This window comes from Cinclus cinclus, chromosome 11 (genome assembly GCF_963662255.1).
Source record: "Cinclus cinclus chromosome 11, bCinCin1.1, whole genome shotgun sequence".
Lineage (NCBI taxonomy): Eukaryota > Metazoa > Chordata > Aves > Passeriformes > Cinclidae > Cinclus > Cinclus cinclus.
In genome coordinates, this window is record NC_085056.1 from 22,603,563 (window position 1) to 22,745,530 (window position 141,968).

The 141,968-nt window shown below is 49.5% G+C and overlaps 1 protein-coding gene across 1 annotated transcript; it reads right to left on the reverse strand.

The window, feature by feature from the left end:
* Positions 1–11,867: 11,867 nt before the first annotated feature.
* LOC134048165 (hydrocephalus-inducing protein homolog) lies at positions 11,868–94,096 on the reverse strand. The gene is made up of 73 exons (XM_062499765.1): positions 93,799–94,096; positions 92,794–92,846; positions 90,511–90,630; positions 88,401–88,520; positions 85,896–86,030; positions 84,302–84,501; positions 81,022–81,152; positions 79,494–79,689; positions 75,647–75,839; positions 74,468–74,567; positions 73,147–73,265; positions 71,743–71,966; positions 69,727–69,794; positions 67,299–67,531; positions 66,407–66,507; positions 65,021–65,156; positions 64,412–64,576; positions 63,333–63,485; positions 62,786–62,860; positions 61,301–61,539; positions 59,866–60,040; positions 59,455–59,598; positions 57,983–58,126; positions 57,176–57,492; positions 55,741–55,784; positions 55,392–55,532; positions 55,188–55,315; positions 54,844–54,903; positions 54,330–54,539; positions 53,335–53,463; positions 50,286–50,463; positions 49,577–49,776; positions 48,705–48,838; positions 48,555–48,614; positions 48,127–48,225; positions 47,614–47,750; positions 45,730–45,851; positions 45,451–45,642; positions 44,898–45,050; positions 43,617–43,856; positions 43,182–43,362; positions 42,537–42,704; positions 42,066–42,239; positions 40,818–40,945; positions 40,232–40,327; positions 39,793–39,931; positions 36,315–37,180; positions 36,181–36,244; positions 35,672–35,763; positions 35,056–35,243; positions 34,699–34,881; positions 34,340–34,459; positions 32,930–33,089; positions 32,652–32,824; positions 32,298–32,496; positions 31,518–31,617; positions 30,822–30,921; positions 30,167–30,335; positions 29,643–29,881; positions 29,265–29,322; positions 28,435–28,639; positions 27,835–28,067; positions 27,107–27,258; positions 25,967–26,159; positions 25,303–25,411; positions 24,456–24,710; positions 23,968–24,110; positions 23,401–23,622; positions 22,065–22,234; positions 21,453–21,553; positions 20,653–20,870; positions 16,528–16,599; positions 11,868–12,065 (listed from the first exon to the last, which is right to left on the reverse strand). The coding sequence occupies exons 1-73, from the start codon at positions 94,094–94,096 to the stop codon at positions 11,868–11,870; spliced, it is 11,934 nt and encodes a 3,977-aa protein (XP_062355749.1).
* Between the last annotated feature and the right edge of the window lie 47,872 nt (positions 94,097–141,968).

A 141,968-nucleotide genomic window follows, 5' to 3' on the forward strand; every position in this document is an offset into this window, starting at 1 on the left:
GCTGGAAGGATGATGTAGTGTAAGCAGGAAAGCTGATGCTGGCTGCACTGGAGCTTTGGAGCTGGGCTGTTGCTGTTGGGAGGCCCTGGATCAAGGCAGCAAAGAAACAAAAACAATCTGCAGTCCATTATACCAATGAGATAAGGGAGATGGATAGGAAAGGACGAGCAAGTGATCACTTTGCAAGAGAAAAGTGGTGAGTAGGTCTTCCCACAGTAGAGAAACAATTATGCTGGCTTTGTCTTTGGAGGAAAAGTACTGCTTTTTTTATTTTGGAAATTAAGGGGGAACCTTCCACCATCAAATGATTGATTCTCCTCTGTCCCTCCCCCAAAGTGGTCACAGGATGTTATTGCATAAGCAGCTTTCTCCTTGAGCAAGGGCAGGTGTGCCCTGTTGAGGTGTGTAGAGCAGAGCCAGTGGCAGTCCCGTGAACACAACAGAAGGCACAGTTCACAGGTCCTGGATGTTTAACCAAAGGCCGAGTGGGCATTGATTGGCATCAGCCATGAAATAAACTCGTGAGTGTCGTGCAGCTTCAAGTGCTGATTTCAGTGGATGTTGGGGCCTGTCTGCTGAGTTCAAGCACAGCTGAGGTGGTGTGGTAGATTCAGGACATCCACATCCTGAACGGATGAAGTGCAGTAGCTGTTGGCTGTGCCAGCTGGTGCACTGGTGACAAGCTGATCCTTTCCTGAAGCGATGCACTTCACTGGGCTCCTCTGAGAACGAGCTGTGCTTTTGGAGCCCTGAGCACACTTGCTAAAAACAAAAAGTTGCTGATAAAACAGGCGAAGGGCAGGTCTTTGTATGGAAATCCGAGGGAAGGTTTATTGGGTCTTGAAGGCAGTCCAGGGACAAAGACAAAACTGGGTTGAGGGCAAAGGGTTAACTATGGGACAAAAGAGGCACGTCCTGAGGATCAAGCTCCTATAGGGACAGGGAAAAGCAGTGCAGAGGAGGGGCAGCCAACCAGGGGAACCAATAGGGTAACAGGGCTGGAGCAATATGGGCATATCAGGAGCAATAGCGATCAGGAGAAGGGAGAACATTCTAGGAGGAATAGCAATGAGGTGAACAGGCGCTGGACAGGGGTGGAACAACTCTACAAGCCAAGAGAACTTCAGACATCAGCATGTGCCTGCAAAGGCCTATGGGAGGGAGGCACTTCTCACCCCAGCCTGGAGGGGTGTTTCTCCCTGCCTGCCCCTGCCTCTACAGAGCTGAAGCGGCACAGCCCCAGTGGCTGACTCCTGAGCCTCCGTGCTTTCCTCTAGGATTCATCTGTTGACTGGGTAGAATTGTTGCTGCTGTTTCCAGAGAATTCTTGAGGCTCCCTTGACTCCATGTCTCAAAACTCTGTAATGATTGTGTGGGTTAAAATCTGCTGAGAAAGCTCCTCCATGGGAACACCAGTTGCAGCTAAGAAGCAGCAAAGCAGGGAACCTGTGGCTGGAAAGGCTGGTTACAGAAGTTTGTGGGGACACCTTTATGTCTGTCATCTTACAGATGGGGAAACTGAGGCACAGAGCCATGTCTGGGTGTGTGTTCAGGGTCCTTCATGGGACCACCAGCAACTCAGGGGCTTTTCCTGCCTGCCCTGTGCCCAAAGCCCCATCCGTGGCTGTGGCTGCTAGCCACTTGGGCTTTAGCTGCCTCCTGTCCACATGACACTGTGCTGAGCACATGGTGGTGTGTTGATCTGAAACCCACAGTGCCCCCGACTAGGTTTTCTGTCCCCAAGCCACTACAGCCAGACACTTTGCAATTGCCTTTAACCAAGCCATTTCCTCCTTATCGCAGGGGACATGTCTGTGAACCGACTGTACACTTCAAAGTCGATGAGCTCGACTTCGGTGACATTTCCTTTGGTGAGTGTTCCCTGGGTTTAGACACAGCATGAGGGATCTGTGCATTCCAAAGTGGAACGCTTGAATGTGAAGGCATCCGTCACTCATGTTCTGCCACTGCAGCAGCCTCTTCAGGGTGTGAACTCCAGGGCTGCTGGTGCCTCAGGTAGCATTTTGCCATTGTGAGATCAAATAGTACCAGGGAATAGAAAGGCATTATTTTCTGGTGTCTCCGTCCTGGTTTAAAAGACAAGATGTCTGCCAAGAAAGGAGGGAATCTTGCTGAAAGGGAAGATGACTCCCTCCCTCCAAATTATTGTACCTGTGGAATTCCAGGGCTTCCAGGCAAAACTATGGGAAAAAGGAATGACAGTTCTTTACTAGAATATAGCAGAACAGCACAAACAACAAGGCAGTAGCAGAAGTTTCCAACCTGCCAAGTACTGTTTTTCCCCTTTGGTATAGTTACGATCACAGGCAGGAGGAGCTGTGGGATCTGGCAGGGCAGTGATCCCCTCCCAGCTGGCAGGGAAGGGAAGGTGTGGGAAGGGAAGGTGTGGGAAGGTGTGGGAAGAGAAGGTGTGGGAAGGTGTGGGAAGGGAAGGGAAGGTGTGGGAAGGGAAGGTGTGGGAAGGGAAGGTGTGGGAAGGGAAGGTGTGGGAAGGGAAGGGAAGTTGTGGGAAGGTGTGGGAAGGTGTGGGAAGGTGTGGGAAGGTGTGGGAAGGTGTGGGAAGGTGTGGGAAGGGAAGGGAAGGGAAGGGAAGGGAAGGGAAGGGAAGGGAAGGGAAGGGAAGGGAAGGGAAGGGAAGGGAAGGGAAGGGAAGGGAAGGGAAGAAGGAAGGGAAGAAGGAAGGAATTGTGCAAACTCATGGGCAGCAGGGGATCTCGGCAGTGCCAAACAGCAGCAGGCAGAAGCAGGGAAGGCAGGCGAGTTTGATGATGGTGCTGAGCTGCAGCCTAGTGAAGTGCTGGGGACAAGCACTCAACCTCCCACAGCACCACACGGCCGAGCTTCCCCATCCCCGAGTGGAAGGAAGGAAAGGTCCGCTCCCTGCAAAACCTCAGGTCCCACTTCAAAACCGCCCATGGCATCATGCCACAACTCCCAAAAAACCCTGAACAGAAAAACCCACCCCCCCACAGCCAAAACCCCCCAAACCCCTATCCCCTTCCCAGACCAAGGGGAAAATTCACTACAAAGCCTAAACCCACAACAATGAAGTTCATGAACTTTTTAAGAAAACGATTTGCCTTTCCTGAGCTGCTTCTTCCCCACACTTCATCACCTCTGAGGCACTTATTAAGTTGCTTTTTGAATCAATGAAGCAAGAAAGGCAACAGGTTCTGTAATAGCAGATTCATCCTGCTTAATCCGATTTCATTCCTGAGGTCTCTTCAGCTGAAGGCAGCTGTTGTAGTTTTGCTTCTTTTTAACTGTTGATTGCTGTCTGCATGTGGTGACCTCAGTCTCATTGGAGGTTTTGAAATCTGTGTTTGTCCTTCTTGTGGCCTCTCTTGTCTCCCTGCTGGAGTCACTGCTGGAGCTGGCACTGATCACTGTTGATGTGCACAAAGAAGCCCTGGGCTGTGCCCGCAGTTGTTTTTTCCCCCCCATCTGTGTTCAAATGACTCTTGGTGAGCAGGCCTGGAGAGAAGTCTCCTCCCCACCGAGCTGGCCAGCCAAGCCAGATGTCCACTGCAGAGCAGGTTGTGGCTGGTGTCCGGGCTCTGCAGGACATCCTCACCGTAGCAGCGTGCACTAGAGGGTGAAGTGCCGCTACCTTCCTGAAAAGTGCCTTTAGTAGAAGGCGGTCAGGCAGGCACACAGACACACACTAAGTCCACACGGCCGCAAGGAGCAGAAGAAACCACGGAGAAAAGACGAGAGGGATCTTCTGTATGGAGTTCTGATGGAGGTTTCTTGTAGCCACACACCAAAGGGGTCCAGGAGCAGAAGAGCCAGAACAAAAGAGGGTCGAGGCTTAAGTACAAGGCAAGAGGGGGCAGAATAGAACACGAGGGTCCAAGGGGCTGAGAGCACAGGGGCGGTACAAAGGTGCGGCAAAGGGCAACAACCAACAAAGAAATGGGGGTGGAACACTGTGGAAAATTTGGGCCAATGGGTAAAGAAGGAAAGAAGAACTTTGCAGAACTGGGGAGGACATTAGGGATGACATAACTGGGGTAAATTAACACAGAGGAGCAAAGAATTGTGGGGAGAATCCCTTTTTGTCACCCTGGGTTAAATGCCCTTTAGACGTCTCCTTGTCTTTCCTTCCAGGGCATGGAGATTGGTATCTCCCTGGCAGGCCCCTGGGTCTCCACGCTTCACCATGTGTGGCTGTATCTCTGGCTTTCCAGCAGGGAAAGCAAATCTCAGAGCTAAAGCGGGGTAAACACTTGCAGGCAGCAATCACAGGGAGCAGCACGGGTGTGATGTCCGGGTATTTTGGGTGAGGTGGGACATGTTATTAATTGCTAATCTCAAAGCAAGACTCGGGTTTGCCTCCAGCTGAGTGGGCTCTGAGATGTCACGTGCTCAGTGTGTTTGGCCCAAACCAAGAGATGCCTTAAGGATCCTGCAGAGAGAAACTGCATTAGGGTGCTTTGCATCATATTCCAGTTCCTGATTCCATCCTCACTTTCTTTGATGTAGCTTCTCTCAATGACGACTCACTGTTTATATCTTAAAAATTGTGAGAGTGTTGGCAGACTTAACAGGGAATTTTACAGCTTGGATTTTCAGAGTAAATGTTTGGTGTGGGTGCACACTCATCAGTGGGAAATAACTGGTGCTGGTTTGGGGCAGGTGAGGGAGCTCCTCCCCATCAGAGAGAAGCTTGCAATACTCAGCAGGGCTAAGAGTGGGCATTTTCAAGGCTGCAGTCTGGAATCAGCGTCAAAGAGAACTAAATGACAATTAATTTCTCATGCAGCTTCTCGGTGAGCTGTAGTTCAGACAATAAAGAGCTGAACTCCAATGACACTTTAATCCTACCAGGATATGCACACCAGGAGTCATGACATAACTGGTGCCTAAATGGAATTTCATGTCCTTTTCCTAGGCTTTCCCTACACCATGACCTGTCGCCTCATTAACTCCTCGCTGAGGTCCCTGAGGTTCAAGCTCCAAATATCTGATGATGGCACTCAGACTGCTGTTAATAGCTTTGATCAAATACACAAGCAGAGTGACCCATCCTGGAGGCAGGGAATTCATTTTTATGTGGAGCCAAGGGAGTTTACAATGAATCCCAGCCAAGGGACCATCGCTCCCCAGGGACACCAGGATATCAAGGTATGGGAAGAATCCAGCTGAAGCTTCACTGCAGTGTGCGAGGGCTTTAGCTCTGCTGCCAGCTTTGAGCATCGTGTGGGTGAGATCTGCACTGGCGTGAGGCCTCTGTTAGCTGGGTTAATCGGGACGCTCCTGAAGAAGCACTGTTTTGTTTCCAAAATCGTACGCCGAGATCACATACAAACAAAAAACTCTGTAGCTATGAACTGCCCAGCACCTGCTGGGCCACACTTTGCCCTCAACTTCCTGCTGTAAAGCTGATTCTGTGCAAGTCAGCAGATTTCCTCTGCATTTATGTCATTGTAGTGAGATGAAAAATTTGCCCCTTAATTTGAATACAGTGGTGTGTAGAGCTTTCGTCTAATGTTTTAATTTATTTGACCTACGCCCTGATAGCAAGGTGTGTTTAACAAATCTGGTATCGCCAGGAGTCTTTTGTTACTCTCAGAGACTGTGCTCTACACATGGACCAGCAGAAGAATTAAGGCAAAATCCTCCCTCTCCTTTAGCATGAAACAAGAACTGGAGGATATCACACATGGATAACAAGCTTTTGTAAGGAGGAATTCTCCTCTCCTCTCCTCTCCTCTCCTCTCCTCTCCTCTCCTCTCCTCTCCTCTCCTCTCCTCTCCTCTCCTCTCCCACCAGGTGACCCTGTGTTCCAACACCGTGATGGATTTCTGCCGGAGAATGCTGGTGGACCTGGAGGGTATTGGCAATGGAGTGGCATCAGTGACCATCATGGCCAGGTACCAGCACTTCCCTGGCCTCCCCCAGCACGCTGCCTTGACCTGGATTTTCTGGCTGGAGCTGCCAAGGAGACGTGTTGTTTAATGACCTCATGTTCTGCCCAGCCGGATGAGAGAACAGCAGTGCTTGGAAAGCAGCCTGTGCTGAAAAGCACCCCTGCTCACAGCCCAGCATGGTCCTGGGCCTTTTTCTAAAGGGACCAGGAATGATGTGATTTGTTGGCCTGGTTTTTGGTGCTTGAGGTGGAACAAATTTCCCAAGGGCCTCCTTTCCTCCTTTCTGCAAGAGGTGGAGTCGTGCTGGGTTGTAACCAACCTGCACTGGTTTGGGACACACCAAGCAGCTTGCTGAGAGTCAGGGCCTGCTTCTGTTAATGAGGGCACGTGACCGTGGGGAAGTGGCTCACAGCAAGAGTGGTGAGGGCAGGATCTTACAAGGGGGAAACAGCCCTTGAAGTGACAGGCCAGATCTTGTTTTTCTCCTTCCCTCTGCTTCCCATTTTGAGCGTTAATGTTCTCAGACTAAAACCAAAAGTTGTTCTTGCTGCAGCAGCATTCCATTCTGCTATGCTGCCGCAGGTGTCAGTTTAATGACAAGAGAGATGCAGTTCCCTGGTGCTGTTCCCTCTCCCAGGCAGAGCCATCCAGTCAATGCCTGGGCTGCAGTTTTTTTAAGCACGTGCAACTGGGAACAGGCATAGACCTGTGGACTGAAGGACTGAGGGAGATGTAGGAACTGGGAAGGGGTGATCACCCACTCTGCAGGACAGGTGGTGTCTCATGCCCTCCAAGGTTAGGGCAAAATGTTGAGTTCTCAGGCAGGGCAACAGTGCCAAGGGAGAGAAGGGAGTCATTTTTATTGAGACACTAGAGTCGTGTGTTCCTTGAGCCTTGGTGAGCACTGATCCTTTTTGGGAAGGCTCCCCCAGAGCTCATGGATCACTAGAACTGTTACAGGAGTCCTTGTAAGCCTTCTTGGGTAAAGGAGGGGCTGAGGCAGCTGTGGGACAGCTGTGCTCTGCTTGGGGCACTTGGCAGTCTCTGGGTGCTGCCTCTCAGGATTTGCCCCTCCTTGACAGGACATGTTTGAGTGGGAAGACTTTGAAGGCAATTTATCAGTGTCGGGCTGTTAAACGTCTATTTGACAGTGACAAACGTGTTATGCTCCAATCTTTGAGGGTAAATGTTCTCCATCCTCTCAGTATCTCTGATTCCCCTGGGGTCATCTCATTGCCCAGATGTCTCGTTCCTGAGCTGCGAGTGTACCCTCACGTCCTGCTGTACGATGAGTGCCGCCTCAAGGTGCCCTACGAGAGGAAGTTCCTCGTTGTGAATAACACCGACCTTCCTGGCTGCTACGGGCTTATTCCCCAGGTTTGGCATCACATGCACCTCCTTCTTGCAAATATTACTGAGGAGATTATTCCAGGGGAAAAGGGTTTGGGTAAGTCCTTGCTGGTTTCTATTCAGTCTTAAAGATCTGCTGAGAGCAGGATCCTACCTGAATGTAAACTTTAGGATGCAGTGTAATCTCCTGAGGAAACAGTTTATGTTTTAGTCTTCAGGGTCTTTTCTTGTGGGACACCTTAGAGGGCTGTGAAAAGCTGCTGCACACACAGACACCCATGCCTGTGTTGGCAGCCTCCTTACAGAATCCCCTGAGGATGCTAAGCCTACAATTCTTGCATCTTGTTTCTGCCTTTTATCTTTGCCCTGGGGATTTTTAAAAATGTGTGTAAGTTGCCGTTGTGGTGGATGTTAAGGAGTTTGACATTTCTTGAGAGGTCCCTCCTAAATTGCATTTGATTCTGTCCCTTCTAGAAACGCAAGGAGGACGCTCCTGTGTTCTACTCCAGCCCCAAACCCTGTGGGATTGTCCAGCCTCACAGCATTGAAGAGATTCCAGTTACAATCGAAGTCCAAACATTGGGCGAGCATCGCACCAGTGTTCTTATCAGCGTGTTTGGGGATGAGAGAAACCCACGGGTGAGTGCAAGGGGAGATGTGTGCCTTTGTGCAACTCGTCCTGGCAGGCTGCAAAGGGTATGGGGATTGTTCTGGGGAAACCAGGCACAGGCTGCTTTGGAGGACAGGAGGGATTGGTGGCATAAACAGCTCATGCCTTATAGGTGGTAATCTCAGTGTCTGACACAGAAAGTAGCTCATCTAAGCTGGAATCGAGGATAATTCTAGCTAATTAACCTTTAAAATGCTAGTAACTTTGGAAACATCTGTTATAAAATGTCTTGTCATCTCTCTGAGCACAAAAGAAGATGTCAGAAGACTTCTGGGAACCTTGAGCTTTCTCTGAAAGAAAGGAAATGTGACATTTGAAGAGTTGTTGCAAGGATTTCAACTTCCATTAAAACCTATGCAAATGAGGATGCCAAATTCCCTGGATGGCACCAATCATCTGAACCTGGACCACTGTGGCACTGCACAGAAATCAGTCACCAGGAAGGACTGGCAGTGCAGGCTGTGCCAGTGAACCTGAAGTTGGACAAAACAGTTGTTTCAACTCTCAGGCTGCTTACCTTTTAAGCTGAGTCTCTCCCCACCACAATAACTAGTTGTTCAACCGTCTGCCTGGTCTTAACCTGACATTTCTTCCAAAGCTTTTCCCTTGGGGCCAATAATTTGTACTTCGAAAGTTTGTCTTTATCTTGATCCTTTTGAATTAGGAGGTGAATGTGTAACTTTGTTTTCTTTTCCAAAAGCCCAGCATTTCAACTGGAGAGTGGTAGCTGTCCCTAAAGAAAGTAACTTAGGCAGTGTTGAGCTGCTTAAGCTTTTCTAGGTTTCCCTGTTGAGGTTTGTTTTGGTTTTTCAAAAAATCTTTCTTGCTTGCTTCCTGGAACAGAGACAAGAATTACAGAGCACTGGACAGCTGGCAGACATCTACCCGAGTCCAAGGCTGATAGAGTTTGGCATGATCCCAGCACTACAGCCTAATTCACAAACTTTTACCCTCTTCAACAAACGTCTTGTCCCTACAGACTTCAGGGCAGAGATAGTAAGTATCTGTGGGGCTGTTTTCCAGGGAAATTGACTGGTCAGTAGCAACCATTACTTGGTTTTTAGATGCAAGCTAGATCGCCCTGTGTGAGAGGAGGCAAGATACTCCAATATTCCATCTGAGCGAGGCAAGAGAAACCTGGCTCTGGAGGTTTTAGCTGGGGCACCCCTCAGTGAAATCAGGGGCAGAGATGCTGGAGCACAAATTAGTCTGGGTTGTGTTGACAAGTTCTCCCTTAATTTTACGGAAGGCCTTTAGCTGGGTGTGTCACAGTTTTGGAGCTCTGAGATCAAGAGAAACCTGTGGTCCTTTGCTCCCCGGAGCGCATGGATCGCCGTAATGGTTTCCCTACATTTCCCTAGGGGTTCCATCTATCCATTTGCTTTGTGCCAAACTGCTGTTACTAGAGGAGGGCAGGCTACAAGGTCTGTCCTCAGACTGCTTGCGGGGAGGCAATTTTCACAGCTCCTGTGGGTCGAGCCAGTTGGGCTGTCCACACAAAGACATGTCTGGGGGTTGTGCACCCCCACATCCTATGGTCTCTGTGCCTGACACGGTGCCAGAGCTGCTCAGCCAGCTCCCGAGCCCATGCCCAGAGTGGCTGCTCCCCGACCAACGCTGGGCTGGGTAGCAGGAGGGCAGGGCTTGCTCTCTACAGCACGCAGATACGTGGAAGCGTGGAGGACAGAGGCAAAGAGAAGACAGGGATCTTCCCTGTGGAACCCAAGGCAGCCTATTCCAAGGAAGGCCCAGGCACAATAGACACAGACACTGAGTGTGCAGGAACTTTTATACAGGGGAGGTTCTAGGGGAGGGTACAAATCCTCAAGCAATAGGGGGAAGATTGGGGAGGAGCACAAGGCAGGGTTTACAATGCTTTAACCAATGAGGAAACACAGGGGGAGGGAGCAATTCAAACAAACCCATGGGGCTTCAAAGCTTAGGGGATTGCCCAAGGGGATTTCCAAAGCAAGGGGCTTGGCACAAGGAGGGATTGACAGCTTGGCAGGGGGAAGGGCAAAGAACATTCCACAGCAAGGGGCAGGTACAATGTGGGATTGACAATTCAGGAGGAGGAGGGACAGAGAACATTCTGTAACAAAGGGGAGGTCTTAGGGAAGATTGACAACTGGGTAGGAGGGTACAACTTGGACTAGACCAGCAATAGAGGGGGGAACAGGGGCAAACCATTAAAGAAAAAACACACCGCAACATGTGCCGCTGAAGAGCATCTTTGGGGACCAGCTGCAGAGAAAGGCAGCTCCTCAATATGTGGAGGTTGCATTGGGCAGAAGGAGCTGGGGCTACTCCCCAGGCAGGGGGAGCAGGGCTGGTGCAGCCAGTGGAGGGCTTGTAGGCTGGGGCTGGGACTGGGGGGATGACTGATGGAGGGGGTGATCTGTGAGGGGGTTGAGATTTGTTCTTCTTCACGTTGGGTGTGTTGAACTTGTGGAGCTGGTTAAAACCTGATACTACGGACTTGTTTGAGTCTGTGGATAAAGCATCAGGCCGTGTGGGAGAGTCCAGGCTCAGCCTCCTGGGCCAAGGAGGAGGGCCGTGAACTTTCCTCTTGCTGCTTTTCCATCTGTTTGGGGATAAATGTAACCTTAAAGTGAGGGATTTTTCCAGGACAGCTTTCTCTAGCTCCACAATGAAATTCTGCTTTCAGCCTGTGCAGGGAGCAATGCACCTTGGCTGGGTGGGCCTGGCGTGTCAAGGATGGGTTTCACAAGCTCGTACCAGGGCCGGACCTGCAGAGCTGTGTCCGTGCAGCTGTGCTGCTGCAAGGCCTTTCCTCCCTGCCTGGGGCACCTTCCCACTCTCTTGCCCAATCCATGAAGTCCATGAGAAAGCAGATGAAGAGAAGAGTGGTGGGAAGAGTGGGCCATGTCCACACGGCGCATGTTATCCAGTTTCCTTTTTGCTTCCTGCTTTTCTGCCCTGCTGTAACCATTCAGAGGTGACTTTTCCAAAGCAGAGGGCACTGGGGCGCCTCTCTACAGCTGATGATAAGTGGGAAGTGAGGGCTTCAGTCCTTCAGGGGATGTTGAGAAGCACTGATGGCACCTTGGAAAGAACAGTTTGGTGCTGGGGTTTTGCTGAACTGGTTTTGCGGAGTTATTCTTCAGGCTCTCAGCAGTATCCTCCAGCTCTGTGGTTTCTGGAGTGGGATTTGAACGGTCCTGGCTTCCTCTGGCCTCGAGCCTTTGTAAGAAGCCACGAGAGACAAAGCAGCTTTCCTTGGCACATAGTGCAGAGAAAGACTGGGGAAGGAACAGTCTCCTGTGGAGGAGTGTCCCGTCGGTCGGGCAAAACTGGGATAATTAGGAGAGTCTGTTAAAGGAGGGGGAAATACAGGTTGTATAAGCTCTGCTGTTTCCCGATACTATAGCTTAAATTTAGGGAAATTAAGCCCTTACGATTTTTTATCCTCCCCCCTTTAGTCTTTCCTTTTCTTATATCCCCCAGAACACCAGGGTGTGTCATTTCCATCCTAAATGCGTAATATGCTTTTCTTACAGGCCTGCAAACCCCACTGCTATGTCATTGAACCCAGAGAAGGAGTGATCCCCGCTACGGGTGATATTCCTGTGACCATCACAGCAACGTTGGATGACACTGGGATTTTTGCTGACACTATTCAGCTTTTCATTGGGAACAGCCTTTGGACCACCTTCATGTTGCTGGCTGTGGGCACCGGCACCACAATTGTCATGGACAAACCATTCGTCCCAGAGCTCAGCTTGGGACACCAGTTCAGGTAGGAGATCTCTCCACTGCCACCTCTCCTCCTGTCTCAACAAGGAGCAGTTTTGCTGTAGTTCTTCAGAAAAGATCTTCAATTTACAAAGCCCTGACACCTTCCCCAAAGGCAGAGACTCCTTTAGAAACATGGGATGGCCAGTTGAATGTTGTTAGATACCCTCAAAAGCCACTGAAAGGGAAACCAGTTGCTAAATGGCCAGTGAATTGTCTTTAGTTCTCATACATTGTCCTGACTTGACCAAGTAATGCTCTCTCAGGCTCCCCAGAACAAAAGGTTCTGAAATGGTGCCCGGATGAGGCCGTCCCTCCATGTGGCTGAGGGACCAAGGGAAGATGGCATCACAGCCTTCCCTTCCAAAATGGTGCCTCTCAGGCAAGCAGGGGCCCTGGGAACAAAGAGACAAGAAAGAGGGTGAGAACCCCCAGCAGGAGGGCAGGAGCTCTCAGAGCAGTTCCAGAGGCAGATGGAAACTTGCTGGTTTGTGTGGGGTCCACAGCAACGCTGCTGCAGCTTCCTCGTGCTGTTTGTGGGCTCTGCTGAAGCCCTGCTCTGCCCAGGACATCACTTGGTTTTTCGCTGCCAGCAGAGTTTGCAAAGTTCACTTTAAAACAGCTTCTAATTGCAAAATGGATACCAGTGCAAAAGTTTCTACTTTAGAATGAAAAATGTCATTGTCTGGGCACCATTGTCCTGGGAAGTTGCCTCAAAACATTCATTAAAACTAAAGACAGTAGAACAGATTATGAGGGATCTCTTGGGGGTTATGATGAGAGAGCCCCTCATCCAGAAATGAAACCCAGCCTTAGATAACAAGCTACAGAGCTAAAGACAGGGCTTCTTTGGGGAGCAGGTCATTATAGGCACTGAATGCCTGTCTGGGAATGGAACATCCAGGTTGTGTTTGACTGTGTGGGGAGCACTTGCAGCTCGGCAGGGTGACAGGCAGGCATGGCTCAACTGTGTCTCTGACGTGGCATTAGAAACACAAGCAGAGTTACCCTGAGCACCTGCTTCAATTTAAAATGGGGAATGTGACCTGAGTCACCTGGGAGTGTTGGAAAATATCATCCAACCCCCCCCAAGAGTGTCAGGGAAACATCCCTGATAAATACCTGGTAGAGCTGCAGAGTTTCTGACGTTGGGCACTGGGGAGGGGGCTGTGCTGGCTCATCACTGGCCAGGTGTGCCCTTTGGTGCCTCAGATCTCACCTTCTTGGCTTGCCTTCTCTGTCTTTTCCTCTCCCACTGTGCTTTTTGCATCCCCACAAGGTTTTAATCCCCATCCTCTGGAGTTCCTCAATGCAAGCAGTTGCAGCTGCCTGCACCACTGCTACCAGTATCATCCCTGGGCTGTCTTTAGAACAGAGCTGCTCCAGCCTGGATTGAGAAGGGTTGGACCAAACCATTTCTCAGTTCAACACACCAGCACCCACCCAGCAGCTGCATCCTGACCAGGAGCTATTCGTGCAGGTGTCCCTTCCTCCCATGGCTGGTCCCTGTTCATAGTTACATTATTTTCCAGGCATGAGTGTTACCCACCTAAGTTCAAACCCCAACCACCAAAGGAGAAGAGAACCTGCTTGGATTACTCGGCATCTCAAAGGAGACGCTTCAAGATTAGAAATGGGGAGGACCCAGCCACAGCCCTCAGAGAATCGTGGGTGCCTGCCCAGTCTTTAGGAGCAGAGGTAGATTTTCTTGTACGCCTACTGCTTGTGTTGCCTCCGCAGCTTACCACCACCAAGTCATGCTCCTGCTGTCCTCCCTTTTTGCTTCCCTACTGTCCTGTGCCCCGAGACTGGGCTGGGCAGAAGGGCCAGTGGCTGGACATGGGGTGTGTGGGAGGGAGAAATAGGAGAGTTTTCTTTGGAGAAGCATGCTGAGATCCTACAGACCTGTGCGGAGTGTGGGACTTTGTGGCCATGTTTTCTTCACAAAGGTAAGATGAGGCTTTTATCTGCATCATGATGATAAGACCTCCAGCTTCCTTCCCAGAGCAAGCTGTGATGAGTGCTGATCTCCATGTACCCTCTTCCCAACCCAGCCAAGACCACCTGTTTTCAGACCTCTGCTTTTACCTGAGAGCTGGTATTGCAGTGGTGGCCCTGAAGCTGTCTTATAAACTGAGACTTTGCAAAGTGGCTGTCTCTTCCTCCTAGCATAGAAAATGGCTTGTTTTTCAGGTGCTGCCATATACTTGTGAAAAGTATTACATCCCACTAGGCTTGGGGGGATTCAGGTTATCCATGGACGTACTGCACCCTCCCCTCAAAGTGGAGAATGTAAGAGGAAATCTGTCTCACTTCCACATTTTCAGTGTGGCAAGCAGGGCTATAGCTCCTAGTCCCTTTGGCAGCCCTCAGCATTGCCCACAGAGGGGCCTCACATCCCTCTAGACCCATCACAAAGCGCTGCTGAAGCAACTGGTTGTTGGAGAGGCTGTGCAGGACATGTTATAGGGCTGCCCAAAGACACTGGGCAGCACCTATACTCAAAGACCCATACTGAAAGATCAATGCATTAATTAACACCCCCTCTCAACAGGAGCAGGGTGGGATCCTTTCTCAGATGCCAACCTTGGGAAAGACATTTGCTAACCAAGCACTGTCTTCCCTTTCCTCCGTCAAACGCTCAGCTGCAGATAGAGATGGTGACAAAGCTGATAAAGAAGACTGCTCTGGAGCTGCAGGAAAAGCTCCCATCCCATCCCCCAAACAGCAGGTTCCCTGGCAAAAAGCTGTGCCAGCGTCTTGTCAAGTGAGTAGGGACTCCCATCCCCATCTCCAGGTGCCCCGTGGGGAACACCCAGCAATGTCCCCTTGTCCTGAGAGCTCCTTGTGTCTGCAGAGCTGGGAATAGCCTGGACTTGAGACAGGATGTGGTCCTGGTGGCTGTGACACTCTCCATGTGAGCAGTGGAGTGTCCTCTCTAACGCTGGCCACGGATTTATGCACAGAATCACGAACGAGACGGGACTGCTGTGGAACGTGTCTCGAGCTGTTTCTTTTCCAGCATCAGTCTCATTACATGGTTGGGACAATGGGAAGATGCCAGCAGCTCACGTCCTCAGCAGCAGCTGCAGAACTCAGTGTTACAACTCACTTCAAAAGTTTTTGACCAATGACACAATGCAAAAGCATGTTGACAGTAGTTTTATGCAACTGCTGTAAGTACACGTACCTTCGGTTAAAACAATGGTTGTTTATTTTGAGTACAATACCTGCTTGTAAGCCTTAAAATACAATGCACTGAGCTCCATTATTAAGCTTAGACCTTCCTAATATCTTGCTAGATATACTTCTCTGCAGCTTAGGGAGTTACTCTAGGCAAGCATTGATACACAGACCATTGTTTTATTTGTCCTTGCCTTCTACATCTCATAGAACTTTTCTGATGACAAATCTTACGGGTACTGCTTAGCTCTAATTAGACTTCTGCTGTTTCTGAGGCCTGCTTTTTGCAGCTTTCCCAAAACCCTTTCAATTTTAAGGATTCCCACGATTCCCTCTCTCAGCACAACTGAAAAGAAACTTGTAACCTTGTCATTTATTAACTACCTTGCGTTTCATAGCTTTACTATAGTATATCTTCTAATTACAGCATCTTGTTTTTCCTTGCATTAAGTGTTGCCAGGTTACAACACAGAAATTTTAATGCTGTGAAAATCCAATCTGTTCAAAGGATGTAAGTCATATCTGATAGCAGTTACGATTCATTGTTTGAAAAAAATCTTGTCTCTCCCAAAGTCTTACTTCAAAACCTTACTCCACGTCTGTACCTTCATCCACTATCTCTGTAAGGTTTTGAGAACTCTCTGTGAATCCATTTCCTACCTCTCTTGTGTGATAAAAACGTCTTTGATAGTTTTGTCCATCATTTGTCATGCACAGCAAAATCTGCAGGGCATGGCTATCAATATTACTGCTAAAAAGACCAACACCCAAAAACCTATGTTACAAAGTTTTCTTACCCAAGGTGCAAAGCTCAGTTTGTTGAGCCAGCCATCTAACAATGACCCATCATCTTCTTGAATTTGAGCTGAGGGAGGGGATCTATAGATCCTCTATAGAGGGGATCTGTAATAGAACAAAACAAAAACCACGCTTTTGCCAAAAGAGCTCAATGAAACCAACAGTTAACACATTTATAAATAACACAAAATCAGAGTTTGCAGGTTCCATTGATGAACAAGAAACGTCAGGTGTGACCTGTGATCCCTCTGTTTGGCTCAAGTCTGTGTACTTGCTTCTACAGCCTCCAACTCATCAGCACATATGGTTTGATGTTTTTTTGCTGGCGTCCATTTAACTCCTGCACTTGTAGAGACTCAAGCATACCCTTTCCCCCCAAGTTATTAATTGGAAAGGACCTTCAATTTGTCCTGTCTCAGGGTTTCTAATTAAAACAGGAGAATTTTCTTTCAGTTTTGCATGTGTATTATTTGAAAAATGTCTAAAAATTGGTGGATCAGGTTCTGCAAAAGAGCTGTTCAAGAAATTAAAAACATACAAAGCTTTTGCTCATCTGTGGTGTGACCTCTACTCCCCCCCTTCTGTTGATCAAGAATATGTTTTAATGTTTGATGTGACCACTTAATAATTGCTTGACTTGTGGGAGAATGAGGAAAACCAAAGATGTGACAAACACCCCAATCCTTTAAAAATGTGGCCAATTTTTGAGATATATATGGGGGACCATTGTCTGTGTTTACTTTTTGGGGCACACCCAATGAAGCAAAAGCTTGCAAAAAACGTTGACAGGCATGATTATCTGTTTCACCTGTGTGGACAGAAGCAAAACTGCACCAGAGAACGTGGCCACTGAAAGATGAATATATTTAAATTTACCAAAGGAGTGGTATTTAGTGATATCTGTTTGCCATCATTGCAGGCTTTGCAAACCCTGCGGGTTGACCACTCCTGTAGAAACAGGAGGTTGCACAAGCTGACAATCAGGGCAAGTGCTAATGATAGCTTTAGCTTGACTTTTGGAAATTCGAAACATTCGCACAAGTGTTTGAGCATTTTGATGAAAAAGGCATGACTCACTTTTGCTTGTTCAAGAATGTTTGGCAAAGTGTTTGAAATAACCATTGTCAATTTGCCCTCCCCTGTCCTACTCATCCCACTGTTCCTGATAATGGGCCAGGAGCTGCTGGCCTTCTTGGCCAACTGGGGACACTGCTGGCTCATGTTCAGGTGGCTGTTGACCAGTCCCCCCAGGGTCCTTTCTGTCTGGCTGCTGTCCTGCCACACTGTTCTCAGTCTGTAGTGCTGCAGGGGTGGTGGTGGCCAACATGCAGGACTCAGACTTGTTAAACTTCATGTTGTTGGACTCAGACCCTCTATTCAGCCTGTCCAGATCCCTCTGAAGAGCCCTCCTACCCTCCAGCAGATTGATACTTGCTCCCAGTTTGGTGTCATCTGCAAATTTATGGTCCCCTCCCATCCCACTTCTTTTTTAGTCACATCTTCAACCCCATCCCTCTCCCAGCTCACAGCAACACTCAACAAACCAAGCTGAACAAATCTAAACAATCCAAACAACAGCACAGAGAACCAACCACTTTTGTCCTTTAACCCAATAACCTTTTGGCTTCAGCAAAATATCACCTCATCCCTCACAATCCACCCTTTCCTTTTATTCTCCTTTTTTGCTGAAGTCCTTGATGTAATTATCCTGTCTGGCCAGCATAAAATTACTCCTTTTGCAAAGCAGTTATAAATAAGATTAATCGGTCTTTTATTAGGTAGGTGTTACATTCAGTCTATTTAAAAGTTCCTGATTTGTCAGTTCACGTTGCTGTCCGTAGTTCTCCTCCAACTCAAGTAAAGTGAGCTGTAGATATACTTGTATGCAGTGCCTCCCATCAGCAGTTCCATCCGCGCTTGCTCGGATGAAGCAAAGCTCAGATTGTAACTGTGGCAACAGAAATGACCTTCCTCATCCATACCTGCTTCCCAAGTTCTGTGCACTAGAACAGCACGCTGTAGGGATATAGAGGTGAAGCACAGAAGCCATGACACTCCACCCAGCAATTTCCAGAGTCTTGGAACATCATTTTCTATTCCTCTTTTGTCAAGGTCTGGTATGATTTCTATTCCCACTGCTCAACACCCGAGCGATTCAGCCCACAGTGGAGCAAAAGTCTCGCTGGTGGCAAATACAGAGGTCAGTCCAGTCTTACCCTTGACTGTTTACTATTAAATTATCTTTTGAAGATTAACTTTCAAGGGTCATTTCCTTGTACCACTGTCCAAGTTTGGGGAGGAGCATCCACTGGTCCTTTGACTTGAGAGGTGTGAGACCACTCCTTTTCTGCAGTTCTGATAACTGTTTCCAGTTGTTAAAAGTACCTGAAAGGGACCTTTCCATGCTGGTGTTAAGGTATCATCTTTCCAAGTTTGTATTAGAACCAAATCTCCTGGTTTTGCCTGGTGTATGTGAAAGTCTAGAGGTGATGTTGGGATAAAAACCCTTTTCTTCTAAGATCCATGTAAAAATAAAGTGTAATTGCCTGCAAATAACTTCTGAGATAGAAGTCATTAGTTCCAGCCATTGGCAACCCCTCCTCCCTCCCCAGATAAGGTGACCCAATAACATTTCTTAGGGAGAAACTCCTATGTCCTTTCTTGGAGCAGTTCTCATCTGTAATATTGCTAATCTGGTTTCAGTCATTAATTTGATAATATGGTTCTTAAGGATAGCATTCATTCTCTCCACACGTCCAGAGCATTGAGGGTGTCACAGAGTATGAAATTTCCAATTTACATCTAATGCAGCACATAGAGAATGTAAATTTTTTGAAGTAAAATGTGTTCCCTTATCTGAGTCCATTCTTTCAGTTATCCCATATCTGGGAATTGTTTCTTCTAATAGCATCTTGGCCATTTTGGAGGTAGTTGCAGCTGAGTTAGGAAAGGCTTCTACCCAGTGGGTGAGGTGATCAGCTATTACAACAAGATACTTCCATCTCTGTAGTTTGGGAAACTCAGTGTAATCTATTTGCCAATTTTGAAAGGGTCTAAGGGCTCTTCCCTCACTAGGGTGTATTCTCATCACTTTCTTCTTTCTCTTTGAACAAATCAAGCACTGTTCAGTCACTATTTAGCTACTCTATAGACTCCCTCACAGCAATAAGTTTTTAAGAATTGATGACACAGCGCTCGAGCTCTTCAGCGTATTCCTTGGTGTAGCTTAATTAAAATTTCTCTAGGAATTGCTTTATTCATTATTTGCCTCCCTTCCCTGCCTGGCTGGGACTGGAACTACACCACAGGGAAAGTGCCTGCAGCCGAGAGAAGGCTGTGGTTGGGTATCTGGTTCTGTTTGTTGTTGCTGCCAGTGCTGCTGCTTGTTTGTCTGGTTAGACATCCTAGAAAAGAATTGTTACTCCTTTTCCCGTATCTTTGAAACTAAGGGACTTTCCAGCAAAGTTAGAATAATTTGGAGGGAAGGGGGTCACATTCTCCATTCCAGGGAGGTCCTGCAGACACCTGTCTTTCCAACCAAGACAAGCTGACAATTAACAATTTATTGCCTATTGTTTAATTAACAATTAATATACAATTAGTTAATTAACTTAGGTAATTGAAGATAGGATAAAGGTGTTCACTGGAGCGTGCAAGGGTAGCTGCAGAGGTCTCTGGTGAAGGGTGGAAGAAGCCAGCAGAAGACACGATGTTGCTGGCTCCTGCTGGATGCTGCAGCTAACACAAACGCTGTCACTCAGGTGTTAGTTTCCAGTGCACCTGCTTCTTGGGTCCTTGGCCTTTCTCTGTCTGCCAAAATGCAGAGCATTTTGGTTTATCAAGAATCTTCTGCTCCCGGGCTCTGCCTTTCACAATCACCCGCGCCTTCTTCTGAGTTGGCTTCAGGTTAGAAATCCTAGGAAGAAAGGGACTGGTATTAGCCAGATGAACATTTCCAGCCAGCCACTTTTCTGTCTCCTTGCACTGCACACAGTGTTGCATCCTCTGTCTGTGCAAGCAGTGAGCAGCAAATTAAACAACTGCACTCGCTGCATGGAGGCTGCAGAGGTGCAAGGGCAGCAACATGACCAGCTAAGTGCCTGGGGACCAGCCACAGCACATGGGGTTCCATGTGGAGAAGCAGGCCTTGCTTGTTCCAAAAGGAAGCAGAGCTAGGGACTGGCTGGTCCCCGTATCTCTCGTTACAGATTTTGCAACCCTCCAGGAGCTTAATGTTTCATAGAGTGTCTTTTTGCAGTGTCTCCCTAGCAAGGCCAGATGATGATCTTTCTGTGCTCCTCTGGGTGTTTTGCTGCCTCTCTGGGGCTGCCTGTCTCCAAGCCCACCTCCCCATCCCAGTCAGAGGGACTGAAGGGAGGGTCTTAAGGGATGAACCAGGCTGTGCTTGGTGATGGCCAGCAATAGGACAGGAGGCAATGGGCAGAATCTGAACAGGAAATTCCACCTGAACCTGATGAAGAACTTCTTCCCTGTGCAGGTGACAGGTTGCCCAGAGAGGGTATGGAGTATCTCTCACTGAAATTATACCAGAGCCCTCTGGACACAACCCCGTGCCATGTGGTCTGGGACAACCCTGCTTGAGCAAGGAACAGGGACCAGATGACCTACTATGGTCCCTTCCATCCCATGCCACCCTGTGACTCAGTGATACCCATCCGAAGTGGGAGTTCTGGGCAAGTGCGTAGACGTTTCCCACCTGCACAGCATGGTGGTCTCAAACTTCCCCATGCACTTCGGGGAGAACAGCACGTGAAAGATCTGCTTTTGGTCAGGAGGGATGATGCCATGGTAGGGGTTGATGGAGAACAGTGGCAAGTCATGGATGACATCTGGAAAGATTTCCAGAGAGGAACAGACACGCTGCAAAGAGAGGTGCTTCTGCTTCGAGCGGCGTAGCTTCTCTGCGTGGTCCTTCTGCTTGGGCTGCTGCTCCTCAGACTGCTCCTCCTGCTCCTTGGGCTGCTCCTGCGGCTCAGAGACATGTTGATCCTTGTAGTGGTGCTGCTTCTTGGAATGCTTCTTCTGCTTGGAATCCAGCTGCTCCTCTTCAGAAGACTGCTGCTGCTCAGAAGGCTGCAGTTGCTCAGAATCCTGCTGCTGCTCAGGAGGATGTATCTCAAAAGGATGCTCCTGCTGCCACCAGAAACAAGGCAGCAGCTTTTTGTGATGCCTTAGAGTAGCAGAGGACAGGAACTGACCTGCAGAGAGGAAGATGACACCTTTCAAAGACAAAATCCTATGTTCCCAGCAATTCTGCCTCCTGCTGCAGGTAGGTGGAAGAGAGCTGGGATGCACTTGGAGCATCTCTAGCTGAGTATTTTCAGCAGGAAATAGAGCATCTGGGAGCAGGGTCTCTGCCTGCAGCACACATTCCTGTGCCGAAGGAGAAGAGTTGGATTTAGACACTGACTTTACATTTGCCCTGGAGTGGGGAACTGCACACAGACAGTGGCTGCAGGGCAGCTCACTCATTACACCGTTGTTTTTCCTGGTCTCAAGACTTCTCAAAGAGATGACCTGATGTCCACCTTCCCAGTCCTGACCCAGCGTGTGGCTCTCCCCAGAGACTGGCTCAGCTCCTTTACAGAGCAGAAGTGGCAGAGTAAGAACAGAAGAGGCTGAAAGGCAGAGGGGGGCAAGGACAAAACTCTCCAACTGCACTTGGGAAGATGCTGATGAAAGTGAACGTGCGGACAAGGATGCAAAAGCAATTCATGTTTTGTGGCCAAGTGGCAGGGTCTTCTCCCCAGGCCCTCAGCCACCAAGTGAAATGCCCTTACGTGTCAGAGTGGTTGAGTATGGCTTCTTCACTGCTTTACTATCTGCAGCTTCCATCCAGGTGTATTCCAGGGCTACTTTCCCTGTGTTGCGCATCCTGAAACTGAAAAGCAAGAAAGAGGAATTTTAAAAAAAAAGTCCAAGAAATATAAAGCATATAGTACAGTAACATTGTCTGATTGACTCCTGGTATCACTTTCTCCTCAGGAACATCTTCGTCCCCAGGCAACCCTGCCATGTTCAGACTGCTCTCCTGGGTGGCCCAAAAAGTATTTCCAAGTCTGGAAGTTTAAGATGAAAGGGCTAACATGGTGCCCAGGACGTTGAAGTTAAAGAACCCTACTCTGGACTTTAGGTCTTGGCTTGACTGCAAACTTATTCTTGAGCAGATGAGGACAAGTGACATGCAGTAAAAACAAACCCATGGCTGGTCTCAGCAGAAAGATATGGCAGCACTGAACCTCTGCTGACCACCGTCTCCTGCTTGGCTTTGTGTGCACATAAATGGGCCTGTGCTGGTTTTGTCTGGGGTAGAGTTCTGGGAAGCGGGCACTGGCTCAGCCCTGGCAAAGGCAGCTCCTGCTCACAGGGCCCTGCTGGCCTCCAGCACTCACGTGGCTGTCCTTGTCTGGTTGGGCAAGGTGTCCTTGAACTGAACCAACCCTGTGTTCAGTTTGAACTTGGTGTAGGCAACAAAGGCACTGAGGTACACCTCGGCCTCCTGGATGCTCTCATCCACAGTGTAAGCTGGTGCCGGTTCTGGTTCTGGGGCTGTCTGGACCATCTGTAAACAGAGGAGGGAAGAATCACTGAGCAGAGGCCACAAAGTCAGGCTGACAAGGGAATCTCTTGGCCTCCAAGATCAGCCTCACAGAAGGACTAGGAAGGACCATTCACTTTTACTTCCCTGGAAAGATGATAAAACTGGGACTGATCTGCTATAGTAGTTGTTTCTATCTGCTGATCAAAGCAGTCACTACCACAGCTGTTAATATATCCATGGAGACTATAGCTGCATTCCAGTCCCTGTACTTCAACCTTGTAGAGGGACTGCCTTTTTTCCTGGTCTCCTATAAATCAAGCAGGTCTCAAAATTTGGGCTAAGTTCCCCTGCTGCAGCTCTATGGATGGAGAACCCCAAGACTGAAGAGTTCTAGAAAGAGCCTTTTTCTTCTTGTCTTAGGAGCAAGTGCTCTCCAGATGTCATGTGTGGAGCAACAGCCACACTGCTGGGAGCTGGGAGTGGGCACTTTGGGAAGTGAAAGATCTCAGTAGCAAAGTCTCCAACTGCAGATATTCTGTTAGAAAAGAGGATGGTTTAGAGGCCTTAAAATGGTCCAGAAACTCAGAAAGAACCTTCACCCAAGATGAGTATATTTGGCAATAATGACAATAATAGCAGGAGTCTCTGGAGATGATCCTTCTCCAGACTCCTCCATTCTGTCATACAGTGCCTGGGCTACTCCATGATGAGATATCCCACACAATACAGAGACCACAACCAAAATCTCTGGTATCCAGGCAGGTAAAACTTGGGAGTTTACCAGCTTATGCAGTAGAAGTGTATTTCTCTCCACTTCAAAAGAAGAGACAGAGTGCAGCAACAGACTTAACTCCTTGTTGGTGAAAAGGCACCTAATGAGATGAAGAGATTTCTAACACCTTAAAATGGGATAAAGTCATAAAGCCTTGTCTTCCATTCAACATGGGCTGCAACGCTTGTGCTTGTGGCACAGACTGATAGTTTGTGTGTGGCTAAAGGTCTCTTGTCAAAAGGCTCTTGTGTGATTGTATGTGGTCACTGTGCATCTCCCCTAGAATGCACTGCTGCTGAACCCCACGGCTGCCCAATGTCCAGAGGAAGCAGGAGCTGCTCAGCCAGCAGTGATGGTGTTATGGTGGTTCTTTTTGTAAAAGCTGGGTTGGCTATTTTGCCGTTTTGCTCCGTACCTTCTCTTTCTCAGGCCAGCTGGCGTCTGGGTCTTTCCTGGTGGTATCCTTCCATGTGACAATGGACATTCGGTCGTCCCAGTCCTGACCCTTCCTTCGTGGCAGCTCAAAGTTGATACTGGTCACCTTACATTTCACAAGGTGCCTCCTGAAGGTGGCTGGCACATCTGATTTCAAGGTGACTGTGATGTCCTTGGCACAGCCAGGATGGAGGTGTCCCATCTAGGGAGAATCAGGGAGTCAAGACCAAACTGGAAGCACTGCCAAAGGCAGGACTGACAGCAAAAGGGACTGATGTGGTGAGGAGCTGTGCCAGGAATCTGCACCTCAGTGTGGATTTATGTGAACGCTGATAGACAAAAGTGTGAACAGAAGGTGCCACCTCCCATAACGTGAAGCCTTTTCTGCAAGGCTGGCAGCCTCGGCCCAGCCAAGCCAGGGACTGCATCTCCTACATGGATGGCACTGGAATTGGTTATCACTGCTATGTCAGGACTCCCTGCCAGCGCCCAGGAACAGCAGGGCAGGGCTTGAGCAATGGGGAAAGGGAGAGCAGTCCACGCTCACCTTGGGGGAGAACTGGAATGCGGCGTCTGCCTCCCACTCAAAGCGCATGACCTTCATACTGGTATGGTTGGTGATGGTGAAGGTCCTGCGGCAGGGCCTCCCGACAGGACAGTCCCCAAACTGGATGTGATTCAATCTGACAGCTGTTAAGGAGGAGAGCAAGAGATCTCAGTATGCAGGGAGCTCCACCCGCCCCTTTCACGTGCACAGACAGCTGTATGTTCAATGCTTCCTTGCTCCAAGCCTTCCTCCCCGTGGGAGGGAGTTCCCCAGGCCTCTCCCCATCCCACCACTTTCAGAGAAACACTCTGACACATCCCTAAGCCAGCGACATGCAGCACGGCACACGCTGCTCTGCATGCATGGCTACCACAGCCACAGGCCACCAAGTCCCGTGGCTGACAGCCCAGGCCTGGCTAGAGAAAGGACACACTTGATCAGATATTTTCTTCTTCCTTGCTCCACCTTGGCAGCCTCTCCTCTCTTACCATCAATGATGTCTTTCTTCAGACTGCGCTTAGCTCTCCTCTCATCTGTGTCTTCCTCTAGTCCATCAAGGGTGAATTCATCCTTGTGGCCTTCACCCACCAGCTCTATTAGGGTCTTCTTAGAGTAGATGGCCTCCACTAACAGATGAATATTCCCTTCCAGACGTTGAGTCAGGGTGGGTTTGAAAATGACATCAAACTCTGTTGATTGCCCACAATGCAGAAGGAAGAAAGGCTTCTCTGGGGGCTTGCTCTCTGCACAGCAATGGAAATCAGAGTTAAGTGATACAGCTCTACAGAGGAAATACTTCCATAGGATATATGAGGAAGAAGAGGTTGAAACCAGCTGCCCTCTAAGCACAGGTTCTACCCCCAGTGGTTCCAGACCCTCTTCTTATGTTCACGAGACTGCCACCTCCAGACACATCAGCACTTAGAGCAGCTGAACCTCACGTTGATGCCCAGCTGTCATTCCATCTGCTTCCAGCCAGTTCCAGCCATATGGAAAGCTGAGCCAGAGAGTGCTTTTGGCTTCTGCTGGCTGTTTGTGTGCTCAGGGGCTGCATCTGTTCCAGCTGGTACCTTCCCAATGCAGCAAATACCTCAGAGGGTCCACTGAGGTAGTGACAGTCCCCCACAGCTCAACCCACCGTGTCTAGAAGAACTGAACAACTTCTCACAACTTTCTAGGAGGAAACCCTGCAAAAGGTCCCCAAGAAAAGCTGGGGGGACAGAGAGCCCAAGGAAAGAAACTGTGTCTAACTTCTGGCTGCTGCTCAGAGAAGCCAAGAGCAGGGCACATGTTTTCCCTTTGTGCATGATCACGCTTCATGGTTAATAAATTTACCATTTCCAACGCAGTCCTCTTCCACATCTTCAGTGTAGAATCTCTCAAGTGTGGAGCCCCTGCCTTTCAAGAAGAACGCTCCGTGCTCATCCTCCAGGTGTAACATAAACTGAGAAAAGGGAACAGAGAGCACAGTGATACTGGTGTGAGTACAGGATGGCACAGGGACTGACACCGCAGTGCTGCTGGTCCCGCAGGGGAACCCAGCACCTCTCCCACTACAAACAGCCCTTAGCACAATAGGTTAAGTCAAACCAGCCAGGAAAAAAAGGGTCTTCAGAGACATCTGGATACCACTAACACAGAACCAAACGGGACAGAAAGTAATGAGCAGATTGTATTTAAACCACAACTAAGTTTGCTTGAAATGTAGTAAACTGGGATCAAATGCAATCTAATGGAACTGGGAAATCACACATCACTGTGAGAACAAAAGGTGACGAGAGACAGGGGGGAAAATACTCCATCACCACTCCACCTGTGTTTAACTTAAAGAAGAAAGACTGGATGGAAAATTCCCAAGAACTCCCTTCTTGGATGTCAGTCACTTGCTTAAAATTAATTTCTCACACCTCTTCTTAGGTGTGCCATGTTTTCTGGGACCCTTCCCCTGTGCCACAGGCATTTGTTCCCAAATCAGACCATTCCTTGAGCAGGTTCTCACCTTGACAGGTACGATGCCATTGTTACGGATGACCAGGGGGAGCATCTCTGAATCCCCCACCCGGAGTCTCTTGAAGCGCAGCACAGCATTTCCCCTCTTGCTGCGAGCACTTGGGCACACGACTGTCACCTGTGGCTCATGCCCCTTCCCACTGATGGTGAAGGTCAGGGTTTGGGGCTTAATTTGCACAGAGCTGCAGGAGAGGCACAGAAACAATTTCAGCTGGCACTAACCCATTTCTCTCTGGGCAAGTGAAGCAGCAAGCGCCACCCACAATGTTTTCCCTGCCTGGTGCCCCTGTACCCCACAACACAGCCCCCCACCAGCCTCTTCCCAATCCACGCAGGGCCATTCACAAGAGGAATCTGCTCCAAAGAACCAGAGCCTTCCACAATAACAGTTAATAATTTCACTTAATTGAATCATGCAGTACAGCAGGTAAATAATGAGGCACTAGATGAGATATGGCAAATCCCCTGGCTGCAGGGAGATGAGACATCTGCAACAAGCAAAAGCACAGCAGAAAAGCAGTACAAAAACAAGAAGGCAAAAGCAAATCATTGTCACCATGAATACAGATCGTTTCCAAGAACAGTATAAAAGCAATTACTTATTAACAATTAAGACTTCTCTTGTTCCAATTCAGCCACTAAAGGGCTGAGGAAGGACAGGTCAAAGCCCCACTGCAGAGGTCCCAGGGCAGAGGAACTGGGCTCCTCTTTCATACCAGCTCCAATCACTCACATAAAACAGCTTAATGAATGTCAGGGAATTACAGAGGGTCACTTAATTTTACAGGAACTAAGAGGAAATTGTGACTGATGACTTGCTGGCATCAAAAGTGCTTCATCTAAGCCTTTGTCCTTGGAAACCCGCAGCTCAGCTGCAGCACATCTCAGTAACTTCCAGTTGGCTACCTAATATTTCTGTGTCTTCATAGTTCCTCCTCCAGGCTAAACCATCAGCCTCATTTTTCTGCTCTTTCTAACAGTTATTGCCTCCCAGATCAACTCATGCCAAGTACTCTGCCTAAGGCTACTGAAAGCATTAGAGCTAACAAGAGATCTGTGCCTTCCCAGTGGAGAGGCAGTTATCTGGTGAGTGGTGAGGTCTCCCCCAGTATTTTGCAGGGTCATTTACCTTTTTGGGATGACAAGGGAAGCCTTGAAAGTACAGCTGTAGTTCTGCTTATCCGGTGGGGTGAAGGTCACTGTAGCAACGGCCTTGGATGAGCTGGGAACAGACATCTTGTCTGGACACAATTTGAAAATGTTGTTGATAGGGCTTTTTTCCTTGGGAGAACACAGAGAGGAATGTTAGGAGAAAGCACCTTTCAACATGACACAGTTTTATTCATAAATGCATTACTGAGAACAGCCCCAGACAGTGTGTCATCCTTCCTGCTTCCCTAGGCAGGCTCCCTCTCTCCCAGGGAATGCTGACCTTGTGCTAAAGCATTGTGTGTTTTGAGTGCTGGCAGCTGCCCCAGCATATACGGAAGGTGGGCGCTGCATGGAAAAACCCTGCAAATAACCTAGAACTGGCCTTCAAATAGAAGGAAAGCCAGGGAAGTCCTCCGCTTTGAGGGCTGGCGTGTCAGTTTGTAACAGCCCCTCTCTGAGTGTGCTTCCAAGAGAGGTTCAAGAGGATTCATTTCTCCCACTGAAGACCCAGCGGTGTGAACCAAAACCTTGCCCAAGACACACAAACTTCAAACAACTGTTCCCTGGCTCTGCTGCTCTCCCCTGCAGTTTAACCTGCACTAAGCTAGACTAGTCTGGGCCACAGGAAGCAATCCGTCTGGAGAACAAAACAAACTCTCACAAGGCCTTTAGAGGGCAGCCATCACCTTGGCCTCTTGATCTTACCTTTCCAGGCAGGGGTTTGATGGAGAGGACCACATCACATGGCAGACCACTTGCATTGTAGATATTGAAATTAGCTTCAGCCTCTTGCTCAACCAGAACCTTGGTGAAGACAAATTTGTTCTCTTCTCTGACAAACAGACCCGTGCCTTTCACTGACCGCAGCTTGTGGCTGAGGTTGGTGCTGCTGCAGATCGGGTACTCCTCAAAGGTTAACATGACATCCTCAACAAATCCTGTGAATAGACCAGAGGAATGAGCATTGAGAGGCCCCCCTGATGAATTTATCTGCACCCTGCTGGCCTCTCAGAAGGCTTGGTGAGCCCTTTCTGCCGACGTGACTGCTAAACCCAGGCTTGGATGGGGGAGCTGGCTGTGAGGATGGAGCTCAGTCATCCTCAGAAAGCATTGCTTTCCTTTTATCTTTCCATGCATCCCTCTCAACCTGGGAGGGATGAGTCCACTGGTGGACCTGCAGAGGGCTGGAACATCTGAGGAGTTTAAGGTGGGACACCAGGGCAAGTGTGCCTCTCTATCCTAGCAGCAAGTTGAGGTGCTGATCAGCAGCAGGTGTGACCAAGGGAACCTGTGCACAGGACGTACCTGGAAGGCAGGATTCGGCAATCAGAGTAAAGGGAATGCCCACGGGATTGTCCTTGGGGTTTCTGCCCGTGATGTCAATGTAGAGCTGCTCCTCATATGTCCCCTCCTGCCCTGCGAGGCATTCCACTGTGATCTTCTGCTGGCCCCATGGAGCAACAGAGCCAGAGCAGGGGGACACCCTGAACATGCCAAGACTGAGGTAACCCTGCAGAAAAAGTTCCAAGAGAGGCTGATGGCTAATAGCTGTGCCCTGAGCACCCCAGCAAAGAGTATGTCCTGCCTTGGCCTCCAGCTGGGGCCAAGTACCCAGTCCCAGGGCAGGGAAGGATGAATCCATGGCCCAAAGGCAGCTCCAGGCTGAGACCAACCAGCCAAGAGGAGCTGCAAGCCTGTCACAAGTGACAGAGAGAAAGGAGTTTGTGTGTAAAGAATGAAGGTGGTAGCTGTGATCCTTCAACCTCCAGAGGTAACACAGGACAGTAGAAATGGCTGTGAGAAATGATGGGAGAGAGCTAAGGAACTGGGAAGAAGAAAAAGCAATGTGTTCTGAGCTCTGTGGACTGGGAGTTTAGTGGGGGATGTTTTTGCTTCTGTGGTGTTCACACACCTATGCTGGCTAGCAGCTGTCAAACACAGGACCTGCTCCCCTCTGTTGACCCCACAGCTCCAGGTCTGAGCCAGAGTACAGGACTGTCAGTGGGACTGAGCACATCCTGGACTCCATCCTGCAGACTACATCCCACCCTGTGGTGATCAGCCCCCAGCCTGGGCACAGCAGCATGTTCTCACATCCCCTGCAGCAGCACTGCTGGGGAGCAGGAGTCACCCACCTGTGAGGAGCTTGATTTCAGCTTTGTAGCCAATACAGCAGATTCCCCTTGGTTTGAACTGTGGAGAAAGCAGAGGTGTCTGTCATGCTGAGCTCCCCTGCCTTTCTCTGAGGTCAAAGCTGGCTTTCCTCCCCACAGAGGAAAGCCTTCCTGCTGCTGATGGCTCCCAGAGAGCAGCCTGCAGCATCCAGTGCTGGACAGAGCAGGTCTATCACCAGCTTCATAGTACACATGGGGACACCAAGGTGATGTTTTGCTCCCTCTCCCCAAGCCAGGGATGCAGATGGATGATAGCCCAGGTCTCCTGGCTGCCTGCCACATACCAGCCATGGGGTGGTGCCTCCTCAGACAGGAAGGGTGGTGCAGGGCTTCTCATACCTTTTGCTTTCCAATACAGATGCATCCTCGGGTGCTTGTAGGATGTGGAATTTGAAGTTGAGCATGCCTCTGTTCTCCAGCATGACAGTCTGGGTCTTCTTGGTGCCCTTGAGCATGGCCCCAAAGTTGATGGGTGAGGCAGGCTCAATACTGTACTTGCTGTACACAGCTTTCGCTGTCACCCTCACTGGGATGGTGGCAACAGTCTGGCTTCCTTCCCCTGAGCTGGCATCTGTCACCTGTGTGCACAGGAAGGGGTGGTAAACAAAGCCAAGAGGCCAGCTTGCTCTACCCCAGTCGCCAGCCTCCACCCCAGGCCTCCATCAGTTTACCACTCCCTGTTTAAGCATCTCCTCCAGAGTCAGATTCTCAGCTCCACTTAGGAAGCCTCCCAATGGTTTTGAAAGACTTTGTGTATGTAGGAGAGAGGATTCTCCAGTTAAAGCCTTCCTTCCTTTAGATACCTATCCTGTTAATGCTCCCAAAACACCGTGTGATAACAGAGCCTGGCCCAGGGGGCTCACCTGGCAGTACAGGATGGGTTTGTTCTTGAGGAGCATTTCCCTTGTGGGGTGGAAGACCATCTCAATATTCACACCAGGCTTGGAGGCAATCAGCATGCCCGACTGAGGCTCAATAGTGAAGTGGGATGCCAAATCTTGCATCCTGGGACCTATACCCTTCAGCACGAAACTGAAGGGGAGAAAGGGAAGGAATGGAGATCTCTGCAGTTAAAGTATATTTGCCACCAGCACAGCCAGGAATTCGCATAGGACCAGAAAACAAAAAGGAGAGTCCAACACTGCTCAGGGACTTCTGGATCTTGACAGAGACTGCAGATAATCACAAGGTTACTGCAAGAAACCCTGAGACTGAAATTTTTCATTCACTCCTTTACAGAGTCTCAGAAAGAGAAAGGAAGTGACCATCAGAGAAAGGCAATGAATCTCAGCATTTCAGTGGCTGAAATTTCTAGGGCTCTCCTCTGGATTCCTGCTGAGTTGTGAAGAACTGCTGGTTTGTGGCTGGATTCTCTGGGAAAATAGCTGAGTTTAGAGAGCCCAGGTTTTGTATTTATCAAGAGGTAGCAAGCATGGAAGCACGTTCTAGCCATTGACAGAGGCAGAAGGCAGGCCTGGCAACCCCTGGAAATGTTCACTACCAGGCAGCTGGACTCACCAGTACTCAATGTTGTACATCCCTTTGTTCTTTAGAGTCAGGACTTTCTTCACATTATCCAGGACATGAATGGTTCCAAATTCCAAGCTTCCATCTGGACCTGCAGAAAACCCGCAGAACAAGGTCAAACACGGTATTTGTGAGCTGCTGCAGAATACACCAGGTCACAAGCTACATGGAGGTCTTGACACAAAACACTTTTCAGCAAGCATCTGAAAGTGTTGAAAGTGTTTTCTCGAAAGTGTTTTCCAGCTACTTGTCTGCTTTCTCACTCAAAATATCTGCATGTTTAGTACCTAAGGAGCTCAGCTTCCATTTCCTCACTTCCAAGCACAAATCCTATTACTTTGTATGCTGTGCTGAGCCTGTGGAAATTGCCAATTACCTGTTCACATCACTGTTGTTTCAAAGCCTCTAAATCCAATTAAGCTGCACACTTCGAAGTCCAGAGGGGAGAGACTTAAAGCTGTCAGTGCCCTGACAATGCTTTATTCCATGCAGCTTGCAGGGTATGTGCTTTATGTATCCATCCCATCCCATCCCATCCCATCCCATCCCATCCCATCCCATCCCATCCCATCCCATCCCATCCCATCCCATCCCATCCCATCCCATCCCATCCCAGTGCTTTGGCTGCCCACCTCCCAAGTTAATGAAGTGCATCTGGACTGATTTGTTTGGGAGGCATCCACTGACCTTCAGGCATGTCAAGACTCAGAGAAATGTCGTAGACCTCTGCAGAGATTTCAATGTTTTCAGCCTGAACAATCCCCAGGATGTTTTCTGTATCGGAAACCTGAGACAGCAAGAAACAAACATTGTTCAGATGATTCTTTTGGTAGACAGCCTGTAAGTCCTTGTCTCTGCTGGCTGCTTCCTCTGTGGTCTCCCTGGCTTCACAAGTGTTGCTGGACTCACAAACTTTGTTAACCTGTTTATCTCATGGGTTGCCACAGTGGGGATTCTGCTGCAGTAAAAAGCCCTATCAGCCCAATTCTTTATTCCTGAAGCAGGGAATGCTGCTGCCAAAGCATCCTTGAGAGGCACAGGGATGTAAGAACAACCACAAGAACTGTGAGGTGTCTCAGAGCAGATGGCATTGACATGCCTCTCCAATCACCTAGCACCCTCTCTGAAACGCAGCCCCTAAACCACGGGGAACAAAATCCCAGCGGGAGAGTTTGTTGCAGTATGCAAGAGGTTCAGACAAAGTCCAAGAGGAATGTAGAGATAACACTGCAGTCTGTACAACCAAACAACAGCCTTCAACCACTCACAGGGACAAAGTGGTTGTGGTACAGGCTCAGGATGCAGTGTCTGGTTATCTGGGGGGATGTGGATGCACTGCACGTCCTGGCAAACGCTGTGTAGAGGCAGAGGTTGGGGTCACAGCACCCTTGAATCTGTCAGGTGCAGCTCTTCCTGAGTCCATCCCTAAGAGCACACAGCTGCAGGGCAGGGCCCAGTCCCTCTCACCTCTAGTCGCAGGGTCTTCTTAATGCTGCCAATCTGCTTGGCCTTGAAATTCAGGGTCACTTCAAACTCTGAGCGGGGATCAATGATGCCGTTATCTTGTGACAAGGAGAAGGCCTCAACAAGGTCATCCAGCCCAGTGAGCTGCCAGGCCATGGGCAGTAGGGTGTTGTTTTTCAGGACCAAGGTCCTGCTGTCAGTCCTGCAGAGACAGGAAGGCACTTGGCATCAGCTGCTGGACGGTCACACCAGCCTCACCACTGAATGCAACTTGCAGCAGCTCCATCCATGCCCTGGAAACCAGGTCAAACATTTTCTCTTTGTCACAAGTCTTGGAGTGTTTGTGGGATGACTGACCTGTGCAGAAGCAGCTTGTCAAAAGACAGCTCCAGGGGGCTGACCTCCAGCATCACGTGCACCCCATGGCAGCACAGGCTGAAAACCACTGGGTCTGGGTTCTTCTCAATGCAGCAGATGAGTTTGTCTTCCAGGAAGCCAGGGGAAGTGGGGTATGCCCAAATGGTCAGCTCCTAGACCCGGCCCCACAGAAAGAAATAGAAAGAGCACTGTGTGTGAGCAGGAGGAGCAGCTCCTGGGCACTTGTACAGTGCCAGCTCTACCTGCCCTCCTCCTACCTGCTTCTCCTTTGGTTTTAGTGTCATGCTGGGAGGGTCCAAAAGGAATGTCTCTGCTTTCCCATCATTCTCAAAGGAGAACTGGATCTCTACATCCATGGGGGAGTTGTTGAGGATGGTTAAATTCTCCAAGTTGCTGGAACAGTTCTGGGCCTTGTACCTGTCCACAAAAGGGGAAAAGTCTGCAGAGGAGACTGTTGCCTTTGCCACATGTCAGGAGAGCACCATGTGCACCTGAAGAAGAGGTGCTGGAAGACCCAGTTCTAACAAACAAGTGAGGGAAATGGATCCCAGTCAGAGGTGTAGCTGTGTGCTCATCTTTGCCTTGCCTTGATGCCTTCCCCTGGTCTTGGTGCCTCCACCCCAGAAGCCTGATGATGCTCAGGCCACTTCAAGAGTTTTTGATATAAGGGAAATTCAAAGGTGCCTGGAAAAACAACAGTACACCAGGCACATGGGTTCTTTCCCCTTCTTGGGGTGCCTTCCCTGCAGGGTATAAAGAAAGGCTTTTGGATAAAGAGTTTAGCTAATCTCTTTCATAAATTCATGAAACTGCTTTGGATTTCATGGGTTAGCTCAAAGTCTGAGAAAAAATATAAAGCATCACTTCCCAAGAGGAATGCAAAAGGATAACAAACGACCCTTCTCTCAGGTGTGGAAATTACTTTGGAGTGAAAGGGTTAAAGAAGCAAACAGAAATCCCAGAACATCGATCAACCTGGCTAAAGATTATCTGTTTCTTTAAACTATTTCAGTTTCATTTTCTTGGGTTGCCAAAATAGACCTAGCCCTCCAGAGCTCTCGTGGAGAGAAGAACTAAATATTAAATATTATTAAAAAAACAAGTGACGGTAAAAGTAGAAATACACAACAGCTTCAGTGACAGCGTGTTTAGGCAGACTTTACCTAGCAGTGAGGATGCAATGTCGTCACAGGAAAATGTAATTCCTGCTGTACATTCCCCCTGACACCCATTGGCAGGTCAACCATAAAATCTTATTTAATAGTTACAGATTAAATGAAAGGTTTACAGAACCATCTACAGAGTAATTGCTCGGTCAGGCTACCTGCAGAGCTCAAAGCACCTCTAAAACCACCATACAGTTCATTCCCTACAGGGTGAAGCTGAGATGTGGAGGGGGACAGAAGTTGCCCCCCAAGTCTCCTTTGGTCTGGAAGCAGCATGCGGCTCTGGCCACCAAGGCGGCCACCAAGACACCCACCGGGTAGGCAGAGCAGCTCCTCCAAGGCCCATTTGCCTCTTATCTGCTCAAGTTCATACATCTGTGGTCCTTCAAACCCATGTGTCTCCCAGGACTCTGCTGGGGACTGCCCTGGATTGTGCCAGCAGGACAGCATGTCTCTCCAAGCATGTCCAGGAAAGAACAAGGCCCAGCAGGGAGCACATACCACTCTCTTGATTTCCCACACAGCAGAGGTCCAAAGTGGAATTGCTTTGTGCTCTCAACATATTCCTTGAAGATGATTTCATCTGCCTCCATGGTCTCCCTCCACTGTGGAAACACCAGCCTGGGCAGAGAAAGTGGGGAAGAAGGAATTACGAGATGCTCTAAATAGGAAATGTAGTCAGAAAGCCATAACCCTTCCTGGTGGTTGAGGTACCATCTGCCTTCCCAGCTCCCAGCACAGGAAGAGATGCTGGGTGACCTCAAGCAGCACCACCTGCCCAGGCCAGAAGCACCAAGGGGCAGCCCTGGCTGTGAGTTCAGGGGGCAGCAGTGTGGGAGGCTGCCAAGGGCCAGCCTTACCGCGGGTTCTGGCTGATGCTGGGGTACACGCCCGTGCCACTGCAGGGCAGCTCGTACTGGCGCTTTGTCTCCACGAGCTCAAACCTCAGCGTGTGCTCAAACTTCCCTGGCCTTTTGGTGGAGAAGTGGACCTTCAGTTCCACCTCACCGTGGTCAGGCACTATCCATCGGTACCGTTTCAGCCTGGCAATTAAAGAGGAGGCTTCAGACATTGCTAAGGAGCAAATGAAACAAGGAGGGTGCACTGGCCATCCCGTGGAGGCACTGGCACAGGGTCACTGTGGAGCTGGGGATGACGGACCTTGTTTGGCAAGAGGACCAAGAAGCAGAGGCATCACCTCTTCCCATGTGGCTCACCTGTGGAATTCTGTGGGGGTTGAGGCTCTTTTCAGCACACTTTTGGATCTTGTTGCAGAGGAATCCTGGGGACTTTCTGCTCTGTGTGTGGACACCTGGTTCTCCTTTGGAGAGTTGTCTCTGCTGGCTGCTTTATGTGACTTCGGTTGGCCCTCGGCAGAACTGCCCCTGGCATCTGGGGCCTTGGCCTAAGGGGAGAGAGAAAAGGGAGGAAGAAGTGAGCCCTAAGACATCCCCATCCTGGAAAGCAAAGCAGGAGTTTGTCAGCCAATGGAAGGGAGAATAAATAAATAAGTCCACCTGCCCATGGACCTGTCTTCCTTATTGGTGTTTGTTTTGCTTGGGACACCCCTTCTCACTCAGGACCCTCTCCTCAAAGAAGTTGATGGTTTTAAGTGATTTTTTTTCCCCTTGTGTTACAGAACTGCTCTGTCTCCTGCAGAGCTCTCTCTTCTGTCCTATCCCTGACAGAAAGGAGACCTGCAGACATGGAGCCCCATCACATCTTCACTACCTCTCCACAATGATCCTTCTCCATCCAACCTGTCCCCCATGCCCCCATCTAGCCTGGTCCCTGCCCTGGCACCTTCAGTGCCAGCACCACTGGAGCACCCACCCGATTGTCTTCCATAGCAGCACCTTCTGGTGCAACAATGGTGAAGGGCTTCACACACTCTGCAGAACCCAACCGCTCCTCTGGGTAGTTGACTACGGAGAAGACAGCAGCAGGGGGCAGGGGAGGCCCTTCGGGATGCAGTCCCAGATGTCTCAGCATCTAAAACAGAAAGTCCTGTTTATACTTCTCTTACCTTCATCCTCTTTAAAGGCACTGATCTTTTAGCAATGGGGTTTTTCATTTATATGAAGTGCAAGTGCTTTGCTTTGTTATGCCCAGTGGGGTGAGCAGGCTCCAGAGCAGAGGCAAGAGCTACAAGCAGGACTGGGACAGAAACCTCTCCCAAGTGACTCAGCTGAAGAAAACAATGACCATGAGCTGCCCTGTTCTGGGACCATTTCTAATGATTTCCAGGCTGGGAAACTCTGAACAGATGGGATACTTGTACACAGAGCACTCCCACTTTCTGCCCACTGAGGGATGGATGGTGATAACCTCCCCATCCACACAGATGCTACGGAGTCGTTGTGGAACATCATCAGGGGCCTGGACAAGGCTCTGTGCCATTGTCACCTGGGGGGACACAATACTCCAGGACCCAAGACCACAGCATGCTCAAAATCTGAGCCTTGCAAGGTTTTACCTCATCTTTTGTTGGCAGCCTCCCATCCCTCAGGATCTCCCTAATCATGGCCTTCGGATTTGTGACCTGGATGTCCAAGCACCGCACCCTGACATGCTCATCTCTGACTGCCCCTTCTGCAACCTCGCTTTGTGTCTCCAGCTGAGATGACTGAAGACTTCTTTGGCCTCCACCTTTTTGTTCAGGATTCTTCTCCACCTTCTCCTGAGACTTATAGGTCTTCTGACCTTTGTTTTCAGCTGAAGGCAGGGACGTATTTCTGTTTTGGATCACGGGTAACTGCACAGAACCCTGAACCTTGTCACCGTAGGAGAAAAGCTGTGTGAGGTCCTGCTGCGATGACTCATAGATTTGAAACCTCTGGATCAAGTTCTTATCCATCTCAGCTGGGTACTCTGGGATTTCGGCTTCCCCCTTGTCAGGGGCTTTGGTTTCCCCTATCCTAGGGGCTTTGATATCCTGCTTGTCAGGGGCTTTGGGCTGCCCCTTCTCTACGTCCTTGAGTTCCCCCTTTTCTGGGGATTTGGGTTCTTCCTTCTCTTGGGCTTTGGGTTCACCCTTCTCAGGGGCTTTGGGTTCACCCTTCTCAGGGGCTTTGGGTTCTTTGGGTTCCTCCTTCTCTGGGGCTTTGGGTTCATCCTTCTTAGGGGTTTTGGGTTCATCCTTCTCTGAGGCTTTGGGTTCGCCCTTCTCTAAGGATTTGGTATCCCTCTTCTCTGGGGCTTTGGGTTCACCCTTCTCAGGGGATTTGGGTTCTCCCTTCTCTGGGGCTTTGGGTTCATCCTTCTTTGGGTCTTTGGTATCCCCCTTCTTTGGGGATTTGGATTCCCACTTCTTTGGGGGTTTGGGTTTCCCCTTCTTTGGGGCTTTGGGTTCACCCTTCCCAGGGGCTTTGGTATCCCCCTTCTTTGGGGATTTGGGTTCCCCCTTCTTTGGGGCTTTGGGTTCACCCTTCTCAGGGGCTTTGGTATCCCCCTTCTTTGGGGATTTGGGTTCCCCCTTCTTTGGGGCTTTGGGTTCACCCTTCCCAGGGGCTTTGGTATCCCACTTCTTTGGGGCTCTGGGTTCCCCCTTTGGGGCTTTGGGTTCCCCCTTCTCTGGGGCTTTGGGTTCCTCCTTTTCTGTGGATTCTGTTTCCTCCTTTTCTGTGGATTCCGTTTCCTCCTTTTCTGGGGATTCGGTTTCCTCCTTTTCTGTGATTTCCCATATCTTTTGGCCTTTGTATATACGCTCCTCTAGGATTTCAGTTTCCTCCTCTAGGATTTTGGTTATCATATCCTCTAGGATTTTGGTTATCTTTTCCTCTAGGTTTTTGGTCTCCTTCTTCTCTGGGGCTTTGGGTTCCCCCTTCTCTGGGCTTTTGGTCTCCTTCCTCCCTGGAGATTTGATTTCCTTCTTCTCTGGGATTTTGGTTTCCTTCTTCTCCAGGGCTTTGGTTTCCTTCTTCTCTGGTTTCGCAGACTGCTTCCCCAAGGAGACACCCTTCTTTTCCTTCTTCTGCTTCTCTTCCTCCTTCTGCCTCTCTTCCTCCTTCCACTTCTCTTCTTCCTCTAAGGCTTTTGCCTCCTCCTCAAGCTTTTGAGCCAGCTGCTTCATCTCCCTTCAGCAAACAAAATAGAAAACATCTCTGAGAGTCACCACCACAAGCCTGGGCTCACTAGTCCTGGCTGGCCCTGCAGTTTATTCCTTGACCCTGAGGCCAGGCATAACCATGAGACCATTTCCCTGAATTTTCCTCAACCCACAGAGGTTGGGAACACCCCAAGTGAACTGTGGAAGGGGACCTCCAGGACCAGCCAAACCTAAGCATTGCCATTGTAAGGTCTCGACTGTGCAACCTCCCTCTTAAGGCACACCCAGACACCTCCAGCCCACTGCCAAAGGCTGATCCACCAGCTCTCTGCACTGATGACTGAAAGCGCCCTTCGTCTCTTGATTTCCCAGTTTAAACCACTTCACAAATTGCTAACATCTGCTTGTCCCTCCCTACAATTCTTACTCGATTCATGCAGCCCCCTTCTCCCTGGACATAGCCTGCTCCTTAATGAGAATAATCCTATCAGTCAGAAAGCAAAGGCTGCAGGAACTCTTCTCCTGCAAGACAGGCTCTTGTCAGCCAGATTTCCTGCTGGAACCCAGCTGTAACCAAGGCAAACTTGTGCTATCTGCCATGGAAACAATTTGAAGCAGCCTCGTCTGTCTCCTCCCCATGAAACCAACTTCAGCCTGAGCTGAAAGAAGTCCTGATACACAGGCTTGCTTTAAGCAGCCTCACCTCCCAGCTCCACACTTTTCCTGTTTGTCCTGAGCTGGGCTGCCTTGCTGGAGCAGAGCTTGCCTACTTCTGCAGTTTCAGGGGAGCCTAAAGGACATGGGCTTTTATGGGTGGTGTCCCACCATAAGGAGAACCTTGGCAGGTCAGCATTGCAAGGATTTCATCTGTAGCAGGACCAGGACCCAAACCAAGGGTTTGTCTGTGCCCCACACCTGCCCATACCACAATCCCACTGTTTTGGTGAAGAAGGGAGATGATGAATAAAGTGCAAATCAACACCATAGACTTAAATACACTTCTACAGGCAAGCCCTGAGCCCAGCTCCCTGCAGGCAGCATCTATACTGGCAGAGCTCACCACTAAAATAGAGAAGATATTCTATCTCAGTAGAAGAAGGTCTTTCCTCTCTTGGGAGCCAGGGAGCTAAGAGTGGCCATCCCTGTGCTGCTTCTTGCCTTTGCTATCAAACTGAGCTCAGAGGCCTTGGAGCAGGGAAACCTTCCAGGGACACTACTCTAAGCAGTAACCCATGGAGGGCTTACTCACCTCTCCCTCCGTAGATGCTTTCTTCCCTGTATTATTTTATCCACTAGAGCTTGCTTCTCCTCAGGGAGGGCATAATACTCATCCTCATCCATTTTCAAGATACGTTGCATGTTCCTCTGAAAAGCTTTTGTCCGTTGCAATTCTTTAGCACAAACCAGAGGAGAAACCATGAGTGACCAGAAGCAGAGCTGGGTGCTCTGGGTCAGCCGCAAGGATTCACAGCTTTTCCCAACCCAACCTATCATACCAGGAGATGTTGGGGAGCTCATAACCCTGCTCCAAAATTCAAACAATCACCCAAACTATGGCTGGGCAGTGAGTTCCTGTGCTTTGCCTGGCTTAAGCGCACCAAGGCTGAGGACAGTCATTTGTCACTGAGCTACAGCAGTTTGCACTTGTGCCCAAACTTTAATGTTAGAGATTAGGGTGAGTCGTAAAACCTCAGATCTGCAACTCTGAGTTCTGGTTATGCTGAGGCAGAAGGTGGAAAGATTAATAAAAATGTTTCTTACAAGCTCTGCTGCAAACCCAGATACGCAGAGATAAGGTCGAGGGCTTGAGAAAGATTTGAGAGGGAGGGAGATATCTTACCTTCCTTCTCTCTTTTAGCGTCCCTCCTCTTTCTTTCATCTTCCTCCTTGGTTATCCAAGAAGCACAATCCTGATGCAGGTTCACTATGTAGATATGAAGATGATTGGTAACAGCTTTGAATACACAGAGCAGAGAAGATTCCAGGCTGCTTGTGAAGAGGCTCTCCAAGCCATCAAAGACCACTCCCTTGGAGCAGTCTTCATGCTGCGAATAAAGGGAAGAGCAAGTCAGCCATTGCACGCAGGAGGCTCACAGCTGGACAGTAAAGATATGTCACAGGGCACCAGCTATCCTTGTTCAAAGGGCATTAGCTAAGAACAGCTTGGATCTGTCCTTAGGCTCTGCCAACTAGGGGCATCTGCAGCTTCCCCCAAGGTTCCCTGCACACAGTCCAGAATCCTCCAACAGCACGTACGGACCTCCTCCTCCTCCTCCTCTCCAAGTCATACCCCTCTGCCTGTCTCTCCAGAGCAGGAATGTCTCCTTTTCCCCCACCCCACACACCTTCAGCCTCTCACATAGGATGTCCACCAGCAGGTCCTCGGGCAGCACACAGCTCAAGCAGTTCAGCTTTTCCCCATGACTGCTGACGATGTTCAGCTGTTGTGGTGCAGGAGCAGTGGAAACTGTGAACTGTAATGTGGAGCATTGTTAGGAAAATAAACCATGGTGGAAAGCCCTGAACAATTCCCACTGCTGGGCTTGCAGCTGGGGTTCCTCACTAGTGGAGAGTAGAACAACCCTGCAGTGCAGTATGTGAGGCTCCAGGGGATGGTCCTGGAGGGTCCATGCCTTGGCCAGCAGAGACCCAAGCTTGCAAGCCCCCAGTGCAGCCTTCCAGCACTTTATTCACTGCCTGCAGCCATACTAGCCAGGACTGCACTTCACCAGCAAACCACTTAGAACCAGTATAGCTGTCTGCCAGAGCACATTCCCAGCTCAAGTCATACCCAGCCTGCCAGCTGGGCTTGGCACTATGGACCCACATAACAGGCCCTGGCTGGCACACAGCCTCCACGGTAAGCAGCCCCTGCCCATCTCAAAAACAATGCAAAGGTCCCAGACATCAACCAGAGCAGATTGTGTTTACCTTTTTGTTGGATTTGCTGGCTGGCTCCTTTTTCTTTTGTGCTGGAATGTTCTTGCCTTTGGCATTCTTCTTGATGATTTTTTCTTCAGAGGCTTGTTTATTCTTGGTCCGAGCAGTAAGCTTTTTACCTGCATAGGGGACAGATGGTTCGGGGGGCTTTGAAAAACAATTAGGTACCTTTCCCCACAATGGGCGTAACCTTGGGCACTTGAAGAAATGTGGCACTTTTTCCCCAGTCTGCCGGGCACTGGCAGCACGGTTTCCCAGAAGCAGCTCCTTCCCTCCTTCTCCTACCAGCATGGTAAAACATGCCATCCCGTATTTGATTTTAAAGCCAGCACTATGTCCCTCCTAACAACTGTGCATGCAGGTGACACTCTTGCACAGCAGCTCCCCTGCAGATCAAGCCAAAGATTTGTCCTTCAGGACCATTTTTCCATACACTGCACCCATCCTGCATTCTCATGTGGGGACCTGCAGCCCTACCCCACTTGCATCACCTGTCTCCACTGAAATGAAATCTTCCTTGTGGGAAAATCCCAGCTGGAACCCAGACTCTTCTTCCTTCCACCAGCTCCCAACCCAGCCAGATTCAAAACTGAGCAATGCAAAACTTCCCCCTTGCACTGAGACAGGTCTGCCTCACCCTGCAGAGCTCAGGGTACCAATTTCCCAGTAAGTTTCATTAAAGTCTTCTGTCTTACACGTAGAACAGCCCAGCATGCATGAGCTGTGTGCCCTGACAGTGGGCATAGGTAAATCTCTGGAGAAAAGAGCTCATCTGTAACATGTCTCTCATTGGAAATTCCTCTGGGAGCTTGTCCTTCCCTTCCTCTCATCTGTGAGGTTACACTCATAATCAGTCCTCTTGTGCTTAATGAGCCACTTCAGAAGGCTTTTTCCTTGTTAAAGTGGGCAGCAGTTCTGCCTGCTGCCCATGAGGAGCAAGCTCGATTCAGCTTAGAGGAAATAAAAAATATTTGGGAAAGGGACAGAAGTGCTTCACCATCCCTACAAAAATGAACATGTACCAAGTATGTACCAAGAACGGCAGCAAAGGGGTTATAAAAGAACCCCTGACTGAGCCCTTAAAATTTATTTCTTTTTTTTTAGACAAGCCAGAGATGCACTTCACCCATGTTCCCTAAGAGACCCAAGGACTGAAAAGGTGCTGCTCTGAGTAAGCAGAAGTGGACAGTTATGGTAGGTTTCTCAAGCACTGGCTCTGGGTCCAGCATTTCTCCTTACCAGCATCATCTTGGTCTTCGCCTTTCAGCTCCATGGCAGCCTTGGTGCAAAGCTCCCGGGCGCGGCGCCCTGCTTGGCTCTGATCATTGGCGATGGCCTCTTTCACCATGGTGTCAATGGACAAGTGAGCAGTGTCATAATAGTGACACAGGGCCGCCACTATCTCTGTCTTTCCTGAGAGAGAGGAGGACTGCTTGGTGACACTTGCATATGAGGCATTACAGGGAGAGGCCCTGGAAGAACCTCGAACAAGATTTCAAAGTTAAAGGGACAGTGGGAAAGCAAGTGTCCCTCTGGGGAGGCCATGAGGGAGGCAGCTGGAGTGTGGGTACAAGCTCTGAATTCTAGAGCCAAGAGGATCATCTCCACCTCCTGTTCAGCTGAGGACTTTGCCTTAAGCACCATGGTCCACCAGGATGTGTTCCTCCTGCCTGCCCCTCTCCCTGCAGCCCAGGGCTGCAGCTCACATACCTGCCCGGGGTGGCCCATGGACAATAACAACAATCCCTCTGTCCTGCTGTGCTTCACAACTCTCTGAAGATGGGTCGATGCCCAGGTGGCGCATGACAGCCTGAGAGATAGGGCTCCCAGTCACTTCCACCATGGGCTCAGGAGAGGGTGTGACAGCCCCATGATATGCTGCAGTGCAAAACCAGGGGGGAAAGTCAGCCTCCCGCCCTCCTTTGATCCTCATCATCCTCCCCATCTCCTCAGATCCCATGAAAGGAGACTTGGTGAAAGCAACATGAGCTTGTTCTTTTGTTGCTAGGAAGGTGCAAATATAAAAGAGCCAGGGATATTAGACCTGGTCCTACTGGCTGAAGAACTCATCCAATCCTAGTCTTTGTGGCTAAGGGACACAAGGGAATATCCTGATTATTTTCCCAGTCTATGGCAGGTAACTATGAGCTTGCTTTGGCTACATTCAGGGTTGGGAGAGGATGCCACAGTCCTTCACCCAAGAGTTCCTCCACCAAGCTGGGGAACAGGCAGCTGCTAAAAGCATGGGCTTTCCCTGGAGAACAAGGTGACAGACAGTTCAGGGTGTATGGGCTGGACTCCCTGCTGTGACCACACTCAAGACAGACACTGACAAACCCTCACTGTTTTTCTGACCTGGTGCTGCCTTGTCCATTGCCTTGGCCTCTTCCCTAGCCTTCAGCTCTGCCTGTTGAGCTTTCAGCCTCTTCTGTGCTTCATAGTACTCCAGCACCTCTGAGGGCAGCGTCCCACCCACGGTGCGTGGAGGCATTAGGAAGTTCTTTTGGTACTCAGACCCCACTGCTATCCGCAGGATCTGTGCATGTAGGGAACAGAAACCATACGCAAAGATTCCTTTTCTTGCCTTTCATCACACACACTCAACAAACCCATTTTCTGTCTCCTCCCCTCCTCCCAACAACTCAAACTATTTAAGTCCTCCCACAGCACATCAACAGAGCTGGCTTTGCCCTGGGGATTGCATCCATCTCCCTGGCACAAGCCTGGGAATGCTGGAGTGCTGTGAAGCTTGGGCAGCATGTACAATGGGGACCAGACCTGCCTTCTCACCTTCTCCTCCTCAAGGTACTGCTCATCAAAATCCAGTGAGTAAAACTCAACAGGGAAGTTGCATGGGTTCTTCACCACCACTGTGGCATCCACCCCATCACTGTCCACCAGCACCCATCCCATCCTGAGTGCTGGGGGGCTGAACTCCAACCGTGGCTCTAGACCTTGTCCTGAGAGGTGCAGCTTTAAATGATTGATGCTTCCACAAACGTTAAGCTTCAGCTCATTCTTGTAAGACCTCTGAAAAGAGAAAAGGGAAGAAAACTCATCCATGGAGTCCCAGGTGACAGGACTCCAAATACAACATTTGCCCCAAGGTCAGGGTGTTATCAGCCCCTCCAAGGTGAATGGAAACCAGGTATTTACTTATGCTAGATACTACAGTGTTTGTGTCCTGGGTCTGAATAACTGGGATGAATCCTGGTGTGCATTCTAACTGGGTGTTTGGGTATCAGATGGAAGTACAATGGACTGTCAGGTGTTTTCACCTAGTCATGCAGCAGTGCAGTGCTCATGAGAAGGGCCCTCGGGGTTACAGTGTCCAGACACAGTCCTGGCACTGCCAAGTCAGGCAAACACCAGCTCCAGGAGAGAAGCAAATGAGCTCTCACTGGCTAGAAATAAGGGTCATCTTCTCTGCTTAGTGTCTGGCTCTGGTCATAGCCAGACACAAGATGGTTACATCTCTCAAGCAATTAAAGACCCCTGCGACTGTTAGCGGGCACAGAAGCACTTGTGTCCATACTGGTACACACTGTCAGTTTCCAAGAGCCAGCAGCCACAGGAAAACTGCTCTTGGGAATACTCCATCCTTTAAGTTGAATTCCAGCTGCATAGGAATGAGCAGGCAGGCTAGAGCCCCAGGGACTGCTGGCAGCACACCAGTACAGGTGACTGTCCTGCTGTGCCCAGGTGTCTGGTGACTGTTTTGTCTGTCAGTTCTGCAGCAGGACGAGCCTAGACTGGCCATTCCAGGACTGTCCTCTGCAAGCGTGCAGCTGCAAATACAGCCAGGCAAGAGGGAGGCACAAGGGGAGTTGGGCACATCCCCCTCCTTGTGCCAGGAGGCAGCCACAGAGCCCTGATGCTCTCTCTCTGTGCAAGCTCCCTGTGGGCATTTCGAAGCACATCTCGCAGGAGTACTCTTGGGGTGAACTGAGCCATGCTGAGAACGGGGCTCGCAGAAAGCTCCCTGTGAAGGCAGAGCTCATACCTCTGCACCAGGCCCTCATTTCCAGATAGCCCTGACAGGCCTCCTGGGCTGACACCTGCCAATCTCACCTCCTGCTTGGGTGTAAACTGGATTTGTAAGTTCTGCCACCTTCCTGGATTGAGGGTTCCTTTGGAGGGCGTCACTTCAAAGGGACAGGGCTCATCCTCCAGCACCTGCTGCTTCTGACGCATGGCTGGTGTAATGCGTTTGCGTTGATTGTCCTGGGCACAGAAACCAATCGTGTGAGGTCTCCTCAGTGTGTGAGGACAGAGCCTCAGTTCCTGTAGTGCTCTGAGACACTGATGATACTGTGCTGAGAGTACCCACAGCCAAACCAAGTGTGGCCCCCATAGCCTGGAGCTGCAGCAAAAACCTGTGAACTGGGCAGGCAGATAGGGAACTACTGTCCTGAGAGGAGGAGGAAGGGGTGAAGATGGCAGAGAAGCAAAGCATCAGATAATGGAACAGGTCCAGGCAAAACAGTCTTGATCTAGACCCTCAGAAGCTTCCTCAGACACACTGTAGATCCAAGTGCTCAGGCAGCCACAGGAGCAGAAAGGGCAAGAGACACAAAGAAAACCCATCCAAAAAGTTACATGCTTGACGTCGCCTGTGCTTTACCTTCCTGACAGGCTTGATGGCAGTAATGAACCACTCGCAGGGTATCTGGAACCAGTTGTAGAACTGGACTGTCTCAATCTGGCACTGCCCAACATGGATATCAGAGAACTGCAGCATGTTCTTGGAAAGGGTGAGTGACAGTTCCAACACAGTGGCATGGAGGCGGATGTTATACGTGGGGCCTTTTGCCACCTGGAGAAGGACAGAGAAGTCAGCGGAGGGTGCAGGTGACATCTGCTGCTGTGCCCAGCCTGCTGCGTGCCCCAAGAGCTCTGGTACCTCTATGGGCAGCAGCACATCCACATCACCCCGTAGCCAGCGGGTGCTTTCAAAGCACACTTCAAGCATTCTGGTCTGGTTGTGGGGCAGGCCCTGCATCTGGTCCAGATTCACTCTGAAACCTTGAACAGATGAAAACAAAGCAGCTGAGATATACAAGAAACACAAAACGTGTCATAAGCACTTTAAGGCCTTACAGGTGTCCTGGCTGAGAGGTCTGGGAAAAACCCCATGCCATGGTGTGACCTGGACAAAAAAAGAGTGCACCTGAACACCCCTCAGACACAGTGAGCCATTGTGTGATGGAAACCCAGCCCTGCCTCAAGGCCTCTTTTGATCCACCAGAGGATGTCACAGGCTGTTTCCTCAATAAAGGCTGAATACAAGTGCTGTGATAGTGTGAACTCCAACCAAAGCACTTCCAAAACACAGCAGACCCCGCTGGTTCGCAAAACAAGCTCACAGAGCAGCCAGAGAGACTTGATGCTCATGGAAGCTGTGGGGAATAAATTCCCAGACGTAAGTTTTTCTCAACAAGGTGTCCACTCATTTATTGTTGCTTGTGTTGATGTGTCTACCCAGTTGACCATAACTGTTGCTTGTGTTGACTATTTCTTGTTAACGTTTTATGTTAGTGCTCCTAGCTGTTTGTCCCTTTCCCCCGTCCCAGTACCTGTGGAGGGAGCAAAGCCCCTCACAAGGCCTCCTTGGAGAACTATCCCCTAGATAAGAACTGCTTAGTCACGGTGACTAGGCTAGAGACCCTTCTCTTTGCTTTGGGCCCTGCTTTATCTCCTTGTAGCACTATTGGTCATACTTCCTTAGCTCCAAACCATCAGTCATTCTGTCAAGCCATACCTTCCCTATAAAGCCCCCTACTTTCACCGAGTTCAGTGGATTGCTATTGTCCCTGGACTCCCCTTTGCAGAAGACAATAAAGAACCCTGCAAAACCTCTACACAGCGCTTCCGCTCTCATTTCTCTGTGCTGGCCAAAGGTACCTTGCAAGCCGAGTTGAAATCACTTGGAGCTGAAATCATTATAAGAGTTGATCGCCTGAACTCCAGGCACTGCTTGCATATTGGTACTTTGTGGCTGAAGCCTGCCTGAGACACCAGGAGAGGCTGTTCCTTCTGGAACTGCCTATTTGGGTCAGTTGGTGGCAGCCAGGGCTTGGATCCCAGGCTGCTACAAGTACCTACTTTTGTATCCACGCCCACCTCCACTACCCCCCTCGAAAATGGCACATGACAGCAAGTGCTCATGGGATTCCACTCAGTGGTAAAAACCCCTAAAAACAACGAGCCAGTATCACATCTAAGACTAAAAAATGGTACTCCCAGGTGGGGGAAAACAGTGGAGAAGATGAAAGCACCAACCAGAGCTTTATTTTCACCTTGTTGCCATGACTTCAATAGCACCCGGATGGCATGGCATCCATAGACCAAGAGCCAGCAAATGTTTTCCTAGGGATTCTCACAAGGATGGGCGCCCCCACTCTGTTGCCTGGCAAAGCTGAATTCCCCCTCCTTTGTACTGTCCAGTAGGAACAGGGTTTGTTTTGTGCACAACCCCTTGGGTTCTGCACCCAGTGCCAACCTTTAATAAAGGCTTCCTAGCCATTCATTTCCGGAGCCAAGGGCAGAAGATCCTGAGAGGTGACCAGAGTGATGAGCTCATCTGGCCCCTGCACTTCAGTGCAGGGCAATCACAGGCAGGCCAGGTCCCTGGGCAGGACTGGCCAGGAGAATTTTGCCTCTAAAGCTCCCAGCAGGGGCACTGAGAAAAGAAAAGCTCAAAAACCTCCCCAGGTTCAGTGTCTTAACATAATCTGTCTGAGACATCTCCTTCAAGCCCACAGGAAGTGTCTCCAGCACTGCTTACCTGTGTTCTGCAGGGCAGATACATTGATATGGAAGGACACTGGGATCTGCCCAGGGTTGGTGATCACCAGAGTGCGTCTCTCAGTGTAACCCTGAAGGACAGTGCCCATGTCCAGGACATATTCGGGCAGCTCAACTCTGCAAGGAGGAATAAGGACATTTGTTAAACCACAGCCTGGCTACATGTCCAAGTAGATGGGGGATACAAACCAAGTGGCTAGTTCTTTATTCACTGCTGTAAAAACTCAGCTCAAGCCCATGAAACCTGTGGCCTGACCACCTGGCAATGACTTTGGGAATTCAGGAGGAATGCAGGCCCCAGGTTTTATCAGCTACTAATGGTACGTGAAAATAAAATTAGTTTAAAAAGGACACTGGCCACAGCTCCTCTCCCATGAAAAGTCAGTGTAGGTGAGTACACTGGGACTCCACTGATCTCACTGAAACTGCTTAGCTTGGTGTACAGCCTGAGTCTGAAATTGCTTTGGGGCCTAGGAATAAGATTTGCCTTCACAGGAAGTCTTCACTGCTCTGCAACCAGATCACATGATCTGTTCTGCAGAGCATCTTCTTCCTGAACTGAAGCCTCCCATGCTTGTGCTGCATCATGATGCTGCAAAGAGACAGACCAAGTCACCTAGATAAGCCCTGCAACCCCACCAGCATTCAAGACATCTGATTTTGAGTTTTAAAGACTTTGCTGACATGTGCAGTTGCCTCCTCCTTTTCTTTAGTGTGCTCTGTTAGTTGGAACCAAGACATCAGCTGGGAGTTGTCTCTTTCAGAGCTAGTCAGCAGGGACAGAATTTGTGCTGTCTGGAAGGCCTTGAAGGTCTGCACTGGGTCCCCTCAGCTCAAGGGACAGAACCCCACACCTGTGGGGAGCTGAGCAGTCCAAAGCTCAGCACGGTGCTGGGGAAAAGAGGACACTCCACTGCTCACATGGAGAGTGTCACAGCCACCAGGACCACATCCTGTCTGAAGTCCAGGCTATTCCCAGCTCTGCAGACACAAGGAGCTCTCAGGACAAGGGGACATTGCTGGGTGTTCCCCACGAGGCACCTGGAGATGGGGATGGGAGTCCCTACTCACTTGACAAGACGCTGGCACAGCTTTTTGCCAGGGAACCTGCTGTTTGGGGGATGGGATGGAAGCTTTTCCTGCAGCTCCAGGGCAGCCTCCTCTATCAGCATCATCATCATCTCTATCTGCAGCTGAGCGTTTGACTGAGGAAAGAGAAGACAGTGCCTGGTTAGCAAAGGTCTTTCCCAACGTTGGCATCTGAGAAAGGATCCCACCCTGCTCCTGTTGAGAGGGGGTGTGGGGTCCTCCTGTCTGGCTGCTCAGTGCTGGTGACACCTCCTGCTCTCTTAGCCAGGACCTCATCTCCACAGCAGTTAACTCCAGCATCTTCACCTGCCCAGCCACTGTTAGCAAAGTTTGCCTCATCTGGCCAGGCAGACAAGCCAGGAACCTTCCAGAGCTCCAGAGACTTGCCTGCCCCCAGCCAGCACCAAGGCAGCTTGGACAAAAACTGTCTTGAATGGGAACTGGGACCAAGCTGGTGCCTCTTGGAGATGAGCAGCACCAGCACAGTCCCAGGGCACAATCAGGCAGCTGCCTGCAGCTGCTGCTCAAGTCTGTAAATCTAGCAGGACATGGGTTGGGACCAACAAACTCCCCAGCAATGACCTGCATCTCTTTCAAAGCACCATCAACTCCATCCCTTGAGCATGGCCTTCAGGATCTCTACCTGGGATAGCTTGGAAGTCAGTGCAACCCCAGAAGAGAGCATGAGCAGAGTGGAAGCCCTAGGGGCAATGCTGCGGTGACACATGGTTCTAAGTGGGCAGGGAGGTCCCAGGTGCCATCAGAGCACTGGGACGCTGCTGTGGGCTGAAAGAGGCTCAGGTGCCATGGAGAGGGTGGCATGTGCCAAATGGGGCTGCAGCTGCTCTTACTACCATGCCAGAGTCAAGCACTCCGGGCTTCTGTTTCTGAGTCTTCAAGGTCTGGGTCTTCGGGGTCAGAGATTTCAAGGTCTTAGTCTTTGGGGTCTGAGAATTCAAGGTCTTGGGGCTCTGAGTCGTCTTCTGAACAACTGATTGATTCCGCTGACTGTATTGTTGCAGGGGTCTTAGGAGCTTTTCATTTTTTTCATTTCCTGAAGGAAGAAAACATCCACAAAGAGAAGTGTGAGCTAAGTGGCAAGTCACTGCCTCCCAACACTGGCTTCTTCCAGAAAGAAATCGCTCTTTTAGAAAGAAGTTATCTATGCAAAGTGGATGCTGCTAGTCCTCTCTGAATCCTCATGTTTGCTCCCACTCATCTTCCTCCCCACAGAGGAGCATCTCATTGCCTGCAATGTCACGCAAATCCAACCCTGTCAGAAGCCCTGCCATCCTCTCTTACAGTTTTCCCAAGCCTTTCAGTCTAGCCATCATCCTTCAGGACCCTGCCAGATGTGCTGGCAAGCTCTGCAGGATGGCTCCTGGGACAAAGCCCATGTGGGATCCCCTGCTCAAGACCTATGAAGCAGTCAGAGGGCTTGAGTTGGTCCGGGAGTCCTGTAACCCTCAGGCTTGGTGGACGTGAGCATGAGATACCCTATGTGCATATGGTAGGGAACAAAACCAGAGGGACCCTTCCTAGGGGCAGACAAGCAGTGCCCACCTTTGGTGTTCCAGGGCAGGTTCACATTGATCATGGGAAAGGATGCTTCTCCTTTCAGGCAGATATTCTCTGGGTCCAGGTCACCCACTTTAAGCTGGAAAGTCCTGCTGAAGGCTCCTGGTACTCCTGGCATGTAAGAGAATTTCAGCACTTGCTTCTCACCAGGTGCAACGGAGCCCTGCAGGGATGGGAGAGGAGGGAGGGAATGCATCAGAGTGTTTGATGGGGGGATGGCTCAGGGGACAGACAGGCTGAGAGGACAGGTCTTCATCTAGAAGAAACCATCAGACCACATCACTTTTGTGATAAATGAATAACAGTCTTGGCTTTGGCAATTGTTAAAGTAAATACTATATTTCATAATGTTGACTTTTGTAAAAGAAGTTTTGCTAAAGTTTAGAGTTCTTTTAACGTGAATGTTATGTTGCATTGTGACACCAATGTTGGTGAAGAGTTGATGCAACATTAACATTTAACCAGTGGAGGAATGGAAACCTGTTGAATGTGCTGTAGAGTGACAAATGACCAGGACTAGGACAACTGCACGTGCTCCAAAAAGGTGGAACGGAGGAGGAACTATGTTAAAATATTTCAATACATATAACCATTTGTAAATATGTATGAGGCTGTTGCAATACCCAGGGTATATAAGGGGTCTTGATGTGTGGTGTGGTGTGCCTCTGGCTGCAGCTAAGCACCCAAGTCAAGCACCCAGTGCTGTGACTTGATTTATTGACTTTGTCCCCTGTTGTCTCTTACTTAATTTTCTTTAAATTTTAACTGAGGCATGGGCTTCGCTTCTCACACCTTCTACATCCCTTGTGCCCATAAGGTCGAGCCTCCAGCCGCAGGGTGCAGTGTGTTTTCCCAAGGGCTCATAAGGCTGCAGCCTCAGCACAGCCTGATATAAACACAGCTCTGCTGCCAATGGGGTTTGCCCTCTGCCAGCAAGAGCCCACCTCAACAAAAAAAAAAAAAACAAACCAAAAAAAACAAACCAAAAAAAAAAGGCTCTTTTGCTGCTGCTGTGGAAGAGAAATCCCTGCACTCAGCAGGGCCAGCAGCTCCTCTCATCCCTTGTAGGAGACAGGCATGAAGAAATGGGAACGCCATCGGCTTCCTCCTCCCGCTGCAAGGAGGGACAAAGGCAGGAGCGCTACTTCGGCTGGGAGACATCCAGGCAGGACTGAGAAGCTTGGACAGTGGTGGGATGCTGCTAATTTTTCTCCTTGCTCTTCCAGCCCTGCTGCTCCCTAGCTCCCTCACTGCCCCACAAAGCCGCTGCACAGCAGCAGAGCTGCAGGAGGCAGGGAGCAGCAAGCCTAGGAAGGGATATGGAAGTGCTGCTTAGCGCTGGCAGCAGGGAGGCAGGGCCAAGGGCTATGTCCTGTGTGATCGCACAGCCTGGCTAAGGTGACCCTCAGCAACGCTCCAGTGCCAGCACAGCCTGAGATCTCAGCTGTCAGAGTCCCAGAGTGACTGTGAGGAACCAGTTAAATTTTAATTTATGCCTCAATATATGTTAAGAAGACACTTTCTGATACGGGGTGAAAAATTACTATGGGGGCTGTACCCTAACCCTTAACACCCTCCACGAGGAAAAGAAGTTGCGAGGAGAAAATGCATGCAGGCTCCACCTCTGGGGGGCTGCGAGCAGACTCCAAAGCCCAGGAGAATTTTGCCTGTCTGACCAATAGTCTTCCTAAAAGGGCTGAATTACAGGAAGAATCTTCCCATATGAAAGCAGTCAACGCTGCCAGTTTTTCCCTGCCGTTTTTGGCTTTTTGTTGGGCTGGGAACAGCTGGAGGGTCCGGCTCCCGGCAGAGCCACTCCCCGCTCGCCGCGGCACCCTGGTGCTCGGCTGTTTGCCCGCGGGCCAGCCGCGCCTGCTGCCGGCTGCGGGTGGTGGCCAGCACTGCGGCAGGCGTGCCCGCTCGGGGCGGCTGGCCGCACACAGCTCCATCTGCCGAGCGGCACACGGACAGAGCGCCCCAGGGTTACAGCAGCACCGCTCTGTGCCTGCCAACTGTTACTTTGCGTTTCTCACTTTCTCTCTCCGCTGTTTTATCCCCTTCTGGTTGGGACCGCACACTTTCTTCATGAAAAAACAGTTTTCAGATATAATACTTGTTTTGTTTACACTTTGTTTTCATCTGAGAAATCTAGCAAGTAGAATTGTTCTCTGTTGCCCTTACAGCAGCACAAGACAATAACTGTGAAAGGCGACCAGCCTGCTACTGGCACTGTACCACTTCAGCTCTGGAGAGGCAGAAGCAGGCAGGGAGAAACGCCCCTCCAGGCTGGGGTGAGAAGTGCCTCCCTCCCAGAGGCCTTTGCAGGCACATGTTAATATCTTGAGTTCTCTTGGTTTGTACAGTTGTTCCACCCCTGTTCACCTTGGATGCACCCTTTCTGGAAAGTTCTTCCTTTCCTTGATGCCCCTTGGCTATAGTTTGCCCTATTGCTCCAGCCCTGTTACCCTATTGGTTCCCCTGGTTGGCTGCCCCTCCTCTGCACCGCTTTTCCCTGTCCCTATAGGACCTTGATCCTCAGGACTCGCCTCTTTCGTCCCATATTTAACCCTGTGCCCTCAACCCAGTTTTGTCTTTGTCCCTGGATTCCCTTCCAGACCCAATAAACCTTCCCTCAGATTTCCATACAAAGACCTGCCCTTCGCCTGTTTTGTCAGCCACTTCTTGTTTTTAGCAAGTGTGCTCGGGGCTCCAAAAGCACAGCTCGTTCTCAGAGGAACCCAGTGAAGCGCATCACTTGAGGTGACCAACAGATTTGTGCCTCCTCCCACTGGTGTGTGCCCTGTGACAGCAGAGCCACCCACCAGCCAAGGCCATGAGGGAGTCTGTCAGGAGAGCACTTGCTTCTCTGCCCCCAGCAGAAACAGCAGAAATTACTTACAGCCCTCTATCTCTAACAGCTGGGTTTGGGATTTTCCCCTCTGATTTTTTTCCCCCTTCCCCCCTTCTTTTTTCCCTTTAACACTCTCCTGGGCCACTTGACACAGGACTGGGGTCGGTCACTTGTGGTACTTACAGTGGGGGGGATGACCAGAAACACGCCAGGCAGATGTTGCTCTGCAGTGCTAGGATTTAGCACCCAGTTGAATTTAATCTTGCCAGTGTTTGCCAGGGTGACTGTGCTGTGACGAATTTCATTAAATATCTGGAGAGAAGGCATAGGAGTGGGAAGTTACAGACCCAGGCCTGCTGCTGGGAATCTCCTTCCTCTCTCCTGGGGCTGAAAGCAGACACATAATGGGAGCAGGGACCACGGAGGAGATACAGGCACGGGGGGACCTAAGGAACCCCCAGGCACAGGGCACCTGCACAGGAGCAGGGAGCTCTGGCAGCACACAGAGGTGTGGTAAACAACCATGTGAGGGCCAGTAATAAAGGAACCAGGGGACCCAGGCCCTCTGCACTGTGAGGGTTCACCAACAGCCAGGAGAAACAGAAACAGCACTGAGGCAATGCAGAAGGCACCTGTATGCAAGTATTGGCAAGCAAAATACATGCAACAAGGGAGTCACACAGGGCAAAACAGACAGGGCCAGCAGCTGGAAATATCTGTGTGCTTTCAACTGAAAAAGAGTGAATGTGGGGATTATTCTGGGACAGACTCTCCAACTATAGTGACTGGAAGCCAAACTTATTCACTTGGATATTGTGTGGATTAAGTAAGAGCTTTAGACAAGAGCATGTCCGTGGGAAGATCAGGCTTTAGGAGTGGATCAGCAAATGGATGTCTCAGGGACATGCCCCTCTGAGCATCCCCCCTGGGGCCCTGCCTGCCCCAGGAAGCAGTGTTAGGTACCCTGAAAAAGAGGCATTCCCAGCATTTTGGAGAGGGTTAGAGATGGCCATTTAAAACCAGCTTGGATGCCAGATGTGTCCCTCAAAGGTTGCAATTCCAAGCTCCAGAGCCAACAAAGGGGCTGGGAAGGGGAAGGAGCCCTGGACTGAGGTGGGCAGGAACCCATCAGCTGTGGTTCAAAGGCAAGGAGCTGTGCCAGGGCACACGTGTGGTACCTGAACGCCGCAGTTGATCTCCTGGAGGCTCAGGGAGTAGCTGATGCGTGAGGCCTCCCCGGTCAGCTCCACCTCGTAGGTGGGGCCTCCCTCCACGTGGCACAGCGCCGTGACACTGGCGATGGTGTTGAGGTGGCCAAAGAAGCTGAAGGAGACCTTCTGTTTCTCTCCCGGCTGCAGCTTACCCCAAAATGGCGAGATATCAAAAACCTGGTTGAGAAGAGATTGAGATGTTGAGTGTGGAAATGGATGCAGAAGAACAGCTGTGCCTCAGAGTAAAGTACAGTCAGAGCTGGAGGGGCGCTCCACAGGTGCTGCACAGCATCTTTGGGTAGCCCTATGACATGTCCTGCATGGCCACTCCAACAAACAGTTTCTTCAGCAGTGCTTTGTGATGGGTCTGGAGGGATGTGAAGTCCTTCTGTGGGCAATGCTGCAGGCCACCAATGGGATTGGGAGCTACAGGCCTGCTTGCCATACCGAAAATGTGGAAGTGAGACAGATTCCCTCTTACCTTCTCCACTTCAAGGGGAGTATGAGGTACGTCCATGGATAACTTGAATTCCTTCAACTCCTGTGCGCAATGGAGTATTTCAGGAGTATATGGCAGCACCTGAAAAAACAAGCCATTTTCCATGCTAGGAGGAAGAGACAGCTACTTTGCAAAGTCTCAGTTTATAAGACAGCTTCAGGGCCACCACTGCAATACCAGCTCTCGGGTAAAAGCAGTGGTCTGGAAACAGGTGGTCTTGGCTGGGTTGGGAAGAGGGTACATGGAGATCAGCACTCATCACAGCTTGCTCTGGGAAGGAAGCTGGAGGTCTTATCATCATGATGCAGATAAAAGCCTCATCTTACCTTTGTGAAGAAAACATGGCCACAAAGTCCCACACTCCGCACAGGTCTGTAGGATCTCAGCAGGCTTCTCCTATTTCTCCCTCCCACACACCCCATGTCCAGCCACTGGCCCTGCTGCCCAGCGCACTCTCGGGGCACAGGACAGCAGGTCAGCAAAAAGTTCACTTACTGCAACACAAGCAGTAAGTGAACAAGAAAATTTACCTCTGCTCCTAAAGATTGGCGAAGATCCTGCTCTTCTTTCAGGGGTGAGGCTGTCTCCTTCATCTTTGTCATCTTGAAGCGTCTCCATGGAGATGACAAAGGCAAACAGGTTCTCTTCACCCTTGGTGGCTGGGGTTTGAACTTAGGTGGGTAACACTCATGTCTGGAAAATAACATAACTATGAACAGGGACCAGCCATGGGAGGAAGGGACACCTGCAGGAGTAGCTCCTGGTCAGGATGCAGCTGCTGGGTGGGTGCTGGTGTGTTGAACTGAGAAATGGTTTGATCCAGCCCTTCTCAATCCAGGCTGGAGCAGCTCTGTTCTAAAGACAGCCCAGGGATGATACTGGTAGCAGTGGTGCAGGCAGCTGCAACTGCTTGCATTGAGGAACTACAGAGGGTGGGGATTAAAACCTTGTGGGGATGCAAAAAGCACAGTGGGAGAGGAAGAGACAGAGAAAGCAAGCAAAAATGTGAGATCTGAGGCACCAAGGGGCACACCTGGCCAGTGATGAGCCAGCACAGCCCCCCAGTGCCCAATGTCAGAAACTCTGCAGCTCTACCAGGTATTTATCAGGGATGTTTCCCTGACACTCTTGGGGGGGTTGGATGATATTTTCCAACACTCCCAGGTGACTCAGGTCACATTCCCCATTTTAAATTGAAGCAGGTGCTCAGGGTAACTCTGCTTGTGTTTCTAATGCCACGTCAGAGACACAGTTGAGCCATGCCTGCCTGTCACCCTGCCGAGCTGCAAGTCCTCCCCACACAGTCAAACACAACCTGGATGTTCCATTCCCAGACAGGCATTCAGTGCCTATAATGACCTGCTCCCCAAAGAATCCCTGTCTTTAGCTTTGTAGCTTGTTATCTAAGGCTGGGTTTCATTTCTGGATGAGGGGCTCTCTCATCATAACCCCCAAGAGATCTCTAATAATCTGTTCTACTGTCTTTAGTTTTAATGAATTGTTTGAGGCAACTTCTCAGGACCACGGTGCCCAGAAAATTATATTTTTCACTCTAAAGTAGAAAAAATATATTTTAATTTTAATATAATTATATTATATTATATGAAGTGAAAATTTATATTTTTCACTCTGGGAAGCAGGGATAGGAGATGATGTGATGAACAAGTCCTGCTGCCAAGCAGTACAGAACCCATAAGGGACATGTTGCAGTGGGGAAAAGTCAAAATGAGTAGCAAGTGTCACAAAAAAAGGGAATGAAGAATCCAAGGTGTCCACTGAAAGCTGACCCGTGGGAAAGAAATCATCCTAGCACTAAAGAAATTGTCTCAGAAAAGAAGGAAAGGGAAGGTAACAAGATGTTCAGCATCAGCTCAGTAGTTCTTTCTCTGGTGTTGGGACTTTCTGGGCATCCTCCAGCACAATGCAAGGGAGGAAGGCAAGGAGCAGAGAGCAGCTCCTGCAGAGAGGACCCATCCCAAACCAGGGGGGGCCAAAAGGGCCTCCAGCTGCACTGTGGACCTGGGACTAGGAGCCCTTCATCAAGGTAGACATTGCCTCAGGCCACAGAGATATGAGAAAGCAGCTTTCACTGCAGTTTCCTTCCCAGGGGAAACCACTATGGGGGCTATGCAGCACCAAACTGGTGGAAAACCCATTCCCTGAAAATCCAGCTTGACTACAGCTGGTCAGTGCTAGTTGCACCAGGGAAAGTCAGAAGAGTCTGTCAGATCCTAGGCAAACAGCCTTGCTTTTGCCAAAGTACAACAGGACACCAGAAACAAGAGCTTCAAGGAGAGGGCAAAGGTGCACATACCTCAGCCTGTTCACCTGGCTGTCTGAATGGAATGACCAGTGGTACTGGACAGGCAGTGGGCTGCAGTTGGTTATCTCCAGAGAACGCACTTCTTCAGTGCCAGCTGGGATGCAGCCAAACTCCAGAATGCTGGGCTGGATTTGGAGATTGGGGAAGTGGACTTCTCCTTGAAGGGTGATACACTCCACATAAGGATGGCCGTTGACCATGTTTATCTTCAGAACCTTCTCTTCCTTCCAGCTATGAAAATCCAGTTTATAAGATGGGTCAAATGCAATGTAGAGATGACAGGTCTGTCCTACATCCACTGTCACAGGCTGCAAGGAGATGAACAGTAATTAATCACCCGTGTGATGACGTCCCAAGGTCTCACAGCTGAAACAGTAAATGCTTGAAGTGTGATTCCCAGCATGGGCTTCTTGGTTCATCGTGCATTTCTTTTACAGCAACACTGTGACTGCAGCCACAGCAGTCTAGTCCAGGATTCCCTCAAGCCCATGTTTCTGTGCTCAGCAGCAAGACAAGGGGGTGGCTGCTGGAGAGCTGGGATGCTTTCCAGGAGACACCTTTACTGCATGGCTGGCCCAGACCTAGTTGCCTGCTCCTTCTCCTTGTGCCTTAAAGCCAGGATGGACCTTCTCAATTCAGATAAGATTTTGATTCCTTCAGCAGCTCTGCTGATGCAGCTCAGGCCAATCCACTGCTGACACTACAGAATAAACTTCTTGACTCAAGGCTCTCCCAACAGAAAGGCACCACCACATCCCTCCTCTTCAGACCCCACTGGAGGAGTCCAGGGCTGCTCACCTGGCCATCCGGGAGGGGCTGCTGGTCCGCATCGCAGAGCAGAAACGGCTGCTCCAAGTCCAGCATAAGGTCGAGTGGCAACAAGCAGGTGTTCTTTAAAGCCAAAGGCTTGTACTGCAGAGTCAGGACATCATCACTGGGTTTCTATGGAAACAGGAGACAAGGAAAAACAGCCTCAACTAGCCACAGACCTCTTTCTGCTTCTGTTGCATCTCACATTTTTCAGCCCCAGAAGTGCATACATCTCTACCCTTTCTATTTGTGTCTACCCTTCCAGGAGATTTTTCTTTATAGCAGATGCTTTTCATGTTTAGAAATCACAGCATCCTCTGGGGGACAGGGAAACATTCCCAAGTGCAGATGAGGGAATAGGCCCCTCAGAGGAGGTGGCTGCTTGAACAAGATCCAAAGCAGAAAGTGAATCCAGACCATTTGTGTCCAGTTTTGTCTCTCTGTTGGGCAGATCAGCAGTAGATGATCATCACTCATATACAGACATTTCTTACAACCTTAATGGCTCTAGCAGCCTCATCAAAGCAGTTCATCTACAACATGTGTCCTGCAGCCCCTGCTACAGGGACACAGTATCTGGTCTCAAAGCTATGAGCAGCCTAGGCTCCTCCTTCCTCTCTATCCATAGTGATGGGCTTCCTGCACGGTTTACAGAAACCAGAGAGTTTGGGAAACTAGTTCTGCATGTACTGATATCAGGCAGGTGCTGTGCCATAGTATGCCATCAGTCTGTGTGTGTGGCATCAAGCAGAAGCCAGGCAGAATCAGGGAGAGCTGAAAAGCTTCTAGTTACACCTGAACTGCCTGTTCCAGGGATTCTGTACTTCAGTGGAAGCCTAGGAATCAGACGAGAGGCCTGAAACTACAAAAAACAGATCACAAAACATCTTCTCTTTTTCAGACAACTTGCAGGAGAGGGAAAGATGATGCTGGAGTGGGATCCAAAGACTAAAGGGCACCTGCTCTGCCTCAGTGTTATCATTGCTGCAACTGCAGGATGTCTGGAGGTCCTTTGAAGCAGGTGTGGCTTAGGGAAATGAACAGAGCTATACCATATGTATATCATAAAGCATCCATGCCAACAGCAGAGAAGGCAAAGAGACACAGGAGATGATGGGTTTTTCCTTGTCAGCCTGAGGAATTCACAGGAATCTCCATTTTTCCCAGCCTCCCTACAGCATCGGGGTACAGACATCCCTGTGCCTTGGAGGATCCTGAAATATCTCCCTTTGCAGTGAGCAGAGAGACTGGCATTTCTCTGGAAGTGGCCATGATCCCCCTTGGCAGTGCAGCTGTAACTGCAATTTTACATTGGGGAAATTAAATACCAGTCTCATCTCTAAAAGCATCTTCACTCACTTCACAAAGTGCCTCAGTAAAGAGGGGCTTTAACACAAGCACACACCCCCCCCCCCCCTCAGCCATGCTGTTAAATGCCAGGATGCAATCCAGAAACTTACCTTCTCCACCCGGAAAGAGAATTGTCTCGCTGATACTTTTATAGAGGGATCAATAAACTTGCAGGTAATGGTTGTTTCTATTATCTTCTCTGTCATGCTGGCTACCTCTATGTCAGCTTTACACATCACGTAATCCTGCACCTCCTGCATGCAAAGGTCTCTTGTCACTGCTGGGTGGTGGCAGAGCATCCAGCAAATGCCCTGTGTTGGCTCAGCACCCACCACCCACCACAGGCCCTATTGTTGCCTTAAGACTTATGGCAAATGTCCCCTTTTCTTCCTGTGATGCAGCTTCTTTATTCTGCACTAAATCTTCTGTAACACTGCACCCCAATATCAAGGGACTGTGGAACAAGCCCAGGGGAGGGGATCTGATGGCTCCCCAGGCTCAGCTCTTGGTGGGGACCTCACCTGCTCGATGGGGGAGAAGCCTCGCAGCACCATGTCCACAGACTCGCCCGGCTGCAGCTCCATCGACAGTGGCTCCAGCCCAAACACGGGGCTGGTGCCTTTGGGGCTCTGGCAATCATCTTCAGTCTCGGGGCTACGGAGGGCTGAGATGCTCTTGCCCTTCTTCTTAGGTGGGCTGTGACATTCCACACTCCAAAAGAGCCGATGGAAATGGCGGCCCTGGTTTGTTAATTTGAACCGACGAGTACAGGGAAGTAAGCTAGAATAGAAGCCAGGATGGAAAACAGTATGTAAGTAGCTATTTCCTTGGTCATCAGATTGCTCCTAATGACCAATCTGAGGGGTTAATAGCTTGGAGACTGTCTTCATTTCCAACTCTTAGTGTGGATTAGAAATAGTGTCTGATAAGCTGCCCTTCTGAAGTCATTATTGCAAAGAGAAATATGTTTATAATGGTAATGTAGCATTTTCCAGGCGAGGCTAACAGGACCTGGTGTTTTCCTTCAAAATGTTTGTTCTGGGGTCATTCATACTGTGACTGCATTTTGTATTAATCTACACCCAAAACTGTTACTGAATCTTTGAGATCCTGCACTTGGGGACCTTTTGTGTGTGGGGGTACGATTGCAGGCATTTTTAAAAGCCAGCTCAGAGGCACTTTCTGGATGATCCCAGCAAGCTGGTAAAAATCATCTGCCTGCTCCAGGACAGGAAACCAGGGGAGCAGGACCTCTCCTGTTCGCAGCAGCTTTGGTTTTGCTCTGATAGTCATTTGTAGGAATTTTTGCACTGGCATCCATTTCGCAATTAGAAGCTGTTTTAAAGTGAACTTTGCAAACTCTGCTGGCAGCGAAAAACCAAGCGAGGTCCTGGGCAGAGCAGGGCAGCAGCAGAGCCCACAAACAGCACGAGGAAGCAGCAGCAGCGGTGCTGTGGACCCCACACAAACCAGCAAGTTTCCATCTGCCTCTGGAACTGCTCTGAGAGCTCCTGCCCTCCTGCTGGGGGTTCTCACCCTCTTTCTTGTCTCTTTGTTCCCAGGGTCCCTGCTTGCCTGAGAGGCACCATTTTGGAAGGGAAGGCTGTGATGCCATCTTCCCTTGGTCCCTCAGCCACATGGAGGGACTGCCTCATCTGGGCACCATTTCAGAACCTTTTGTTCTGGGGAGCCTGTGAGAGCATTACTTGTTCAAGTCAGGACAATGTATGAGAACTAAAGACAATTCACTGGCCATTTAGCAACTGGTTTCCCTTTTAGTGGCTTTTGAGGGCATCTAACAACATTCAACTGGCCATCCCATGTTTCTAAAGGAATCTCTGCCTTCAGGGAAGGAGTCAGGGCTTTGAACACTGAAGAGGATCTTTCCTGAAGGACTACAGCAAAACTACTCCCTGTTGAGACAGGAGGTAAGGTGGGAGTGGAGAGATCTCCTACCTGAATTGGTATCCCAGGTTGAGCTCTGGGACAAATGGTTTGTCTATGACAATTGTGCTGCCAATGCCCATAGCCTGGACCAGAACGCTGAATGACAAGGTGTTGTGAATGAACACATAGATAGTGTTATCAAAAAACCCAGTGTCATCCAGGGTTGCTGTGACAGTCACAGGAAACTCGCCCCTAGCAGGGATCACTCCTTCTTTGGGTTCAAAACTGAAGTACCGGGATTTGAAACCCTGTAAGACAAGCATAATATGCATTTAGGATGGAAACCATACACCCTGGTTATTTGTGGGACATAAGAAAAGGAAAGACTAAAGGGGGAGAGGATAAAAATCATAAAGCCTTACTTTCTCTATATTTAAGCTACAGTATCAGGCAACAGCAGAATTTTTCAATCCATATTTCCCCCTCCTTTAACAGACTCACCTAGTTAACCCAGTTTTGGCCAACCCAAGGGATGCTTATCCTCAAGAGTGTGTTCTTTCCCTAGTCTTTCTCTGGAGTGTGCGCCAAGGAAAGCTGCTTTCTCTCTCCTGGCTTCCCACAAAGGCTCAAGGCCAGAGGAAGCCAGGACTGCTCAAATCCTACTCCAGAAACCACACAGCTGGAGGACACTGCTGAGAGCCTGAAGAATAGCTGTGCAAAGCCAGCTGAGCAAAACCCCCAAGTCTCCATTCTCCAGGGTCCATCAGTGCTTCTCAACAGCCCCTGAAGGACTGGGACCCCTGCTTCCCACCCATCATCAGCTGTACAGAGGTGCCCCAGTGCCCTCTGCCTTGGAAAAGTCACCTCTAAGTGGCACCTTGAAATAGCAGAGCAGGAAAGCAGGAAGCAGAAAAAAATCCTGCAGGACCTGCCCTCTGGGCATGGCTTGGTCTTCCCAAGCATCTCATCCTCTGGTTTCTCATGGACCTCCCTCTACAGATGGGGCATGAGAGCTGCAAGTGCCCCAGGCAGGGAGGAAAGGCCTTGCAGCAGCACAGCTGCACAGACACAGCTCTGCAGGTCCGGCCCTGGTACGAGCTTGTGAAACCCATCCTTGACACGCCAGGCCCACCCAGCCAAGGTGCATTGCTCCCTGCACAGGCTGAAAGCAGAATTTCATTGTGGAGCTAGAGAAAGCTGTCCTGGAAAAATCCCTCACTTTAAGGTTGTATTATCCCCAAACAGATGGAAAAGCAGCAAGAGGAAAGTTCATGCCTCTCCTCCTTGGCCCAGGAGGCTGAACCTGGACTCTCCCACATGGCCTGATGCTTTATCCACAGACTCAAACAAGTCCATAGTATCAGGTTTTAATCAGCTCCACAAGTTCAACACACCCAATGTGAAGAAGAACAAATCTCAAGCCCCTCACAGATCGCCCCCTCCAGCAGTCATTCCCCCCCAGTCCCAGCCCCAGCCTACAAGCCCTCCACTGGCTGCACCAGCCCTGCTCCCCCTGCCTGGGGAGTAGCCCCAGCTCCTTCTGCCCAATGCAACCTCCACATATTGAGGAGCTGCCTTTCTCTGCAGCTGGTCCCCAAAGAGGCTCTTCAACGGCACAGAGATCAGAGGCTGTGGGGGTACACAACCCCCACACATCTTTGTGTGGACAAGCAGTCTGAGAACAGACCTTGCACCCTGCTCTCCACTATTAACAGCAGCTTGGCACAAAGCAAGTCTAGATGGAACAGGGAAACCACAGGGAAATCCATGCTCTCTGGAGAGCAAAGGACCACAGGTTTCCCTTGATCTCAGACTCCAGAAATGTGACACAGACAGCTAAAGACCTTCAATAAAATTAAGGGAGAACTTGTCAACGCAACCCAGACTAATTTGTGCTCCAGCATCTCTGCCCCTGATTTCACTGAAGGGTGCCCCAGCTAAAACCTCCAGAACCAGGTTTCTCTTGCCTCGCTCAGATGGAATATTGGAGTATCTTGCCTCCTCTCACACAGGGCGATATGAAAAACGGGCATATAAAAACCAAGCAATGGCTGCTACTGACCAGTGGATTTCCCTGGAAAACAGCCCCACAGATACTTACCATCTGTATCCTGAAGTCTACAGGGATAAGACCATTGTTGAAGAGGGTAAGAATTTGTGAACTAGGCTGTAGCAGTGGGATCACACCAAACTCTATCAGCCCTGGACTCAGCTTGATGTCTGTCAGCTCTCCAATGCTCTGTAATACTATATGCTGTTTCAGGAAGCAGGCAAGAAAGATTTTTTTAAAAAAAGAAAAACAAAACAAACCGCAACAGGGCAACCTAAAAAAGCTTAAACAGCTCAACTCTGCTCAAGTTATTTCTTTAGGGACAGCTACCACTCTCCAGCTGAAATACTGGGCATTTGGGGAAAAAACAACAAAAACAAAACAAAAACAAAACAAACAAAACAAAACAAAAAAAACCCACACAAAACATGTTCACCTCCAAATTAAAATGGATTAAGGTAAGAGAAACTTTCAAATTACAAAATTATTGACCCAAAGGTAAAAGCTTTGCAAGAAATTTCTAGTTAAGACCAGGCAGAAAGTTAAACAACTGGTTATTCTGGTGGGGAGAAACCCTCCTCTTTAAGGTAAGCAGCCTGATAGTTGAAACAACTGTTTTGTCAAACTTAGGTTCCCGGGCACAGCCTGAACTGTCTGTCTTTCCTGACTGACTGATTTACATGCAGTGTCACAATGGCCCAGGTTCAGATGTTTGGTGCCATCCAGGGAATTTGGCATCATCATTTCCATATGTTTTAATATAAATTTAAATCCTTGCAACTACTCTTGAAATGCCAGCTTTCCTTTCTTTTAGAGAAAGCTCAAGGTTCCCAGAAGTCTTCTGACGTCCTCTTTTGTGATCAGAGAGTTGACATTTTAAAATAGATGTTTTCAAAGCTAATAGCATTTTAAAGATTAATTAAATGATTTTATCCTAGGTTCCAGCTTAGATGAGCTACTTTCTGTGTCAGACACTGAGATTACCACCTATAAGGCATGAGCTGTTTATGCCACCAATCCCTCCTGTCCTCCAAAGCAGCCTGTGCCTGGTTTCCCCAGAACAATCCCCATACCCTTTGCAGCCTGACAGGACAAGTTGCACAAAGGCACACATCTCCCCTTGCACTCACCCGTGGGTTTCTCTCATCCCCAAACACGCTGATAAGAACACTGGTGCGATGCTCGCCCAATGTTTGGACTTCGATTATAACTGGAATCTCTTCAATGCTGTGAGGCTGGACAATCCCACAGGGTTTGGGGCTGGAGTAGAACACAGGAGTGTCCTCCTTGCGTTTCTAGAAGGGACAGAATCAAATGCAACTTCAGAGGGATGTCTGAATAAACTTTAAACTCCTTAACATCCACCACAACGGCAACTTACACACATTTTTAAAAATCCCCAGGGCAAAGATAAAAGGCAGAAACAAGATGCAAGAATTGTAGGCTTAGCATCCTCAGGGGATTCTGTAAGGAGGCTGCCAACACAGGAGCTGGTGTCTGTGGGTACAGCAGCTTTTCACAACCCTCTAAGGTGTCCCACAAGAAAAGACCCTGAAGACTAAAACATAAACTGTTTCCTCAGGAGATTACACTGCATCCTAAAGTTTACATTCAGGTAGGATCCTGCTCTCAGCAGATCTTTAAGACTGAATAGAAACCAGCAAGGACTTATCCAAACCCTTTTCCCCTGGAATAATCTCCTCAGTAATATTTGCAAGGAGGTGCATGTGATGCCAAACCTGGGGAATAAGCCCGTAGCAGCCAGGAAGGTCGGTGTTATTCACAACGAGGAACTTCCTCTCGTAGGGCACCTTGAGGCGGCACTCATTGTACAGCAGGACGTGAGGGTACACTCGCAGCTCAGGAACGAGACATCTGGGCAATGAGATGACCCCAGGGGAATCAGAGATACTGAGATACTGAGAGGATGGAGAATGTTTACCCTCGAAGACTGGAGCATAACATGTTTGTCATTGTCAAATAGATAATTTAACAGCCCTACAGTGATAAATTGCCTTCAAAGTCTTCCCACTCAAACATGTCCTCTCAAGGAGGGACAAATCCTGAGAGGCAGCACCCAGAGACTGCCAAGTGCCCCAAGCAGAGCACAGCTGTCCCACAGCTGCCTCAGCCCCTCCTTTACCCAAGAAGGCTTGCAAGAACTCCTGTAACAGTTCCAGTGATCCGTGAGCTCTGGGGGAACCTTCCCAACAAGGAGCAGTGCTCACCAAGGCTCAAGGAACACACGACTCTAGTGTCTCAATAAAAATGACTCCCTTCTCTCCCTTGGCACTGTTGCCCTGCCTGAGAACTCAACAATTTGCCCTAACCTTGGAGGGCATGAGACACCACCTGTCCTGCAGAGTGGGTGATCACCCCTTCCCAGTTCCTACATCTCCCTCAGTTCTTCACCCCACGCCTCTACACTGACTGTCCCCTGTTGCACTTGCTTAAAAAAACTGCAGCCCAGGCACTGACTGGATGGCTCTGCCTGGGAGAGGGAACAGCACCAGGGAACTGCATCTCTCTTGTCATTAAACTGACGCCTGCGGCAGCATAGCAGAATGGAATGCAGCTGCAGCAAGAACAACTTTTGGTTTTAGTCTGAGAACATTAACGCTCAAAATGGGAAGCAGAGGGAAGGAGAAAAACTAGAGCTGACCGGCCACATCAAGGGCTTTTTTCCCCTCATAAGATCCTGCTCTCATCACTCTTGCTGTGAGCCACTTCCCCACGGTCACGTGCCCTCATTAACAGAACCAGGCCCTGACTCTCAGCAAGCTGCTTGGTGTGTCCCAAACCAGTGCAGGTTGGTTACAACCCAGCACGACTCCACCTCTTGCAGAAAGGAGGAAAGGAGGCCCTTGGGAAATTTGTTCCACCTCAAGCACCAAAAACCAGGCCAACAAATCACATCATTCCTGGTCCCTTTAGAAAAAGGCCCAGGACCATGCTGGGCTGTGAGCAGGGGTGCTTTTCAGCACAGGCTGCTTTCCAAGCACTGCTGTTCTCTCATCCGGCTGGGCAGAACATGAGGTCATTAAACAACACGTCTCCTTGGCAGCTCCAGCCAGAAAATCCAGGTCAAGGCAGCGTGCTGGGGGAGGCCAGGGAAGTGCTGGTACCTGGCCATGATGGTCACTGATGCCACTCCATTGCCAATACCCTCCAGGTCCACCAGCATTCTCCGGTAGAATTCCATCACGGTGTTGGAACACAGGGTCACCTGGTGGAAGAGAAGAACAGTAAATTCTTCCTTACAAAAGCTCATTACCCACATGTTATATCCTCCAGTTTTTGTTTCATGGTAAGGGAGGATTTTGCCTTAATTCTTCTGCTGGTCCATGTGTAGAACACAGTCTTCTGGAGTAACAAAAGCCTTCGGGCAATACCAGATTTGTTAAACATACCTTGCTATCAGGGCATAGGTCAGCTAAATCAAAACATTAGACAAAGTTCTACACACCACTGTCTTCAAATTAAGAGGCCAATTTGACTACAATGACATAAATGCAGAGGAAATCTGCTGACTTGAACAGACTGAGTTCAGCTTTACAGCAGGAAGCTGAGGGAAAAGTGTGGCCCAGCAGGTGCTGGGCAGTTCATGGCTGCAGAGTTTTTTGTCTCCACTGGAGATCCCTGCGGTGAACACAAATCATTCTGCTCCTCAGGAGAAGAGAAATGAAACCAAGAACAAAAGCAAACTGCTTTATACAATGACATTTCTCTAACAGCCACCTTGTGTCCTCATCCTTCCTCTGCCCACCTGCAATCAAAGAAATTGCTCTCAAAAACACAAGAACAGCATCACTACTTGACCATCGGGTATTTGATTTCAGCTTGTGATTTTGGAAGCGAAACAGGTCTCCTCGAGGAATATGCCGTGTCAGCCAGCTAACAGAGGCCTCACGCCAGTGCACATCTCTCCCTCACACGATGCTCAAAGCTGGCAGCAGAGCTAGAGCCCTCCCACTCTGCAGTGAACCTTCAGCCCCACCGGCTCCACTCTTCCCATACCTCGATATCCTGGTGTCCCTGGGGAAGGATGGTCCCTTGGCTGGGATTCATTGTAAACTCTCTTGGCTCCACATAAAAATGAATTCCGTGCTTCCAGGATGGGTCATTATGCTTGTGTATTTGATCAAAGCTGCTAACAGCAGGCTGAGTGCCATCGTCAGACATGCGGAGCTTGAACCTCAGGGACACTGGGGAGGGGTTAGTGAGGCGACAGGTCATGGTGTAGGGAAAGCCTAGGAAAGGGACACAAATATCCATTTAGGCAGCAATTACGTCACGACTCTTGGTGGGAATATCCTGGTAGAAGTGTGATTGGAGTTTAGCTCTTTATTATCTGAACTACAGCTCACTGAGAAGCTGCATGAGAAATGAATCATCACTTAGTTCCCTTTGACACTGATTCCAGAGTGCAGCCTTGAAAATGCCCACTCTTAGTCCCGCTGAACACTTCTGCAAGCTTCTCTCTTTCTGATGGGGAGGAGCTCCCTCACCTGCCCCAAACCAGCACCAGTTATTTCCCACTGGTGAGTGTGTACCCACACTGAGCATTTACTCTGAAAATTCAAGCTGTAAAATTCCCTGTTACGTCTGCCAACACTCCCACTGCTTTCAAGATACATAAACACTGAATTGTCATTGAGAAGAAGCTACAGTAAAAGAAAGTGAGGATGGAATCAGGAACTACAACATGATGCAAAGCACTCTAATGCAGGTTTTCTCTGCAGGATCCTTAAGGCATCTCTTGGTTTGGGCCAAACAGACTGAGCACATGACAGCTCAGAGCCCACTAAACTGCAGGCAAACCCAAGCCTTGCTTTGAGATTAGCAATTAGTAACCATTTCCCATCTCACCCAAAAAACCCGGACATCACACCCGTGTTGCTCACTGTGATTGCTGCCTGCAAGGGTTTACCCCACTTTAGCTGTGAGATTTCCTTTCCATGCTGGAAAGCCAGAGATACAGCCATGCATGGTGAGGATGTCCTGCAGAACCCAGGCACCGGCCACAACCTGCTCTGCAGTGGATATATGGTTTGGCTGGCCAGCTCTGTGTGGAGGAGACTTCTTCCTGGGCCTGCTCACCAAGAGTCATTTGAAAACAGATGGGGAGGAAAAGCCAACTGCAGGCACAGCCCAGGGCTTCTCCACGCTCATCGACAGTGATCAGTGCCAGCTCCAGCAGTGACTCCAGCAGGGAGGCAAGAGAGGCACAAAAAGGACAAACACAGATGTCAAAACCTCAAATGAGACTGAGGTCACCACATGCAGACAACAATCAGCAGTTAAAAAAACTCAAAGATACAACAGCTGCCTTCAGCTGAAGAAAACTTAGGAATGAAATGGGATTAAGCAGGACCAATCTCCTGTTACAGAACAGTATTTCTACCTGATGCCTTTCTTACTTCATTTATTCAAAAGGCAACTTAACAAGTGCCTCAGTGGTGATGCAGGGTGGGGAAGAAGCAGCTTGGGAAAGGCAATTGGTTTTCTCAGAAAGTTCATGAACTTCATTGTTGTGGGTTTAGGCTTTGTAGTGAATTTCCCTCTTGGTCTTGGAAGGGGGATGGGGGTTTGGGGGATTTTGGCTGTGGGGGGTTGGGTTTTTCTGTTCAGGGTTTTTTGGGAGTTATGGCATGATGCCATGGGCGGTTTTGAAGTGGGACCTGAGGTTTTGCAGGGAGCGGACCTGTCCTTCCTTCCACTCGGGGATGGGGAAGCTCAGCCGTGTGGTGCTGTGGGAGGTTGAGTGCTTGTCCCCAGCACTTCACTAGGCTGCAGCTCAGCACCATCATCAAACTCGCCTGCCTTCCCTGCTTCTGCCTGCTGCTGTTTGGCACTGCTGAGATCCCCTGCTGCTCGTGAGTTTGCAGAAGGAGTGATTTCCCTCCCTCCCTTCCTCCCTTCCCTGCCCTCCCTGCCGGTGCCAGCTGGGAGGGGATCACTGCCCTGCCAGAGCCCACAGCTCCTCCTGCCTGTGATCATAACCACACCAAAGGGCAAAAACAGTACTTTTTCCGGGTTGGAAACTTCAGTTATTGTCTTGTTCTATGTGTTGTCCTTATATATTCTAGTAAAGAACTGTTATTCCTTTTCCCATATTTTTGCCTGGAAGCCCTGGAATTTCAAAGGTATAATAATTTGGAGGGAGGGGGTCATCTTCCCATTCAGGAAGATTCCCACCTTCCTTGGCAGACATCTGTCTTTTAAACCAGGACAGGGATACCAAAAATACTGCCTTTCTATTCCTTGGTACTATTTGATCTCACAATGGCAAAATGCTACCTGAGGCACAAGCAGCCCTGGAGTTCATACACTGAAGAGGCTGCTGCAGTGGCAGAACGTGAGTGAAGGATGCCTTCACATTCAAGCGTTCCACTTTGGAATGCACAGATCCCTCATGCTGTGTCTAAGCCCAGGGAACACTCACCAAAGGAAATGTCACCGAAGTCGAGCTCATCGACGTTGAAGTGTACAGTCGGTTCACAGACATGTCCCCTGCGATGAGGAGGAAATGGCTTGGTTAAAGGCAATTGCAAAGTGTCTGGCTGTAGTGGCTTGGGGGCAGAAAACCTAGTCGGGGGCACTGTGGGTTTCAGATCAACACACCACCATGTGCTCAGCACAGTGTCATGTGGACAGGAGGCAGCTAAAGCCCAAGTGGCTAGCAGCCACAGCCACGGATGGGGCTTTGGGCACAGGGCAGGCAGGAAAAGCCCCCAAGTTGCTGGTGGTCCCATGAAGGACCCTGAACACACACCCAGACATGGCTCTGTGCCTCAGTTTCCCCATCTGTAAGATGACAGACATAAAGGTGTCCCCACAAACTTCTGTAACCAGCCTTTCCAGCCACAGGTTCCCTGCTTTGCTGCTTCTTAATTGTAACTGGTGTTCCCATGGAGGAACTTTCTCAGCAGATTTTAACCCACACAATCATTACAGAGATTTGAGACCTGAAGCCAGGGGAGCCCCAAACCTCCTCTGAGAAGAGCAGCAACAGTGGACAGATGGATCCTAGAGGAAAGGACCAGCTTGTCACCAGTGCACCAGCTAGCACAGTCAAGAGCAATAGCTTAAACAGCCGAACATGGATGTTCTGAATCTACCACACCATCTCACCTATCCATGAACTCAGCAGACAGGCTCCAAAAGTCACCAACACCCACTGAAGTCAGCACTTGAAGCTGCACAGCACTCAGGAGTTTATTTCATGGCCAATCAATGCCCACTCAGCCTTTTGGTTAAAAATCAAGGACCAGTGAACTGTGCCTCCTATTGTGTTCACTGGACTGCCACTGGCTCTGCTCTACACATCTCAACAGGACACACTTGCCCTTGCTCAAGGAGAAAGCTGCTTATGCCATAACATCCCACGACAAGTTTGGGGAAGGGACAGAGGAAAATCAATTATTTGACGGTGGAAGGTTCCATCTTGATTTCCAATATAAAAAAGCAGCACTTTTCCTACAAAAACAAAGTCAGCATAATTGCTTCCCTACCATGGGAAGACCTACTCACCACTTTTCTCTTGCTAAGTAATAACTTTCTTGTTCTTTTTTATCCGTCTCCCTTATCTTATTGGTATAATCGACTGCAGATTGCTTTCATTCTTTACTGCCTTGATCCAGGGTCTCCCAACAGCAACAGCCTAGCTCAAAAGCTCCAGAGCACCAGCTTTCCTGCTTACACTACATCATCCTACCAGCACATGGCTCAGGCTAGCAGGGACAAGCCTTCATGCTGCTGTGGTCCTGGGGACTCAGCTCTGCCTCCCCTGTTATCACCCCTTCTCCCTTTTGCTGGGCCAGGATTATCTCACAATGGCACCAGCCCACGGGATGATGCCCACATCCTTGGGACAGTTCCTGCTGCACGGTTCCCTGCCTCCCACATCAGCCTTTTCCTGGCTGTGGAAAGAAGGTACCAGAGCACTCTGCACAGGAGCTGGGAGCACAGATTGTCCCCCACACCATGCCCATGAGAGGTGAGGTGAGGTGAGGTGAGGTGAGGTGAGGTGAGGTGAGGTGAGGTGAGGTGAGGTGAGGTGAGGTGAGGTTGCTGCTGCCCATTTGGGATGGATTATTAAGGGGAGTTTTTAAAACCATTGCTGCTGGTGCCAAATCACCCAGGCTGGCCCATCTCCAAAGCCCTGGGGCCTTGCTGAGTGTTCAGGTGGGACATCCCAGAGCAGCTACTGCCCAAAGCTGATCCATCCCACTGCCTGCCACAGCCTAAGCATGAGACACCATACGGGGAGTAGTCACTCCAGCTCCCAGGTAGCCACACAGGGCAGTAGATACCTCCACATTAAAGGGATGCCAGAACCAGAGCCAAGATTAAGACCTCAGGCAATGCCTTTTTTCTCTGCTCCACCACAAAATGAGGTAGGTGGGGGATGTCCCAGAGTCAGCTACAGATGGGCCCAGTAAGCTCCCAGAGTCCTTACTTGATTGTCAGGATTGCAGGTGTAGGAGATCCAGCCACACTGAACTGGAATTCTTCCTCAAACCTCCCCAGTACGGTGGCACTGAAGGAGATCTGGATGGTCTGGATCCCACCTGGTGCAATGATGCCCTCCTCAGGTGCAAACTTGAAGCAGTAGCCCACGGTTGTGGTTGAAGGGACATAGGTGAAGGGAGCATCAATAGGTGCTTGGTTAATCAGTTTCACCTGCAGCAGCAGAAAAGCAAAATGGAAATACATGTGCAATCTTCCCTTCGTGTGAATTATTGTCTAATGACACGATTAACACCCAGAAAAAGCAGCAGAAGATGCTTTGTGCTGCTGAATGGCAGAAGTCACAAAAATACAACAGGACAAGTTCTGCCTTTGGGTTTGCATGCAAAGCAGTATTAACTCCACATAACCAGAGTCACTCTGGGGCTATCCCATGGACACAGAGCAGTCCACCTCTGGTCAGCATCAGCAAGCTCATTCAGACCTGGCCCTGAGAGCAGCATGGGGTGATTGCAGCTGCACAGTGAATCACCACAGAGCTGCTGCTGCTGGCCCAGTTAGCACAGCTCCAGCAGTACCATCTACTCATTCACCTTGTCCCATATCATGAGAACAATACATTGAAAATGAGGCATCAGCATCAAAATGTATAGACAGCGCCATCTTTTGGTAAGAAAACTCAGCATGTCTTTCTCTTCCACAGCCAAGCTCTTGAAAGTGTCTGGCATGATGTAGTGCCTCATTTTTTACCTCTTCCAGTTGCTCTCTCTTTATTTTATTTTTTAACAAACTTGACACTATTGCAGGGGAAGCAAATAGGTAGAAAAATCCTTTGCTTTATTCCTAGGAACACTCTTCTCTTTCTAGAGTCAGAGATGCACCAAGGCTGAAGTGTGGTGCGGGACTGGTCAGCAAGGGAAGAACTGCCAAGCCCTTTGAAAGGGCCAGCACTGAGCCAGAGGGCTGGATGGCTTTCCTGTGACTTCCAAGAATAAGCAGGAGACACTTGACTGAAAACTGTTTGCAATGGACCGAAGCTCAAACGTAGCCAGTTTGTTCCAGCTGCTTCTGAACAGCTCAGTACAAAGGTGCCTTGTGTCTGGAGCTGCCACAAAAGCCTCTGAACATGCAGCTTTTTGATCCAGTGTTGGTTTCATATGCCAGGGGGTTGTTTTGCAGGAAGCCTCCCAGCTGATCCCCAAGGAAGGCCACACAAAAGCAGGGATTGGGGTTTCATGAACAACAGACACACCTTCCTGACCTCCCAGATTTGACCAGTACATCAAATATTCCCTGCTCACAACTAGCCAGGTTGGCAGGAATTCCACAGATCCACCAGGCTTGCTGCTGCCTCAGGAGCCATCAGGATCCATCCCTAGGCCATGCTGCTCACCTCATAGACGTGGGGGGTGTCGACTAAAATCTTCCCAACATTCAGTGTATGATAGCTGAGTTCAACCAAAAGTTCTTGGCCTTCCCCGATGAGGCGCAGGGGCAGCCTGCTCTCTCGGCCTGGGGAGAAATGTCCATTTCAGTACAATAATTCCCTCTGTTATTCTGTGTTTTCCAGGCTGCCTTACTGCTAGTCCCAGACTCTGAGCTGCATGGGACCAGCTCCTGATGTTCCAGGAGAAGATACGGACCCTTCCCTCAGGATATTTCTGACTTCCAATTTCTAAGCCATTCCTTGGGCTGATTTCCAATTTTAGCCACCAGTTTGAGTTTAAAACATCTCTGATGTCTTGTGACAGGCCAAGTAGTAATGGGTATAAATTGAAAGAAAGGAAATTTAGGTTAGATGTTAGGAAGAAATTTTGTACTGTGAGGGTGCTGAGACACTGGAGCAGGTTCCCCAGGGGAGTTGTGGAGGTTCCAGCCCAAAGTGTTCAAAGCCAGGCTGGATGGGGCTTGGAGCTACCTGGTCTAGTGGGAGGTGTCCCTGCCCATGGTAAGGGCTTTGACACTAGAGAATATTTAAGGTCCATTCCATCCTTAATATATTATGATTCTATGGTTTCATTCCCATTCACTTAGAGGAGCTTTGAAATCCATTCAGTGAAGGCATAAAGCTCATAAAGAGTTTGGCAATTGCCAAACTACCTGGCCCAGTAGCACATAACTTTGTTGCCAAAGTCCTCAACTTCTGACACTCAGTACTGTGTTCAACTTCCATAGAGCTGCAAGGTGACAATTCCCACACAGGGAGAGAAGAAGCTGCTGGCCAAGGGTGGTCCTTCTACAAACACCCTGGGCTCAGCAGGACTCGGCCACCTCTGGTCTGCTGGTGTCTGGGCAGTGGGATGTGATCCAGGGGCAGGGAGCACATTTCTAACTCAGCTCCTACTGCCTGATGATGGATCCATGTCAAATGGACCCATCCTGGAGGTCAGTGGTCTAGAGGGGCCTAGTGCTGGTTCACTAAAGCTGTTCTGCTCTGTAGCTCTTTGCCCTTTGTGGAAATGCTGGCAAAGTCATGGCATGAAAACGTCTCCCTGCACTGCCTGGCTTGTTCTGGGATCAGTAATCCAGACACAGGTGTTCTGAGCCCTGGCCTTGCACGAGAGACTCCCTGGAAGCTGCAGGGCCAGTGGGAATGTGCCAGCTCTGCCTTGCTGAGCAGGGACTCTTCCCAGCAGTTACAGGGGAGCCCAGCGGGCTCAGGCTTGCACCATGGCTTCACTGTGGGTGAGACAAGCAGGGGAAAGGAGCTGTACCTGAGATGTTGCAGTAAGCCACACTTCGATACTCCAGTGCTTCTACAGGTTTAAAGGTCACCTTGATTTTGGTGCAACAGTTCGGCCCAATTTCTCCCTCCTAAGGCACAAAGAGACAGCAAAACGTTAATCTTCCAACTTCACATTTCTTGTTTTCAACCTCAGTCCTCTAAGCCTTTATTTAGAGCATCAATGATGAATGAACAACACAAGGGGCCCAAGGAAACACTCCAAACCCAGCTCAACACAGTGCTGGAAGCTCTTAATGCTCAGCTGATCAGCTCCCACTCTCCACAACAATCCTACTGCTCTGACACAAGCTCTTGGTCACATCATGCTGCTGTCAGCTACAGCAGTGTGGAACTGCCATTGTGCACTGGTGGCTCTTCTCAAGAAGAGACCATGATCCCCTTACTTGGAAATAAAAATAGTAGTTTAATGTGTTTTGAAAGAAAGAGGAGGTTGGGATTATTCTAGGGTTTACTCCAGGATGAGAAAGGATTTTGCACTGTGCAGGCACCAGGCATTCATCATCTCTCACAATACCAATACTCAGAATCAGGGCTCTGGTTGATGGCAGGACATGGGGGTTTGCTTACACAAATAGGAAAGGCTTTCTGTCCCTGTGTGCAAGAGAACTCAAAAGGCCCATTTAGACCTTCCAGCCTTGAGTCCAGGCTCACAGATGACACAGGAAGGGAGACTCAGAAATAGTGCAAGTCATGGATGCAGGAAGGGATTGGCATTTCTAGGATTAACCTTGGGCTGAATTTGGCCTCCTTTTCCCAGCAAACCATTGCATGCTTCAGGTCAAGATGGGAACTGGCAGAGCTCCAACACCCTCTGCCATACAGGGGAGCCCCTACCTACACAAACTGGTCCCTGTGGACAGTGCAAGGACACTCACTGAGTGCCCTGGAGCTGGAGCTCTGACAGCAGAGCTCAGCTTTGTAAGGCTCCCAGCCCTGCCTTGAGCCTGCAAGGCAGAACTGCTTTTAGCAGCGAGCTCTGCAGCAGCACCAGAGACTTGATGTTTTCCCTCCCAGCACATGGAGCCAGCTGAGGATCTGCTGAGTGAGTGCATCGGCATCCGGGAGGATGGGGAGGGTGGGTGGGAGGAGGAAGAGGAGGAGAAGGAGGAGAAAGAGGAGGAAAATTAGGTTCTCAGCTATCACTTACCATTGGCTCAATGGAAAAAATGTCATCAGAGAACAGCATGGGGTCTTCTTGCACCTTTGCCATCTTCTCCTGGACCATATGGCTCATGAGGGCAGTGTTATCTTCACAATAGCCCTTCTCCTGCTCTATTTTTTTATCCTCCATGAAGCTTTCCAGCCACAGCTCGTTCCATGGCCGCAGAAAATAGCACTTCCTGCAGCCACAGGGAGAGACAAAACCAGCAGATCATTTAATAAACCACATATTTGTAGACAGAAGTGTGAGTGCAGAAGGGCAAAGCACTTGGGGAGCAGCAGCAGCAGCTCCCCAGCAAGCACTGACCCCAAGCCACGGGGGTCCCAAATCAATGAGAGGATAACTTGTTCACTGGCACAGCAGGTAGTTTTACTCCACATTTGCAAGCTCAGGAGAGTTTTGGAAAGCCAGCATTCCTCAGAAGAACCTCCTGTCTCAAAGCCTCTGCCAAAACTGAGGGAGAATCCACCAGGCACCTCAACTGGCTTTTCCTACCCCTGAGCTGCTCGGGGAAGGCAGATAAAGATCACGGAGTGTCCACTGCAGGACTTCCCTGGGAAGGGGAGACAATTCTGGGTTGCAGCTACGTGTTACCAGCATCACTCTTTGTTTCTTCCATTTTGGACCTGGCCTGTTCCCTACTCTGTCTTTCACAAGAGCATCCCAGAGCACTTCCAAAGGAAATCAATTAATTGAGACACCGCACCCCTTCAGTGACATTCAAGGTTTTATATGGATGAAAAGAGAGGCTCTGAGAGAGCGAGGGACTTTGTTGTGCAGGAGGGAGACAGCAAACTCCTGGAGAGACCTTTTCATGATCCAGAGCTTTTTGGGTCCCATGCCAGTACATGGTAGTAGAATGTCCTGAGAGGGAAAGGATCTTGCACTACCTCCTCTCATAAACAAGTCCTCTCTGCTCTGAGATCTCAGAAGCTTCTGTGACAGCAGGACAGTGGTCTTGGAGATAAAACCATCCCTAAGATGGAGGGAAGGAAGGAAGGAAAGAAGGAAGGAAGGAAGGAAGGAAAGAAGGAAGGAAGGAAGGAAGGAAGGAAGGAAGGAAGGAAGGAAGGAAGGAAGGAAGGAAGGAAGGAAGGAAGGAAGGTAGGAAGGAAGGTAGGAAGGAAGGAGAAAATGTCCTGGTGACAGTTTAACTAGCATGTGGACAGATGTAACTGGGAAAAAAACCCACAAAACCAAAACCAGTTGGAAATTTACCCTGGGGAAACCTAGTTGCTTCAGAGGGAAAAGTGGATCAACTGGCATTCAGGCTGAGGCAGCCAAATGAGAAAAAATGGAAATCAACAGCCCAGGAAAGTAGCCAGAGAAGGTAAGAGGATTTTCTTTTAGCACAGGGAGCTTGTATGGAAGTGAGATGCTGTCTAAGTAGATAGAGAACAGTGGAAAACCAAGAAGTCCAGGGCACTAAAGGATCCTCTTGCCAGCCATTCAAGTGGGTGAGGGTCCATCTCCTGGTGCTTTGGAGGCAATTTTAAATTACTCTGGGGAGTGTGAGCAACCTGACCCAAAGGAAACTGGAGCTTGGCAATTTGGACATGGCAGTTCTGGCACAACAGTTCTGCCAAGGCAGTTTTGGGCATGGCAGTTTTTTGGCATGGCAGTTTTGGCACAGCAGTTTTTACATGGCAGTTTTGGCACAGCAGTTTGTGTGGTGTTTTTTCAATTTTGCACTTCAGTTCATGCAAGCAGTACAGTGGCCTTGGAGATAAAACCATCCCCAAGACTGGAAGTAAGGAAGAATAAAATGTCCTGGTGACAGTCTAGAACACAAATTGGCAAGAAAACAGATGTAATTGGAAAAAAACCCACAAAACCAAAACCAGGTCGAAGTTCACTTTGGGGAAACCTAGTTGCTTCAGAGGGAAATGTGGATCACCTGGGGTCCAGGCTGAGGCAAGCAAGTGGGAAAAAATGGAAATAAACAGCCCAGGGAAGTAGCCAGAGAAGGTAATGGGATTTTCTTTTAACACAGAGAGCTTGTATGGAAGTCAGACACTGTGTAAGTTGAGAGAGAACAGTGGAAAACCAAGAAGCCCAGGGCACTAAAGGACCCTCTTGCCAGCCATTCAGGTGGTGAAGGGTCCATCTCCTGGTCCTTTGCAAGTGATTTAAAATGGCTCTGGGGAGTGCAAGCGACCTGGCTCGAAGAAAGCTGGGGCTTGCCATGGCAATTTGGGCATGGCAGGTTTAGGCATGGCAGTTTTTTGACATGGCAGTTCAGGCATGATGGTTTTTATATGGCAATTCTGGCATGGCAGTTTGCACAGTGCTGTTTCAGTTTCTGCACTGCAGTTCACGCAAGCAAGCTGAGCAGAAAGAGTGCAGCCATCAACCCTTCTTGTGTAGTGGGTTGTGGCGTTTGGCTGGTTGAGAGGTGATTGCCTTAATTTTATTTCTTCTTTCTGGTTTTCTTTTTTTCCTCCCCAGCAGTGTTTTACAAATGATCAAAATCCATTGCTGCTGCTGCCAGCAAGAGTGTACTAACTCAAACAGAACCCCCCAAGAAGGACTCAGCTGTCCAGCCCCTGGCTGTAGGGAGGGTCTGAGCCTGGTGTTAATATCAGAGGATAGTGCAAAAGACACCTGCGTGCAGTGTCAGCAGGTGAATGATCTGCTCTGTCTGGAGGCAAAGCTTTAGGAGGAAGTGCAAAGGCTGAGGAGCATTAGGGAGAGTGAAACAGAAATTAACTGGTGGAGTTACACCCTTCCAACCCTGAGAGAAGCTCAGCAGGAGTCAGAGGAGCCTTGCCCTTCTTGCAATCAGGCAGAAGGAAGAGACCTAGGAGACAATGGGGAATGGAAAGGGCTCTCTATTGGAGAGGTAATAAAATTCCATCCTGACCCCTATCACCTACCCAGTGCCCTGACAGAATAGGTATGAGGCCCTGCATCCAGAGTGTCAGGCAAATGACATTAAAGAAAAAATTCTGTCTGGAGAATGTCCCAGTTGCACTTTGTCTGTCAGACAGATCACAGCCTCAAGTACTAAGAAGAAAAGAAGGGTAGTGGTAGTGGGTGACTCCCCTGTAAGGGGAACTGAGGGCCCTGTGTATTGACCAGATCCATTCCACAGGGAAGTCTGCTGCCTCCCTGGGACCCAGGTACTGGATATCAGCAGGAGATTCCCTAAGAACTAATGAACTTCATCTGTTCACCACTGTCTGGTGTACAGTGACTGTGAAAGAGTTCTCAATATTCAGTGAAACAAGGAGAGGCATCAACAAAACTTCCACTCTGGACTTCTGGAGGGCAGACTTCAACCTGTTCAAGAGACGGGTTTGGAGAGCACCTTGGGAAACAGCCCTTAAAAGCAAAGGGGTCCAGGAAGGATAGACATACTTCAAGAAAGAAGTCTTGGAGGCACAGGAACAGACTGTCCCTGTGTGCTGAAAGATGAGCTGACAGAGAACACAACCAGCCTGGATGGGCAAGGAACTTTTGAAGGAACTAAGGGGGGGGGAAAAAAAGTGTGTGTATCACCTTTGGAAAGAGGGGCTGGCAACTCAGGAAGTGTTTAAGGATGTTGCCAGGTCATGTGGGAAGAAGATTAGAGAGGCAAAATCCCAATTAGAACTTCAGGAAATCCAGTCACTGCAATCAACCTTCCCTTCCCAAAATGATATCCTTAGCTGGAGTATAAATGGAAATGGAATGCTGAGTGCTGAGCTCCTGAAGCCCAAGACACACATCCTAATGCCAGGGATGGTTTACTTGGCCTAAACCATTCAAAAGCACCAACACCCCCCTGAGGCCATACGTTAGTTTTAGTCTTGGCCCATGTATCTCTCTGAAACGCATCTTTCAAACCAACCTTCTCTTCTCTTCATTCTCATCTTCCTCAGTAGGAAAAGTCTTCCACTGGAAGCGGGCTGTGATGTTACTCCTGTTTTCAATGAACACGGTTGTGTAGCTTGATGTGGTGATTAAAGTCTTCTCAACCTCCATGGAATTGGTGCTCAACCCAATGTTGACATCTACAGCTTCTCCGTGAAGGTTTGTGCGGATACCTTTTTCACCTGGAACAAAGCAAAGAGGAGTCTTTGCTCAGCTCAGTTGCTGATGGAAGCACAAGGAGCTGAGCAAACCACAGGCTGCACAAGGAAGTGTCACAGTTTTTAGCTGAATGAGTTAAAATGGATGGATCAGTACATTTATCACATCCTGACAGCTCTGCGTGTACAGCATGAGGATGTTCTGGGTACCTTAAACACCTTATTTCTCACTGTGTTAGTAGAGGTTTGGCCCCAAGGTGACAGTATGTACAGTAAGATTGGGCAGATGTGCTCAGGTGACCCACTCAGATCACCAGGATTTCTGCATCAAAGCCCTCCAGGTGATGCTGAGGAGCCCTGTTCAGTCTGGCCTTGCCCAGGGTCTACCCTGGGCATCCCACGAGACTCCTGTCTCTCCTGATCCCTTGGACCCCTTGTTGCTGACAAGCAAATATGCCTGGGGGCATGTGGGCAGAAAAAGGAGGCCCAGAGGAACCAGTGAAGTGACAGCCCACAGCAGGAGGGGACACAGGTGAGGAAACACAACCAGCCTGGCTCTGCAAGATGACAAACCTCTACAAAATTAACACCATGGAAATCATCATTATCATCATCTCCCTGTCCAAACCCACAGCCACATCAGTCTTGAAATATCTAATGTTGTTCTGATCTCAAAAACCAAGCTGGATCATTTCAAATTAAATAAAAAGGAGACAAAAAAAAAAGATTAGTAAGTAATGAGAGCAGCTTCTATATGAAGATTGAATGGGATTTCTCAGTCTAGAAATCAAGTGGGAGATCGATATGAGAGGTTTGCAACAGCATGAATTGCCTGGGAAAAGGGGATAAAGAAAAAAATTTGTCTTGATTTATCACCAAACAGGAACTCGAGAGCCTGGAAACATTATTAGACAGAAACTAAATATATGGGTAGAGGGCAACATAGAAAAAGAGTCTGTAACAAGCCAATGGAGAAGCAGCATACAGGACAGAGGTATGCAAGAAATACATTGCATTGGAGAGACTGTGCTGGAGACCTCACACCTCACATACAGCACTGCCCAACAATAAAATAATTTAACTGCACCCAGGCATAGCCACACAATAGTGGAGAATCAGGATTCCTCCTTCCTCTACTCAGCAACTCCCAGCAAAACAGGATTCCAAAAATCCCAGCCCTGTTAGAGGGGATCCACTTTATCAACCCCCTAAACACCAATGAGTTCTCAAGATTTCTTTGGGGTAAAGCTGTAACAGGGGTGGTGGTACACCTAGAGGGAATCGAGGGGGATGGGACAACAGGGAGTGATGGTGGAGAACTGTCCTGTGCCCCATGCAGTGCCCAGCACTCACCTGTGTTGCAGCACACTACCAGGGACCCGGAATGGTCACCGACCGTCAGCGGGTGAAATCCCACTGTCACCTGCATGGTGTCACCAGCGGCCAGAGTTCCCCTGTCTGGAACCACGCAGAAAGGACTGCAACACAAAGACAGGGATCAGGACTCAGGGCCACATCTGGGGATGATACTCCTTCTGCAGTGCAGGTCACTTCAGCTCACTTGGGCAAGCAGGGAGCAAACAGATCACAGTCAACAGAAGACAGACAGAACAGACAGGATCAGGAACAGCTACTGACCCACTTCTGAGGAGATCCAGCCCTCAGAAGATCCTGTGGGATAAAATGACCTCATGTCCCCCATATTCTGCACCCAGCCCTCTGCAATGAGAATCAAGGGTCTGACTGCCAGCAATCCCATCAGAGAATGGTTTGTGAAAAGCACAGAGGAAGTTAAGAGCTATTTGCATGCACAACTTGACACCGACTGCCTCAGGAATTTTCCTTTTCCTGCTGCCTATAAACCTCATCTTAAGAGATGCAAATGTTAGGGCACTACCTGTCCTGTGAGATTACAGCCTAGGAATCAGACAGGGAGAAGAAACTTTTCCTTGAAGAGCAAGGAATAGTTTCTTTTGAATTTGCAGTGTGGTTCTTTGGTTTATTTTACCTTGATAACATCCCGATTTAGCCTAAAAAGAGCACATTTTATCATCATTTCAATGAAAGTTGCTCTAAGAAAAGGAGCAATCAAAACTCTGAAAAAGTGCAAATGCAGATTAGAGCAATACAGTGACATGGAAACAAGACCCAAAAGGAGGATGCCATTTACAGTGTGAAAGATACAATCGGAGCTAAATGCAGCAGTGTTACAGGAGCATATCAGGAAGCAGAACAGGAGGTTTCTGTGTATTTACCAGCAATGCAGTCTGGGGCTCTGGGTTGTCATCCAGTCTGGTAACTGTTTGCTTGGCCCACCAGACAAACTCTGTGCAATGTGTTGGAAATAATTATGCAGATGTGTTGGTGCACTTTGGATTTAACAGGAGCAATCAGGATTGGTCACCAGGTCAAACGCTCTTGCCTGACAAACACAAGGCTCCGTACTTTGATGCTCAGGGACAGCTCAGGTGAAATGTGCTTCTGCCTAGCAGCTACTGGGCTTTGTGCTCTTCTGCAGTCCCACCGAGGAAACAAAAGTTCCTGTCCTCGGTGATTTGCTGGTGGTCAATCTGTCATTTAATTCTGGGGAGTTTGGTGATTCATGCATCACATGCAAAAATAAGGAGAACATCTGGCAAGCTGAAGTTTATTCATGTGAGCAGTGACAGCTGATGAACTTGCTTGAGGTTGTGCTCATTAAGGACCTCTTGCTGCAGTTATGGGCCTGAGCTGTTCCCATTACCACCAGTGAGAACATCACTACTGGCTGAGGGAGAAGCCTTGGGCCAGCACTGTTCATGTGCTGGACGAGAGACTTTGGAGAGAGGAGAGGGAAGACAAGACCCCACCAGCCCCAGAGCTGGATTACTGTACGTGCTCCTGCATCTGCCCCAGGAGTGATTCCAGGACTGCTGCAGGTCTCTGCTGGAGCTTGGTGTGGGCAAGGCACAGGATATATTCTTTTGCCAGAAATTTTGCCAGAACAGAGAAGCTGCCAGTTAAGGGAATCCCTGGCCACTCTTCAGCCCTCCATTCCATTCCATTCCATTCCATTCCATTCCATTCCATTCCATTCCATTCCATTCCATTCCATTCCATCCCATTCCATTCCATTCCATTCCATTCCAACCCAGTCCTGCCCCATGTTACATGCCTTCAGATGGCAGGATGGGAATAACAATCCTGGGGGTGACTTCAAGGGTTGCCTGAGAAGGAGGGGATCTTCTTATTTTCAAATTATCAGGAGAAGAGGATCCAGCCAAGTTCAGGACTCAGTTGTCAGGAGTGAAAAACTGAGTGCAAATCAGCCCCTGCATCTCCTACATCCCACCCCAGGCTGTACCCAGCAGACTCCCCTGTTAGTGCTGTAGCAGTCATCTCTCACATAGACCTGGCTCCCCAAGACCCAAGGACACAAGCTCTGCAGTTAAACTTAACTCATCTGAATTTCAGCCAACATCACTAAGCTGAGCCTGTTCCCTGAGCCCACAGATAGAAGAGCTGTGAAGACGACATCCTAACACTCTAACAACCAGATGAAAACCACTAGCAATAGATGGGGCTGACAGGCTAAATTTTTGGCTTTTATCTGCTAACTGTGAGCTGCTCCTTAATATAGTCTTATCCTGTTAGATCTACCCTTTCAATGAATCACTACTGCACCCAACAGGCAGAAAAGAGAAGGTAGGGAGGGAGTTTCAATAGGTCGTTTTCTTCTGCTTTTTAACTAGGTCCATTTGTATGCTTGTTTTCTTGTATGGCATCTAAAGACAGGTTCAGATCTCCCAATGGAACCTTGCAATCCCCAGACACCCGTCTTGCTTTGAACAGTGTTTCTGCTCAGATGATTTCCAGAGGTCCCCTCCAGCAAAAGTCATTCTCTAATTTTATCTTCTGAATCAGTCCAATTGCTTTTCACATATTCACTAAATATCTCCTATTTCCTATACACCTGTGCATGTTCCTATGGGCATGTGGTATACTGATAGGCATGAGAGGAGCTCACCCTTTATTAAAGTTCCCAATAAAGAATTCAGGATCTTTGGGCAAACATTTAACACAAACCAAAATGAAAAAGCAGCAGAAACACAGAAACTTCAGAGTGTTTAAAAAGAAATCTCAATGAAAGGGGGCATGACCTTATTCAGAGATTGAAATCATCTGTTTGAAATTTTAAACTGGCTTTCAAAGGTTTGTCATAGAACAAAAGAGGTGACTGATGCCCTCAGCTGACACGGGAAATCAGATCAGCTTTTAGTGACAGGACCTGCACTGGCTGCCTGCAACACAGCTCATGTTGGGCACTTGATACAGGGACCACAGGAAAGCCACGTGCCTGTGGTCTCCCAGAGAACGGGTCTGTTTGGCTGACAGTGCTGAGTAACCATTTCAGAAGCTGCTTGTGCCCAGGAGGGTTCCAGCAGCCTCCAGAAAATCTGGGACACAGAAATCTCAAAGGCTGCATCCTGCTTAAAACATGAGAAGCACCAGCAAACCCCACACATCCTGCCCATTTCCAGCCAGGGCTGCAGGGCAGCAGCTCCCATGCTCTGGTTCTTTTGTTGCTCTTTACCAGCTCTGTTATCACCCACAGGTGTTTTGCACAAGGACAGATGAGCTGCCTCACCTCTGGGTGCTCAGCTGGTAATGAGCTTCCACGTTACCAACATTGCGAACCAGCAGAGTCTTCTGGCTGCTGTACTTGACTGGGCACTCTGAGAAGTCCAGCTGGTCAGGGAAGTCCAGGATTGCTCGGGCAGCAATGGCCCGAATTGGCACAACTATTCTTTCTGTTCCAGTGATGCAGAAGAGCTCATGGGAATAATCCTGCAGGAAAAGAAACTGTCTTAGCACAGGGCATTTAGTGCCATCCCCATGGCAGAAAAAAAAACACATTTCCTATAATCCTTCAAGGGCATCAATTTACCTATTCCACTACAAAATGAACACTAAGTTGTACTAAACTGTCACATTTTAAAGGCACCAGTGCACTTTGCAAAACCTATCTCTTGTGTCACTTGGGTCATACAGAGAACTGCCCTAGGCTACCATAATTTTTATTCTAAATTTTAATGATGTTAAATAATTTCTAAATCCATTCTAAGGAACACGGAGCTAGGGAACACAGGACATTCCTCTTTAGGTTTCTATTCCCGCTATTTGAGAGTAGGATAAAGTGTTAAACTGACTCTAAGCAGCAAAAGGAAGATGAGAAAACAGCTGTATCCAAAGAACTCCTGCACCTCCGGCCTGTTGTAGAAACATCACTTGGCTTAGAACTGCACTCTAACTTTGCCTCTCCAACCAAGTCAGGAGAAGAACAGTGTTAAGAGGCAGCAGGATGCTGTTGGAAAGAGCCTGTCTTTGTTTCCCTCCTCCCTTCCATGCCATGTCCTAAACCCTTCTGCATGAACAAGCCTCCAGATCACAGCGCTGAGATCAGACTTGCCAGTGTCTCAGCACTGGTATTCAAACCTCCACACAAAAGCATGCTTGGCATGGAATGGGTTCCAGTTAACAGAGCAACCACAGTGACAGGCATGAAGACACAGCCACAGCAGTGTCACCGCCACAGGCTCTGGGGTCACAGGTCTGCCTGCAGGTTGTACCTGTGCTACACGAGCTCTTTCAGGCAGGTGTCCAAGTCCCCTGCAGCTCAGCAACCTGCTGCTGACTAAGGGCCCCTAGAGCTCAGTGTGCCTGTGCCAGGCTGGGCTCACAGGCATAGCACATGCTCTGGCCTGGCCTTGCAGCTGTGTCATGGTCACTTATGCTCTGGGACAGCACAGCTGCAAGGCTGGAGAACAGAGGGTGTGAAAAAGCACCATCTTTGCTCCAGCCCAGGGTGAGGCAGGGAAGCTGTTGCCAGCCAGGAAGGAGGAAAGCTCTCTGACCTCTTTGTTCCTCTTCTATTTTCCATCTAATTAAACCCTTTCCACTGTACCTAGAGATGGCTGAAAATCTATCAACACCCCTCTGCTATTTTCAGACTGCTCCCTGTGCATCTTCCCTCGGGAATGCTCAGCAATGTGCAAGGAGGGCAGGCAGAGGCCGTCAGGCCTGGCTGCAGTGCCTGACAACACATGCCAAGGTGTGACTGGCTGCAGGCTGCCTGTCCCCAGCCTGGAGCCAAGCTCACAGCATGGAGTGGGCTGTACCCAGAGTGCAGGGAAAACAATGGCATTGGAGATAATTCTGTGTTTTGGCTCCTCCAGTCTCACCTTGGTCTCGTCGGGGGTGAAGCGGATGCGCACATGGGAAGATGTGCCTGGTGGGATGATGTGGTATGCATCATTGGGGCACAACAGCTCAAAATAAGGTGATCTCTCCATGTAGACCTGCACCAGCCGAGGAAACTGCAGGAAAGACATAAAATGATGTTTTTGCCACTTGTGGAAACAGATCAAGAGGAGACCTGTCCATGCCCTGGTGACATCCTTCCCTGACCCCTTTTCCAAAGCACTTGCAGCTGTGGAGGTACAGGCGCATAATTCACAAGGGTGAACTTGAACCCCTTCTGTCTGGGTGCAGCATTTTGGCCAGGGGCAGTAGGGCAATGTCTGGTGGGAAGGAAGGGCTGAGCAGGTCAGCACCAGCAGGATGGGGACAGAGCCCCTGAACCAAGTGATCTGCATCTTCAACAAGGCAAAAACACCTGCTGGCTTCTGCCTGCACACAGCCATGCTGTCGTGTTCCAGAGGGGGGATGTGCTACCGGAAAGCAAAACAGCACATTGTCCTGAGGGAAGGAAGAAATTCCCTTCTAGCAGATCAGGTTTGGGTAAGGCAGTTCTGGGGATACGGTCATGCAGGCAGACCAGCAAGAGAGGAGACCAAACATTGTGGCCTTATTGGGAATGGAAGCAAACTGAAAAGCAAAAGAAGGAACACAGCAAGACAATCCCTAAAACAAGGAGCTGGCAAAGAGAATTTAAATGGGCAATAAAGCAGCGGGGAATAATCATAAGACAATGAGAGCAATCAGTTTGCCAAATGTGACAAAAACACGGACAGGCTGTCCCTATCGATATGGGCTTCAAAGGCATTTTCTGCCTGAAGGAGCACTGACTCACAGTGTGGTTCCAGTATTAAAAGCCAATCTTGGCTCTCTGGGGGTTCTTGCTGCCTGTGCAGGCAGGCTGGGCTGCTGGGCATTCCTGCCTGCAGCCAGGAGGACAGGTTCTACCCTTTGGGATACACAGACACAGCAAACATGCATTTTCCAGCACACAGATATCAACCTCTGAGCACCAACATGCTCTCAAAAAGTCTAACCCAGATGATTTTGACTCTCTTCTGTCTTCCCACTGGACCACTCTTGGCACAAGCCTCATTTAAGAAAATGTTTCCACTACTGAAATTCAAATGGTCTCGGTTTTTCAGTTGTCCTCTTTACAGTGGAACACAACTGCTGACATTTTCCAGCTTTGTCCCTCTCAACTATCTTGGGAAACTGCAAAACAATCACAATTTCTTCAGGTGAAGATGAAAACCTCCAGGAGCACATGGCTTTGGATGTGCTGTGGTTCTCCAAAGGAAAAGCAGAGTACCATGTTGTTTTTGGAAAACCTGAGCAGAGCTGGATGAAGCTTAGCAGGAGCCTGAAGTGGCACCTAAAGGCCTCCTGCTGCCTCTGCTACATCAGTCTGATTCCAGGGCTGTTTCAGAACACATTTCCTGCAGTGCCAATGCCATTAACGGTAAGTGATTCCATCAGAAAGTGAAGACTCAGCCTCTTAGCTTTGACTGTGAGCTGCACAAAGGAAGCCAAACAGGCTGACAGAGGCAGAGAGTCCTCCTAGGAACCCAGATTAGCCAAGGAGACACAGGATGTGGCATACACTCAAGGTGAAGCATGAGAGCAGGTAAAAATTGTACAGTTCTCAATATCCCTATCAGTCCAGAGCTTTCAAGAGGACACTCCTTAGGGATAGATATCAACTGTGGAGGCCCTGGAGCCTGCCCAAGAGTCAGCAATTTCCATGTTCTGGAGAGAAAGGACCTAAGTTGTGAGAAGGACATTAGAGCATGAAGAACAACTTCTCCCCACAGTCCTTTGCAGTTTTATGTTAATGCATCCCAGTTGTATTTCCCTGGATGGCCCACTGGCCTTCTCCACCTCTTTTCCCCTCCCCTCATATGCTCCCTGGAATGTTCTCCCTTCCCTGCTTACCCATTGGCCCCATTTTGCTGCAATGTCCCACCCCCTTTTACCCTATTGACTATCACCCTTTGCCCCACTTTTGTACCACCCCTGAGCCCTCAGCCCACTGGCCCTGATGTTCTGCTCTGCCCCCTCATTCCCCATATTTAAACCTGGATGTTTCACTGCCTTAGCCCCTGAGCCCTTCACCTGTGCTGGAATAAATCTGCCTTGTGGAACCCTGCACAAAGACGCTTCCTGTCTCTCCTTTGTCTGTTGCATGAGTTATCCAGCAGGTGTGATTCTTCCCCCATGAATAAGCCTGTGCCACTGAAGTGACTCTATTCCACTACTGGAGATGCTTTCAGAAAGTTGCAGCACTTCGCCATCGCCCACTGCAACAATCAACCATCAAAGTATGCCAAAATTCCCCAGGAAGATTCCCACCATCTTGCAGAACAAAGGTGTTGAGACATTTTCTTCTGGATGTGCTGCAGCAGACAACTCACTCTGCTGTACACTGTGGGAATTACACCACTCTCCTCTTTCAGCACAGTGTTAAAGCTCCACATCCCAGCACTTACCTTGTCCTTGTTTGTGAGAGACAGTACCATTTCCGAGACCTCATGAGCGACGGAGTTCTGAAATACCATCTCTGGTGGGGAAACCTGAATAAAGGTCTCTTTCGGGGCAACTGGCAACAACTGGAGAGGCAAGAGAGAGCAGGGAGAGGTTCAGCTGCTGGGAGGAAGGTTCATGAAGGAGAATTTTACACTGATCCCCACTGAAGAACACACTCTGGGTGTGCCCAGGACACATTGGGGAAACAGTAGCTCATCACCTCCACTCTGAACTGATCAAGAGCTGCTGGGCCACACAGAGCAGGTTCAAGCCAAGCTGCTATTTTGGCATGTATTTCTCCAGGTTTCCTCTCCAGAATGCCAGGCAGCACTTACCTTACGCACAGCTCTGTGCCCATGTGATCACACAGGTCTGGGGCACTGACTGAGCACTCATGGAGTCAGTAAAACCCAGGAATTTAGATCAGGCTCCATGGGAAACAATTTTGGGATGTCCTTTACTCTAAGACAGGGAAACCAAGGCCCACACAACTGCAACTATCTTTTTTGATCTAGAACTCAGACATCATTAAGAACAGAACAGTACCAGAGGAGATGTGAGAGATGAAGTGAAATTTTGCTGAAGCAAAAAGGTTATTGAGTTCAAGAATGAAAAATTTTGGTTTTCTGTGTTGTTTTGATTGTTTGTTCAGGTTGGTTTGTTGGGTGTTGCGGTGAGCTGGGAGAGGGACGGGCTTGAAGACCTGACCAAAAGGAAGTAGGATGAGAGGGGAGGGGACAGAAAAGCTGGCAGTCGGGAGAGAATGTGAATTCCCCAGTATCCATCCATTGGCAAAGGAGACAGGGACTGCCTCAGCTGGGTATAAAGGGTACAGAAAGATTGCCATTTTCCTTGAAGGTGTGTTTGTCTCAGGGGAGAGGGAGACACACCTGGCTCAGCTGAATCATTACTAATAAACAGTTTTCTTTTGCTTCTATGCTTTTGTTCCCTTTTAATTGAAGAGTTAGTACATTTCTAACAGAGGTAAAGGCAAAAATAAAGTAACACAGAAGTTGGGAAAAAGACAAATGAAGTGAATGCTGAATGAGAAATAAGGTTCAGTTCTTTTCTAAGCAACTTGGGTAAGAGTAGAAGTGGTTTCTTGTAATCTATTATTGCTATCTTATTTAATACCATTGTGGCACATCTGGAATGCCACAACAGCAGCAAATGCTTCTGGAGCAGACATTGCTTTGAGAAAACTCTCCCCTGCTTTGTCTGCCTTCTCCAGCCACACTGCTGTCAGTGCAGAGACACAAGCAGGTCTCCTGTGTGCCTTCACAGGAGACACAATCTGCTGAAGGGAATGGCTGCAGCACACTTGTCCCTTAGTTGTGCCCCTCTCTGAGGTGTTCCTAAGGCCCTTCTCCAGGGCAATCCTTAACCCATGTATTACATGTCTCTTGCTGCCAATTTCCTGCTCAACAGCCCACCTCGGTCACCTACCTGTTTGGACAGTGCTTTATACTGAGCCAGTCCTGCAAGAAAGGCAGCTTTAAACACACCTCTCTATGTAGGCACTGATCCAGATAAAGCACATCCATTGCCTCTGCCCAGGGGGAGTCCCCTGTACATCTGACAGCCTGCAAAATCAAACACCCCATCAGGGTCCCAACACATTGTTCCAACCCAAAACATTAACACATTAAGTTTTGTTAAATCTGAAGGAATTACTGCAGGTCCTCGGCCTTCAAAGGCCAACACTGCCACTCTGGAGGGAATCCTATGACCCCAAGCATTTGATGGTGACCACACCAAAGCAAGAGGTGGCTATTTCAGCAGGAGAATGGCAAATGGCAATTTTGTGTCTTTGTGTCCCCAGCCTTCCCCCCTTTGTTTTAGCAATGGCAGCTACACTCAAGCAAACCCCAGCAGCTTCAGCAGAGGTTATTTGTGTTGGCTTAGTGCAGATCAGGACTCCAAGTCCCCCTCTACCAGCAGTTTGCAATGACAGCAGGACCTGGACACTGGGGTATTTTGCTGGGGTATTTTGCTGGAGACAAGCCTGTCACAAGCACACACCCTCTTCAAACCTTGCATCAAACAGAAAAGAAAAGAGCAGGAAATGGTTACCTTTTGACCAGTCTTACCCACATCCACCAATGGGTGAATTTTGGGCAGAAAACTCCCTCCAGTGCTGGCATGCTCCTTCCTCTTGAAAAACTTCTCCTTTAGGAAGGTAGAGGGGGTCAGCTGAAACGCGAAAAAAACACCAGCTAGAGCCTGTGAAATGCCCTTGTTCCTAGAGGCTTTTCTTGGTCACTTGCTACTAATGAATAATTTGTGATCTCATCACCTAGGACAGTTCTGCAAGCCCTGGAAGTTACCTGCTGAAATACTTAGCATCAGTAAATTCAGCATCCAGAGTGCAATGCTCCAACATACTCCAACCACATGGCTCTGTGCCATTAGCTTCTCTGTGATTAGATGTGACATGTTTGGGGATTTCTGCTCTTTGGGCACCTGTTTCCTCTTTTGTGTCATTGGACTGAGGCAGTGACCTTTTCAGAGAGTGGGGAGGAGCTCTCAGAACTCCCCTAACTCCATCCCTGCACAACAGTCAAAACTCACAGCGTGGAGAGAACACCGCTGGGTGAGTCCAAGAGACACAAGAAAGCCAAGTTGTACCAAGAGGGAGGTGCACAGGAATGTGTCCAAGTTTTAGTTCTCTCTGTTAATCAGCACTTGTGCTCTCCTGCTCGGCTCACAGACCCCTCCACGGAAGAATCCAAAAGGATCTCCTTGACAGAACCTCAGCACTGGGGCATCTTCAGTCAAGTGAGCTCCAGCCAGCCAGGGGACCTCTGTGGCCCTGACTCCTCCTCTGCTGTCTGCAGGGCTGGATCTGTGTCCCACACAGGAGATGAGACAGAGCAGCTGGTGTGGAAGCTCCTCTAGCTGGGACCAGCCGTGTCTCTCAAGGCTTTGGGCAGAGTTTGAGCTTCCCCCCCCCCCCCCCCCCCCCCCACATGCCCAGGAGCAGGTTGGTCAGAGCAGCACAGGTGAGTGTCCAGCTTGGCAGAAGGAATTACTGTGACAAAAGGAAAGGCAAAAAAGCACACGCTCAGGGCTTCACCTTTACACTGGCTGAACCCGGATTTACTTGACCACAGTGGCACAGCCAGGCAAGATGCTGGACTGTCCCTGAAGAAACACACGATGTTCCCTACTGCACCAGGACAGCCCCCAGCCACAGGAACACGGCACAGAGAGGTGGGGAGGGGTTCTGCAGCTTCACAGTGCTGCTGCACAACAGGCAGGGCAGGGAGAGGAGGGACACGAGGGGGGTTTCCAGCCTCAACACAGCCCCAGTGGGTACTTACAGTAATAGACTTCAGTCTTTCCCTGGACAAAAGACGAGGTGTCGATGTCTTTTTTGGGGATGCAGAAGCCATTGTGGAGGCAGGATGTCGCAGATGAACGACAATGCCTCAACAAAACTGGAAGGAGCAACAATGAAACTCAGAAAACCCAGAACACAATTCATGGCAGACTCAAGGGATATATTGGTGCTAAAATTTTTGTATTACTTGAAAGCAGCTGAGTGCTTGTTTGGCATTAGTAGCTAGTATTGTTAGGCCTCTAGTTGGACTTTATTTTAACTATATGACTATGTTGTGCAATTCAAAGATGGATCATACTGAAACCTGGAGCTAAAAATCTGAACGTTAATGCCAGAACAGACAAAACTGTAGCTTGAATATTACTTTAAAATAGCAAGAGTGGACCTCCTCTTCTTTAGGTTAAACACTTCAGGTTAAACAACCCCTGCTCTCTCAGCTGCTCCTCACAGGACTTGTGAGAGACTGGAATGTTATGCCTAATGGCTTAAATATTGTTATAAAATACTTTTTGCTTTAGGTGACAAAACTGTATAAAGCAGCTGTGACCACCAAAGCCCACCCCTCACTGAAAATGCCTCCTGACTGGAACTTTGGACTGTGAGTTAAGCTGCCTAAGGGACCTTAAGCCAAGATAAAGGTGACACTATTGTCCTATTATTTCAGGTCTGGGGAGATATAAACAAGGCTGAGGGAGAAAAATGTATCTACAACAAAGCCAAACGCAGCAGCTGTCCAGAAAATCAGCTCTGTCTGGGTTCAGGGGGGGGAAGTCATAGCCACAGGCTCCTCTGCTGAGGCCAGGTTTGCATACAAACCTCCCATCAAGAGAGGGAGAAGGAGGAAATTTTGGGTGTGGTGTAACCTCTGGCAATAGGCAGTGGACACCCATCCTCCATCACACAAACTGGCTTAGCTCTAAAACTCCCCACTCCCACGAGACCACATCCAGAGGACGTCCCCACGGGGGCAGCTGAGGGGGTGTCATAGCCCACCAAAGTGCCCCCAGACCCACGCCTGAGGCCTTGCACCAGATGACTGCATGAGATGCAAAGTAACACAACAGATCTGAAAATCCAGAGCCCAGCTCATGGCAGACTTGAGATATACCGGTGCTAAAGATTTTATATTATTTGATAGTAGCAGAAGACACTTGCCCTGCCCCAGGTAAATACCTGGGCAGTCCAATATTGCCAAGTCTGTATTAATCCATTCGAGTCTTGTGTTTTGTGAGACTTCACCATGGAAAAGACCAGAACATTTAATGGTATGCCAGTGGGATCCACGGAAGGGTGATATTTTCTACTTAACCTGTCTCTATCACTCTCTTGCTCCTTCCCTTCCCAATCCCCAGCTCCATCCCCAACCCCCTCTTTTTCCATTTCTTTCTCTCTCTCTTCCTCACATTTCCTGTTACATAAAATCCAGACTATTTACTTTGGCATATGGTCTCATTTGCACCTTAATTCAGAGGCAACTCCTTAATAACTTTGATAACCAGATCATAACAACCCAGTGCAACCTGAACAGAACTCATCCACCTTTAAGCAGTTTAAGTAATCACTACATGGAAAACAATGTAGAGATTAGTATACTTAGGAAAGGTTGGATTTCTTCAGTGAAAATAAAGCCCAATCAGTAGACCATATGTTGTTCATCCACTCAGCCCCTGTTCAGTACATGCCACTGAACTGCTGCACCCGAAGACTGGCATTATCACATCCTGTATTTCCCTTCGGCATTCTCTTTCAGAGCACAGATGTGACAAAACCAAAAAGTGCAACTTTAGTCAACCTTTACCTTCAAACCTAATTCAGCATCGGCTCGCAGGGCCCGAGCAAAGCTCTGCGAGTTCAGTTCTCGCCCTCAGAGACCAAAGCTCTGAGAACAATTCACTTGGCCACTGGCGCAGTGTGGCCGCCCGCACACGCTCAGGCTGCGACCAGCGGGCCAGGAGCGCGTTCAGCGGGTGCTGAGGCCACAAAGCCGCCGCAGACGCAGGGGCCGCGTTCGCGGTTACCGGGCAACCGCGGCACCCGACAGGCGGGGCGGGGCCGGCCCGGGGGCGGCGGAGCCGGCCGGGCCTCGCTCCCTCCTTCGGTCCCGTCTCGTTCCCCCCCTCGATCCCCGCTCGGTCCCCGCCTGTTCCAGCCTTGGTGCCCCTCGGTCCCCGGGCCGAGCGGGAGCGATCCGCTCCGGGGCCCGGAACGTGACGGGCACGGCGGCAGCGCTCGGTACCGCCAGAGCCTCGCACCCAGCTCCGCGCCGCCCGTCAGAACGGGAAAACCCAGGGTCTCAACAGTTTGTGTTCGGCGCATCGTGCAAGTGCCAGTCAGCGAGCTGCAGGTCCTGGGCACTAGCGTGCAGCTTCCCGTTCTTCTTAGGGACACACAAGCAGCAGAAGTAATTTCCTGGTGTCATGGTTCAGCACCTAATCAGCAGCCAGGAATTGGTGCTCCAGAAGACTGGCATTACCACATCCTGTATTTATTTCTCTTTGTCATTGTCTTTCAGAATAAAGATGTGCTAAAAGAAAAACCAAAAAGTACAGTATTTATCAACCTCTATCTTCGAATGAAATGCAAGACTGATTTTCAGTTGTATTACCAGCATTGCAGTTAAAACGCGCTGGAACCATAATGGTTCCAAGTTTCCTACTTGCAGTAAACTTGCGGTTTTAATAGTCTTTCCAAGTTTATCTGTAATACATAGGTTTATATATTTTAAAGAACTTAGGTTTGTTAAATAACTGCATACTCCTTCATGCTGTTGAGCAATAGCACAGATCGTTTGTGTCTTCAGAAGTGGTTTGTCTTAGTAAAAAGACCTTGAAGTGAAACACTTTCCAAGTTCCCCAGAATTTTAGAAGTACTTTTGAAAACAAAGGAGGGGGAAGAAAACCCATCAAGCCTATTAATTTAGGATGTTTCCGGGTCTGCTACTCTGTGCAGCCTAAGGAAGCTGTAATGGAACAAGGGAAGAAGGATCTTACAGCCGTGTTATCCCTCAGTGTACAGAAAACCTTCACACGGAGCTCCTGCGTGGCTGCTTTAAAGACTGGTGACAGAAGAGCAACATGGGATTGAACTAAGACAGACAAACATCCAGTTAAAGTCACATTACAAGTTATTTTATTTTCAGATGGGGCTGCAGACTGTATGCTGCTCAACACCCTGGGCGCTCCGAATGTCCTGCAGAATAGCTGAGCCATGAGACTTGTGCAGTAGAATTAGAAAAAGGTGAAGCACAAACATTTCTTATGCACCTACATTGCATTACCAACTCGTCACTTTAAAAGTGGTTTTGCTCTTTCAGTGGAAGTTTCTAGCTGGGATTGAAGGGTTTTTAATTGTTGAAAAGCTCTGAGTAGAAGCAAATATTCTCCCTGGGTACCTGTGGTAGGTAGGTACCTGGCGCCTGGCAGTGGAGGAATGTGCATGTACTTCCATTTAGATCTCTGAAGTATTCATTATAGTCATATACTATTCATTATATTCATTATTCTTATTATTCATTATAGTCAAGAGCATACCCAACCACAAATTTATCTGGAATTTCAAAGCCTGTATCTGTAAGAAAATACAGTTCTTTTTATACTTCAGTGGTGTAAGTAGCTTTTAAGTGCACAGTTTCTATTCAACACATACTCGAGCTAAGAGTAATAGGCATCATCTCTTTCAGGATGCTTCCTTAAGAATCTGAGCTGTGAACTGATGGCAGAGGTTAGAATTTGAACTATTCCCTTTACTCAGTGAGATAATTAAGGTGCTAAATGAATGATTTTTATTAACAAAGTAGTTGTTTAAAACCTAGTTATGAGTTAGAACTAGGAGAGGAGACAAGGAGCGAGATTTTACTTGAGTGACGGTAGATGAACTGTGATTGAGTAGGACTTTTCAGTTTGGGAATAAGGCAGGTTTAATAATGCAGAATCAAAACATATGCCCTCGAGGGTCAAAGCAAAGCAAAAGAGATAAGGTTTGATTCTGTTTCTGCTATCTAAATAGTTAAATTTGTATATCAAATAGCTACAGCTGCACTCAGGCCAAGCAGAGGAAAAAAAGAAGGTGGTCATGAGGTGTCTCAGGATGGCATAGCTGGTCATTAGTTCACAGGTTTTTATGTCCTTTCTCCCCATTTCTCTTGGCCTTCATTAAACTTATGTGCCAGTTGTCAGATGTGCTGCCTGAAATGAAATTGTAAGACTGTGTTTGGGAAAATACAGAAAAAAGATACTAGAAAAACACAATACTTACAGTCTTGTGTGTAACCTGGACCCTGACATATCCTTTAAACAAGCTGGCTGTAAGGCAGAGCAGAGCAGGTTGGTTATTAAAATACCTCTTGCTCTAAGCTGTAGACTTCCCTTCTGCCACGCCTCCCCATAGGCTTCTAGAATCATGCTTTTAAGTCAAAACAGGGAGATTATTGCAGAGAAGGAAGTAGTGCTCAGCCTTGGAGTGGAGGGAGAAGCAAAGGCTCTGATCTAAGTCCATTCTCTATATCCAAGTGGCTCTACGTTGTTCCCTCCAGTTCCCTCCAGTCCTGTGTCTCAGATCACTTCCCTTCCATGTAGCAATGCCCCAGGACACTAGAATAGCACAGAGGGGGAAGCATGTCCAAATGGCTGGTAATGATTTCAGTGGGTAGGGAGGAAGGGAGGGAGAAAAGGACAATTTCTTCTGCAAAATAATTTCTGTTCTTGGTTTGCCTGTGCACTTCAGAAGAAACTGAGAACCTCCTGGACAGTCACTAGAAGTACTGTCTGAATAACTGCTGCATAAAGCAATGTTTTTTTCTAAAGCATTGTAGTTACTTGACAGACTCAGGGATATTCCACAAAATTTTGTTTTAGTGATCTACTAAAAGTAGATCTAGAATGCTACTTGACGTCAACTTCCAAGTGCTGACAGACACTTAAATTCTGGAAACTTCTACAGTTAAGGATATTAAAAAATATCCGGGGTCTTGTCATTAGAAAATCTATGGAAAGGATGAATTTCCTTGAAACATGAAGTAAGAAACAGGGAATCCATCAGACATCATGGACTACACAGAAGAGCCATAAAACCTTTTTTTATTAATTTGAGCAGTGGAGATGGTGGTGCATGGGTGAATTTCCCAGTTTAAGCAACTTAATTTTTAAGCAGCTGGATAAGGGTCACATTCTGCATTTGCTTCCTCCCCCCCAAACTTGAAGTTAAACAAGCACCTGTCAGCATACACTGAGTATTCACCCAGATGATTTGAATATGTTAGTGAGTGGCTATATCCTTGCACCTTACAACTTTTACCATCCTTGGTTCCTTGTGTTTTATTTTTGAAAGCAATGCTTTCATTGTTCCACTGTTGTAGCCTGGCTAGCTGTTAATATGGTGGAAGGTAAAGAGGTGGCAAGGGCCTTTGAATGGGTTCCACAGAGATGTTTATTTCAGCCACACACGTGGATACTCCAGGGTCAAAGGCAAGGCAAAAGCCTCATGGTGAGGGTCTAGGTTCAAGCATATGGGTGGTCGGGGCAGGGAGAGCATCAGAGATCAATTATCAGGGGACATAGGGGTGGCACAAAGGTGGAGTTTGGGTATGGGAGCCGATGGGGAAATAGTGTGGGAGTGACTGAAAGACTGAGGGACAGGGAGGGGGCACAGGGCTGACTGAGGGAACAAAACAGGGCTACATTGGCATAACAGAGCAGCATCTAGAGAAGCCTCTTGGGTCTCCCTAACTAGGGAATGCCTCTCAGGGTGTACACATTCTACCAGTCTCAATAATGTCCTGAAAGGTTAAAAAAATTAAGTTATCCTTCACATTTGAAAAGAAAACCAGATTGTCAGTGGATTAAATTAGAGGACACGAAGCCAGCAGCCCAGTAACACAATTAATTATTGTTATATGTAAGACGTATTAATTTGAAACGAAGGGAGAAAAATATCTGTGGCATTTCACCCCTCCTTCAGTCATTACTTTCCTCTACTACTAACACATGCTGGAATAGGGAAGGGAAGGGAAGGTGTGGGAAGGTGTGGGAAGGGAAGGGAAGGGAAGGTGTGGGAAGGGAAGGTGTGGGAAGGTGTGGGAAGGTGTGGGAAGGTGTGGGAAGGTGTGGGAAGGTGTGGGAAGGGAAGTTCTGGGAAGGGAAGTTCTGGGAAGGGAAGTTCTGGGAAGGGAAGGGAAGGGAAGGGAAGGGAAGGGAAGGGAAGGGAAGGGAAGGGAAGGGAAGGGAAGGGAAGGGAAGGGAAGGGAAGGGAAGGGAAGGGAAGGGAAGGGAAGGGAAGGGAAGGGAAGGGAAGGTGTGGGAAGGGAAGGGAAGTTCCGGGAAGGGAAGTTCCGGGAAGGGAAGGTGTGGGAAGGTGTGGGAAGGGAAGGGAAGTTCCGGGAAGGGAAGTTCCGGGAAGGGAAGTTCCGGGAAGGGAAGGGAAGTTCCGGGAAGGGAAGGGAAGTTCCGGGAAGGGAGGGGAAGTTCCGGGAAGGGAAGTTCCGGGAAGGGAAGGGAAGGGAAGGGAAGGGAAGGGAAGGGAAGGGAAGTTCCGGGAAGGGAAGGGAAGGGAAGGGAAGGGAAGGGAAGGGAAGGGAAGGGAAGGGAAGGGAAGGGAAGGGAAGGGAAGGGAAGGGAAGGGAAGGGAAGGGAAGGGAAGGGAAGGGAAGGGAAGGGAAGGGAAGGGAAGGGAAGGGAAGGGAAGGGAAGGGAAGGGAAGGGAAGGGAAGGGGTGTGGAGGCCCAGGGGCCTGCCACTAGGGCCATAATGTTGCAGTCCTGCAGAAGCAGAAGCAGGCAAGGAGAAGCACCCCTCTAAGGTTATGGTGACAGGTGCCTCCCTCCCATAGGCCTTTGCAGGCACAGCTACCAAAACCCAGTGCTGATCCCAAAGTAGGGGCGGATGGAAATGTTGCTCTTTTGAGGCAAACCGTGTTTCATGCTTAGTCAGCAAAGAAGGGCAGAGAGATAATTTAGACTAGAAGCCCAAAAAGAAAGTGAATTTAAAAAGTGCCAAATGGTTTATCTGGGGTAAGAACAGAATAAAACATAAGCTGTGTGAAGGGAGGGAGTTTCTCACAGGTGCCTTTTGTGGTTTTTGGGTGCACTGTTGGGACAACTGAGTGGAGAATAAAGAAGCTGCCTCACAGGAAGAAAAAGGCACAGTGGCCATAACTCTAAGGCAACAATAGGGCCTGTGGTGGGTGGTGGGTGCTGAGCCAGGGCAGGGCATTGTCTGGATGCTCTGCCACCACCCAGCAGTGACAAGAGACCCTTGCATGCAGGAGGTGCAGGATTATGTGATGTGTGAAGCTGTCACTGGGACAGCCAGCAGGACAGAGAAGATAATAGAAACAACCATTACCTGCAAGTTTATTGATCCCTCCATAGAAATATCAGCCAGACAATTCTCTTTCCGGGTGGAGAAGGTAAGTTTCTGGATTGCATCCTGACATTTAACAGCATGGCTGAGGGGGGGTGTGCTTGTGTTAAAGCCACTCTTTACCTTTCCTGAGGCACTTTGTGAAGTGAGTGAAGATGCTTTTAGGGATGAGAGTGGTATTTAACTTCCCCAACGTAAAATTGCAGTTACAGCTTCACTGCCATGGGGGATTGTGGCCACTTCCAGAGAAATGCCAGTCTCTCTGCTCAGTGTAAAGGGAGGTTTTTCAGGAACCTCCAAGGCACAGGGATGTCTGTACCCCGATGCTGTAGGGAGGCTGGGAAAAATGGAGATTCCTGTGAATTCCTCAGGCTGACAAGGAAAAACCCATCATCTCCTGTGTCTCTTTGCCTTCTCTGCTGTTGGCATGGATGCTTTATGATATAGCTATATGGTATAGCTCTGTGCATTTCCCTGAGCCTCACCTGCTTCAAAGGACCCCCAGACATCCTGCAGCTGCAGCGATGATAACACTGAGGCAGAGCAGGTGTCCTTTAGTCTCTGGATCCCAACTCCAGCATCATCTTTTCCTCTCCTGCCAGTTGTCTGAAAAAGAGAGGATGTTTCATTATTTGGTGTCTGTAGTTTCAGGCCTCTCTTCCAATTCCTAGGCTTCCACTGAAGTACAGAATCCCTGGAACAGGCAGTTCAGGTGTAACTAGAAGCTTTTCAGCTCTCCCTGATTCTGCCTGGCTTCTGCTTGATGCCACACACACAGACTGATGGCATACTATGGCACAGCACCTGCCTGATATCAGTACATGCAGAACTAGTTTCCCAAACCCTCTGTTTTCTGCAAACCGTGCAGGAAGCCCATCACTATGGATAGAGAGGAAGGAGGAGCCTAGGCTGCTCATAGCTTTGAGACCAGACACTGTGTCCCTGTAGCAGGGGCTGCAGGACACATGTTGCAGATGAACTGCTTTGATGAGGCTGCTAGAGCCATTAAGGTTGTAAGAAATGTCTGTATGTGAGTGATGACCATCTACTGCTGTTCTGCCCAACAGAGAGACAAAACTGGAGACAAATGGTCTGGATTGACTTTTTTGATTTAGATCTTGTTTAAGCAGTTGCCTCCTCTCAGGGGGCTATTCCCTCATCCATGTGTGGGAGTGTTTCCCTGTCCCCCAGGGAATGCTGTGGTTCTAAACATGAAAAGCATCTGCTTTAAAGAAAAATCTCCTGGAAGGGTAGAAACAAATAGAAGGGGGAAATAGGGATGTATGCACTTCTGGGGCTGAAAACTGTGAGATGCAGCAGAAGCAGAAGGAGGTCTGTGGCTAGCTGAGGCTTCTTTTTCCTTGTCTCCCGTTTCCATAGAAACCCAGTGATGATGTCCTGACTCTGCAGTACAAGCCTTTGGCTTTAAAGAACACCTGCTTGCTGCCACTCGACCTTATGCTGGACTTGGAGCAGCCGTTTCTGCTCTGCGATGCAGACCAGCAGCCCCTCCCGGATGGCCAGGTGAGCAGCCCTGGACTCCTCCAGTGGGGTCTGAAGAGGAGGGATGTGGTGGTGCCTTTCTGTTGGGAGAGCCTTGAGTCAAGAAGTTTATTCTGTAGTGTCAGCAGTGGATTGGCCTGAGCTGCATCAGCAGAGCTGCTGAAGGAATCAAAATCTTATCTGAATTGAGAAGGTCCATCCTGGCTTTAAGGCACAAGGAGAAGGAGCAAGCAACTAGGTCTGGGCCAGCCATGCAGTAAAGGTGTCTCCTGGAAAGCATCCCAGCTCTCCAGCAGCCACCCCCTTGTCTTGCTGCTGAGCACAGAAACTTGGGCTTGAGGGAATCCTGGACTAGACTGCTGTGGCTGCAGTCACAGTGTTGCTGTAATGAAATGCATGATGAACCAAGAAGCCCATGCTGGGATCACACTTCAAGCATTTACTGTTTCAGCTGTGAGACCTTGGGACATCATCACACAGGTGATTAATTGCTGTTCATCTCCTTGCAGCCTGTGACAGCGGATGTAGGACAGACCTGTCATCTCTACATTGCATTTGACCCATCTTATAAACTGGATTTTCATAGCTGGAAGGAAGAGAAGGTTCTGAAGATAAACATGGTCAACGGCCATCCTTATGTGGAGTGTATCACCCTTCAAGGAGAAGTCCACTTCCCCAATCTCCAAATCCAGCGCAGCATCCTGGAGTTTGGCTGCATCCTGGCTGGCACTGAAGAAGTGCGTTCTCTGGAGATAACCAACTGCAGCCCACTGCCTGTCCAGTACCACTGGTCATTCCATTCAGACGGCCAGGTGGGCAGGCTGAGGTATGTGCACCTTTGCCCTCTCCTTGAAGCTCTTGTTCCTGGCGTCCCGTTTGTACTTTGCAAAGAACAAAGCTGTTTGTGCACTGTACTGTAACAGTGGATAACAACTGGACATAGCCAGTAGGACAGCTGGATATACTTTTCAAACTTATTCTTAGTATTCAATGAAGTCTCATCCTTCTGTACACTTCAGCTCTGCTGTAAATTTCAGAGACTTTTTTTTTCACAAACTTCTAACAACTTACTCTGGATCTATAATCACTGAGACCAAATTGAGCCAAAATGCCAAGTGGGATTACTCTTTCTCAAAGCCTGCAGTCACACAGAATGAAGCAGTAGATAAATCATCGTGTGCATCCCCATACACATAATAGTCCAGTTACTGACAGTACTACTTACAAAGGGAGATTCAACATGTGCAGTAACTTTTTTACTTTTGCTACAAATTGCCTGAAAGAATAAGCTGCAAATAATAACTTGAACCTGTTTAAATTCAGGGATGGCATTGCAATACCCTAAAAAATTCTAAGGGTACCTGGTGCTGGTGCAGTATTATAAGAGAACTGTAAGTGTGTATTACTAGTTGTTATTCGTCTTAGGTAAAAATGGCTCAACTCAGCTTTACAAAGCAGGAAACAAGTCATGGAGAGTTGAAATGAAGGAGTTGGGACAGTGTCACCTGTCTGTTTTCTGTGAGAGATGCTCTTAAGTAGTAGTGGTAGTAATGTACTCATCTCCTATAAGTTTGATCCTTGTCAACTACTATCCACCTCTGCAATTTTTTCTGACCTTTTTGTTTTCTCATTTCTGCAGTTGAGTGCCGAAAGGAAACAGAGAACTTAAATGTTACTTCCAAAATATTATGAATTGTTTTCAAAGTAAAAAATACTCAGAGCTTTTAGAAAACGCAACGGAAGGGTTGGAATGCATAAACAGTAGAAGATCTTGAACAGTATTTTTACATTATACTACGTCAGCCAAACAAATGGACAGTAGGGCTTGAGCAACAAGGATATAAATGAAGTTTTGTTAAAAGGGCTTGTTTTGGTCTCTATGTGATAACTGTCATCCCCATGATGGAAATACTTCACAATCCATTTAAATTTTCCTAAGCTGTATTATTTAGCGATCAGCCGTGATTTTTTTAATTTCTGTTGTACCCATCACTGAATCATCTGAGCACAATGTCCGAACAAGACAAACGGCAAAGTAGAAAAGGGCTGCAATAACTGAGCAGCCAACAGGATAAGTCATATTGGCATATATTGGCTTTGCAAAATCCTGTGTGAGTGCTTTCGTTTCTTCTCCTCTTTGGTTTAAAATGCAACACATTCTCATTACTTCTGATGACTCACCTCTGAAAGAAAAGGGCCGTAGATGCTTTTGGCAGGGTAAGTTGCATTTACAAATTGGTTCACCTTGTTGGCAGCAGGACTGCATTTTTTCTTATAAAAGCTGCTCATCAGCTTGAGTGGGGAGAAGGTGCAAAAGGGTGAGAGGGGCTGATGGATCTCTGATGGTCTGAGGATCCAATGGAGCCAAGAGCTGGAAGGTGAAATACCATTTATTGAGTTCAGGGGTCTTTAGGGGAAAGGAATATGTGCCTGAAAGCTCTGTTCTGTCAGCCACATTCACCTAGTCAAAGGGTTTTTTCCTGCACCCGTGTGTGTGGCCAGTGCCACGGGATGGCAGCTCTTTCTGCTGTGGGGGCACTGCAGCCTCCAGCTGCAGAGTATGCAAACTGAGCTGCATTGAAATGTGTTCCCCAGAGCTCAGTGTTGGGGCTGGTTCTGGTTAACACTTTAATCGACGATCTGGATGTGGGGATTGAGAGCAGCCTCAGTAGATCTGCAGACTCCCGGTTGGGTGGCAGTGTGGATCTGCTGGAGGCCAGGAAGGCTCTGCAGTGAGACTGGGACAGACTTGATCCATGGGCCAAGCACAGAGGCGTGAGGTTCCACGAGGCCAAGTGCCACATCCTGCAGGTCAGCAGTCGCCTCAGCGTGAGCCAAAGCGTGCGCAAGGGGGCAAGAGGCCAATGGCCCCTGGCCTGTATCAGCACCGGTGTGGGCAGCAGGAGCAGGGCAGCGCCTGCCCCTCTGTGCTGGGCACTGGTGAGGCCACACGTCAAGTGCTGTGTCCAGCTCTGGGCCCCTCACTTGGAAAAGGACATGGAGGGGCTGGAGTGTGTCCAGAGAAGGGCAGCAAGGCTCATGAAGGGTTGAGAAAATGTGCTGCGAGGAACAGCTGAGGGAGTTGGGTTTGTTCAGTCTGGAGCAGAGGCTCAGGAGGGGCTCCAGGGCTCTCTCCAACTCCCTGACAGGAGCGTGCAGTGAGGCGGGGCCGGTCTCTTCTGCTGGGCCTGCAGTGAGATCCAGAGGAACTGGCCTCACGCTGAGAGAGGAAATTCAGGTTAGATTTTAGGGAAAACATAAATTCAGTGTTCAGGTGTTCAGGCCTAGGAACAGGTTGGCCAGGCAGGTGGTGGAGTTGCTGTCCCTGGAGGTGTTCAAGAGGCCTCTGGATGTGACACTGGGAAATGGTTCATTGGTTTCGGGTTTGCAGTGGCAGTGCTGGGCTGACCTTGAACTGACGCTCTTCAAGATCTCTTCCACCCCTGACGCTTCTCCCATTCCAAGTGCTTCCCGCCGGGCTGAGGGGAAGGCTCAGTGCGGTCCCGAGTCCGAGGGTGGCCGCGCCCTGAGGCGCTCGGGCGGCGCAGCGGCTGCGGCGGATCCTGAGGGGCCGGGCCGGGCGCCGCCCTCAGATCCCCTCCGCGGGGCTGCCGCTGCCCCTCAGTCCGGGGATCCTTTCCCTCAGCCAGGGGATCCTGTCCCTCATCCTGGTGATCCTGTCCCTTATCCCGGCGGGCAGCACTCGGCAGCGCAGACCCACCTCTCCTCGGGGTCTGCCCGGAGCCCCCCGCGCCGCCGGATCACAGGTACCTGAGCCGTGCCCCATTTTCTCCCTCGGGAGTCCCCAGCCCTCCCACAGAAGAATGCAGCTGCCGTTTCATCTTTATTGACTGGTGCCTTCCTGTTCCACCCCCCCCCCCCCCCCCATTTAATCTTAAAATTTTGATATGTTCTTTTCCTTTTTTATATTCGGGCTGGAGTGCTTGCTAAGACTTCAAAGTGGAGCTCTGATAATGAGCTGTAAATCACACACGGCTCCTCTGAGGGAGGACGATGGGAGGGAGCTGAAATAGGCCAGGACACCCCCAAGTCCTGCTCACAGCACAGCGTCCTCACGGCCTCAGCTGCTGCTGTGGGCTTTGGTTTCCATAGGGAGCCAACAATCCACACTTCTCCCCTCCGGGCTTTGGTCCCTGGATTCCAAAGGATGAGTCCCACCGAGGCTGCCTGGTCTAGTGACCGTGCCAGCCATGTGCTCTAGTGCTGCTGAACACACACATTGACAGATCTGCACTTCTGCGAGAATGGCTTTGGAGGTTTGAAGGGATGTTACTGGGTTATTTTCTGTAACTGATGGAGAAGAGGTAATCTGTTGTATATGCAACATTTGCCAGGTGTTTGTTGAAGCAAATCTAGTTGCTTGTCTTCCCACCTTGCCTTGTGATGGGACAACAGAGGTGTGCTATTTGCATCTAATGAATGGAGGCTGCCTTATAAATACTCTTTTGTGTACCTTCTGTAGGTTGGAAAAGTAAAAGATCCAGGAAAGGTCAAGATGTACCCTTGTATACCTACAGTTTTAAACCCCTTGTGCTTCCTATATTGTATAATTGCATAAACGTGTATTAAATTAAACTCTTCTGAAATGCAATTAGCTCCAGAGTGAAGTCTTTTTTACAGCCTTCCTTTTGTTTGGGTGATTTTTGTTGTATTTTAGGCTGGAGGGGTGGTAGCAGTAGGACAAAGAGGTGAGGAAGGCTCGCAAGCTCTTACCTGTTGTGGCAGGGTTGGATTTGCAGGAAAACGAAATGCAAGTCTGTTATCACTTCTGAAAGGCTAAAGGGAGATGAACTCTCTGAATTCTCCCTCTCTAATGGAAGCAGGAAAGGAACAGGGGCTATCAGTAACTCTAAACAGAAAGCAGGGCTGGCTATTTTCATTAAGATGACCATGATACTGCTTTGAGCCTTTGCTCCACTTTGAGAAGGTAAACAAATCCATTATTAAGCTGGATTTGCCACTGATAGGAAGTTTCTACCTGGAGCTAAGTCATTTTTTGAGTAAATGGCATAGGCTACTGTGATGCAGGACTCAGCACTTGGACTTGTTAAACTTCATGTTCTTGGATTCAGCCCCTCTATCCAGCCTGTCCAGGTCCTCCACAGAGCCCTCCTACCCTCCAACAGATGCTCCCAGATTGGTGTCATCTGCCAAATTACAGTCCACTCCCCTCTCATCCCACTTCTTTTTTAGTCCCTTCTTCAACCTCACTCCTCTCCCAGTTCACAGCAACACTGATCAAACCAAACAGAACAAGTCCAAACAATCCAAACAACAACACATAGAATCAACAACTTTCATTCTTTAACCTAATAACCTTTTGGCTTCAGCAAAATAGCGCCTCATCCCTCACAATCCACCCTTTCCTTTTATTCTCCTTTTCTGCTGAAGCCCTTGATTTAATTATCCCGTCTGGCCAGCTGTTGGGGATTGGTTCTTTCCCTTTTCCCTCTGTGGAATTTTCCCCATTGTCATGCTAAGATACCTGTTGGCTGGGCCCTGATGGCAAGGGGGAGGGGAGAGAAGAGGGAAACCCTGCGAGATTCAAACAGCCAGAAGAGGAAGCGGAAGGCTCTGGCTCGCCCCATTTCCCCAGCAGAGTTTGGACGAGAAGGACGATCGCCGCCTCTGACCCATTCCTGCCTTCCCAGCGGCGGGAGCCATCCTCACTGCTGTCGGACCCTGCACTGCTGCCTTCTCGCTGTAACCTGCCATCATCCAGCACTCTGCTGAGTCGGGACCGACGCCGTGAGCGGAGGGCTCTCTCTCCATCTCTCTCTCCCACCTGGGACAGCGCTGCCATCACCCCCAGCCCTCCTGCAGCTCTGCGGGACCTGCCCGTCCCCAGAGCCGGGAACTGCAGCTCAGGGAAAAGGTGCCTGCAGCCAGAAAGGGACTGGGACTGAGTTACTGTTCTGTTTGTGGGCAATTTCATAGCTGTTGTTGTTCTTGTTTGTCTTGTTAGATATACTAGTAAAGAACTGTTATTCCTACCCCCATATCTTTGTCTGAGAGCTCCCTTAATTTCAAAATCATCATAATCTGCAGGAAGGAAGGAAGGATCATATTTTTCAGTTCAAAGGGAGGCTTCTGCTTTCCTTGGCAAACACCTGTCTTTCAAACCAGGACACCAGCATAAACAGACTGCTTTTGCGATGCAATTACAAATAAGATCGATCGGTCTTTAATTAGTTCCGTGTTAAATTCAGTCTGTTTAAAAGTTCCTGATTTGTCAGTTCACGTTGCTGTCCATAGTTCTCCTCCAACTCAAGTAAAGTGAGCTGTAGATATACTTGTATGCAGTGCCTCCCATCAGCAGTTCCATCTGCGCCTGCTCGGATGAAGCAAAGCTCAGATTGTAACTGTGGCCACAAAGATGACCTTCCTCATCCATACCTGCTTCCTAAGTTCTGTGCACTAGAACAGCACGCTGTAGGGATATAGAGGTGAAGCACAGAAGCCGTGACACTCCACCCAGCAATTTCCAGAGTCTTGGAACATCATTTCCTATTCCTCTTTTGTCAAGGTCTGGTATGATTTCTATTCCCACTGCTCAACACCCGAGCGATTCAGCCCACAGTGGAGCAAAAGTCTCGCTGGTGGCAAATACAGAGGTCAGTCCAGTCTTACCCTTGACTGTTTACTATTAAATCATCTTTTGAAGATTAACTTTCAAGGGTCACTTCCTTGTACCACTGTCCAGGTTTGGGGAGGAGCATCCACTGGTCCTTTGACTTGAGAGGTGTGAGACCACTCCTTTTCTGCAGTCCTGATAATTGCTTTGAGATGTTAAAAGTGCCTTAAAGGGATCTTCCCATGCAGGTGTTGAGGTATCATCTTTCCAAGATTTTATTAGAACCAAATCTCCAGGTTCTACCTGGTGTACGTGAAAGTCTGGAGGTGATGCCTGGGGTAACAACCCTTTCCTTTGGAATTCCGTGAGAGAAAGTGTGATTGCCTGCAAATAATTTCTGAGATACAAGTCATTAGTTTCAGCCCCTCCTCCCTTCCCAGATAAGGTAACCCAAGTAACATTTCTTAGGGAGAATCTCCTTTGTCCTTTCTTGGAGCAGTTCTGAGCTGTAATAATGCTAATCTGGTTTCAGTCATTAATTTGATAATATGGTTCTTAAGGAGAGCATTCATTCTCTCCACACATCCAGAGCATTGAGGGTGCCATGGGGTATGAAATTTCCAATTTACATCTAATGCAGCACAAGTAAAATGTGTTCCCTTATCTTAGTCCATTCTTTCAATGATCCCATGTCTGGGAATTATTTCTTCTAATAGCATCTTAGCCACTTTGGAGGTAGTTGCAGCTGAAGTAGGAAACCCTTCTACCCAGTAGGTGAGGTGATCAGCTATTACAAGAAGATACTTCCATCTCTGGAGTTTGGGAAACTCAGTGTAATCTATTTGCCTATTTTGAAAGGGTCTAAGGGCTCTTCCCTCACTAGGGTGTATTCTCATCACTTTCTTCTTTCTCTTTGAACAAATCAAGCACTGTTCAGTCACTATTTAGCTACTCTATAGACTCCCTCACAGCAATAAGTGTTTAAGAATTGATGACACAGCGCTCGACTTCTTCAGCGTATTCCTTGGTGTAGCTTAATTAAAACTTCTCTAGAAATTGCTTTATTCATTATTTGCCTCCCTTCCCTGCCTGGCTGGGACTGGAACTACACCACAGGGAAAGTGCCTGCAGCCAAGCGGAGGCTGTGGGTGGGTATCTGGTTCTGTTTGTTGTTGCTGCCAGTGCTGCTGCTTGTTTGTCTGGTTAGACATCCTAGAAAAGAATTGTTACTCCTTTTCCCGTATCTTTGCTGGAAAGCCTTTTAATTTCAAAGTTAGAATAATGTGGAGGGAAGGGGGTCACATTCTCCATTCCAGAGAGGTCCCGCAGAAACCTGTCTTTCCAAGCAAGACAAGCTGACAATTAACAATTTATTGCCAATTGTTTAATTAAAAATTAGTTAATTAACTTAGGTAATTAAAGATAGGATAAAGGTGTTCACTGGAGCTTGCAAGGGTAGCTGCAGAGGTCTCTGGTGAAGGGTGGAAGAAGCCAGCAGAAGACACGATGTTGCTGGCTCCTGCTGGATGCTGCGGCTAACACAAACGCTGTCACTCAGGTGTTAGTTTCCAGTGCACCTGCTTCTTGGGTCCTTGGCCTTTGTCTGTCTGCCGTAACGCAGAGCGTTTTGGTTTATCAAGACACTCCTGCTCCTGGGCTCTGCCTTTCACAATCACCTCTACCTTCTTCAGAGCCGGCTTCAGCTTATGAGTCCTAGGAAGAAAGGGACTGGTATTAGTCAGATGAACATTTCCAGCCAGCCACTTTTCTGTCTCCTTGCACTGCACACAGTGTTGCATCCTCTGTCTGTGCAAGCAGTGAGCAGCAAATTAAACAACTGCACTCGCTGCAGGGAGGCTGCAGAGGTGCAAGGGCAGCAACATGACCAGCTAAGTGCCTGGGGACCAGCCACAGCACATGGGGTTCCATGTGGAGAAGCAGGCCTTGCTTGTTCCAAAAGGAAGCAGAGCTAGGGACTGGCTGGTCCCCGTATCTCTCGTTACAGATTTTGCAACCCTCCAGGAGCTTAATGTTTCATAGAGTGTCTTTTTGCAGTGTCTCCCTAGCAAGGCCAGATGATGATCTTTCTGTGCTCTTCTGGGTGTTTTGCTGCCTCTCTGGGGCTGCCTGTCTCCAAGCCCACCTCCCCATCCCAGTCAGAGGGACTGAAGGGAGGGTCTTAAGGGATGAACCAGGCTGTGCTTGGTGATGGCCAGCAATAGGACAGGAGGCAATGGGCAGAATCTGAACAGGAAATTCCACTTGAACCTGAGGAAGAACTCCTCTCCTGTGCAGGTGACAGGTTGCCCAGAGAGGCAACAGTGAGGGAGTGTCCCTCACTGGAATTATTCCAGAGCCCTCTGGACCCAACCCTGTGTCATGTGCTCTGGGATGGCCCTGCTTGAGCAGGGAAGTGGGACCAGATGACCTACTGTGGTCCTTTCCATCCCATGCCACCCTGTGACTCAGTGATACCCATCCGAAGCGGGAGTTCTGGGCAAGTGTGTAGACGTTGCTCACCTGAAGAGTATGGTGGTCCTAAACTTCCCCGCGTGCTTTGGGGAGAACAGCATGTGAAAGATCTGCTTTTGGCCAGGAGGGATGATGCCGTGGCAGGGGTTGATGTAGAACAGTGGCAGGTCTTTGATGTCATCTGGGCAGATTTCCAGGGAGGAACTAACACACTGCAAATAGAGGTGTTTTTGTTTGAAGCGCTGTAGCTTCTTGGAGTGGTCCTTCTGCTTGGGCTGCTGCTGAGAATAATGCTGCTGCTGCTGCTGCTGCTCAGAATCCTGCTGCTGCTGATGCTGCTGCTGCTCAGAATCCTGCTGTTGCTTGGCAAGCTGCCACAGTCCAGAAGGATGCATCTCAAAAGGATGGTCCTGCTGCCACCAGAAAGGATGCAGCAGCTTTCTGTGATGGCTCAGAGGATTGGAGGAGAGGAACTGACCTGCAGAGAAGAAGAGAACACCTTTCAAAGACCAATCCTATGTTCCCAGCAAATCTGCCTTCTGCTGCAGGTAAGTGGAAGAGATCTGGAATGCACTTGGAACATCTCTAGCCGAGTACTTTCAGCAGGAAATAGAGCATCTGGGAGCAAGGTCTCTGCCTGCAGCACACATTCCTGTGCCAAATGAGAAGAGTTGGTTTTAGACAGTGACTTTACATTTGCCCTGGAGTGGGGAACTGCACACAGACAGTGGCTGCAGGGCAGCTCACTCATTACACCATTGTTTTTCCCAGTCTCAGACTTCTCAAAGAGATGACCTGATGTCCCCTTTCCCAGTCCTGACCCAGCGTGTGGCTCTTCCCAGAGCCTGGCTCAGCTCCTTTGCAGAGCAGAAGGGGCAGAGCAAGAACAGAAGGGGCTGAAAGGCAGAGGGGGACAAGGAGAAAAATCTCCAGCTGCACTTGGGAAGATGCTGATGAAAGTGAATGTGTGGACAAGGATGCAAAAGCAATTCAGGGTCAAGTGGCAGGGTCTGCTCCCCAGGCCCTCAGCCACCAAGTGAAATGCCCTTACGCATCAGAGTGGTTGAGTATGGTTTCTTCACTGCTTTACTATCTGCAGCTTCCATCCAGCTGTATTCCAGGGCTATATTTCCTGTGTTGTGTATCCTGAAACTGAAAAGCAAGAAGGAGGAATAAAAAAACCAAGTCCAATAAATGTAAAGCAAATAGTGCAATAACATTGTCTGATGGACTCCTGGTACCACTTTCTGCTGAGGACCATCTTCTTCCCCAGGCAACTCTACTATGCTCAGACTGCTGTCCTGGGTGGCCCAAAAAGTATTTCCAAGTCTGGAAGTTTAAGAGGAAAGGGCCAACGCGGTGCCCAGGACATTGAAGCTAAGAGGCTTACTCTGCACTTTAGGTCTTGGCTTGACTGCAAACTTATTCTTGAGTAGATGAGGACAAGTGACATGCAGTAAAAACAAACCCATGGCTGGTCTCAGCAGAAAGATATGGCAGCACTGAACCTCTGCTGACCACCGTCTCCTGCTTGGCTTTGTATGCACATAAATGGGCTTGTGCTGGTTTTGGCTGGGGTAGAGTTCTGGGAAGCGGGCACTGGCTCAGCCCTGGCAAAGGCAGCTCCCGCTCACAGGGCCCTGCTGGCCTCCAGCACTCACATGTCTTTCCTTGTCTGGTTGGGCAAGGTATCCTTGAGCTGAACCACTATCAGGTTCCGTTTGAACTCAGTGTAGCCAACAACAGCACTGAGGTACACCTTGGCCTCCTGGATGCTCTCATCCACAGTGTAAGCCGGTGCCGGTTCTGGTTCTGGGGCTGTCTGGACCATCTGCAAACAGAGGAGGGAAGAATCACTGAGCAGAGCCCAGAAAGTCAGGCTGACAAGGGAATCTGTTGGCCCCCAAGATCAGCCTCACAGAGGGACTAGAAAGGACCATTCACTTCTACTTTCCTGGAAAGATGACAAGACTGGGACTGATCCGCTACAGTAGTTGTTCCTACCTGTTGATCAAAGCAGTCACTACCACAGCTGTTAATATATCCATGGAGACTATAGCTGCATTCCAGTCCCTGTACTTCAACCTTGTAAGAGGGACTGGCTTTTTTCCTGGTCCCCTACAAATCCAGCAGGTCTCACAATTAGGATTAAGTTTGCCTGCTGGAGCTCTGTGGATGGAGAACCCCAGGACTGAAGACCTCTAGAAAGCGCCTTTTTCTGCTTGTCTTAAGAGCAAGTGCTCTCCAGATGTCATGTGTGGAGCAACAGCCACACTGCTGGGAGCTGGGAGTGGGCACTTTGGGAAGTGAAAGATCTCAGTAGCAAAGTCTCCAACTGCAGATGTTCTGATAAAAAAGAGGATGGTTTAGAGGCCTTAAAATGGTCCAGAAACTCAGACAGGACTTTCACCCAAGATGAGTATGTTTGGTAATAATGACAATAAAAGCAGGAGTCTCTGGAGATGATCCTTCTCCAGACTCCTCCATTCTGTCATACAGTGCCTGGGCTACTCCATGATGAGATATCCCACACAATACAGAGACCACAACCATACTCTGGTATCCATGCAGACAAAACTCGGAGTTCACCAGTATGTGCAGCAGAAGTGTATTTCTCTCCACTTCAAAAGAAGAGACATGGTGCAAGAGACTTAACTGCTCGTTGGTGAAAAGGCACCTAATGAGATGAAGAGATTTCTAACACCCTAAAATGGGATAAAATCATATAACATTGTCTCCCATTCAACATGGGCTGCAACACTTGTGCTTGTGGCACAGACTGATAGTTTCTGTGTGGCTAAAGGTCTCTTGTCAAAAGGCTCTTGTGTGATTGTATGTGGTCACTGTGCATCTCCCCTAGAATGCACTGCTGCTGAACCCCACGGCTGCCCAATGTCCAGAGGAAGCAGGAGCTGCTCAGCCAGCAGTGATGGTGTTATGGTGGTCTTTTTGTAAAAGCTAGGTTGGCTTTTTGCTGTTTTGCTCCTTACCTTCTCTTTCTCAGGCCAGCTGGCTGACATGTCCTTCCTGGTGGTATCCTCCATTGTGACAATGCACATTCGGTCCTCCCAATCCTGAACCATCCTTTGTGGTAGCTCAGAGTTGGTCTTGATCACCTTACATTTCACAGGGTGCCTCCTGAAGGTGGCTGGGACATCTGATTTCAAGGTGACTGTGATGTCCTTGGCATAGCCAGGATGGAGGTGTCCCATCTAGGGAGAATCAGGCAGTCAAGACCAAACTGGAAGGAAGCACTGCCAAGGGCAGGACTGACAGCAAAAGGGACTGATGTGGTGAGGTGCTGTGCCAGGAATCTGCACCTCGGTGTGGATTTATGTGAACTCTGATAGACAAAAGTGTGAACAGAAGGTGCCACCTCCCATAACGTGAAGCCTTTTCTGCAAGGCTGGCAGCCTTGGCCCAGCCAAGCCAGGGACTGCATCTCCTACATGGATGGCACTGGAAGTGGCTATCACTGCTATGTCAGGACTCCCTGCCAGTGCCCAGGAACAGCAGGGCAGGGCTTGAGCAATGGGGAAAGGGAGAGCAGTCCACGCTCACCTTGGGGGAGAACTGGAATGCGGCGTCTGCCTCCCACTCAAAGCGCATGACCTTCATACTGGTATGGTTGGTGATGGTGAAGGTCCTGCGGTAGGGCCTCCCGACAGGACAGTCCCCAAACTGGATGTGATTCAATCTGACAGCTGTTAAGGAGGAGAGCAAGAGATCTCAGTATGCAGGGAGCTCCACCCGCCCCTTTCACGTGCACAGACAGCTGTATGTTCAATGCTTCCTTGCTCCAAGCCTTCCTCCCCGTGGGAGGGAGTTCCCCAGGCCTCTCCCCATCCCACCACTTTCAGAGAAAGACTCTGACACATCCCTAAGCCAGCGACATGCAGCACGGCACACGCTGCTCTGCATGCATGGCTGCCACAGCCACGGGCCGCCAAGTCCCGTGGCTGACAGCCCAGGCCTGGCTAGAGAAAGGACACACTTGATCAGATATTTTCTTCTTCCTTGCTCCACCTTGGCAGCCTCTCCTCTCTTACCATCAATGATGTCTTTCTTCAGACTGCGCTTAGCTCTCCTCTCATCTGTGTCTTCCTCTAGTCCATCAAGGGTGAATTCATCCTTGTGGCCTTCACCCACCAGCTCTATTAGGGTCTTCTTAGAGTAGATGTCTTCCAGTAACACACAAATCTTCCCTTCCAGATGTTGAGTCAAGGTGGGTTTGAAAATGACATCAATATTTGTCGATTGCCCATGATGCAGAAAGAAGAAAGGCTTCTCTGGGGGCTTGCTCTCTGCACAGCAATGGAAATCAGAGTTAAGTGATACAGCTCTACAGAGGAAATACTTCCATAGGATATATGAGGAAGAAGAGGTTGAAACCAGCTGCCCTCTAAGCATAGCTTCTACCCCAGTGGTTCCAAACCCTCTTCCTATGTTCACGAGACTGCCACCTCCAGACACATCAGCACTTAGAGCAGCTGAACCTCACATTGATGCCCAGCTGTCATTCCATCTGCTTCCAGCCAGTTCCAGCCATATGGAAAGCTGAGCCAGAGAGTGCTTTTGGCTTCTGCTGGCTGTTTGTGTGCTCAGGGGCTGCATCTGTTCCAGCTGGTACCTTCCCAATGCAGCAAATACCTCAGAGGGTCCACTGAGGTAGTGACAGTCCCCCACAGCTCAACCCACCGTGTCTAGAAGAACTGAACAACTTCTCACAACTTTCTAGGAGGAAACCCTGCAAAAGGTCCCCAAGAAAAGCTGGGGGGACAGAGAGCCCAAGGAAAGAAACTGTGTCTAACATCTGGCTGCTGCTCAGAGAAGCCAAGAGCAGGGCACATGTTTTCCCTCTGTGCATGATCACGCTTCATGGTTAATAAATTTACCATTTCCAACGCAGTCCTCTTCCACATCTTCAGTGTAGAATCTCTCGAGTGTGGAGCCCCTGCCTTTCAAGAAGAACGCTCCGTGCTCATCCTCCAGGTGTAACATAAACTGAAAAAAGGGAACAGAGAGCACAGTGATACTGGTGTGAGTACAGGATGGCACAGGGACTGACACCGCAGTGCTGCTGGTCCCGCAGGGGAACCCAGCACCTCTCCCACTACAAACAGCCCTTAGCACAATAGGTTAAGTCAAACCAGCCAGGAAAAAAAGGGTCTTCAGAGACATCTGGATACCACTAACACAGAACCAAACAGGACAGAAAGTAATGAGCAGATTGTATTTAAACCACAACTAAGTTTGCTTGAAATGTAGTAAACTAGAATCAAATGCAATCTAATGGAACTGGGAAATCACACATCACCGTGAGAACAAAAGGTGATGAGAGACAGGGGGGAAAATACTCCATCACCACTCCACCTGTGTTTAACTTAAAGAAGAAAGACTGGATGGAAAATTCCCAAGAACTCCCTTCTTGGATGTCAGTCACTTGCTTAAAATTAATTTCTCACACCTCTTCTTAGGTGTGCCATGTTTTCTGGGACCCTTCCCCTGTGCCAAAGGCATTTGTTCCCAAATCAGACCATTCCTTGAGCAGGTTCTCACCTTGACAGGTACGATGCCATTGTTACGGATGACCAGGGGGAGCATCTCTGAATCCCCCACCCGGAGTCTCTTGAAGCGCAGCACAGCATTTCCCCTCTTGCTGCGAGCACTTGGGCACACGACTGTCACCTGTGGCTCATGCCCCTTCCCACTGATGGTGAAGGTCAGGGTTTGGGGCTTAATTTGCACAGAGCTGCAGGAGAGGCACAGAAACAATTTCAGCTGGCACTAACCCATTTCTCTCTGGGCAAGTGAAGCAGCAAGCGCCACCCACAATGTTTTCCCTGCCTGGTGCCCCTGTACCCCACAACACAGCCCCCCACCAGCCTCTTCCCAATCCACGCAGGGCCATTCACAAGAGGAATCTGCTCCAAAGAACCAGAGCCTTCCACAATAACAGTTAATAATTTCACTTAATTGAATCATGCAGTACAGCAGGTAAATAATGAGGCACTAGATGAGATATGGCAAATCCCCTGGCTGCAGGGAGATGAGACATCTGCAACAAGCAAAAGCACAGCAGGAAAGCAATATAAAAGCAAGGAGGCAAAAGTAAATCATCACCATCAATAAAGATAATTTCCAAGAACAGTAAAATAGCAATTTTGTATTAGGAATGAGACTTCTCTTGTTCCAATTCAGCCACTAAAGGGTTGAGGAAGAACAGGTCAAAGCCCCACTAGAGAGGTCCCAGGGCAGAGGAACTGGGCTCCTCTTTCAAACCAGCTCCAATCACTCACATAAAACCGCTTAATGAATGCCAGGGAACCACAGAGGATCACTTAATTTTACAGAATCTAAGAGGAAATTTTGACTGCTGACTTGCTGGCACCAAACTGTTCATCTCAGCCTTTGTCCTTGGAAACCCGCAGCTCAGCTGCAGCACATCTCAGTAACTTCCAGTTGGCTACCTAATATTTCTGTGTCTTCATAGTTCCTCCTCCAGGCTAAACCATCAGCCTCATTTTTCTGCTCTTTCTAACAGCTACTGCCTCCCAGATCAACTCATGCCAAGTACTCTGCCTAAGGCTACTGAAAGCATTAGAGCTAACAAGAGATCTGTGCCTTCCCAGTGGAGAGGCAGTTTTCAGTGAGGCCTCCCCCAGTATTCCACTGGCAATTTACCTTTTTGGGATGACAAGGGAAGCCTTGAAAGTACAGCTGTAGTTCTGCTTCTCTGGTGGGGTGAAGGTCACCGTAGCAACGGCATTGGATGAGCCAGGAATGGACATCATGTCAGGATACAACTTGAAAATGTTATTGATAGGGCTTTTTTCCTTGGGGAAACCCAGAGAGAAAAGTTAGGAGAAAGCACCTTTCAACATGACACAGTTTTATTCATAAATGCATTACTGAGAACAGCCCCAGACAGTGTGTCATCCTTCCTGCTTCCCGAGGCAGGCTCCCTCTCTCCCAGGGAATGCTGACCTCGTGCTAAAGCATTGTGTGTTTTGAGTGCTGGCAGCTGCCCCAGCATATACGGAAGGTGGGCGCTGCATGGAAAAACCCTGCAAATAACCTAGAACTGGCCTTCAAATAGAAGGAAAGGCCAGGGAGCCCGAGGAAATGCTCTGCTTTGAGCCCTGGCATGTCAGTTCATAACAGCCCCTCTCTGAGTGTGCTTCCCACTGAAGACCCAGAGGTGTGAGCCAAAACCTTGCTTGGGACATGCAAAATTCAACACAGCTGTTCCCTGGCTCTGCTGCTCTCCCTTGCACTTTAACCTGCACTAAGCTAGACTAGTCTGGGCCACAGGAAGCAATCCATCTGGAGAACAAAACAAACTCTCACAAGGCCTTTAGAGGGCAGCCATCACCTTGGCCTCTTGATCTTACCTTTCCAGGCAGGGGTTTGTTGGAGAGGACCACGTCACATGGCAGACCACTTGTATTGTAGACACTGAAATGAGCTTCAGCCTCTTGCCCAACCAGAACCTTGGTGAAGACAAATTTGTTCTCTTCTCTGACAAACAGACCCGTGCCTTTGACTGACCGCAGCTTGCAGCTGAGGTTGGTGCTGCTGCAGATCGGGTACTCCTCAAAGGTTAACATGACATCCTCAACAAGTGCTGTGGACAGACAAGAGGAATGAGCGTGGAAAAGCCTCCCTGATGAATTTATCTGCACCCTGCTGGCCTCTCAGAAGGCTTGATGAGCCCCTTCTGCCGATGTGACTGCTAAACCCAAGCTTGGGTGGGGGAGCTGGCTGTGAGGATGGAGCTCAGTCATCCTCAGTCTTAGAGAGCATTGCTTTCCTTTTATCCTTCCGTGCATCCCTCTCAGCCTGGGAGGGATGAGTCCACTGGTGGACTTGAAGAGGGCTGGAACCTCTTCAAGGATTTTAAGGTGGGACACCAGGGTTAGTGTGCCTCTCTATCCTAGCAGCAAGTTGAGGTGCTGATCAGCAGCAGGTGTGACCAAGGGAACCTATGGACAGGATGTACCTGGGAGGCAGGATTCGGCAATCAGGGTAAAGGGAATGCCCAGGGGATTGTCCTTGGGGTCTCTGCCCATGATGTCAATGTAGAGCTGCTCCTCACATGTCCCCTCCTGCCCTGCGAGGCATTCCACTGTGATCTTCTGCTGGCCCCACGGAGCGACAGAGCCGGAGCAGGGGGACACCGTGAACATGCCAAGACTGAGGTAACCCTGCAGAAAAAGTTCCAAGAGAGGCTGATGGCTAATAGCTGTGCCCTGAGCACCCCAGCAAAGAGTATGTCCTGCCTTGGCCTCCAGCTGGGGCCAAGTACCCAGTCCCAGGGCAGGGAAGGATGAATCCATGGCCCAAAGGCAGCTCCAGGCTGAGACCAACCAGCCAAGAGGAGCTGCAAGCCTGTCACAAGTGACAGAGAGAAAGGAGTTTGTGTGTAAAGAATGAAGGTGGTAGCTGTGATCCTTCAACCTCCAGAGGTAACACAGGACAGTAGAAATGGCTGTGAGAAATGATGGGAGAGAGCTAAGGAACTGGGAAGAAGAAAAAGCAATGTGTTCTGAGCTCTGTGGACTGGGAGTTTAGTGGGGGATGTTTTTGCTTCTGTGGTGTTCACACACCTATGCTGGCTAGCAGCTGTCAAACACAGGACCTGCTCCCCTCTGTTGACCCCACAGCTCCAGGTCTGAGCCAGAGTACAGGACTGTCAGTGGGACTGAGCACATCCTGGACTCCATCCTGCAGACTACATCCCACCCTGTGGTGATCAGCCCCCAGCCTGGGCACAGCAGCATGTTCTCACATCCCCTGCAGCAGCACTGCTGGGGAGCAGGAGTCACCCACCTGTGTCAAGGAGCTTGATTTCAGCTTTGTCGCTGGTGGAGCGGATTCCTCTTGCTTTGAGCTGAGGAAGGAGAAAGCAGAGGTGTCTGTCATGCTGAGCTCCCCTGCCTTTCTCTGAGGTCAAAGCTGGCTTTCCTCCCCACAGAGGAAAGCCTTCCTGCTGCTGATGGCTCCCAGAGAGCAGCCTGCAGCACCCAGTGCTGCAGAGAGCAGCTCTACCACCAGCTTCATAGTACACATGGGGATACCAAGGTGATGTTTTGCTCCCTCTCCCCAAGCTAGGGATGCAGATGGATGATAGCCCAGGTCTCCTGGCTGCCTGCCACATACCAGCCATGGGGTGGTGCCTCCTCAGACAGGAAGGGTGGTGCAGGGCTTCTCATACCTTTTGCTTTCCAATGCAGATGCATCCTCGGGTGCTTGGAGGATGTGGAATTTGAAGTTGAGCATGCCTCTGTTCTCCAGCACGACAGTCTGGGTCTTCTTGGTGCCCTTGAGCATGGCCCCAAAGTTGATGGGTGAGGCAGGCTCAATACTGTACTTGCTGTACACAGCTTTTGCCGACACCCTCACTGGGATGGTGGCAACAGTCTGGCTTCCTTCCCCTGAGCTGGCATCTGTCACCTGTGTGCACAGGAAGGGGTGGTAAACAAAGCCAAGAGGCCAGCTTGCTCTACCCCAGTCGCCAGCCTCCACCCCAGGCCTCCATCAATTTACCCTCCCTGTTTAAGCACCTCCTCCAGAGTCAGATTCTCAGCTCCACTTAGGAAGCCTCCCAATGGTTTTGAAAGACTTTGTGTATGTAGGAAAGAGGATTCTCCAGTTAAAGCCTTCCTTCCTTTAGATACCTATCCTGTTGATGCTCCCAAAACACCGTGTGATAACAGAGCCTGGCCCAGGGGGCTCACCTGGCAGTACAGGATGGGTTTGTTCTTGACGACCATTTCCCTTGTGGGGTGGAAGAGCATCTCAACATTCACACCAGGCTGGGAGGCAATCAGCATGCCCGACTGAGGCTCAATAGTGAAGTGGGATGCCAAATCTTGCATCCTGGGACCTGCATTCTTCAGCACAAAACTGAAGGGGAGAAAGGGAAGGAATGGAGATCTCTGCAGTTAAAAGTATACATCCCACCAGCACAGCCAGGACTTTGTATAGGATTAGGGAAAAAAAAGAAAAGGGAGAATCCAACTCTGCTCAGGGAATCCTGGATCTTGTCAGAGAGTGCAGGCAATCACGAGGTTACTGCAAGAACCCTTGACACCAAAATTTTTTATTCACTTCTTTACAGAGTTTCAGAAAGAGAAAGGAGGTGACCATCAAAGAAAGGCAATGAATCTCAGCATTTCAGTGGCTGACATTTCGGGAACTCTCTTTTGGGTTCCTCTTGGGCTGTGGAAAACTGCTGTTTTATGGCTGGGTTCTTTGGTAAAATAGTTGAGATTAGAGAGCCCAGGTTTTGTATTTATCAAGAGGTAGCCAGCATTGAAACACGTTCTAGCCATTGACAGAGGCAGAAGGCAGGCCTGGCAACCCCAGGAAATGTTCACTACCAGGTAGCTGGACTCACCGGTACTCAATGTTGTGTATCCCTTTGTTCTTTAGACTCAGGACTTTCTTCACATTTTCCAGGACATGAATGGTTCCAAATTCCAAGCTTCCATCTGGACCTGCAGAAAACCCGCAGAACAAGGTCAAACACGGTATTTGTGAGCTGCTGCAGAATACACCAGGTCACAAGCTACATGGAGGTCTTGGCACAAAACCCTTTTCAGCAAGTTTCTGTTCTTGAAAGTGTTTTCCAGCTACTTGTCTGCCCGTTCTCTTCTTACTCAAAATATCTGCAAGCTTAGTAGCTAAGCCTTAGGAGCTTGGCTTCCATTTCCTCACTTCCAAGCACAAATCCAATTACTTTATATGCTGTGCTGAGCCTGTGGCAGTTGCCAACTGCCTGTTCACATCTCTGTGGTTTCAAAGCCCCCAAATCCAATCTGCACGTGAAGCTGTACACTTCAAAGGTCAGAGGGGAGAGACTTAAGGCTGTAAGTGCCCTGATGAGGTTTTATTACACACAGCTTGCAGGGTATGTGCTTTATGTATCCATCCCATCCCTGCATCCCATCACATTCCTGCATCCTATCCCATCCCTGCATCCCATCCCATCCCATCCCATCCCATCCCATCCCATCCCATCCCATCCCATCCCATCCCATCCCATCCCATCCCATCCCATCCCATCCCATCCCAAATGCTTTGGTCTCCCACCTCCCAAGGCAGTGCAGTGCACCTGGACTGCTTTCTTTGGGAGGCATCCACTGACCTTCAGGCATGTCGATACTCAGAGAAACATCACAGACCTCTGCAGAGATCTCAATGTTTTCAGCCTGAACAATCCCCAGGATGTTTGATGTATCTGAAACCTGAAGCAGCAAGAAACAAACATTGTTCAGATGATTCTTTTAGTAGACAGCCTGTAAGTCCTTGTCTCTGCTGGCGGCTTCCTCTGTGGCCTCCTTGGCTTCACAAATGTTGGTGGACTCCCATGCTTTGTTCACCTGCCCCAGTGGGATTCTGCTGCAGAAAAAAGCCCTATCAGTCTGTGCTCCTACAGCAGGGAATGCTGCTGCCAAAGCATCCTTGAGAGGCACAGGGATGTAAGAACAACCACAAGAACTGTGAGGTGTCTCAGAGCAGATGGCATTGACATGCCTCTCCAATCACCTAGCACCCTCTCTGAAACGCAGCCCCTAAACCACGGGGAACAAAATCCCAGCGGGAGTGTTTGTTGCACTATGCAAGAGGTTCAGACAAAGTCCAAGATGAATGTAGAGATAACACTGCAGTCTGTACAACCAAACAACAGCCTTCAACCACTCACAGGGACAAAGTGGTTGTGGTACAGGCTCAGGATGCAGTGTCTGGTTATCTGGGGGGATGTGGATGCACTGCACGTCCTGGCAAACGCTGTGTAGAGGCAGAGGTTGGGGTCACAGCACCCTTGAATCTGTCAGGTGCAGCTCTTCCTGAGTCCACCCCTAAGAGCACACAGCTGCAGGGCAGGGCCCAGTCCCTCTCACCTCTAGTCGCAGGGTCTTCTCAATGCTGCCAATCTGCTCGGCCTTGAAATTCAGGGTCACTTCAAACTCTGAGCGGGGATCAATGATGCCGTTATCTTGTGACAAGGAGAAGGCCTCAACAAGGTCATCCAGCCCAGTGAGCTGCCAGGCCATGGGCAGTAGGGTGTTGTTTTTCAGGACCAAGGTCCTGCTGTCAGTCCTGCAGAGACAGGAAGGCACTTGGCATCAGCTGCTGGACGGTCACACCAGCCTCACCACTGAATGCAACTTGCAGCAGCTCCATCCATGCCCTGGAAACCAGGTCAAACATTTTCTCTTTGTCACAAGTCCTGGAGTGCTTGTGGGAGGACTGACCTGTGCAGAAGCAGCTTGTCAAAAGACAGCTCCAGGGGGCTGACCTCCAGCATCACGTGCACCCCATGGCAGCACAGGCTGAAAACCACTGGGTCTGGGTTCTTCTCAATGCAGCAGATGAGTTTGTCTTCCAGGAAGCCAGAGGAAGTGGGGTATGCCCAAATGGTCAGCTCCTAGACCCGGCCCCACAGAAAGAAATAGAAAGAGCACTGTGTGTGAGCAGGAGGAGCAGCTCCTGGGCACTTGTACAGTGCCAGCTCTACCTGCCCTCCTCCTACCTGCTTCTCCTTTGGTTTGAGTGTCATGCTGGGAGGGTCCAAAAGGAATGTCACTGCTTTCCCATCATTCTCAAAGGAGAACTGGACCTCTGCATCCACAGGGGAGTTGTTGAGGATGGTTAAATTCTCTGAGTTGCCGGGACAGTTCCGGGCCTTGTACCTGTCCACAAAAGGGGAAAAGGCTGCAGAGGAGACTGTTGCCTTTGCCACACGTCGAGGAGAGCTCCATGTGCACCCAAAGAAGCGGTGCTGGAAGACCCAGTTCTAACAAACAAGTGAGGGAAATGGATCCCAGTCAGGGGCATGGACGTGTGCTCATCCTTGCCTTACTTTGATGCCTTCCCCTGGACTTGGTGCCTCCACCCCAGAAGCCTGATGATGCTCAGGCCACTTCAAGAGTTTTTAATACAATGTAAATTCAAGGGTGCCTAGAAAAGCAACAGTACACCAGGCACATGGGTTCTTTCCCCTTCTTGGGGTGCCTTCCCTGCAGGGTATAAAGAAAGAAAACTCTTTCTTTAAACTCTTCTCTTTTGGAAGAAAGTTTAGCTAATCTCTTTCATAAAAGTCATAAAAATCCTTTGGATTTCATGCGTTAGCTCAACATCTGAGAAGGAAATTTAAAGCATCAATTCCCAAGAGGAATGCAAATAGATAACAAATGACCCTTCTCTCAGGTGTGGAAATGACTTTGGAGTGAAAGGGTTAAAGAGGCAAAGAGAAATCCCAGATTATCCATCAACCTGGCTAAAGATTGTCTGGTTTTTTAAACTATTTTGATTTCATTTCCTTACATTGGCAAAATAGACCTAGCCCTCCAGATCTCCCATGGAGACAAGAACTTAATGTTAAATAGTATTTAAAAAAAAAAAAAAGTGACAGTAAAAGTAGAAATACACAACAGCTTCAGTGACAGCGTGTTTAGGCAGACTTTACCTAGCAGTGAGGATGCAATGTCATCACAGGAAAATGTACATGATGCTGTACATTCCCCCTGACACCCATTGGCAGGTGAACCATAAATCTTATTATTAATTACAGATTAATGAAAGGTTCACAAAACCATCTACAGAAGAATTGCTCAATCAGGCTACCTGCAGAGCTCAAAGCACCTCTAAAACCACCATACAGTTCATTCCCTACAGGGTGAAGCTGAGATGTGGAGGGGGACAGAAGTTGCCCCCCAAGTCTCCTTTGGTCTGGAAGCAGCATGCGGCTCTGGCCACCAAGGTGGCCACCAAGACACCCACCGGGTAGGCAGAGCAGCTCCTCCAAGGCCCATTTGCCTCTTATCTGCTCAAGTTCACACATCTGTGGTCCTTCAATCCCATGTGTCTCCCAGGACTCTGCTGGGGACTGCCCTGGATTGTGCCAGCAGGACAGCATGTCTCTCCAAGCATGTCCAGGAAAGAACAAGGCCCAGCAGGGAGCACATACCACTCTCTTGATTTCCCACACAGCAGAGGTCCAAAGTGGAATTGCTTTGTGCTCTCAACATATTCCTTGAAGATGATTTCATCTGCCTCCATGGTCTCCCTCCACTGTGGAAACACCAGCCTGGGCAGAGAAAGTGGGGAAGAAGGAATTACGAGATGCTCTAAATAGGAAATGTAGTCAGAAAGCCATAACCCTTCCTGGTGGCTGAGGCACCATCTGCCTTCCCAGCTCCCAGCACAGGAAGAGATGCTGGGTGACCTCAAGCAGCACCACCTCCCCAGGCCAGAAGCACCAAGGGGCAGCCCTGGCTGTGAGTTCAGGGGGCAGCAGTGTGGGAGGCTGCCAAGGGCCAGCCTTACCGCGGGTTCTGGCTGATGCTGGGGTACACGCCCGTGCCACTGCAGGGCAGCTCGTACTGGCGCTTTGTCTCCACGAGCTCAAACCTCAGTGTGTGCTCAAACTTCCCTGGCCTTTTGGTGGAGAAGTGGACCTTCAGTTCCACCTCACCGTGGTCAGGCACTATCCATCGGTACCGTTTCAGCCTGGCAATTAAAGAGGAGGCTTCAGACATTGCTAAGGAGCAAATGAAACAAGGAGGGTGCACTGGCCATCCCGTGGAGGCACTGGCACAGGGTCACTGTGGAGCTGGGGATGACGGACCTTGTTTGGCAAGAGGACCAAGAAGCAGAGGCATCACCTCTTCCCATGTGGCTCACCTGTGGAATTCTGTGGGGGTTGAGGCTCTTTTCAGCACACTGTTGGATCTGGTTGCAGAGGAATCCTGGGGACTTTCTGTTCTGTGTGTGGAGATCTGGTTCTCCTTTGGAGAGTTGTCTCTGCTGGTTGCTTTATGTGTCTTTGGTTGGCCCTCGGCAGAACTGCCCTTGGCATCTGGGGCCTTGGCCTAAGGGGAGAGAGAAAAGGGAGGGACAGGTGAGCCCTAAGACATCCCCATCCTGGAAAGCAAAGCAGGTATTTCTCAACCAATGGAAGAGAGAATAAATAAACAAGTCCACCTGCCCAGGGTCTTGGTCTTCCTTACTGGTGTTTGTTTTACCTAGGACACCCCTTCTCACTTCAGGACCCTGTTCTCAAAGGAAGTTGACAGTTTTAGGTGATTTTTTTCCCTCTTGTCTTACAGAACTGCTCTGTCTCCCGCAGAGCTGTCGCTTTTGTCCCATCCCTGACAGAAAGGAGACCTGCAGACATGGGGCCCCATCACATCTTCACTACCTCTCCACAGTGATCCTTCTCCATCCAACCTGTCCCCCATGCCCCCATCTAGCCTGGTCCCTGCCCTGGCACCTTCAGTGCCAGCACCACTGGAGCACCCACCCGATTGTCTTCCATAGCAGCACCTTCCGGTGCAACAATGGTGAAGGGCTTCACACACTCTGCAGAACCCAACCGCTCCTCTGGGTAGTTGACTACGGAGAAGACAGCAGCAGGGGGCAGGGGAGGCCCTTCGGGATGCAGTCCCAGATGTCTCAGCATCTGAAACAGAACAGAAAGTCCTGTTTATACTTCTCTTACCTTCATCCTCTTTAAAGGCACTGATCTTTTAGCAATGGGGTTTTTCATTTATATGAAGTGCAAGTGCTTTGCTTTGTTATGCCCAGTGGGGTGAGCAGGCTCCAGAGCAGAGGCAAGAGCTACAAGCAGGACTGGGACAGAAACCTCTCCCAAGTGACTCAGCTGAAGAAAACAATGACCATGAGCTGCCCTGTCCTGGGACCATTTCTAATGATTTCCAGGCTGGGAAACTCTGAACAGATGGGATACTTGTACACAGAGCACTCCCACTTTCTGCCCACTGAGGGATGGATGGTGATAACCTCCCCATCCACACAGATGCTACGGAGTCATTGTGGAACATCATCAGGGGCCTGGACAAGGCTCTGTGCCATTGTCACCTGGGGGGACACAATACTCCAGGATCCAAGACCACAGCATGCTCAAAATCTGAGCCTTGCAAGGTTTTACCTCATCTTTTGTTGGCAGCCTCCCATCCCTCAGGATCTCCCTAATCATGGCCTTCGGATTTGTGACCTGGATGTCCAAGCACCGCACCCTGACATGCTCATCTCTGACTGTCCCTTCTGCAACTTCACTTTGTGTCTCCAGCTGAGATGACTGAAGACTTCTTTGGCCTCCACCTTTTTGTTCAGGCTTCTTCTCAACCTTCTCCTGAGACTTATAGGTCTTCTGACCTTTGTTTTCAGCTGAAGGCAGGGATGTATTTCTGTTTTGGATCACGGGTAACTGCACAGAACCCTGAACCTTGTCACCGTAGGAGAAAAGCTGTGTGAGGTCCTGCTGCGATGACTCATAGATTTGAAACCTCTGGATCAAGTTCTTATCCATCTCAGCTGGGTACTCTGGGATTTCGGTTTCCCCCTTGTCATGGGCTTTGGTTTCCCCCATCCCAGGGGCTTTGGTATCCTGCTTGTCAGGGGCTTTGGGCTCCCCCTTCTCTACGTCCTTGAGTTCCCCCTTCTCTGGGGATTTGGGTTGTTCCTTCCCTTGGGCTTTGGGTTCTTCCTTCTCTGGGGCTTTGGGTTCACCCTTCTCAGGGGCTTTGGGTTCTTCCTTCTCTGGGGCTTTGGGTTCTTCCTTCTCTGGGGCTTTGGGTTCACCCTTCTCAGAGGCTTTGGGTTCTTCCTTCTCTTGGGCTTTGGGTTCATCCTTCTCAGGGGATTTGGGTTCTTCCTTCTCTGGGGCTTTGGGTTCATCCTTCTCAGGGGATTCTCTCTTCTCTGGGGCTTTGGGTTCATTCTTCTTTGCGGCTTTGGTATCCCCCTTCTTTGAGTATTTGGGTTCCCACTTCTTTGGAGGTTTGGGTTCCCCCTTCTCAGGGGCTTTGGTATCCCCCTTCTTTGGGGATTTGGGTTCCCCCTTCCCAGGGGCTTTGGTATCCCCCTTCTTTGCGGCTTTGGTATCCCCCTTCTTTGGGGCTTTGGGCTCCCCCTTCTCAGGCGCTTTGGTAGCCGCCTTCTTTGGGGATTTGGGTTCCCCCGTCTTTGAGGCTTTGGGTTCACCCTTCCCAGGGGCTTTGGTATCCCACTTCTTTGGGCCTTTGGGTTCCCCCTTCTTTGGGGCTTTGGTATCCCACTTCTTTGGGGCTCTGGGTTCCCCCTTTGGGGCTTTGGGTTCCCCCTTCTCTGGGGCTTTGGGTTCCTTCTTTTCTGGGGATTCTGTTTCCTCCTTTTCTGTGGATTCTGTTTCCTCCTTTTCTGGGGATTCGGTTTCCTCCTTTTCTGTGATTTCCCAGATCCTTTGGCCTTTGTATATACGCTCCTCTAGGATTTCAGTTTCCTCCTCTAGGATTTTGGTTATCATATCCTCTAGGATTTTGGTTATCTTTTCCTCTAGGTTTTTGGTCTCCTTCTTCTCTGGGGCTTTGGGTTCCCCCTTCTCTGGGCTTTTGGTCTCCTTCCTCCCTGGAGATTTGATTTCCTTCTTCTCTGGGATTTTGGTTTCCTTCTTCTCCAGGGCTTTGGTTTCCTTCTTCTCTGGTTTCGCAGACTGCTTCCCCAAGGAGACACCCTTCTTTTCCTTCTTCTGCTTCTCTTCCTCCTTCTGCCTCTCTTCCTCCTTCCACTTCTCTTTTTCCTCTAAGGCTTTTGCCTCCTCCTCAAGCTTTTGAGCCAGCTGCTTCATCTCCCTTCAGCAAACAAAATAGAAAACATCTCTGAGAGTCACCACCACAAACCTGGGCTCACTAGTCCTGGCTGGCCCTGCAGTTTATTCCTTGACCCTGAGGCCAGGCATAACCATGAGACCATTTCCCTGAATTTTCCTCAACCCACAGAGGTTGGGAACACCCCAAGTGAACTGTGGAAGGAGACCTCCAGGACCAGCCAAACCTAAGCATTGCCATTGTAAGGTCTCGACTGTGCAACCTCCCTCTTAAGGCACACTCAGACACCTCCAGCCCACTGCCAAAGGCTGATCCACCAGCTCTCTGCACTGATGACTGAAAGCGCCCTTCGTCTCTTGATTTCCCAGTTTAAACCACTTCACAAATTGCTAACATCTGCTTGTCCCTCCCTACAATTCTTACTCGATTCATGCAGCCCCCTTCTCCCTGGACATAGCCTGCTCCTTAATGAGAATAATCCTATCAGTCAGAAAGCAAAGGCTGCAGGAACTCTTCTCCTGCAAGACAGGCTCTTGTCAGCCAGATTTCCTGCTGGAACCCAGCTGTAACCAAGGCAAACTTGTGCTATCTGCCATGGAAACAATTTGAAGCAGCCTCGTCTGTCTCCTCCCCATGAAACCAACTTCAGCCTGAGCTGAAAGAAGTCCTGATACACAGGCTTGCTTTAAGCAGCCTCACCTCCCAGCTCCACACTTTTCCTGTTTGTCCTGAGCTGGGCTGCCTTGCTGGAGCAGAGCTTGCCTACTTCTGCAGTTTCAGGGGAGCCTAAAGGACATGGGCTTTTATGGGTGGTGTCCCACCATAAGGAGAACCTTGGCAGGTCAGCATTGCAAGGATTTCATCTGTAGCAGGACCAGGACCCAAACCAAGGGTTTGTCTGTGCCCCACACCTGCCCATACCACAATCCCACTGTTTTGGTGAAGAAGGGAGATGATGAATAAAGTGCAAATCAACACCATAGACTTAAATACACTTCTACAGGCAAGCCCTGAGCCCAGCTCCCTGCAGGCAGCATCTAAACTGGGAGAGCTCACCACTAAAATAGAGAAGATATTCTATCTCAGTAGAAGAAGGTCTTTCCTCTCTTGGGAGCCAGGGAGCTAAGAGTGGCCATCCCTGTGCTGCTTCTTGCCTTTGCTATCAAACTGAGCTCAGAGGCCTTGGAGCAGGGAAACCTTCCAGGGACACTACTCTAAGCAGTAACCCATGGAGGGCTTACTCACCTCTCCCTCCGTAGATGCTTTCTTCCCTGTATTATTTTATCCACTAGAGCTTGCTTCTCCTCAGGGAGGGCATAATACTCATCCTCATCCATTTTCAAGATACGTTGCATGTTCCTCTGAAAAGCTTTTGTCCGTTGCAATTCTTTAGCACAAACCAGAAGAGAAACCATGAGTGACCAGAAGCAGAGCTGGGTGCTCTGGGTCAGCCGCAAGGATTCACAGCTTTTCCCAACCCAGCCTATCATACCAGGAGATGTTGGGGAGCTCATAACCCTGCTCCAAAATTCAAACAATCACCCAAACTATGGCCGGGTAGTGAGTTCCTGTGCTTTGCCTGGCTTAAGCGCACCAAGGCTGAGGACAGTCATTTGTCACTGAGCTACAGCAGTTTGCATTGTGCCCAAACTTTAATGTTAGAGATTAGGGTGAATCGTAAAACCTCAGATCTGCAACTCTGAGTTCTGGTTATGCTGAGGCAGAAGGTGGAAAGATTAATAAAAATGTTTCTTACAAGCTCTGCTGCAAACCCAGATACGCAGAGATAAGGTCGAGGGCTTGAGAAAGATTTGAGAGGGAGGGAGATATCTTACCTTCCTTCTCTCTTTTAGCGTCCCTCCTTTTTCTTTCATCTTCCTCCTTGGTTATCCAAGAAGCACAATCCTGATGCAGGTTCACTATGTAGATATGATGATGATTGTTAACAGCTTTGAGTACACAGAGCAGAGAAGATTCCAGGCTGCTTGTGAAGAGGCTCTCCAAGCCATCAAAGACCACTCCCTTGGAGCAGTCTTCATGCTGCGAATAAAGGGAAGAGCAAGTCAGCCATTGCACGCAGAGGGCTCACAGCTGGACAGTAAAGATATGTCACAGGGCACCAGCTATCCTTGTTCAAAGGGCATTAGCTAAGAACAGCTTGGATCTGTCCTTAGGCTCTGCCAACTAGGGGCATCTGCAGCTTCCCCCAAGGTTCCCTGCACACAGTCCAGGATCCTCCAACAGCACGTACGGACCTCCTCCTCCTCCTCCTCTCCAAGTCATACATCTCTGCCTGTCTCTCCAGAGCAGGAATGTCTCCTTTTCCCCCACCCCACACACCTTCAGCCTCTCACATAGGATGTCCACCAGCAGGTCCTCGGGCAGCACACAGCTCAAGCAGTTCAGCTTTTCCCCATGACTGCTGACGATGTTCAGCTGTTGTGGTGCAGGAGCAGTGGAAACTGTGAACTGTAATGTGGAGCATTGTTAGGAAAATAAACCACGGTGGAAAGCCCTGAACAATTCCCACTGCTGGGCTTGCAGCTGGGGTTCCTCACTAGTGGAGAGTAGAACAACCCTGCAGTGCAGTATGTGAGGCTCCAGGGGATGGTCCTGGAGGGTCCATGCCTTGGCCAGCAGAGACCCAAGCTTGCAAGCCCCCAGTGCAGCCTTCCAGCACTTTACTCACTGCCTGCAGCCATACTAGCCAGGACTGCACTTCACCAGCAAACCACTTAGAACCAGTATAGCTGTCTGCCAGAGCACATTCCCAGCTCAAGTCATACCCAGCCTGCCAGCTGGGCTTGGCACTATGGACCCACATAACAGGCCCTGGCTGGCACACAGCCTCCACGGTAAGCAGCCCCTGCCCATCTCAAAAACAATGCAAAGGTCCCAGACATCAACCAGAGCAGACTGTGTTTACCTTTTTGTTGGATTTGCTGGCTGGCTCCTTTTTCTTTTGTGCTGGAATGTTCTTGCCTTTGGCATTCTTCTTGATGATTTTTTCTCCAGAGGCTTGTTTATTCTTGGTCCGAGCAGTAAGCTTTTTACCTGCATAGGGGACAGATGGTTCAGGGGGGCTTTGAAAAACAATTAGGTACCTTTCCCCGCAATGGGCGTAACCTTGGGCCCTTGAAGAAATGTGGCACTTTTTCCCCAGTCTGCCGGGCACTGGCAGCACGGTTTCCCAGAAGCAGCTCCTTCCCTCCTTCTCCTACCAGCATGGTAAAACATGCCATCCCGTATTTGATTTTAAAGCCAGCACTATGTCCCTCCTAACAACTGTGCATGCAGGTGACACTCTTGCACAGCAGCTCCCCTGCAGATCAAGCCAAAGATTTGTCCTTCAGGACCATTTTTCCATACACTGCACCCATCCTGCATTCTCATGTGGGGACCTGCAGCCCTACCCCACTTGCATCACCTGTCTCCACTGAAATGAAATCTTCCTTGTGGGAAAATCCCAGCTGGAACCCAGACTCTTCTTCCTTCCACCAGCTCCCAACCCAGCCAGGTTCAAAACTGAGCAATGCAAAACTTCCCCCTTGCACTGAGCCAGGTCTGCCTCACCCTGCAGAGCTCAGGGTACCAACTTCCCAGTAAGTTTCATTAAAGTCTTCAGTCTTACACGTAGAACAGCCCAGCATGCATGAGCTGTGTGCCCTGACAGTGGGCATAGGTAAATCTCTGGAGAAAAGAGCTCATCTGTAACATGTCTCTCATTGGAAATTCCTCTGGGAGCTTGTCCTTCCCTTCCTCTCATCTGTGAGGTTACACTCATAATCAGTCCTCTTGTGCTTAATGAGCCACTTCAGAAGGCTTTTTCCTTGTTAAAGTGGGCAGCAGTTCTGCCTGCTGCCCCATGAGGAGCAAGCTTGACTCAGCTTAGAGGAAATATAAAATATGTGGGAAAGGGACAGAAGTGCTTCACCACCCGCAGAAAAATAAACATGTACCAATTATGTACCAAGAATGGCAGCAAAGGGGCTATAAAAGAACCCCTGACTGAGCTCTTAAAATTTATTTCTTTTTTTTTTAGACAAGCCAGAGATGCACTTCACCCATGTTCCCTAGGAGACCCAAGGACTTAAAAGGTGCTGCTCTGAGTAAGCAGAAGTGGACAGTTATGGTAGGTTTCTCAAGCACTGGCTCTGGGTCCAGCATTTCTCCTTACCAGCATCATCTTGGTCTTCGCCTTTCAGCTCCATGGCAGCCTTGGTGCAAAGCTCCCGGGCGCGGCGCCCTGCTTGGCTCTGATCATTGGCGATGGCCTTTTTCACCATGGTGTCAATGGACAAGTGAGCAGTGTCATAATAGTGACACAGGGCCACCACTATCTCTGTCTTTCCTGAGAGAGAGGAGGACTGCTTGGTGACACTTGCATACGAGGCATTACAGGGACAGGCCTTGGAAGAACCTCAAACAAGATGTCGAAGTAAAAAGGACAGTGGGAAAGCAAGTGTCCCTCTGGGGAGGCCATGAGGGAGGCAGCTGGAGTGTGGGTACAAGCTCTGAATTCTAGAGCCAAGAGGATCATCTCCACCTCCTGTTCAGCTGAGGACTTTGCCTTAAGCACCATGGTCCACCAGGATGTGTTCCTCCTGCCTGCCCCTCTCCCTGCAGCCCAGGGCTGCAGCTCACATACCTGCCCGGGGTGGCCCATGGACAATAACAACAATCCCTCTGTCCTGCTGTGCTTCACAACTCTCTGAAGATGGGTCGATGCCCAGGTGGCGCATGACAGCCTGAGAGATAGGGCTCCCAGTCACTTCCACCATGGGCTCAGGAGAGGGTGTGACAGCCCCATGATATGCTGCAGTGCAAAACCAGGGGGGAAAGTCAGCCTCCCGCCCTCCTTTGATCCTCATCATCCTCCCCATCTCCTCAGATCCCACGAAAGGAGACTTGGTGAAAGCAACATGAGCTTGTTTTTTTGTTGCTCGGAAGGTGCAAATATAAAAGAGCCAGGGATATTAGACCTGGTCCTACTGGCTGAAGAACTCATCCAATCCTAGTCTTTGTGGCTAAGGGACACAAGGGAATATCCTGATTTTATCCCCAGTCTATAGCAGCAGAGAGGAGCTTCCTTTGGTGACATTCAGGGTAGAGAGAGGATGCCCCAGCCCTTCACCCAAGAGTTCCTCCACCAAGCTGGGGAACAGGCAGCTGCTAAAAGCATGGGCTTTCCCTGGAGAACAAGGTGACAGACAGTTCAGGGTGTATGGGCTGGACTCCCTGCTGTGGCCACAATCAAGACAGACATGGCCAAACCCTCACTGTTTTCCTGACCTGGTGCTGCCTTGTCTATGGCCTCAGCCATGTCCTTGGCCTCTGCCATGGCCTTGAGCTCTGCCTGTTGAGCCTTCGGCCTCTTCTGTGCTTCACAGTCCTCCAGCACCTCTGGGGGCAGCATCCCACCCACGGTGCGTGGAGGCATTAGAAAGTTCTTTTGGTACTCAGACCCCGCTGCCATCCACAGGATCTGTGCAGGTAGGGAAGAGAAACCATACACAACGTTCCTTTTCTCGCCTCTCTTCACACACACTCAACAAACCCATTTTCTGTCTCCTCCCATCCTCCCAACAACACAAACTAGTTAAGTCCTCCCACAGCACATCAGCAGACTTGGCTTTACTCTGGGGATTGCCTCCATCTCCCTGGCACAAGCCTGGGAATGCTGGAGTGCTGTGAAGCTTGGGCAGCATGTACAATGGGGACCAGACCTGCCTTCTCACCTTCTCCTCCTCAAGGTACTGCTCATCAAAATCCAGTGAGTAAAACTCAACAGGGAAGTTGCATGGGTTCTTCACCACCACTGTGGCATCCACCCCATCACTGTCCACCAGCACCCATCCCATCCTGAGTGCTGGGGGGCTGAACTCCAACCGTGGCTCTAGACCTTGTCCTGAGAGGTGCAACTTTAAATGATTGATGCTTCCACAAACGTTAAGCTTCAGCTCATTCTTGTAAGACCTCTGAAAAGAGAAAAGGGAAGAAAACTCATCCATGGAGTCCCAGGTGACAGGACTCCAAATACAACATTTGCCCCAAGGTCAGGGTGTTATCAGCCCCTCCAAGGTGAATGGAAACCAGGTATTTACTTATGCTAGATACTACAGTGTTTGTGTCCTGGGTCTGAATAACTGGGATGAATCCTGGTGTGCATTCTAACTGGGTGTTTGGGTATCAGATGGAAGTACAATGGACTGTCAGGTGTTTTCACCTAGTCATGCAGCAGTGCAGTGCTCATGAGAAGGGCCCTCGGGGTTACAGTGTCCAGACACAGTCCTGGCACTGCCAAGTCAGGCAAACACCAGCTCCAGGAGAGAAGCAAATGAGCTCTCACTGGCTAGAAATAAGGGTCATCTTCTCTGCTTAGTGTCTGGCTCTGGTCATAGCCAGACACAAGATGGTTACATCTCTCGAGCAAATAAAGACCCCTGCGACTGTTAGCGGGCACAGAAGCACTTGTGTCCATACTGGTACACACTGTCAGATTCCAAGAGCCAGCAGCCACAGGCAAACTGCTCTTGGGAATACTCCATCCTTTAAGTTGAATCCCCAGCTGCATAGGAATGAGCAGGCAGGCCAGAGCCCTGGCTACTGCTGGCAGCACACCAGTACAGGTGATTGTCCTGCCATGCCCAGGAAGGTGTCTGGTGACTGTTTTGTCTGTCAGTTCTGCAGCAGGACGAGCCTAGACTGGCCATTCCAGGACTGTCCTCTGCAAGTGTGCAGCGGCAAATACAGCCAGGCAAGAGGGAGGCACAAGGGGAGTTGGGCACATCCCCCTCCTTGTGCCAGGAGGCAGCCACAGAGCCCTGATGCTCTCTCTCTGTGCAAGCTCCCTGTGGGCATTTCGAAGCACATCTCGCAGGAGTACTCTTGGGGTGAACTGAGCCATGCTGAGAACGGGGCTTGCAGAAAGCTCCCTGTGAAGGCACAGCTCATACCTCTGCACCAGGCCCTCATTTCCAGATAGCCCTGACAGGCCTCCTGGGCTGACACCTGCCAATCTCACCTCCTGCTTGGGTGTAAACTGGATTTGTAAGTTCTGCCACTTTCCTGGATTGAGGGTTCCTTTGGAGGGCGTCACTTCAAAGGGACAGGGCTCATCCTCCAGCACCTGCTGCTTCTGACGCATGGCTGGTGTAATGCGTTTGCGTTGATTGTCCTGGGCACAGAAACCAATCGTGTGAGGTCTCCTCAGTGTGTGAGGACAGAGCCTCAGTTCTTGTAGTGCTCTGAGACACTGATGATACTGTGCTCAGAGTACCCACAGCCAAACCAAGTGTGGCCCCCATAGCCTGGACCTGCAGCAAAAACCTGTGAACTGGGCAGGCAGATAGGGAACTACTGTCCTGAGAGGAGGAGGAAGGGGTGAAGATGGCAGAGAAGCAAAGCATCAGATAATGGAACAGGTCCAGGCAAAACAGTCTTGATTTAGACCCTCAGAAGCTTCCTCAGACACACTGTAGATCCAAGTGCTCAGGCAGCCACAGGAGCAGAAAGGGCAAGAGACACAAAGAAAACCCAACCAAGAAGTTACATGTTCGACGTCGCCTGTGCTTTACCTTCCTGACAGGCTTGATGGCAGTAATGAACCACTTGCAGGGTATTTGGAACCAGTTGTAGAGCTGGACTGTCTCAATCTGGCACTGCCCAACGAGGGTATCAGAGAACTGCAGCATGTTCTTGGAGAGGTTGAGCGACAGTCCCAACACAGTGGCATGGAGGTGGATGTTATACGTGGGGCCTTTTGCCACCTGGAGAAGGACAGAGAAGTCAGCGGAGGGTGCAGGTGACATCTGCTGCTGCACCCAGCCTGCTGCATGCCCCAAGAGCTCTGGTACCTCTATGGGCAGCAGCACATCCACATCACCCCATGGCCGGCGGGTGCTTTCAAAGCACACCTCAAACATTATGGTGTGTCTGTGAGGCAGACCCTGCATCTGGTCCAGATTCACTCTGAAACCTTGAACAGATGAAAACAAAGCAGCTGAGATACTCAAGAACCACAAAATGTGTCTTAAGCACGTTAAGGTCTTACAGGTGCCCTGGCTGAGAAGTCTGGGAAAAACCCCATGCCATGGTGTGACCTGGACAAAAAAGAGTGCACCTGAACACCCCTCAGACACAGTGAGCCCTTGTGTGATGGAAACACAGCCCTGCCTCAAGGCCTCTTTTGGAAGACTCTTTTGATCCACCAGAGGATGTCACAGGCTGTTTCCTCAATAAAGGCTGAATACAAGTGCTGTGACAGTGTGGACTCCAACCAAAGCACTTCCAAAACACAGCAGAGTCTGCTGGTTTGCAAAACAAGCCCACTGAGTGCCCAGAGAGACTTGATGCTTGTGAGAGCCAAGGGCAGAAGATGCTGAGAGGTGATCAGGGTGATGAGCCCTTCTGGCCTCTGCACTGAAGCATTAGGGCAGTCACAATTCAGTGGCTTAAGCTAATCTGTCTGAGACACCTCCTTCAAGCCCACAGGAAGTGTCTCCAGCACTGCTTACCTGTGTCCTGCAGGGCAGATACATCGACCTGGAAGGACACTGGGATCTGCCCAGGGTTGGTGATCACCAGAGTGCGTCTCTCAGTGTAACCCTTACTTACAGTGCCCATGTCCAGCACATATTCAGGCAGCTCAACTCTGCAAGGAGGAATAAGGACAGTCCTTAAACCACAGCCTGGCTGCATGTCCAAGTGGATGGGGGATACAAATAAAGTGGCTAGTTCTTTATTCTCTGCTGTAAAAACTCAGCTCAAGCCCATGAAATCCATGGCCTGATCACCTGACAATGACTTTGGGAAGTCAGGAGTACAGGTCCTAGGTTTTATCAGCTACTAATGGTACGTGAAAATGAAATTAGTTTTAAATGGACACCTGCCACAGCTCCTCTGCCATGAAAAGCCAGTATAGGTGAGTACACTGGGCCTTCACTGATCTCAGTGAAACTGCTTAGCCTGTGTATAGCCTGAGCCTGAAATTGCTTTGGGGCCTAGCAATAAGTTTGGCCTGCACAGATCTTCATTGTTCTGCAAGCAGATTACATGATCTGCTCTGCAGAGAATCTTCTTCCTGAATTGAAGCATCCTGTACTTGTGCTGCATCATGGTGGTGTAAAGGGACAGACCAAGTTACCTAGATAAGCCCTGCCTGCCCACCAGGATTCAAGCCATCTGATTTTGGGTTTTAAAGGGTTTGCTGACATGTGCAGTTCCCTTCTCTTTCTTTTTTGTTTTGTTTTGTTATTGTTGTTGTTTTTGTTTTTGTTTAGTGTGCTCTGTTACTTGGAACCAAGACATCAGCTGGGAGTTGTCTCTTTCAGAGCTAGTCAGCAGGGACAGAATTTGTGCTGTCTGGAAGGCCTTGAAGGTCTGCACTGGGTCCCCTCAGCTCAAGGGACAGAACCCCACACCTGTGGGGAGCTGAGCAGTCCAAAGCTCAGCATGGTGCTGGGGAAAAGAGGACACTCCACTGCTCACATGGAGAGTGTCACAGCCACCAGGACCACATCCTGTCTCAAGTCCAGGCTATTCCCAGCTTTGCAGACACAAGGAGCTCTCAGGACAAGGGGACATTGCTGGGTGTTCCCCACGAGGCACCTGGAGATGGGGATGGGAGTCCCTACTCACTTGACAAGACTCTGGCGCATCTTTTTGTCAGGGAACCTGCTGTATGGGGGATGGGATGGGAGCTTTTCCTGCAGCTCCAGGGCAGCCTCCTCTATCAGCATCATCACCGTCTCTATCTGCAGCTCAGTGTTTGGCTGAGGAAAGGGAAGACAGTGCCTGGTTAGCAAAGGTCTTTCCCAACGTTGGCATCTGAGAAAGGATCCCACCCTGCTCTTATGGACAGGGGGTGTGGGGTCCTCCTGTCTGGCTGCTCAGTGTCAGTGACACCTCCTGCTCTCTTAGCCAGGACCTCATCTCCACAGCAGTTAACTCCAGCATCTTCACCTGCCCAGCCACTGTTAGCAAAGTTTGCCTCATCTGGCCAGGCAGACAAGCCAGGAACCTTCCAGAGCTCCAGAGACTTGCCTGCCCCCAGCCAGTACCAAGGCAGCTTGGACAAAACCTGTCTTGAAAGGGAACTGGGACCAAGCTCATCTTGGAGGTGAGCACTACCAGCACAGTCCCAGGGCACAGTCAAGCAGCTGCTGTTCAGGTCTGTAAATCTAGCAGGGCTTGGGTTGGGATCAACAGACTCCCCAGCAATGACCTGCATCTCCTTCAAAGCACCATCAACTCCATCCCTTGAGCATGGCCTTCAGGATCTCTCCCTGGGGTAGCCAGGAATCTGGTGCAACCCCAGAAGAGAGCATGAGCAGAGTGGAAGCCCTAGGGGCAATGCTGTGGTGACACATGCTTGTAAGTGGGCAGGGAGGTCCCAGGTGCCATCAGGGCACCGGTGGGCTGTAAGGGGCTCGGGTGCCATGGAGAGGGTGGCATGTGCCAAACGGGGCTGCAGCTGCTCTTACTACAGTGCCAAAGCCAGGTGCGTGGGGCTTCAGGTTCTGAGTCTTCAGGGTCTGAGTCTTTGGAGTCTGAAACTTCAAGGCCTTAGTCTTCGGACTCTGAGTCTTCTGAACAACTGATTGATTCCTCTGACTGAATTGTTGCAGGGGTTTTATGAGCTTCTCATATTTTTCATTTCCTGAAGGAAGAAAACGTCCACAAAGTGAAGTGTGAGCAATGTGCCAATCCCATTTAAGCTGGGAAGTCCCCACCTCTCAACACTGGTTTCTTCCAGAAAGAAATCCCTCCAGCCATCTATGGAAGGTGGATGCTGCTGTTCCTCTCTGAATCCTCATTTTATTTGCTCCCACCCATCAAGTTTGTCCATCCCCACAGAGGAGCATCTCATTGCCTGCAATGTCACGCAAATCCAACCCTGTCAGAAGCCCTGCCATCCTCTCTTACAGTTTTCCCAAGCCTTTCAGTCTAGCCATCATCCTTCAGGACCCTGCCAGATGTGCTGGCAAGCTCTGCAGGATGGCTTCTGAGACAAAGCCCTCGTGGGATCCTCTGCTCAAGACTCATGAAGCAGTCAGAGGGCTTGAGTTGGTCCGGGAGTCCTGTAACCCTCAGGCTTGGTGGAGCTGAGCATGAGATACCCTATGTGCATATGGTAGGGAACAAAACCAGAGGGACCCTTCCTAGGGGCAGACAAGCAGTGCCCACCTTCGATGTTCCAGGGCAGGTTCACACTGATCACAGGAAAGAATGCTTCTCCTTTCAGGCAGATATTTTCTGGGTCCAGGTCACCCACTTTAAGCTGGAAAGTCCTGCTGAAGGCTCCTGGTACTCCTGGCATGTAAGAGAATTTCAGCACTTGCTTCTCACCAGGTGCAACGGAGCCCTGCAGGGATGGGAGAGGAGGGAGGGAATGCATCAGAGTGTTTGATGGGGGGATGGCTCAGGGGACAGACAGGCTGAGAGGACAGGTCCTCATCTAGAAGAAACCATCAGACCACATCACCTTCATGATAGACGTATTACAGTCTTGGCTTTGGCGATTGTTAAAGTGAATATTACGTGTTTCATAATGTTTTCTTTTGTAAAAGATGTTTTGCTAAAGTTTAGAGTTCTTTCAATGTGAATGTTATCTTGCATTGCAATACCAATGTTGGTGAAGAGTTGATGCAACATTAACATTTAACCAGTGGAGGAATGGAAACCTGTTGAATGTGCTGAAGAGTGACAAATGACCAGGACTAGGACAACTGCACGTGCTCCAAAAAGGTGGGACGGAGGAGGAACTATGTTAAAATATTTCAATACATATAACCATTTGTAAATATGTATGAGGCTGATGCAATACCCCGGGTATATAAGGGGTCTTGATGTGTGGTGTGGTGTGCCTCTGGCTGCAGCTAAGCACCCAAGTCAAGCACCCAGTGCTGTTACTTTTGCTTTATTGATTTTGTCCCCCTTTAGATTTTAACTGAGGAGTGGGCTTCGCTTCTCACACCTTCTACGTCTCTTGTGCCCATAAGGTCGAGCCTCCAGCCGCAGGGTGCAGTGTGTTTTCCCAAGGGCTCATAAGGCTGCAGCCTCAGCACAGCCTGATATAAACACAGCTCTGCTGCCAATGGGGTTTGCCAGCAAGAGCCCGCCTCAACAAAAAAATTAAAAAAAAAAAAACAAAAAAAAAAGGCTCTTTTGCTGCTGCTGTGGAAGAGAAATCCCTGCGCTCAGCAGGGCCAGCAGCTCCTCTCATCCCTTGTAGGAGACAGGCATGAAGAAATGGGAACGCCATCGGCTTCCTCCTCCCGCTGCAAGGAGGGACAAAGGCAGGAGTGCTGCTTCGGCTGGGAGACATCCAGGCAGGACTGAGAAGCTTGGACAGTGGTGGGATGCTGCTAATTTTTCTCCTTGCTCTTCCAGCCCTGCTGCTCCCTAGCTCCCTCACTGCCCCACAAAGCCGCTGCACAGCAGCAGAGGTGCAGGAGGCAGGGAGCAGCAAGCCTAGGAAGAGATATGGAAGTGCTGCTTAGCGCTGGCAGCAGGGAGGCAGGGCCAAGGGCTATGTCCTGTGTGATCGCACAGCCTGGCTAAGGTGACCCTCAGCAACGCTCCAGTGCCAGCACAGCCTGAGATCTCAGCTGTCAGAGTCCCAGAGTGACTGTGAGGAACCAGTTAAATTTTAATTTATGCCTCAATATATGTTAAGAAGACACTTTCTGATACGGGGTGAAAAATTACTATGGGGGCTGTACCCTAACCCTTAACACCCTCCACGAGGAAAAGAAGTTGCGAGGAGAAAATGCATGCAGGCTCCACCTCTGGGGGGCTGCGAGCAGACTCCAAAGCCCAGGAGAATTTTGCCTGTCTGAACAATAGTCTTCCTAAAAGGGCTGAATTACAGGAGGAATCTTCCCATATGAAAGCAGTCAACGCTGCCAGTTTTTCCCTGCCGTTTTTGGCTTTTTGTTGGGCTGGGAACAGCTGGAGGGTCCGGCTCCCGGCAGAGCCACTCCCCGCTCGCCGCGGCACCCTGGTGCTCGGCTGTTTGCCCGCGGGCCAGCCGCGCCTGCTGCCGGCTGCGGGTGGTGGCCAGCACTGCGGCAGGCGTGCCCGCTCGGGGCGGCTGGCCGCACACAGCTCCATCTGCCGAGCGGCACACGGACAGAGCGCCCCAGGGTTACAGCAGCACCGCTCTGTGCCTGCCAACTGTTACTTTGCGTTTCTCACTTTCTCTCTCCGCTGTTTTATCCCCTTCTGGTTGGGACCGCACACTTTCTTCATGAAAAAACAGTTTTCAGATATAATACTTGTTTTGTTTACACTTTGTTTTCATCTGAGAAATCTAGCAAGTAGAATTGTTCTCTGTTCCCCTTACAGCAGCACAAGACAATAACTGTGAAAGGCGACCAGCCTGCTACTGGCACTGTACCACTTCAGCTCTGGAGAGGCAGAAGCAGGCAGGGAGAAACGCCCCTCCAGGCTGGGGTGAGAAGTGCCTCCCTCCCAGAGGCCTTTGCAGGCACATGTTAATATCTTGAGTTCTCTTGGTTTGTACAGTTATTCCACCCCTGTTCACCTTGGATGTACCCTTTCTGGAAAGTTCTTCCTTTCCTTGATGCCCCTTGGCTATAGTTTGCCCTATTGCTCCAGCCCTGTTACCCTATTGGTTCCCCTGGTTGGCTGCCCCTCCTCTGCACCGCTTTTCCCTGTCCCTATAGGACCTTGATCCTCAGGACGTGCCTCTTTTGTCCCATATTTAACCCTGTGCCCTCAACCCAGTTTTGTCTTTGTCCCTGGATTCCCTTCCAGACCCAATAAAGCTTCACTCAGATTTCCATACAAAGACCTGCCCTTCGCCTGTTTTGTCAGCCACTTCTTGTTTTTAGCAAGTGTGCTCGGGGCTCCAAAAGCACAGCTCGTTCTCAGAGGAACCCAGTGAAGCGCATCACTTGAGGTGACCAACAGATTTGTGCCTCCTCCCACTGGTGTGTGCCCTGTGACAGCAGAGCCACCCACCAGCCAAGGCCATGAGGGAGTCTGTCAGGAGAGCACTTGCTTCTCTGCCCCCAGCAGAAACAGCAGAAATTACTTACAGCCCTCTATCTCTAACAGCTGGGTTTGGGATTTTCCCCTCTGATTTTTTTCCCCCTTCCCCCCCTTCTTTTTTCCCTTTAACACTCTCCTGGGCCACTTGACACAGGACTGGGGTCGGTCACTTGTGGTACTTACAGTGGGGGGGATGACCAGAAACACGCCAGGCAGATGTTGCTCTGCAGTGCTAGGATTTAGCACCCAGTTGAATTTAATCTTGCCAGTGTTTGCCAGGGTGACTGTGCTGTGACGAATTTCATTAAATATCTGGAGAGAAGGCATAGGAGTGGGAAGTTACAGACCCAGGCCTGCTGCTGGGAATCTCCTTCCTCTCTCCTGGGGCTGAAAGCAGACACATAATGGGAGCAGGGACCACGGAGGAGATACAGGCACGGGGGGACCTAAGGAACCCCCAGGCACAGGGCACCTGCACAGGAGCAGGGAGCTCTGGCAGCACACAGAGGTGTGGTAAACAACCATGTGAGGGCCAGTAATAAAGGAACCAGGGGACCCAGGCCCTCTGCACTGTGAGGGTTCACCAACAGCCAGGAGGAACAGAAACAGCACTGAGGCAATGCAGA

What these genes read in the sequence shown, in the direction of transcription:
- LOC134048165 (XM_062499765.1), bottom strand. Translation starts at nt 94,096, where the DNA reads ATGCGCCGAACACAAACTGTTGAGACCCTGGGTTTTCCCGTTCTGACG. An exon ending in TGCCTGCACCACTGCTACCA is followed by an intron (nt 55,533 to 55,740) that starts GTATCATCCCTG and finishes TACCCACCTAAG; the next exon opens with TTCAAACCCCAGCCACCAAG. An exon ending in TGAAATCAAGCTCCTCACAG is followed by an intron (nt 28,640 to 29,264) that starts GTGGGTGACTCC and finishes CTTTTTCTGCAG; the next exon opens with GGTTACCTCAGTCTTGGCAT.